This window comes from Coloeus monedula, assembly GCF_965178545.1.
Source record: "Coloeus monedula genome assembly, chromosome: 9".
Taxonomy (NCBI): domain Eukaryota; kingdom Metazoa; phylum Chordata; class Aves; order Passeriformes; family Corvidae; genus Coloeus; species Coloeus monedula.
Genome location: NC_138789.1, coordinates 10,185,923 through 10,321,347, shown reverse-complemented (window position 1 = coordinate 10,321,347; position 135,425 = coordinate 10,185,923). Strand labels below are relative to the sequence as shown.

General features: G+C 40.1%; 1 protein-coding gene across 2 annotated transcripts; it reads right to left on the bottom strand.

Annotated features, from left to right (window-relative positions):
• Positions 1-24,690: 24,690 nt before the first annotated feature.
• Positions 24,691-109,496, bottom strand: NR5A2 (nuclear receptor subfamily 5 group A member 2; the record flags this gene model as incomplete). 2 transcript variants are annotated; one of them, XM_082286716.1, is made up of 8 exons in its annotated part: positions 24,691-24,938; positions 49,117-49,264; positions 60,218-60,337; positions 91,834-92,480; positions 95,201-95,342; positions 96,588-96,706; positions 99,131-99,268; positions 109,433-109,496. In XM_082286716.1, 8 exons carry the CDS (start codon positions 109,494-109,496, stop codon positions 24,691-24,693), a joined length of 1,626 nt encoding a protein of 541 aa, XP_082142842.1. The 2 variants fall into 2 exon arrangements, with proteins under 2 accessions (XP_082142842.1, XP_082142843.1); XM_082286717.1 differs by lacking the exon at positions 99,131-99,268.
• Between the last annotated feature and the right edge of the window lie 25,929 nt (positions 109,497-135,425).

The following is a 135,425-nucleotide window of genomic DNA, read 5'->3' as shown; positions in this document are numbered from 1 at the left end:
TGATGCCAAGTTTACTGCTTCACAGAGGCCTGGCCTATTGTATATCTGACCTGAGGTTATCAGCAATTGAAACCTGGTCTAGTAATTTAAAAATAAGCTTTTTGTATATTACACATTTCCATTTTTCCATCTGTCATAAGATTAATTAAACATGTTTCAGCATAAAGGGACATTCTTAGAAGAGCAGTTTGCTTGGCATGTTTATAAGGGTCCTCCATCGACAGAGATTGTAAGAATTTTTTATTATTCAGCAGTACAGTTCCTAAGTAGCCATCTTTTTTTTTTTTTTTTTTTAATTCCCCCATCCAATAAAATGGACTGAAAACCAAAGATATCTGACAGTTCTTGGTGCTTTGTCCTTTCTTTCTAAATTGTAGCACAATGAGAAATAATTCTGATTATTGCCAGGTTAGGGCTATCAGTTGTTCTGCATTGTCTAAGTCATACTTTTCTTTAAAGTTTTACTAAATTTAATGGCCTTTCTTAATAGGTACCAAAGAGCTTTTGTTAATGACCTGTATGCCTGGCTTAAAAGCTAAAGAAGGGTAGTTACTGAGGAAGGAGATTGCTAATTAGGCCTTACTTCCAAGCAAATTTGGATGCTATTTGATAAAATGACTGACAATGAACTACGTATTCCTCCCTTCACCTCTTTTGTTGCTTTACTCTAATTAGAAATTAGATCTTTAACACATGCTACACTGATTGATATAAAAAGACCATATTGAAGTTGGGAGGGATTTTATTACTTTAACAGTGGACTTTCCCATAAAATAATTGATCTATGGCATGAGCAGAGTGAGTGTGTAATAAAAAGTCATAGTACATTGAACCAGCATAATTGCAAGGAAAAAGAGAGCATTTTGCAGCTTTTCTGGAAATCTGACAGAATTAGGAGGAGCCATATTTTCGCTGTACTCAGTAGGAGCAGAACTGTACATGATCTTCAGCTGGAGTCAGTTGGCTTAGTTTCAAAGTTAATGGTCCTTTTGGCCTTTACACTATCAAGTAATATAACCTGTGAGATACTGATGAAGACTGGCAAAAATAGCAGCTGTAATGAAAATGAAGAATTTCTTCCTTTGATCAGTTATTCCTAGTTTGTGAATAACTCCATTAAACTTTGTAGGACTACCTCTGTTTATTAATATGTTTTCTGTTGGTATGGTATCTAAGTACTTCCCAAGAATCAATGGGTTTTAATTTAGTGATACCACTATGAGGCACAAAAGTCTCATTGTTCCCATTTTAGGAGACTGAAACTAAGCAACTTTATGCATTGATTTGTATAACTTAGTGTAAGCCTCTTTGAGACATCTTAATTCCTTGGTTTTCCCACTCCCATCTCTGAGGTGGGCTCAGCCACTCCTCCTAGAAACTTAAGCACCAAAGATTCACACTTGAAATCTTTGTTCTGAACTTTGTGCCCATTCAAAACTCCCCCTCTCCCCACAAAAAGGAAACCCAAGGCAAACAAAAAACCCCATACAAACCATCCCAATCCACAAGCCAGATTTGGAAAAGTCATTACACAAAAAAATCTTTCATATACACAACTGAATGAATTCCTTTTCTCCCAAAGGTCGATTATATTTAATGATAGAGTGGAGCTGAGGTTTAGAAATTTGGTTTTAATAGATGTTAAACTAATCATTAAATGCAATCAGGTTTGTATCCTATGTTGTTGAAGTCAAAAGGGTAGTCATAGGCTCTTTGCAGACATTCCCTGTTGTCTTGATAAATTTTCTTAAATAACAGCTGATGAGAATATTTATATATTGAATAATGTCAGTATTGTTTGGCTTTTTCTATTTTTATCATCATTTATTGTTTGCTTCTTACGTTTTAGATGTACCTGATACATATTGCAGAAAATAGCATTTTAGATGTTTTTCCTCAATTGTCTTCTAACTACCTGTAAGATCGTGAAAACACCCTGCAGCATCCAAGTTAACTTTAGAAGGGTTAAGCAGCAATTCCCATGGTGACCATGTTCACATTGTGACATGCATCAACACACGTGTTTTGTCTATCAATCCAAAAGAATATCCCATTTAGGGCTTTTCCCCATAGTAATCAAGGCTGAAGACAGCAAAACAGCATTCCCTTCAGAGGATGCAGCAACAACATGAACTCAACCTTTGTTAAAGACTAAGCTCTGCTACCAGTTCCCTTTTGCAGTGTATTGTAGTGTGACTTCAGTTTCCTACAGTGAAGGCAGCCAAGGCAAAAAGTACAAGATGGCAGAATAATGTAACAAAAATGTGCTGCTCTGCATAAAGCTCCTGAGTTTCAGACTTGCTACTGGTCAAAGCTGGCCTATTGACCCCTGTCCACTCTAGCTGAGTAAACCTGCAGGTCTTTGCTAAGGTATGTTTGCAGCAGGAAAGGTCTTGGGCTCTAATTAAATGCAGAAGGCATGCAAATAGGCTTTCCAGATGTTTTAGTTAATCTAATTAATATAAATCTGAGCCTAATGCCTTCCTTTATTTTGGAGGTGAAAGAAGTGTTGTGAAATACTTGAATCTTTGAAAATGGTATTAAAACATGGTATTTGTTTTTCTCCTTTGTTTTGCACTATTTTTTTTTTCTTTTGCTTATGAAAAAATTCATTTTGCCTCCAAGAAGCATTTTGGCTCCCTTTCCCTGGAAAAAGGAATTGGCTGGCATAAAAGCAAGGAGCCTGTGGATTTGGCAAGAGGATAAACACAAAGATTTCTCTTCGATTTGCAGTAGAATATTGCATTATGAGAAACATGAATAGTAATCTCACTTTCATGCACCTTGGGATGGCTTGCTGGAGACCACTCAATTTTACTTCAAAACCCAACCAAATAAAACCAAGGCAAACAAAACAAGGTATGTTCACAGCTTTGTTTTAAAATATCATAGGCATATTTTTACTAAGGACACAGTTTTGACAGCCTTTTCTTTGTAGAATTCGCATCTACTCTGATCATTTGATAAAGGCTAATTTTTCCAGGTTGCTTTGCTTTTGTTTAGTTTATTTTTTCTGTTCAGAATTCTTAACCTTTTCATACTTTCAGTGTATTTTTAAATTATTGCAAAAATTCCCCTTCCTTCTCCTGTGGCTAAGCAGGAAGCCAGCAGGATACCAATACTGCTTACTCACGGAAATTAAAAACAAAACAATAGGTAAGAAAAATAAAGAAATAGAACAAACAAGAGACACTATCTTTAAAGCTTAATGTGTTGTGCACTGGTTGTTCAATATACTGGAGCTTAAAGTATTGAAACTTTCACAGGAGAGTTTCTGCAGAATTTGGCTCTAAGTTATTTCACTGTCTGCAACTGAAACATGGAGTTGAACTACTAGTCTGTCTGTGTGCCCAAAATCCAGGGAAAAAAGGCAGTAAGTCAGCAATGGTAGCCTTGCAGCCCAGAGTCCAAGTTTAAGGGGTGATGTTTTTTGGAGAGACATTCTGTTTATTAGTTTATTTTTGTCATACCCCTGCAGATGCCAGTGTTTATGGGGCTCCCCAGGCAGGCATAGGTGATGGCAGGCTGTCTGGACACGTGTGTTCATCTACCCTCAATGTGTGACGTGCCTCACTCTTGTCAAGTCTTTCCTGAGGTGCTTGGACTCCTTTTCCCAAGCAGAATTGCAGTGTGTGCCAGGAGAGCACTGTTCTTTGACTGAACCAGCCCAAACAAAGGCACAAACATGTCCCCTTAACCTGCTTGTGCTGGTTAAGATTGCCTCAGGGAGAAAGAAGAGGGGGAAGTATGCTGCCATCTTCTTTTCCCTTTCTTCCAATAATGTGGTGATATGACCAAGTTGACTATTTCCCCTTGAATCAAAATATACCTCATTAGGGAGGCTATTTGAAACATCTTCTAATGTAATTACTTAATTTCATTTATGTAACTTATATCTCATCTCTCCTTCAAAAACATTGATTCCAAATTCTCAGTCTCCTGTTTTTCTCCAAAGTTGCCTATCTTTTATTCTCTTAAATTTTCATCTGTAATTTCATATAATTGGAGACTTGTATCCAATTCAACACCTTCTCTCTAGGCTTTGGATAAATAGACTTCTCCATTTGCCACTGATGTGTGTGAAGAACAGCTCATAACATGATTGAAATCCATTGATTTTTCATGAATGTTTAATATGCTGATACAGGTCAAAAGCATTGCAAAATTTGTTATAAATTCCTGTGGTAATCTGAACAAGACAGTGGGGAGAGCTGGCACCAGAGGAATTTAAATACATGTTGAATTACATGAAGGATAACAAGGACTTGAAACTTTTTGGTTCATCATTTTTAATATTGTGCTTCAGATTATGGGATTTGTAACATTGCATGGCTCTCCTTGGTTATGTTTTGTATTTTTTTATAGGTGATTTGCTCATAACTGCTTTAGTAGGAAACAGATCTCAGAAAAATACTTTAATTGCCTCCCAAAAAAAGGAAAACTCAAATTTACATGTGAGCCCACTTTTCACTGTAATAGTTGACTAGCATTGCATGGATCCATTCAAATAAGGTGAGGTTCCAGTTGTGCTACAATTTTTAATCAAGTCTGGGCAGAACTGTCTGATAAGTCCCCTGAGCCGGTTGCAGCATGAGTTAGGTCATGTTTGAAAATTGCCTGGACAAAATGCAGAGCCAGTGGTACATCAGTTATAGAGGTCTTTTGGGCTTACAGTACAGAAAACACCCATGCAGAAAACCTCAGTAGCTTCTCCAGGAGCTTGGAGATTGCCCCCAGGCCCCATTCCCTTCCTGTGCTGGTCGGGACCTGTGACCGCGGTGGGGGAGCCTTGTGTGGCCCATGGCTGCTGCTGAGCTAGTGGCCACAGGCCAGAGTTGTGATCTGACCACTGGCCATATCAGTCTGGTGTGTCATCCCTCAGGACATGAATCTTTCATGAGCAGCAAACCCTTTTTATGGCTTAACTTTGTTCCTTGATTGTGCAGACTGCAGAGGAACAGGATGTTTATTGTATGTACAGTGACCGTTCCCACTGAAGAGGGGCTGCCTTTAGAATGGCACAACTCCTTTGGGTGAAAGTACCTCCCATACCTTGGAACAGTGGTGTAGGTGTGGGTCCTGAGGACCTCTAGTGTGTGCTGTGTTCCTCCCAAATGCACTAAGAATAGAATTTATTGCAAGTAAGGCACCATGTTTAATGTAATCCTCAGGTTAGCATGATCAGATGAAGTCTCACAGGATATGGTAAAATTCTTCTCATCATCATCTTATCATCTAGCTGATGTTTTTGTGTCATATGTACCATACAGATGGATTCATGTAAAGGTGTTCAATTTCAAAATCAAATTCACAAAATATAGTTTGTTGAGAACATTAGTAAGCTTAGGCCACAGGTTTTGTGACATGGTGCAAGTATCCTTTTAAGATAACCAAGAATACCAACTTCCATATAGATCTAACACACTGAAAAATGAGCCATGTGCTCCCTTGCTAACTGGGCAGTATAAGTGGGGAGAATGCAGTGTGTGAATCCAAAACCCTCTGGAAAGCATTTTTTATAGCTCCAATAAAGTCCTCTAGCTAGTTCAGTGTTTGCTATTGACACCAAAGACACCTGAATATTCCTTAATGTACTGAAATGTCCCAGAGGGTCACTAGTAAGAATTGTGCATTTTCTGGTATGGCACACAGTTTTTAAAGGTTCCTCTCTATTATCATCTTCATTGCTGTCCTACAGATGAAAAACCAGGCAATTTCCTCTTTGCTTTATGCGCTGCCTCAGTGCAATGGCCGTGTTCCAGTGCGATGCACTCAAAGTGTCAAGTATGAACCCGAAACTGGGGGGAGGATTCTGCAGGAGCTATAAATTCCCTCTTTTCCAGAGGTGATTTCTGCACTCACCCTTGGTGTGCAGAACTTATTTCTGTGCTTGGGTTAATGTTTAGGTTTTCTTTATAGGTCATCTTTTATTCTAAAAACTAAATAGAAATTCTTCTGTTCATCTATTAAATTTGTGGGTTCTGTGTACTGTACAATATGTTTAAGGGAGGGGAGATATTCTTTCGTGAATTATGGTTCTTCAAGTGAATTGTTTTTTTTTCTCTATAACCTTTCCTGTCAGTGCCTTCAGAAAGGCAGTCCAGCAATCACTTAGGTGTTTATATTTTATAGTTAGTATCTTATAATTAAAATCTGTTTTCGTATAATTTAATTTATCCAGTGTGTATGTCAGGCTCTAGATCTCTGCACAGTGTCTGTTGCTCCTAAGACACAGTAATTTGTTAGTAGCTCAGCATCTGATCTGTTCCACATTTCCTTCACACAAATGTGTCTTGAGTATGCTGCCATTAGTATTTATTCTGATAGAAAGTATTTATATCAAGATTGGGACCTGTAGATGGTTAACAGGTTTCAAAAGTCAGTGGAGAAGTGATGTTTTAGCCAAGGTGGCTCACCAAGGGAAAAAGATCTTCTGAGCTGGGGATGGACCCAGGAAAGGGGTGTGGAGGACAGGACTTGGTTGCCCACTGATGGGTTGATGGCACAGGCAATTGCAGCCACCTGCCTTTGCTCCAGCTCTGCTCTCAGGTGTAGCTGGAAGGGTGGGGTCCTGTAGACCACCTAGACTTGTGATTTATGCTGAATGCTGGACAAGGTAGGATATAGAAGCAGTTTATTTTCTATTTGTGTTCTGCAATGCCCAAATTACTCTGAAATTTTCCTGAAAGTCACTCAAGTTGGATAAGTTTTGTGTGTTGTGTGTTGTCCTCCTGCCTTAGCAGTAGAGGGCATTTCCCCAGGTGAAATATTTTTTGGGACTTACTGGGAGAAGAGACTGCATAGATGTGAAACTGTTTGGGTTTGGTTTTTTTTTTTCTGTTATATGGCATTTGATTTTAGACATGAAAAAAGTTATTTTTATGAGGCTTTTTCTACTCTTTGAAAATTAAGCACCTTTTTACTGTTTTCTTGGTTACATTTTCTTATGAATCTCTTACTCTGCTAATGTGTGTTATTTTTTTCCTTCTCTGCAAAGACTTGTGACTTTTCAAATGCATGTGAGTAGCATTTATCCCCCTCCCTTCAGTAATGTTATGACTACTTGTGTTTTATGCTTCTGAGGGATTCAGCGCTGTGGGAAAACACAGTGTATGAATGCTATGTAGAAAAGAAATCAAAGAATATTAATGCATTCAAATGAAGGGAAATGAAAATTGAATCCAGACTCACATTTGCCTGTAAATTATTAGAGTGAGTACAAGTATAATTTAATAGAAAGTAACTTAACTGTAGATTAGTAATGCTGTACTTTATCCTGTGTGTGAATAGTAAGAAATGTGGTGTGCAGGGAAAACAGTGTTACTTACAGTTTGCATTAGACCATTGGAAAACTGTAATGTAGGGAATCTTAGTGATAAATCCAGAAAAAACAAGTTGGCATTCATAAAATTAGTTTATTTATGTATAAATGGTACCAGAGCTACAGTTAACTCCAAACATTCAGGAAACTGTAAACATGGATTTTTGTCAGAGGCCTCTGAATTATCTTCTTGTCTCCTTTTTTGTCTTCTCTGCCCTCCCTGCCATGTTCTGCTTGTTTTCCACCTCCCTCCTTGGCAGTTCCTGCTCCCCTTGCATTGTCTCAGGTCTGCTCAGCTGCCCATGAAGGTGGGTGCTAATACCAGCACGTGGTGCTGACTTCCACAAGGCTGGCTGAAGGTGGAGGCATTCTGGGAGCTACTAAGTTGAGGACTGCCAACACCAGCAATGTTGGGCTCTTGCCATTCTCCCAGCACCTTTTTGGCCACATGTAACCTCCGCTGCCCAAAGCAGGGACAAAGGACACCCAGAGAGGCTGCAAGAGATCCCAGCACATGAACACACACCACACAGGCTGTGGGAATAACCAGGAAGAGCTGTCAAGGAGCAATGACCCATGTGCCCAAAGCAGCCACCTCTCACAGCAGGAGCTACAGGAGGATGGAGAGCCTGGAGTTTATGGAAAGCAGTAGGTGTGTAGGAATAGGCCATGTCTTCTCTAGGGGGTGAAATGTGCTGCCTTGGACATGCCATGGTGTTGAGCAGATGGGGAGAAGGTCCCTGAGGATGGGTTTTGCCTCAGCCATGGGGATGCTCATGGGAACTTCAGCCAAGTGCTTTAAAATTAAATGTATGCTTGTTTCCTGTATGGGAAGAGCTGTGCCCTTAGGAAATGGGCAGTGCTTTGAATGTAGAGGGCTGGTGTCTAAGCTAACTTTTCTGGTGCCAGAAAAGGAGGAGCATGTGGCTGAGGAAAGGGAATGCAGCTGAATGATTTGTATATCTTAGTATTGTTTTTGGTAATAATTGTCTTTGAAGTACTTTAAGTGAAATCAATGAAAAATGTATGAATAAATAATAGGAGGAAAGATTTACATTTTGGCCATAAACATTTTTGGACTAAGCTTTTAAGCTTTCACCTTAGTATATTAGGCTCTGTAGTCCCAAAGAACAGCTAAGTAGCTGAGCTATCATTAATTTTTATTTCCCTTTTATCATGTAATTGTCAGGGTTTTTCAGGGTTTGGAGCAGTGGTCTGTGAAGTGATGGGTGCCTTTCCTCATGCAACCCCTGTGCAGAATTCCCTTCTACCACCAGGCTTTGAGCCTGGGTGACAGGTGCTCTTGGTCTTCAGCTCTGCTCTGCTCTCCTGTGACAGTCTCGATGTCTTGCAAGGTCTGTTAGGAGAGAGGGAGAAAAACTTTGTTTGTCCCTCAAAACAGAGGTAAGTAAATATCAAAATACCTGAAAGCTTGTAAGAATTTATCTGAAAGAGGGAGGTTCAGATACACCATTCAGTGTTACTGATGTTTCTAAGAGCCTATCCACCTATCCACACTCTGGGTTCTGCTTTTGTTTATGCTAGAGGAGTGACAACAACAGAGTCATGTGGGCTGAAGTTTTCCTTTGTGGATGTTGCTCAGGCACAGTTTTTCTGGAAGGTTTTTGAGGAAGGCTCTTCCTTCTCTCTTTTCTTCAGTTTATTTTATTTGTGAGGACTTTATTTCTTTTCTCTCTTGTTTTTTTTTTTTTTTTTTACCTTTTCTGCTTGCTTCTCAGATTGTAATTCTGTGTTCTCCTTTCTGTCTTTATTTTGCTGCACGTAATTTGTTTTAAATTTTTGTACTTTCTCTTCTGTTATGTTCCAGTGTGTAGGCTGGTTTTGACCTTTGAACCTTTGCCAAATCTCCCTTCCCAAAACATGCATGCCTTCATAACCTGCCTTAGTTTGTAGATATATAGACTCATTGATCAGACTGGTTTTGGTGTGGTTTTGGCAATTGTGCAAGTAAAGAGCAAGAGCAGACCTACATATTTTATGTGAACAGTGAAATGCAACTCGATTATATCAGAGAAATTAAAGAGTGATTTATCTGTACCAACATTGCCTGTGTTTCCTGGTGATTGGTGTTACTGTCTGCACTGACTAAAGCCTCATAATCTCATGGAAATAGATGATACAGATGATCAGCTAAATTTTTTTTAAAGGATTTCAAAAGGGGTGGAAGTCCTCTCTTTTTAAGAGGTTTTCTCCCCTGTCTTTCTGTAAATATTCTCTATTAGCATTATAACACATGGGTCACTAGTATGGTCTATGTTCTATGTCATGAAATGAGTAACGAAAAAGATTAAATTTTCATTTTGTTAAGTTTCTCCATAGGTTGCCAGCAGAGGAGAGAGATTGGTGGGTAGTGCTGGGAGCGTAAGTGACATGATGAGTGCACACCTCACCGTTTTGGTGGACTTTTGAATATATCACTGCAATTGTGAGCACAGATTTAAATTAGTGAAGTCTTTTAAAATTTATTCCACCCCTTTTCTGGCAACACTTTTTTGAGTAAGGTTGTCTGTAAGAAACCTTTCATTTTACAGAGCCTTTGCTGATGGCTTTAAGGAGGAGCTGGTTGTTTACATCATTTGGGTGTGACTGCAGAGGAATGGTACCCCAGCACTGTGTGTGGGGGCTCAGGACAGAATGCAGGTGTGACCAGCACTCCCCTCCTCCCCAGCTATGTGTATCCTGGCACAATGATCCACACTGTGCATTAGGATGTATTAGGTAGTGGACTGTGAAATAGATTCTTAGCTATATCAGTATTTATCAGTTATGACATTCTGTCCCTAGCGCACGCTTGTTTCTGATAAGTTAAAAAGTAAGAAGGAAACACCTCCCCCCCCCCGCCACCAAAACAAGGAAAAACCACACCCAAACTCATACAAGTAAGTTGAAAACCCCACAAAACTTCTATTGAGGCTTTCTGGCTGTTGCTATGTTTTTGGAGTAATCCATTGTCCAGGATACAGCACTGCTGTGATGTATTAGATGAATATATCATAAGAGTGACATAGCTTTGATGATGTATTAATGGAATACATCGTTAAGGTGCCATAGCTCTTCTGATGCATTACTCCAAACATGACCAACTGGTTGTGTTAGCATGCAAGCATGTGTGTGTATGAAGTAGTGTTTCTCTACCTAAAAGTTCATGTGCAAGAAAAGTTAGGAAGACTTGAAAGTCAGGGGCTTCTGAAGAGAGGGGTTGAGCTGGGTGGGACCAAAACTGAGGCTGGAGCTGTGTGCTTGCAAAATCTCTATCTGAATGTACAGAAAACACAGGGAAGGAAGAAGAAACTGTCTTTACTGAAGCAATGACAAATTTTCACTCCCTTGAGTACATTGATATGTGCTGTATTACGTGAAAAAGTTCAGCATTTTTCAAGAATGTCTTGACAAGTTTTTTTCAGGGTATTTTTTTCAATTTGTTATCATATTTTCTGTGAAAATTTGGTTGAATAGGTTTTATGCAGACATAAAAACCCTTCAGTCTTAGCTGTTATTCGTCTGTTTTTTGTTGTAGATGTCAGCTATTTCTGGTTTCAGAAAAGAAAGCAGGGTAAGTTCTGGTAAGCAGTCTTTTAACAAAGTTTGTTTTACCACATTTCCAGACATAGCCACTTTTGGAAAAGCTTTGGAGAAGCTTTCTGATGCAAACTGATAAATCCCCCTCACCCTGAACATGATATCAGACTTGAACAAAAGGTAATTATAAAGCACATTAAATACTGATGATGATACTCACCTCCTTGTTTCCTAACAAAAAGACTTTATGTGTTGTGTGTGTTTGTACTTACAAACTTTCTATCTCTTTCCTTCTTTAAATGCCTTGTATTGTCATGTTGTGGATGTTATTGACTGCATGTATGTCCTTGAATAGACTCTATTTATTGCCTGGTTTTGTTGAAAATCCAGCTCGCAATTGCTTCGGCCTTACAATGATACATATTTATTAAATTTCAATATTGCTGTTTAATCTAATTAATCTCTTGGGGATTTTTTTGCCATTCATAGAGCTGGGTGCAAGATTTGCCCATTATTGATTTTTTTTTTTTTTCCCTCTGCCATGTTTAGAAAGAGAAGGATGCAGAGGCAGATGTAAAATACCACTTTTTGCTGAATCTATAGAAAGGGAAGAGTGAGAACATTTCCAGGGACTGAAAATCAACCTTTCCAGTATAAATTACTCTTTTATTCTTTATGATGAGAGACATAAAATATCCAGTGAAAAAGTTTCACTTCTCAGGTTTCACTCCCCTCAGTATTTGCATAACTGCCCACTTTTTACATCACAGTATCTTGAACCACTAGATGGCATTGGCATTGCTAGTGTGAGTGGGGAGGAGATGGAGCAAACATCCTCCCTTCAATGGCCCCCATCTTCCTTCCTGCCATTCGAGAAGCCCAATCAGACAAGAAAATCCTCAAGTTCCCAGAGTTAGGACCATACCAAGTGCTGCATTTTCAGGTAATCTTCATGGATTGCTGCACAATCAGTGCAGAAATGACCCAACCTACACAGCAGATTCCTGCTTACTGGGTGGTTTTGAACTGACTGTGCGGAGCTGAGACTGCGCCTGCAGCAACCCCAGACATAACCTGTGGAAGACACTGTCATGGACTTGCCAGCTACTGTGTTATGATGCATTCACAGTGATTAGCAGACTGTATTTTGTCTTGGGTGGGGTCTTGTTTTGTTTGTTTTGGGGTTTTTTGTATTCTGATAATCTCTGCGATAATTACTGCAATGGTTAATGTCTTCTGATCCTGTCACCACTCTTGCCTATAAGTACAGGAAATGATTGTGTTAGTGAGTATTCTAGGCATCTCTCATTAGAAGCAGCAGTTAACTAGGGATGTTAAAAATGATCTGCATATATAGATTTGTATCTTTTTCAGGCCAGCAGAGCAGTGTTTTGCAGCATAAAAGCTGTTAATAGAAAGTCGTGTTGCTGTCCTTTAACAGTGCTGATATGATGTTGGCTTTGTGTTACATTTTGTTATAGGCTTATTTATGAAAGCCTAGATGGATAGCTTGAAGAAAATCTTGAGAAATGGGTTGTGAGAAGTAATTTCTCTTTGTTGTTTCTGCTTCAAAGCTTGGTGTGAACTGATCCCAAGTGACTAACTCTGGGATTAGATGGCATCCCTGCGTGATATGGGAACTTGGCATCCCTCGGTGATGCTCAAGACTACCTTTAAAGGTCTATTCTGGCCCAAACCATTCTATGATGATAGAAGTTTAATTCTGTCAACTGAACCTGACTCTTTAGGGATGGGTGTGTAGAAAAGGGCTGTGAAAGCCATTTGTGCTTGGCGATACAACAGGACCCACAGTTCTCTTCTTTCAGAAATGTGCTGTTTAAAATACCCTGGGTAGGTTCTATCTCTTAAATTTGCATTATTTGTGGAATTTATATATCATAAGTATTAAAGGAATTGTTTGAGAAGCAGTGCTTCGTTCCTACAGTATAGCAGTGTATTTTATACAGGTTGCTGTAATCTCTGATTGGGGAGTCATGTATAACCTAGTATTAGAGGCAATTATTTTAATGACAGCTTAGTGACATGTCACCAGACTTGGAGCAGATGGGTAAATGTATTCCCAGAAAGCTTTTTTGTTCTGTGATCATTATCTAGTTTTTGCTGACTAAAATTAAGACAGGAGGTGGCAAAATAATGAAAATAGTACAGCCTGAAAAACAGAGGCAAGAAAGCCACAGAACTGTTTCATAAGGGTAGTAGTAGAGAGAAGTATGAAAGCAGTGCTGTCTCTTCCCTGCCATTCCTTTATTAAGCATAAAGCCTTTTCAACACGTTGCAATAGTAGCTAGGGACTCAGCCTCAGGTCAGGGCTTTGTCATGTTAGTGATTAACATACAGCTTCCTGTGCAATGGATGAAATTAAGGTTTTGGGTTTTTATTAATTAGGGTTGGGAGTTTTTTAACTATCATAGATATAAGTGATATTAGAGAGCAGTACCTTTCAGATGCAGACATATTGTATTTCAACCTCTCTGAAGTTGAAACCAAAATACCCACTGCTAAGGCAAGGTAATAGAAAAACTCACTCATTCTTAACATACTTCCTATGTGTTGCATCAGCCAGAGCTGGAGTGTGAACACACTGTTCTCAGCACTTGAAATACACAGTTTGGAAGGGCTGTAATAGCTGTGCTCTGTGGCTTTACCTTTTAGTAAGTCCTATGCCACCAGTCACATGGTCCTATGGTCCATCCAGTCCTTACGGGTGTGTTTGAAATGCTAAGTGACCCTCTGGAACAGAGGTTCCTCTCTGAGGAAGCTGTGAACGTGAAGCACGTGGGGACCCTCCCCAGGAGTTCTGTAGTTTGAGCCCTTGGCAGAGTCAAAGAAGAGGGGAGATTTATTCTTACCCATTGTTGTTACTAGGATGTCCAAAGTAGAATTTTTTTAGGGATGTGTTTCCAGATTTGTCTCCTTTCTTCAGGGAAACTTGGAATTTGTGTGCCAGGACCCTGTCTCATCTTCTACAGATGGATTTAGTTACTCATTGTTGACACATTTGCTTCAATATTGTAAAATAATCCATTACTTTTCACTCTGGTTTCACAGGCTTAATGCTTCTAAAATGTTTGCTGTGTGGTAACTTCCTCCCAGCTGGGCACAGTCCTGCTCTGCTTGCTGTCCTGACCAGCTCTGGCAAGGGACAGCCAGGCAGTCTCCTGAGGGGACATTTCAAAGCAGAGGAGGTGGGGCAGGGAGAAAAGTCAGATGGCCTCTGGGACTGCTGCCTTGGAGATGTACCTGTAGTAATGAAGCACAAACTTCTAGGAACTTTTAGAGGATATTGTCTTGCTTTTGGAAATGGAACATTTCAATGCATTTGTCTAGCTGCACTGCAAGGTTGCAATGGATTTTGAGAGTGAATTCTTAACAATCAGTGAAACTCTTAGAACTTTTATCATAGTAGTATGATGTGGGGTCCCAGGAAGTGTTGTAGCATAATTTATTATGTCAGTGCTGGTTGTGCATGCGAGTATGATCTTCCTGAAAATGTCTTGACTTACTGTGTGCATTACTAGAAACTGCCATGTGTATCTTTTTGAAAAGAGAGGCTGGTTTTGGAAATCAAAACAGATTTTCTATCTACTAGCTTCACAAGAAGTTTCTTGTAACTATAACCACTGACCCAATGAGCCAAGTCCCCCCATCAACTGTTTCACTTAATGATGTCTTTTATTACAGTTCAGCAGCCCAGTTGAGTGAGCAGCTCAGCAGTAAAACTTTTTGCACATCAGGTGCTGCGAACATGTTCTCCCATGGCTTGAGTAGGCATTTTTTAGTGTGGATTAGAAGAAATTACACAGTGGCAAAACAAATCAGGAGAATCAGTAGCCATCAACCTACAAGTAATGGTCAAAAATCAGGGTGGTTGAGAGAGGTTTTACAGTGTGTTGATACCACCAAGGATGTCTCTGCAGCCAGAACTTCAACAACAAATACAGAATGAGACCCATTCCTAACACAATTTTTTTTTTTTTAACTTTTTTTTTAACAACCCCATGCAATCCTCCCTCCTAGCTCTTTCTTGAAGAAAAGTGCACTCGTGTGGATTAGCTTGTGGAATTTACAGTTTGCAGTGCGTCAGGGAGCAGAAACCAAATAAACTCTGTTATGTGAATGGGCTCTGGAAATAAACTTCTGTATAAGAAAGTGAATTCACTGCCCTGAGTCATTCTCAGCTTCTTTGTTTGCTCTAATTGGTTTGCTCTAATTAATTACATTGTTTGCACTTCTGTGGTGGTTTTGCATGGCTTCTCATAAAGCCTTGCCTTTTTTCTTTTCCACTCTTACTGATATGTGCAGCAGGTGTGCTAACTACCTTTTATTGTCTTGGCTGTAAAAGGAGAAAGATTTCCATCACCAGTGTCTTGGTGGTTATACCCATTCTACACAAGCCATGTAGGTGCTGCTTGTAAACAGCCTGGGCTGGGGCACAGAGATTCTTTTGTAGTTCCTGAGGTGGATAGTGACTAAGGAATGAGGCATGGCAATGGTCTGAAACGCAATGTTTTTATTTCTGGGGAAGTTCACATCCTTAAGATCAGTTTTGGAACACAACCTCAGTTTCTTGGAAAAGGCCCTGCTTAGTTTTACGTTAATAAAAGATGTGTATTTGGCTTCATGTCAGAAACAGGAATTCAGAGACTTTGAAAAACCTTTGAAGACTGTTACAGCTGTAATTGGTGTGTTTTGTCTTGGGTGGAGAATTTGAAAGGTTTATTTCGAGAATATACACTCTTAAGGGCAGGAACTGTTACTCATCTGTGTTTGGAAAGCAGCACCAACACAGTCTGGATAACAATGATACTACAGAAGGTTGAAAGAACAATTAAAGAGTGGAAATAATGACCTAAGGGAGGAACACTTAACTTAGCACGCTGACAACTGCACATCGTGTGTTTGGGGAAATCCGAGGGGAGAGAGAGAGCAAGAGAGTTATCAGAGAGACTAATACTCTCAGAAGAAATATGATGAAATCTCTGTTTACATTTCATAGAAATTATATCAAATAACTTGAAGAAAAATCCTTTGAAACGGAAAGAGGGATTTTGTCCTCATTTGTGTTTTCTCCCAGGAGAGCTTGCCTCGTTTTTTGGTTCTTTCTCTTTTCTTTCTGAGTTCCTTGGGACAGAGGGAGTCTGTCAATAAAACACCCTCTCCAAAGCCACACTTTATTTGTGAATGCCAGGAGATGCATACAAAAACTGTCAGGTAAATCCAGTTTCCCAAGACTGCTCTTCCAGAGTAGCTTGGGTGCTCTCAAGCCAGCCAGTGTCCCTTCAGGGTGGACACACCAGAATATATCACCTTCTGACACCACTTAGCAGCTATTTTTTGTGTTTGCTGCAGGTTTTAAATGTTACTGTGACAGTCGTGTTTCTGGAAGAGTGCAGGATGTTGGTCAGCCTTGGCTGGGTCGTACAGGTGGGAGGATCAAGGCAACGCATCCTGGGGATTTTCAGGGATTACAGGCAAGTTTGTGGCTGAAGAGAATTATGAATTCCTGGCTTGTGTGCTCTGGATCTCCAGAAAACAACTCTCATACAAGCTGAACTACAGACCTGAGCCTCAAATACCTCATGATTGACAGACCTATCGAAACAGAACTTATTAAATTATAAAAATATTTATTATTATATATAACTTTTAAAAGGGAGAGGATTTTTGCTAATTTATCCATCTTCTGTAACATGTCAATTATGTCTGTATATACACTTTTTTCTAAAATAGTTCTTAAAACTATAAACACATTATCATTTTCTTCCTGGCTACATTGGGTTTTATTATATTACAGCTTTCATGAGAAAGCATTAAAACAAAGCAGAACAACTACAAAGTTACTACCAGGAGGAAAACAGGGTTTTTCTTGTGTTCTGGCCTTGATTTTATCACCCTAAAGTGATCGTTTCCTTTCTGGAGCTTTTTTCTTGTTTTGCATATATTATTTCTGTGTGTAGTTGGTTGCATGAAATCAAGCTCCTAACAGTGCCAAAATGTAAATTAAAAAAATTTGGTGAGGAGTAAAGCTAACAGCATCAGTAAAGTGATCCTTTAATAAATGAATTATAGTCTAAATATCTGAAAATACCTTTTATTAAAATTCTGTTATTCTCTTCACAACTCCCACAGGCAATAAACAAACAATGTTTCTGTGTTATTAATTACTTCCAAGTATGTAGATGGAGAAACATAGTTCTAGAGCAACAGATAATCTCCCTAAATCTCCCTGCTCTCTGTGTTTCCAGGCTGGCAGCTGCTGACATTGATGTGTTGTGCTGTCACACGGGGAGCAGTCGGGCTGTGCAGTGTTTGCTTCCAGTGAGTGGCCCCGTTGTGTCCTTGGAGTTGCTGCTCCATCCTGAACAAAACATTACCAAGACACCATTGATGCTGCTCTCTGGATGTTGTCAGGACTCTGGCACACCAGGTGAAGTACCAGCCAGTTTTTCTGACAGCAAGGAAAGGTGTCTTAAGTGTGTCACTACAGAAAGTACAGTGGGTTTTCTTTTTTATTTATTTTTTTTCTCTGCCAGATGCCCAAGGGGCAAAGGTGGGTCAAAGTTTGATAAATAATAATTAAAAGCCCCCAAAACCAAAAACCCAAACAAAACCAAAAATCCACAGCAAAAAAGCAAAATTTTGTTTTCTTTCCTCTTTTTGCCAATGGCTATTTTCTTGGTTATGTTGAGTATTGCTAAGTGTGTTGTTGGTGAAGAAAAAGGCTGTCTTCAAATAATTTAATCCTAGCCCAGATGCTACTGCTTTGTTTAGATTCATCTATTAATATTTCTATGCAGTTCTTTAGCAAAAATTCTGGGATGTTTCCTCTTTTCTCTCTGAAAACAATGTTTGGTGAGAATTGTTGATTATTTAGGTCTGTGGAACTGGTCATGGTAAGCCAAGACACAGAGGGCTGACTGGTGACCTTGTCTTGCTTTTGGCTGGGGTTTCTTCAGCTTGGTGTGACCAGGTCCAGCAGTCACTTTCCTGTTTTGACATTTGTGGTCACTTTGCTGCTTCAGACATGTAGACAATATTATGTTCTTGATTTTTCCCACTCCCCAACATATAAAAATCTCTCCTGAAAATCCTGATGTGTTGGTAAAGTTGACTTACAAGTTTTGGTTTTGATACAAAGGAAAATTATAGTAGAAATGGGGTGGAGGGAACGTAAGTGGTACAAAAGGAGTGGAAAGGCAACAGAAGGGTCCTGTGAAGAGTGAGGGCTCTCACTGGGAGGGCATGGGGAACATCAGCTGGTTTTTCAGTAACACAAGTGAGCAGAGGAGGGACACTGACAGAAAGAAAACAAAAATTGTGAGATGTGTCCCAGCCCCACCTTCTCAGGTTCAGCACCACTGCACTTCAGTGTCTGAGGTTCTGCACACAAAAGCGTGCAGGACTTGGGGGGAGGTTGCAACTGCAAATCCAGGTATTGTGGGACTCATAGGAAAGTGGTCTTAGGAAGAGTAGGACATTGCTGTGGAATACTTCAACTGAATTTGTGAAGTGGAAAAACAATTTGACACAGTTTGTAGTGTTTGATTGTGTTTTTTGACAGAGCTGTAGTGTTTGATTTTAAATAAAAGCATACTCCAATAATAAGCTTCTATTTTCACAGCATGAGTTAAATAAATTGATTAAATATATTCAGTCAATTATTCCATTCATGTTTTTTATCTGAAATTTATATACAATGAAAAATAAAACAAAGTTTATTAAATGAAAATTAAAACCAATATTGCTTACTGTGGCAGGTCCCTAAAATACATACATGGTAATTTATTCAGGCCTTGTTAATACTTCAAAGCAATGATAATAATACAGCATATTTTATTTGCTTTTTTTCTTTTCGATTAAAAGTGAATTAAGATTAAATATTTATGAAGCATAAATATCCTCGCGTCTCCTCCAAGTCCATGTGCTTTCTTTTCATTTTACTTTTGGAGCTATTCCTCTCCCATTGTCTCTTTTGCTTTCTACTGTAGTTTTTGGACTGATCATAATAGACATTTACAATACTCTATATTTCTTACTGTTGAGTTCAAACACAGGCATTCCGACAGACCTGTTAATGTACAGTTGTAGTGTGCTGCCTTGGTATGGGAAGCAGAGCTCTCTGCAGAACTTCCCTTCTTTGATCAAGATGAAGTTGTAAAGAGCAGGAGAGCTGTCGTGATGCAGTGCAAGGTGTAAACACCAGGCTATTGATTTGACATGCCTGCCTCACTTCTCTGCTACTCTGCACCAACACTCTTCTGCTTATATGAGTGGGGGGGGACACCACTGTGAAACAGGAATCGAGCTGCGTGTATGACTAAGCTTGGTGTCCCCCAGGGAGCTGTGCCTCGTATAATATTTGATATAGGAACAGAAGTACTGGATGTTTGAGCATGCTTTAGGAATTCCCAGAGGTGGCATGTGGGGTGTGTGCACACGTCTGTAGGCACGCCAGCAGCTACTGAATGGCCGTCAGCGTTTTCTGTTGTACAAACAGTAGCTTGTTTGGGGTCCTTGCCACAAACACGCTTTATTCCCTCTGCTTCAGAGCCCTGTTTTGCTCTATAATTGCAACTGACAGCCTGGATTGGTGGTATCCAGCAAATGTTCAGCAGCATCAGTTGCAGGGTGATTGATGTGAACACTGGACAGGGAGGCTCTTGCTCTGTGAAGGTTTTGGTCTGCAGCAGCCTGATAAGCAGTCAGTGTTACTGGAGGCATTCTGACATGCTCTATCTCAGTCTGAGAGGCATTTCACCCATTTACACCCTGACCCTGAACACAGGGAGGGCAAGATGTGAATGGATGCAATTGTGACTCCAGTGCCGTTTGTTTCAGCCTTTGTTTTATTAGCAACTAATGGTAAACCCTGCAGTCCTTACTGAGGCAGGACAGCAGTGATGTAGGCCTCCATGAATACAGACAGCATCAGGAGCCTGTGCTCCTCCACCACCTTGCTTTACCTCACATATGAATTATCCCCTGGGGCATGCACAGGACATTCACAGCACTTAATGTAGGTCTTAGAGAAGTCACAGTGAATGGGAAATTGTTCAGGACCTTCCTGGGGCAATGGTGAAAACTGACCTAGTATTGCAAGTCCAAGCTTGCATGCCAGACTTCAAAACTGTCAGTAAAATGGAGGGCATTTTGTTACATATTGGGGTAAACCCAAAGGTTTGCAAAGAGTGTTTGATGCAGAGAGTCTGCATCTTGTCCCACCAGTGTGTGCCAGACTAGACTGTATCTATTAAGTAGCTTCTATAGCTGCCTTCTGCTGAGATCCACTGGCATCAGAGTAGACATCGGCTCTATACTCTGTCTGAGGGTCAGGTCCCCTTTTACCTTTATCATTTAGGAAAGGTTTTTCTGTTGACAAGTTGCCCTTAGTAAATGAATCTTTTTTCTACACTCAAGTGCAACTGAATTTACTTGACTGTCACAGAAGTATCTGGGCTCATGCCAGCATCATCAGGTTAACACAGCTCTAGGATCTGCCCCTAGAAATTTATCTGCAACCTTCTTGGTTTGCTGTTAGTTTAATGCTGTTTGTCTGCCATCCCAAATTCCAGCAGATGCAACTATATAGATTTTCCCTGGAAAAAACCAACTCTGTCAGAGAAGGTAGAAATATTGTTAAAACTCTTGTGATGTATTTAGACTATGGGCTTCAATGTAGGGGTTAATAGAGTGTTATTCAGTATTCCAGGAAATTGTCAAGATCACCAAGTATCTTACTGACTTGACCTGTGTTACACTGAACTCACTCTTTCCATGTTTCCAATAAAAACATACAGCAGATTGTTCCAGAAGCAGTGTCAAACTCAGTTAAAAATAAATCCCCTCGTACTTTAGGCATGTAATTTGTATACTAAATATATCTCACCAAAATATATCTCTTGTAAGGAAAACTATCTAACATATATCAACCCTGAAATCTCCCCTGGGTCTTCTGCAAAACCATGGGTTTCAGTTATGATTCCTGAAGGTTAAAATAATCCTTCCTCATTTGTAAGCCACCTAATCCTCTGTGTTTTACTCTGCTTTTATTGCAACACTAAACCAGCTTTGTTTCATTGAAGTGCAGGATTTGTAAATAACTAATTATAGCCCTGTTTTTTTCCCTTGAAGCATTAACATTTGGCACCTGAGAGAACAAGCCCGTTTCAACTAGCAGACAGTTCAGGGGAAGCACTGGACTTGGTCTCAAAACAGTAGGGTACAGCTGATGAGCTCTCTTGGACCACTTCACCCCCTGCTCTCAGAACAGCAATCAGATGAGCCAGAGGGCAACTTTAGGAAAATATTTTTCTCTAGTAGCAGTAACATCTGTCTCCTTGGCAGCCTGCACTGGCAGTTGTGTTGGAAGCTGTGGGTTTGCCCCTGGCCCTGCCATGTATTTACATTGCTGAGAGGTTATCCTGAGCTCTGCTGGATCCTGTTACCTGATTTTCTTTTGTTCTATCATTTTTCCTCCCTGATGCTTTGGCTGTTTAACTCTTTATGTACATGTAAAGTGAAAATTACATGTGCAGTATGAGATCAGAGGTATTAATTTGAAAGTATTAAGTGGTAAATCTCTTTCTGATTTAGAGAGTCAGCTTTTCTGATCTGTTTTAGCTGTATTTATTTGGCTTCAGCCTAGGCAATTTCATCATTGCTGTCTGAGCTTTTGAAGGTGCTGTTCTCTACACTTCTGTCTTCTGCTCATATCAAATTCTTTTTGGTGCTCATATTTCTCCTGCATTTTACTCTCCCCTCCTCTTCTGAGTAACTGATTTTTGACTGATGCTTCATTTCAGTGGAATGATGATATTATAAAGACAATTATAAAGTATTCAGCACGGGCATATCAATATTTATTGAAATACTGAAAAAAAATAATTCCACTGGTGATGAGAAACTCTTGGCAAGAACTGACATGACAATATGTATTTCACTGATACAGTAAGAGAACTTCAACTTCAACAAGTAACTCACTGCACATTCTAAGAGTTGCATGGATTTAAATCCAAGGCAGCTGCAGAACATCTGTAATACAAATAATCAGACTTTACAGATTGTCTGTTTACAAACACAGAACAACTATAATAAACCAGCCAAAGCCAAACCTTTTGAATTTTAGTCTGCTTTTACTAATATATCCTGTAATCAATAAGGCAGTCAGAAGAAAATGCTTGGTTACAAAGTAGTTAACAATTAACATGAGCGGTGGTGTTTTGTGATTTGGTTTTTTTTGTTTGTGTACTTTGGGCAATATGATGAGATTCTTGGAACCCCGGGCAAATATATGTTACATTATCTGAAGCCATTTCCATTAACCTAAATTGCTCCTTTCTTCTACATTCTTATTTTTATCCTTCTGTCCTGTATGTGGATAATGGTGCTCTGAATAGTTAGCAAAATGTTTTTCAACTTTTTTTCTCAATATTCAGTGAGATTCACTGTAGCATTTCAACAGGAAAAAAAAAGAAAATACAAAATGCAAACACTTGAATTAATGCTTTGCTTTTCTTTCAGAAAGGAAAGAATGACCACACTTATCTTGTTCGTGTATTTCACAGCCACCGTCAGTCAGCACCCACACTTTACTGTTAATTTTGTTTGTTTGAGGGAGAACACTGGTATTTAAATAATGCTTCCATCTGCCCTGCATGCTGACAGGGCTGTGCTGGTGGGCTGTAGGACAGTACGTGTGTACTGTGGTACAAGGCAGGCATGTAGGAGTTGCAGACGCTTGGCTTTGCTGTGTTGGTACCCTATGCATGGACAGAATATTAGAGCTGATTAATACAGGCAATTAAAACAGTGTGCTTTGTACTAATGCAGATGTAATAGCTGATGTCTTTGGTATACAATGTATGAATGATTGGACAAAAGTGAGAGAAATGCACCTTTTCAAGTTCACATGAAACAGAAAAAGTTATAACTCACATAATTTACAATAGATTTAAATAAACTACATTTAGGATTATGAAGATTTACAGACATTTAATCAAGTGAATGATTTTAATTTGTAAAGACCCTTCTGTGTCCCTGAACTATGTTCCACTAACTTGAAGACATGCTACAGTAAACACATATATTTGGCTTCTTCATTCTGGCTATATCTTATATAAAGATGAAACCAAAGAACAATAAATTAGCATCATAATTGTCTACAGTGAAAACTATCATATACAATATAAATAAACTATTCAAAAGCCAGCAATCTTCATGAAAAAAATTAAAGTATTAGGATTTTATACAGTTTCTACAAGTGATTGTGCAGCCAATAATCTCAAAAATTAAAGTCAAAATGAAATACCCCTATTGATTTTAGTGTCTCACGACATACAGTAATTAAGTACTGGTAAAATAATTACCAATTTAAAAGAAATAATAAGGAAATCACTGCTCTGCAATTTTATCACAGTTTTTTCCCCACAGGACCTAAAGAATGTAAACACTATGTTTTTGTTAATGTTAGAGATTAATACTTCATTTTGAAATGTATGTTGATCTACACCTGCAGAGTTACCTTTAAGGGTAATGAAATAAGGCAAGACTTATAACTGTGGCACTACATGTTAATACTGATATCTCATTTGACAGAGAGAGAAGTGTTTGTTCTTCTCTAATATTTGTTCTGCAGCAGACTTTGGCCTACATAGACACAGCAGTATCACTCTTCTTTCTTTGTGTAAAATATGTGTATTACCTAACTTTAAGACCAGAAAGTTTCATTAGATCTTGGATGTTTGAGTTGAAATTTAGTTTCCAAATTACTGGCAATTTTAAAGACGATTTCTTAATCGCTCCATGGCATCATCAGGTCGTACAATTCACTTGTCACTTCTTTTATCACAAAATTCCTTTAAAAAAAATTATTTTTGTTTTTTTAACATCAGTATTTGGTGTCCTAATTTCTGTTTTCTTGTCAAAGATGTGTTGTTTGGGATGGCTAAAATATCTCCATTTCCTTTATTTGGAAGCAGCCACGAAGATATAATGGAGCCATCTTTTAGTGCTGCCCTGGTTGAGTTTGCAGTTGAATTGGCTAATTTACTTTGGAATATTTCCGTAGCTACTTAACAGCTATCTGATAAGAGCAGTAGAAGAGGAATACTGCCTGGTAGAACAACATGAACACATGACAAAACAAACTTCAGAACACAGTTAAGAATGCCAAGCTAACTGGATAACAGACTCTTCCTAGGAGCGGTTTGCAGGCCCCAGAGACCGACAGTCAGAGCCAGTCTCTGAGGGTTTGGTGGCCACAGCACACAGCGCGTGGCCTAGGCCAGCTCTCTCTTACAGCTTGTTGAATGGATGCCACATCATTTAGCACAGAAGTAAGTGTTGGGTCCTTGTAAGGATGACAGAAGATGCTAGAGATGCAGTTTTGCATCTGTTGTAACTGTTTTACGAGTCCTCTATGCAGTGAAGGAATTTAGTGCACTCAAATTCCCCACCATCTTAGCTCAATAGCACGGATCAGTTTTTTTTCACCTAGGTTTCTTCATATTGGCAATCAGCAGAGTTAAATATACAAGGATCATTCTGTCCTTTTTCATGTTGACATTGGTGATGGTATCCACTTGGTAAGTTCACTCCAGTATAAAGTCCTATATAGATTCCTTTGGGGATGTGTAGCATATGATTCACAGTTTGCAATACAAATACCCTGATACATCACTTATTTACTATTAGTATTTGATTATTATACCATTTTGCAAAGTCTTAAAACCACATTTTAATTAGTGTTGCTTGGAGCAGTTCAGAATAATTTTTTTTCCTTGAAAGCAGAAGCTCTAATGGGTATAAATTTATGCTCTCTTTGCATGCAGCATCTCAATGAGAAGGTTATTACACGGCACATCCCCGTTCAGGTGTTTGTAATAGAGGTATTCTTCGGCCTGCATACTGATGGCCCGGATTTCTGGTAGTCGCAGGAGGAGCTGCCCAAATTTGTCTGTTTGCTGGGGGTAATTACACATTGTGTAGTCCAGCAGAGCAGCATTCACTTGTTCCTGAACACCTTCCACAAGCTGGAAGTTCTCGAGATTTTTGACATCTGAATGATAACAAAAAAAAAAAAGGTAATAATTCAGTTGCATTTTAATTCCTGTTTATGAAGGCAGTGTTTCACTAAATGGATGTATTTTTTTTGCCTCCTGACAAAAGCATACTTTACAAGCTGCTGAATATTCAGTGAACCCTTTTGCCAACTTTCCTGGGAGAACGATCACAAAAGAGCTTTAGTAGAGTGTCTTGTTGAAATTCTGCATATACCTCAAATCAATTAGACACCAATGGAGTCTGAGCAAGGTCAGCTCTTTTCATAGCTAACAAAAAGAAAGGTTGAGGATTCCTAAAGTAGAAGACCATAATATATTGCTAACAAATGAGTCCCAAGAGGAAGCCCTATCTTTAACCTACTATGTTACACAATTCATATAATTCTGTATTAATTTTTCTGACCCAAGGTGAAATCTGTGTCCAGGGTATGATGTAGTTAATTCTAATAAAAAGTGACAGCGTTCTTGTTTCTGTTTGACATTTTCTAAATGATTCTGAAAGCCTTTGACTTGTCTAGCCTATGTTAATGAACCATCTGGTACACTCCAGTGACTGCCAAAATAATATTCCCTACTAGAAACTCTCTAAAATATATATTTCACTGACTAATGATCTTTATAAAATGAAATCATTGTCCTTTGGGTGGAATACTAGATAAGACTGGTGCCCTTTAACCTGCATATGGTTTCTGAAATCCAACACTGATTTTTTTTTTTCTGGTATTGGACAACGGGGCATTTACATCAGCACAGCAGGTACAGTTTGTTCACTCTGCCTCTGTTTGATTATCTTCTGTTCCTATACAGCAAGTTCAAGCTCTGGAAATGCTGGTCAGAGATAAATGCCAGTATATTATCTCCTCATTGTTTGCTCCCCTGTGTAAAAGTCACTCAGATAGAATTGTCTTTTAACATGTCTGGTGAATGCAGAAGTTATTCTAAAGCTTGCAAATTAGAGTGCTGCTCTAATGCAGGAAGAGGGAACTGATCAAAGTGCACTTGCTGGGAGAGCTTATTTTGGTTGGTGTTTGATCATTTTTACCATCAGTAGAGTACTGTAGGACTTTCTTGTAAGGCTAAAGCATGGTGCTACTGGGCATAACTATACTGCTAATTCACTTTGTACAGACAGATCTGTTCATCTATGGATATTCTCAGAGCACAGGAGATGGAGAATTTGGCAGAATTTGGTTCATTGTAAATGCCAGCCTTTGATTGTGGGGAAATGAGTGTTTTCCTTTGCAAAACAGGAACACACATTGGTCACCCGATCCATCAGGAGCTTGGGAGGCTGTGTAAATTGGGTCTCACTGCACCTTCTCCTATAAGTGCTTTAAACAGAGCAAATACTGGTTCCTGCACATAACTTCGTGCTGGAACATGAGGGAAGTGGCTGGAGGAGGCAAACATTGTCTTTAGAACAAGAGGATAGGAAAGATGCCAAGGGTCCTGGTGGCAGCACGCACAGCCTCCAGAACCCAAGGCTTTGAGCAAGAGTCCCTCTGGAATGTGCTGGCTGCCAGCTGCCTGCCGGGTTCCCTCCTGCATGAGCCGGGGCAAGTGTTTCCTGCTGTGGTTGTTATTGCCTGCCTCTTTCCTGTCCCAGTTTCACTGTGGAAATGAAGCAAGCGACTCCTGAATTTGTGCTGCTTGTTTGGGAACTGGGGACATAACATGCACCAGAATTTTGGTAGCTGATTTAAGGAACTCGCCAGTAATACTTAAATTATGGTGTCTGTCCAGCAAGAATCATCTGAACTTTACATTATCCCGAGTGAAGAAGACAGGGAACTTCAAAGCTGCTATGCCTGGTCCCTTAGCTATTCAAACTCATTTATCCAAAGTCTTTTTGCCAGTGTCTCTGGAGATCTTTGGATAATCATGTTTTCATGTATTACACTGGACATTTTCTCACACAAAATATAGCTGTTTATTATTTTATGTACCTACAGAAAACTCCCAAGGTATTTTGTAGCTAGTGTAACCTGGTTTAGAAATTGGGTGTTCTAAGCATCTTTTTATAAAGTTAAGAAAGAAACAGTATCAACTATCACAATTAATTTAAATAGGTTGTTTCAGATGCAAAATATAATCATGAATGAACTGCTAGAACATAAAAACTCCCGCAGAAAACAGGGACTGTGCTGGAGATTAAACTGCTAAACAGCAAGGTAAAATGTATGATGAATACAGAATCAGTATTTGGAACTTTTTTTCCTCTGTAAAAATAACTTTAAAAGTCAGGAAGTTTTAGAAACTGTTCACTGATTCAACCCCCTTTAAATTCAAAGGGCATCTTTCTGTTGCTGTCTGTTTGAGCCGTACTGTGTATGAAATTGTGCTGGCTTCCTGGAAAACCAGGGTCATTGTTATTTTTACCCTCTGTTCAAATGTTGTTGCATGGATTATATATTTATTGAAAAATCACAAGATAAAATTTTACAGAGATTAAGAAACAAAATCTAAGAATTGCAAATCTTTAATATTTTTTTACAAAAGTGGCAAGTTTAATATATTTTTTAGAGATACCTTCTGTTTTTAGCTGTATTGATACCATACTCCAAGTCAAGAGGAGGCATAATATTTTATCTGTATTACTCCCAAACACAGGATCAGTGGCTTCTGGCAGTGGGTGTTCCAGAACAGTGTGAGGTGTTCCTATATACCCATCAGCTATATGGCCTCAAGGAGTCCCATGGGAGTTGCAGAACTACAGGGGAAGGTCTGTGCTGTTTTCTCATCTCAGTGGACAGTTCCTTCAATACTCACATGTGGCAACATAAGCACTGAAGTCAAGATGTAAAAACAAGTCTAATTGATACTAGCAGTAAATAAAAAGTAGTTCTGGGCTCCTATGCCACATTCAGCCTGAGGAAATACTTTTAATGTCTTTCTTCTAAACAAATTCTTGCTATTTGTGGTGAGGCTCAGTGCTTGTAAACAAGATGTTATTAGTTAACCAGTGAAAATGTGTAGATTTTTCCTGACTTTCTATACTGAAATAGAGACAGTCCAAGTAATTACAGTTTAGGACACCACTACACAATTCTTTTGTGTGTAGATCCCTCCAGGACTGCAACTGCAATCGTAAGGACATAGAGGCAACCTGATTTGGGGTTAGTCTCCATGAAGTGACCAAGATCTCTGGATATGACTTTATCTCGTATACATTAGCAGTGAATGTTGCAGTAAAGCAAATGAGACAGTCTGAACAGAGAGAAGTCAAAGAATATGTGCTGAGAGCACTGTGTAAAGCTCCACTGCCATCTCTCAAGCTCTCCTATGGTATTTTGTACATCAGAAATAGGTTTGCTGAACCCACAGTTGCAATAAAAATTGTGTTGTTCTTTTTGAGAGAAAATCATGAACTCTAGCTCTGATAAAAATGAGCAATAACAAAGGAAAACATGTGAATATTAAGTTATTTCCAGTAACTTCAAGTTATGCAGGTAGAACAAGAAATGGTACACAGTTTTTGCTGGTGGTACTTAGTGTTAGCTGGTAGTGATCCAAATGAGATTAAACAGTAACTTTGGGGTTTAAGTAGATGGTTTTCCTGTGGTTTGAGTTTGGTTTTGTGCTCACTATTATGTAACTCTGGCTAAACAGATTTAGTTTTTACAAGTGTTTCCTTTGACTGCTAAGGAGTTAACTTGGTGAGACATCAAGCCATGCTGGTGTAACTGCTGAAGGCAGTTGTGTACAATGAGCGTGAAATCTGCTACTGATGTGTACAGCACGTCCCTTATGCTTCCACATAATTCCACATTCCTGTTATTTTTTTTTAAACCGGAATGTCTCTTACCAATCTTTACATCGGTTAGTAACAATTTAAAGTACACATGTTTGAGCTTAATGCAAGAAATCATTTTCTGAAGTTTAGATGCTTGTAAATTAAATGAGTAGGAGTAGGTCCCCCCTCCCACCCACACACCCTTTAAATCCTAGCAGCTAGAAAAAGTGTTTTGTGTTGCTACAGTAAGTATCAGTCTCTTAGCTCTTCTACTTTATTCACTCAGGGACTAATTACCAACTTTTTACATGAAACAGCCTTACTGTGAGCTCACAGTGGGGCGCGCATCTTTTTCTATCCTTATTGAAAAGTAAACCCTTAGGTCTTCCGGAATATATTATATGTTTTACAAGAAATAGCAATTGCTTTTCTGTCAAACAAAGAATTTTTGTTCTCTGTAGCTTACTTTTGACGATTAAGACAAAAACAGTATTATAGAGTGTCAGGATCTGCTCTGCAGTCACAGTAAAAATCTGCCAGTATTCCCAGATATCCCCCCATTTTGATTATTTTCTACATCTGCCATAAGTCTGTGCATTAAGCTGAAACTGCATACAACATTCAGCCCAAGGAGAACACTTTTGCATATTTTCCCCCAAAATGGGTCTGGTCTTTAGAGGGGAAAAATATTTAGGTTTCAGAGAGATTTTCTCCCTCTCATATTCCAAACATGAAATACAGAAAATTTGGGGGTGTACTAATCTATTGAGAGTTTCCTTTCGTCTGGGAATTTTGAAAAGAAAAATGAAACAGAATGAGAGATTTAACTTTGAAAAACAGTAACTCCTTAGGAGCACAAAATATTTCCTGGAGAAAGCTGGTTAAATGTTACTGCTCATATAATCTATTTGATCCTGTTTCTACATGAAGCAATGAAGAGGTGTGAACACAGCTCAGGTGCCTCTGTTTTGCACCATTGTAAGGATGAAATAAGATTTTGGGTCTCTCCATGGGAAAGAGGATTTCTCCCTTTCACAAGCCTGCTTCCAGTCTTATGGATACTCCAGGCACTAGGGCTTGTTACCCACCCAGGCCTGAGCTTCCTCACCCTGAAGATGCTGATGAGCCTCATCATTTAAGGACTTTATTGAAACCCAATGGCTCTAACCCTTCGTAGCTCTTTGGAACAACTGATTAGCTCGTGGATAAACTGTGATATCTTCCAAACTCTGCTGAGGGTGATTTTGGCCAGGATGGCCTTCAGACTTGCCCTCTGAGAGGTTTGCCTGTTCTTTCAAGCCATGCTGCATGGCTTAAGAAGCAGCATTGCCTCTGCCTAGAAACGTTCTCTTTTATCGGGGAAAGCGACAGTGTGCCTCCTCACATGGCTGGGGTTCTCATCAGGGGCTTTAGTGTGAGGCCAATTCCCATTTGAGCTTGAAGATGGAATGTGTTACTTCTGATGAAGGTTTTTACCCCAGAGTAGCTCAAAGAAGGGGAATTAACCAGGACTGAGGTGATGTTACCGAACCTTCCTCTATTTAAACATTTTTACTATATTTTTCCTACTTTCTGCTAGCCTTGCAAAAATCTGTGTGTTACAGGACTGAAAACATAGGTAGATTTTTGACGTGCTAAAATTTGTTTTGAAGGCAAGTATAGTAATGGTTGATAAAATGCCAGTCTCTGAAAATTACCCACAATTCTCCTTCATTGAAACTAAGGGCAACAGCAGCAGTTCCATATAGCACATCTGTTATGAAGGCAGATGCATGCCATTCTATAGTTAAGCCTTCTTGACAGACAAAATGCTATAATGAAGGAAGATTTATGGTAAAGATAAGCTCCTTACTGCAAAATTCCCCTGAATTTTATTACAGCAGGACTCTGCTGAGTATTACTCACTTGGAAGTCATGGGAAACAATTCTTGATAGATGTTTGTTAATCAGTGATAAGCTGCATATATTTAGCACTTTCCAAGCCTTGAAAAACCTCAAGACTATGAGAACAAAAACACTTTTTTTAAGACTCCCAAGTCCAAACCGAATGTGTAGAAAACTTTTCCTGTCTTTAGGATTCTTTTTTGGCAGTGGCTAAGCTATCTGTAACAGTGCAACAGTCGATCGCTATTTATTAGGGTCATAAAGTAATTTTCATTTTCAGTTGAATGTAACATCTGATAAAGGGCACATTGTTTTGAAAATCTTTATTAAATTCTTCTATAGCAGAGCATTTCGTTCATGCCCAAGTGTTGGGCAAAACTGTGTATCTTTTTAAAGTGAGAATAAGATACTTACGAGAACAAGCTGTAATTCTTAGTCTGGATCCTATTCCACTCCCTCAGTTTTCAATCTTGATGGACTTTTGGTTTCTTTCAGAACAACTTAGACTCAACTAAAACGTTTTCATATTGCTTTATAGTGGTAGACTTCTTTCTGATACTATTTAAAATATTGAAGCCTGTTTTCTGTTCTAAAAAGATTGTAAAATGATGGATTCTTACTGAGAAGTTCCTGGTGTCAATTAAGAACCATGCTTATTGATGTGAGTAATTTTATAATTTCTTTTGCCACTGTTAGCTCTGCAATGGGAAGAGAGACATGGGGAAATAAGGGGAATTCCTCTCCCTGTGCGACTGTGGAAGTAGGTTACTACTTTTCAATTGTTTCTTTTCTTATACTCCCAGTAAAGACAAACGGCAAAGCTTAATTTGATTTCTTGAATCTTTATGACTGGTGTAATTACGGAGCCATCACTCAGGAAAATAAAACTGCTTGACTTTCAGCAGCTCAGGCTGAATTTACTCTCTTGGAAGTTAAACAAACAAACAAAATCTCCACTCACTTCTTGTCCTGACACCCCAGGAACCAACATCCTTATTACACGCAAATGAGGCATATGTGATATGGTGGTCATTGAAACACAATAAAATGAGATCCTGCCAGGCCTCTGATGGAAGAGTTGCTCACAGGTCCTGTCCCAAAGTCCACAGCCAGGTACACCCTTAAATACAAAGTCCACCATTTCTCACTGAAACTCGCGAGGGAAAAATGCACCCAGGTACAGCCCCACAGCCAGGGGTGTGGAGAGCCAGTGGGGATGAAACTATGGCCCAGCCCAGAAGATGCTGGGACAGTCCCACGGACAGACCACAGTCCCAAGCAGTGGTTCCACTGCTGGCACTTCATCTTGGCCATGCTTAAAGTCCACTACCACCTCACTTTCTTTCACTTTCTAAAGCTCCCTCCTTGCCTGCAGTTCAGTCCCAGCCTGGCTCCTGCCTTGTGGGTCAGCAGTGAAACGTGTTGCTTGTCTCTTGCTCATCTGGGACTGAGTGCAGCCCGTCTATTGCCCAAAGGTTCATTCTGTAGGTATTTTAATCCATGCTTAAGCATTCACTGATGGGATTATGTTGCACACAAAAGAGTAGCTGCTGCTTTCTTTGAAGACATGACAGAGGAACAGGAGTTTGGAGAGCAGTTGCTCTGTTGCGTCTTCAAGGAAAATCCCCAAACAACTGGGATCTCTCACCATGCAATGGGTGGTCTCTGCTATCGCTTGCTACAGGCTGTTCTCAGTGAAAGTGTCCTTCAGGTTGAAGCTCTGCTGGTACACTGAAAAAATTAACCCAATGTAATTTAGCCCAAATTTACTGCCTGCCTTTGTAGACTAGTGGAAAGGGAACCTGCCTGGGCTAACAAGGCTTTCTGGTGCCTGCTTCCAGGCTTGTTTGTGTATTTGACCCAGTGACTGCTTAAGGTAAATGACAGATCAATCCTAGATAAAATGTCTCCATCTAAGTCTCTCTTTTCCAGGAAAAGAAAATGTAACCACTATCTTCTGAAGGAATATTCATATTTGTATGCCAGCACACGATGGTAAAACTAGGGCAGAAATGATTTAGTGAAGGTCTCACAGATAAACTGAGAAAGAGAGTCAAAACTAATTTTTTTCTGAACTCCTCACCTCATCCCAGGGTCATATTATATGTTTGGCCTAGAAATGTTTGTCTTTGAATATTCAGTTAGAATGAGTGTAGATAACAACACTATTGTGCTAATTATCATGCTATCAACAAGATTTTATATATATATATATATATATATATATATATTTATATGCTTACATGCAGGCAAATCTACAGCCAGAGCAGTAGTATCACAGTATCACATTTCATAAAAAATAAGACTTAATGTAAATTTATTGAACCAAAGAGTTTCCCCAGTTAATTTCTGCAACATAATTTTAATCTTCAATAGCACACAGGGTTGTTGGTGTTTTAAGGGAATGTCAATGCCTACAATTTGTAGGGTGTGAATAGTTTAAGATGTCATAAATATTTATGAAGTTCCTGGGAATGGTGATAGGGACATCATACAAAGTCCTTGAAGTTACGAACTGAGGCAGAAAGGGTGTTATATGCAAATTGCAAAAATAGTGTGGTATAGTTTTAAGAGGAGCAAAAAAAAAAATCTATTATTTGGATGAGAAGAAGCTGAATATTTGGAAAATAAGGAATGAAAATTCTTGAGAGATTTGCTTTTACCTAGAAAAATTTTTCTTTGCTTTTGCCTAGACATTTGTAACTTTTCTGAATATTTGGCTTTATTGCTCTCAGGAGAAGCCTGCACATTATCTATCCTTTCCCTTTCTATCACTCTCTTGATACTCAAGTACTGTTTAAAGTAGGAATAACGGAACAGATTAATCTCAGAGGTATTTCTACTGCTGCCACTGGAACTAGAACAAGGGGTGATATAGTCCAAAAAGAAGAAATAGAAATATTCTCTGGAAAAATATAGAATAGAAATTTCTACTGAGGTTAAAACACAGAAATGCAGCTGCCACTGAAACCCTTTTGAGTAGCAGGCTCTATCCTTTTATAAAGCCCATCTGTCTCTGCAGAGTATAAAAAATGCATGATCATAAAAAGCAGTACTCCTTAGGGGAAAAATCTCTCTGTACTAATCTTGTAGTCACTTCACAAAACAGTTTTTAATCCCAAATTTGCATTTGATTTTCAGTCAGGAACTTTTGTGGTTTTTGCAAAGTTTTCTTATTCCATTAGAATTAGATATGAGGTACAGTTTGTTCAGGTGGCAAGTCCAGACTATGAATAAACCAATGTTATCATATGAAAGAGAATTAAACAGGCAGATCCAAGTGGGGATATATTAAGCCAAATTTAAGCTCCAGTAGTTGAATTTAGCCTGTACTAGATGTCTGGTTTGCCTCAGGATATATTCAGCTTTCCAGCTAATCGACTGAGGAAAACTGCCTCAGGTATGATAAAATTTACAAGAGAGCTCAGTCGAATAGCTCTTGTTATAAATACTAGCTTAAAGGCATGCTTCTAGTCTTTGGGATCAGAACTGTATTTGCATGTAATTATTATACTTCAAACTTTTTTGAACTTGGTTAAAAATATTAGACCAGCCAGTTAGGCTTATATCGTTATAGTGCTTTCCAGATAATGGTAGAACTTCATACCACTTTTTTATTTCTGGGTGAATGCTGTTTGGTTTTATTCTTTTGTTTAGATCCAAAGTCCCACAGGAGAAAAAAATTATTATAATATATTCTCACTGAGAGAAGGAGAGATAGTTAAGCAAAGGTGTTTTAGTGATGTGCTAATCTAAGAGGTACAGCAATTTACTATGATTTTCTGTCAACATAATTGACAAATAATTCCGTTTTAAGCCTTTTGCACTATTTTCAGACAAGGCTTAGTGTGAGAACTAATTGTCTTTTAGTCAGTGATTTCAAAAACCTGTTTTTCCCCTTTTCTGAGACTTTTCAAGACATGGCTTTACCAGTTCTGTCTGCCAATATTTGCACTAACAAAGTTTGGAGTTCTTTTTCACTGAACCACGGTGTATCAGTGGAAGCTGATTCTAGTTTAGAAAGAACATGAAAAAGGTAAGCACTTCTGTATGAGAAGTGAAAATCAGTAACAGAACTATTTTCTGACATAATTGTGCTGAAATAGCATAAAATGAAGTGCTTTCATTTAATTGCTTAGTCCTGAAAGCACTGCAGTAGAAACAAATACATGATGCCTGCTATGGAAAGATTTGAATTTTACTATTATTAAGAGGTGGACTCTACTTCGGGCAGTTACAGTTATTTTCTATGTAAATATACCTGTAGACACCTCACGATGGTACACTGAAGCTGCTACTGTTTCAACACCCTATCAAATTAGCACTGACAAAGACACATGCTGGCTTAGATGAAAAGAGCCAACAAGTCTGATCCCATTATGCACAGGCGTGTAGCAGTCACCAGATCACTACCACACCTGACTGTAGCAGGCCATGAATTTGCTTAAATTTGCAAAGGAGTATTCCCAGTATTACCTTCATGGACCATAAACACAACTAAGGCCGATAATGTTCTGCTGCATTATTTCAGAGCATATTGTTTCTGACTTTGTGTATTGATCTGAGAGGAAGTTGCAAATTTCACTTTTTACTGTCCCAGATGTCTGAACTTAGTTGTGGAAATGGTTTGGCATATGGAATGACACAAGCCTGCAAGTGTCAGTGGTGCCTGTAGGAAACACTGGAGAGGAACCCAGTGTGTGTCAAAAGAGCCTTTGGACTGTTTTTCCAAAGACCTGGATGTGTTCTTCATCCTTATTCCTTAAACTTTTAAACATATAGATACGAAAGCTAAAGAAAAGCCCACCTGAAAGTCCCTCTGGCAACACGGTTACTCATCAATCAAACAGATAGGGTAGGGAAGTGAGGAATAGAGGAAATACTCTTACACCTGCATTTCAAACGTGCAGCTTGTAGGAGAGAGTTTTATTTTTCAGCTACCTCTGATTTCTTGATGGGAAGTCCTGGTCAGAAAGGATTGGATGCTCTCAGTAAGGTACTGCCTAAGCACATTTTTAACATTTCAATTGCTCAGTAAGAAACAGCAGCAGGAAAGCTCCAGATTTGTGCTTACTGCTCAGCTCAGACTGAAATGTTTTGGTCAGGTATGGGTAAGGTGCTTCCATAGACAACACAGTTCATAGGCTTAACAGGAGGAGCATGAATTACAGGGCTCCAGATCCCCACTAGCCAAGAAATTGTTCTTTCCTGTAGCCTTGGAGCCACAGCAGACAGTGGGATATGCATTTGGCAGGATACAATTCATGTGCATGTACACATGTGCATCCTCATGCTTTAGTTCCATGGAAATCCACAGGCTTTCAAATCTAAGGTATTAAGCATCAACCACTGCATTTACAGCTGTAAATCACCACATTCCCAAAACACCCAAGTAACACTAACTCCTGCAGCAGAGCTGCCCACCCGCCCTGCAGGGACTCCTGCCCAATTGCTGGGGAAATGACCTGAAACGCTAAATGGCCCAGGCTTGTTCAAGGCAATGCACTCACATGCTTACTGTTCTTGCCTTTCTTCATTTACATTCACTAATTGGAAGTTAATTTACTCCCAGAGGCAAATAAATATTTTTAAACCAAAAATTACGCTATTTTTTCCAAACCTTGTGTTGAAAAGCGACTCAGTGCTTTTCCTAGTGCACAGTCCTAGGAGCGCCTCTGAGTGTGTGGTAACACCGTGCTGCCTCTTTCAACTCTATCCCATTTGTGTTTAACACAGAGATTATTGGTCTGTTCACCAGTCAGCTTGCTTTGACTGATAAGGTAGACTAGTTCAACAAAGATTAACACAGCTCTTACCACTTCTGTCCAACCAAGCCTAATAAGCTCACAGTTAAACACAGCCCAGCAATTTATATTGGTATTAATTTCCTCTGTCAGCCTTAGATTAAAAAAAATACATAGATAACAGTACAGCAAGTACAAATCAAACCTGACACCGGAATAAAATCACATACTGGAAAACTTGACATAGAATCCGGTGGTGTCAAAAATCCTAGATATTTGTTGTTTCCAATTCAGGCATTCTTCATTTAGACCAAAATAACAGACATCCGTAGTGTACCTTACTGCTGGTGACTATTTAAGAGCTAGGTGCTCTCACAGCATGGTACTCTTTATGTGCACAGTAATGAAAGTTCACTATTGATTTTTCTGTAGCTGCTTGTAACTATTATAGTTGATACATCAATAGAAAAGGAAAGCACAATGTTTCACAGGAGGCAGAAAATCAGAGAATACATGATGCTGTGACAGTAAATCATGGCATAATCTCAAGAATTGATAGATGGCTACCGCTAACTTGAAACCCATGGCTTTCTCTGAAAAGACTAACCTATAATCGTCCAATATGTTCTAACAGACTGACTGCCCATAATAGTGGTAAAGGACACAACACAATGTTTCATCTCCAGAATAATGGTTTCCACAAACCAGGTTGTTGTGGTGGAATTTGTTTTGTGTTACTGCAAAGAAAGGAGAAAGAGTGGTGGGAATGCCATTTAGACTAATAGTCACAGGTTGTAGGGAAAAGACATTTTTTTTCAGAAAAGAGCACAGAAGGGTTTTGTTTAAAAAATAAAAGAGGAAGAGAAGTTGTTATTAATTTTTAACTTGCAAAAGTCTGCAGTTAGTTGAAAAGGAAATGCAAAAGAGCTGATTATTCTTGAGATCAAAATATTGGAGGTGTTTTGTCAAGAAAGGCAAATGCAGAGAAAATACATTTACTGTAGCTGTTTCCAGTTCCCTGGCATCCTGAAAGGGAGCCAAAGGCACGTAAGTAATGAAAACTCTTTTAAGTGTCTGCTTCTCTCTGCTGCATTTTTGAGGGGCACAATAATCTCTGAATTTTACAGCATGCCTGGTGATTTTTTAACAGGAAAGTTCTTAATTGCTTTGTTCCCTCTTTACTCCCTGGCTCATCTCTGGTAGCTTAAGCTATGATTTTAATTAATTGTGAGGGTCTTTTTTTCCTGTCTCAAAACAGAAAGGGAGGAAGTACTGCTAGTAAGAGGTGGCCAGCTGGAGCACCAGTGTGGATGACACTGCTCCCACAGTAACCTCTCAGCAATGATCCTCTCTGGAGGATATTTTCATTGTGTAGCATTGTTTTCCAGCACTTCTTTCGGGCATGGGAATTTGATACCTGCCCTTTTCAACCTTGCTGGTGACTCCGTTCTCTAAAGACAAATGTGTCCCAAACAGGATAGTCCTAGACAAGAGGAAAGAACTTTCAACCAGGCTTGAAGGACATTTGTCCGGTTTAGGCTGTAGGTTTTTCCCACAGTGAAAGACTGGATAGTGTCATCTGTCTTGTTCCAAGCAGTCTGCTGATCTCTATTACAGTTTGTGGTGTTGGGGAGCAAAGATGCTGTTGCAGTGTCCTTCCCCATTCTGATGTTGAAATCTTTCTCTTTACTGAGATGAGACTTTCCTTCACTTAACAAGCAGAGGTATTATGTAATATAATACACATCAAACCCTCCCAATATTGAAGTTGATATTAAATGTAGGATTTTCCTTATTAATCTTTCAATAACCTTATAAAGAAGACTCTTAAACTGCCCTTAGGATGATGGCCATGTGTGAATCAAATTTTTGCAAGCCACATGGGCTGTTTCTGTTTGTCCCATGCTAAATGGCTCTGCACAGGACCAGAGCAATACTAGGAACTCCTGCTCTGAGAGATTCATCCAATCTTGGTAGCAGCTTTGCCAGAACCTAAGGAATTTTACTTTTCATCCCCCACCCCTTTCCTGCCAGCAGAAGTCATTTGGGACACACTCCAAGCCGTGAGCTTGGGAAGGAGTGTTTCTGCACAGTCCCCTTCTGTCTCTCAGTTCAAGATTCCAGCTGTGTTCAAGGCTGGGCCATAAAGTTTGTTTCTCGATTTTCCTTCATTGTTTCATTCCTGTTTGCTTTTGTTTCCTCCCTTTCCACCTCTGGCTTGGCTTTGATCACAGTTCCATGGTTTCTCTTTCCTTCCTGGCCTTTTCCCCCTATTTTCTTGACTCCTGCCTCAAGCCCTCCAGTCTCTCTCTGTTCCTCTGATCCACACCACTGCTGTCCCTTGTTTTCATCAATCACTCCTGGTTTCTGATCTGTGCAGATACCCTCTTCTATGCCACTCTTCTCTCATTACTCTTGCGGATCCTTTTTATCCCCTGTGATTTCTTTTCATTGTTCCTTTACAGAATTTCACCTCTCTATTTTAATTCCCTCGGAGACAGCCATTGCTTTTGTTTCTCTTTCAATATTCAATCTTGCACAAGCAGCAAAGGGGTAAGAGAGAGAAGGAAATTTGCCATAGTCTACAGTGCATCTCCAGTAAATGGCCAACACTTACCCATATATAAACTTTCAGGTAAGAGCATCTGCAATGTGGTTTTTTCACTAGAAATACATGAGGCAGTTTTCAGTCTATATATTCTGGTTTTTAAAGTATTTAGTAAGTTATCTGTTACTGCAAAGTTAATTTAGTCATTATACTCCTTTATCAAGATCTTCATTCAGTGAAACATTTAAGAATATGTTAAAATTAAGACTATATGGTAGTATTAGTGGCTCAGAGATTTAGGATATTCATTCACTTCACCGTATTTTAATATATAACCATGTATTCCTAAGTTATGCTGGGTACTTGACTAACAAAAGTAGTTACTGATGTTAAAGATTTCTGCCAACAGCAGCTAAAAAGATTCTATATAATACTGTCTTTCCTTTGTTACCTATATAATACATTCAACTTGCAACTTACACATGTAAAAATGTTAAGAAATTGTAAAAGTATTCCAAAAGTAGAAGACACCTATAAATGTGGGTTTTGTGCAGGTAATTTTTCCCCCTTACAGGAGGTGTTTAAAAGCCAGCCTTCCTAGTAGCTTACAAACATATTAGGGGAAAAGTGCAGAGCACACTGATTGGGTTATTCTGAAATCCCCACTGTCTCCACACAAAGGCAACAGTACAGAATACAAATATTGCTTGATACCCATGTTTCTAATTACTTGCAAGATTTGTGTCTAACAAATATATGACCTAATTTTCTCTCAAGCATCTAATCCTGTTGTTATTTCAAAACCTTGTTAAATATGCATTTTAGAATAAAATGACATGAAAAGAAAGTACTTGCTGAAGATGGTTAATCTTATTTCCATGGCTTGCAGCTGTCAGACAACATAACCAAGTAATGATCAGATTGAATCAAATTCATGCCTCAAATAATGCCATTGTACTCAACAGTTACATGAGGTATGAATTTGCAGCATTCATTGCATTTAATGAAATAAAATCAGGACAAATCAACAGCAATTATTAACTTTCCTCTATAATTTAGTGTAGTTTATTCAAAAAACTCAATCAGCCTTGAAACAGAAGGCTTTCTCTGGGATTCCTGAAAGAATTTTATCATTCACTAGTCCTACACAAAGGGCTGAGATGAATGATTAAAATTTTATTTGTTAAAAAATATTGGTTTAATTCTGAATTGTTCCTCATAAACTCAGCATTTGTATTTTATTCCTTTTACATTATGTGCTTTTTCCCCCAAACCCAACTGATTGTAGATTTCATTAAGACAGATACCTGTAAGATAGACACTGTCCTACTTTCTTTCATACTGCCTGCACGTGTGTGCAACCTGCATAGGAGGATGGACACAAAACCTGCCAGCTCACTGAAAAAGTGTTCTCAGGAGCAAAACATTGTTTATCGAAGTCATCACTCCATATATCATTTAGCATCTATCAGACATTTAAGGACTGACTTTTAATTGTTTGGCTTTGCTATGGGTTTTGACAGCTAAGCGAAATGAATATGTTTTTTGTTTTGTTTCTCCATAATGAAATAAAAGGCAGGGCAAAAGAAAATCCACTTTTTCCTGCATGTGCTAAATGCACTTCTAAAATAGTCCTTCAAATGATGAATTGTCAAATTTTTTTGCAAAGTTTTAGGCCCTGAAAATACAGCAAGGAACTACTTTCGTGCTAAGTGATTTATGAAGGAAAGGATCAAATTTTCTCAAAATTCAATCAAGATATTTTAAATCAGATTCCTTTAAAAACTGTGTTTGTTATGAAATCTGTAGGGATTTCAAACAGTGTTGTTCCCATCTGCCTCTACATAGTATCTTTAATACTCTGGATTTCACCACTATTTACAAAGATAGATAACTATTGTTTTTGTTTACCAGATTGCATAGTTGAGATATCATTTTAGAGACTTAAAAGTAATGGAATGAGAAGCAGAATTGGAGACAAAAGGGTTGATTTCTCTGTTGAGCAATGCTGCATCCATGAAAGGAGAACATCCCTCATGAGATTATTCTGAAATGAGGTTTTGTTCATATTCATTTGCTTTACTTTCCCAGAGGGTTAGAGTAGAAATGTGGAATAGCTCTTCTAGTGGCAGAGTGGAGTAGCCTGGCTGCCTCGCTTGAGATCCTGAGAAGAGTTAAATGTTCCAGGAGCAGACTGGCTGTTTAACTGTTCTGCTGGCCCTCATCATCTCTAGTAAAAAATGGATCCCTAGTTCCCAAGGCAATATGGAACACAGAGCAGTGAGGGGCTATAAAAAACTGCTGGTAACTGTTCACATTAAAAGTTATCAAATTTTGATTTTTCAAATGCAGAAATACTTGTAAAATTTGAAATTAGAAGGCATGATAAATTTCAACTTCTTGACAATTTAGGGACAAGAAAGGACCCCTATAATTATTGTTGCCTCTTTCAGTCTTCTGCTGAATGCAAGCCATAAGTTTCCATCCAGCACTTGGGCATCAAGTCTGTAACTTTTGACTGAGCTCTATCATAATAATTTAGAGAAACATCATCTTGACTTCAGATTTAAAGAAGCAGAGCTTTCATTATATCCAGAGATGAGATCTTCCAAAAGACAGTGATCCTCACCTTTAAATTAGTGTATTTCTAATGTAGTTTATCCCAAACTGATATTACAGAGCTAATTCTGCAAATGTGTTCCCCCTGACTTCCATGGGATGTGCACAGGGGACGGTGTTTAGTTGATTAAATTTTTAACAAATACCACGTTGCTTCAGCATATCACATCTCAGGGGCCACAGCATTTCATGCTTTGGCCTCAGCAAATGGTGCTGCCAAGGTACTCTTCCTATCTCATTGCTTCCCTGTCTTGGCAGTTTTCCTTTGCCCTGCTACATTCACTTCCAAGCCTTGTGCCAGTCCTTGCCTTACCTATCATCAGTCATTCAGTGTCACAAGGTTGTCTCCTGCCCTGGACTTTCCCAGAATGCCATCTCCATTTCCCACCCACCACCTTTCCAGACCAAGTCCTTTTCCACTTTCTCCTTTCTGCCTCTCACTCTTAATGTGCCAGATCTATTTATCCACCTTCTTCATATTCCCTTGCAAAACTTTTTGTTGTGACATCTGAGGGAAGCCTGGACTGGGTGCGCTGGGACTGTGCCTGTGATCCCTGCATTATCTGCCAGTCGACACCTGTTCATCAGCACATATGGGGATTGTATACTTTAAATGAGCATTTAAAAATGCCACCTGCTGTTAAGGATTCCTCATCAGAAAATTAAGAAATTTCCTATTGATAAATTTGTCACAGTGAAAGGATCATCCTAGCTAGATGTCTCATTCTCCATTCTTTGGGTGCACTCCCAGGCACTCTGCAGATGAGAAAGTAATTTCAAAAAGTCTATTTGAAATACTGCAAAAAACCAATCAAGGATCCAAGGGAGCATTTTTTTTTTGTCAGAAATTAGTATGTGAAAAAAGGTACTTAAATAAATCTTGATTTTATCTATTAGTCAGCTGTCAGCTAATAATAAATTATATTTAGTTCCTTCCTTGTTATAAATACATATTGATTAGTTTTAAACTCTGAACTTCAGAATGAGTTATATCTGGTCATTGCTAAACTGCTCTCGTCACTAAGAAAAATATCTCCAACACCTATTATACTGCACTTAATTAAGACAAGCATCAGCTTTATGTACCTTTATTTGCTTCTGCCAAGTCTCTCTGGTATAAATATTGAGCAGTCACATCTCTTGAATACTAATCGATCCTTCCTGAATTCCAAATGATTACATAAAGTTTAGGAGGTGTTTCTTTGGCAGTGTTAGCCTCCAGTGCATTCTCTAGTTGGACATTAGGGTTGAGACAGCCTGAATCTGACAAGTTTGCAGTAAGTATTTTTCTAAATTCAGATGTAAGGTGGGGAAGCCTGAAAGCCATGCCAGAATGCTGTACGGAACCCCTCAACTGCTGCTTTACTGGTGTTTATCTGGTGCAATTGTACAGGTATCCTTGGGTAACAGAATGGATCAATCTAAGAAAACTACCAATGGGTTTAACGAAACCACCTCATAATAACAGCCCAACTATACACGTGTGTTATAAATAAAGCATATATTAAACCACCTATAAAAATAGTTGTATATTTACAAAGTCACCAAAGTAAAAACAGTGAGAATGACCACTTTGAAGATGGCATTAAACCCTAACTACTGTTTGTTCCTGTGAGTGAGAAGTGGACACATTTGTAATGACAAGTCCATGTCTGGATAAGTTCTCCATTAGTGGCTTGCGTTGACTTGCCAAAGAAGAGTGTCATGTAATACTTCTCACTTCAAACCCACAGCACCTACTTCATCTTTATCTGCAATCAAAATCTACATGCAAAATTTCCTAGGTAATGTCTTTGTATCTGTAGTACACTTAGTTATCTATAATCCTGCATAAATTGGCTCTTGTCTAATTTTCTGGTCTTCTTTCCCATTTTCCTTTTGGTGTGATAAAACCTCCTGCCTCACTAATTCCTTCATTTCATTCTTATATTATATTTGTTTGTGTGCTCTTAAGTATTATAATTACTACAAAAGTTTAGTCAACATTCCCTGTTATATTACCTCCAGTTGATGCTTATAGTCTTATTTTTCTATCTGCATAAATGATATCCCTCATCAAACCCTCAGCAAAAGCTATAGAAGTGAAAGTATTTACAGCCTTGTGTTTCACCATAGTTTGCTGCTGCATTTTTAAATATTTTCTGTGTATTTAGGTTGCAAGTTCCCTGAGGCAGAGATTCTGCTGGTCTGTAAATCTAATAGAATAATGACTAGACCTATGATGTTACATGAAGTACACTAAAAAGTGCAATAGCTTTTTTTTTTCAGCTGCAGATTGTTGTGTAAGTGCAGTGACGTGAGTTACTGGCACCAGGTGAAGTGGAGCACAGGCAGCCTCTGTGCTCTGCTCCAAGTGCATGTTTGAAGGAAACTCCTTCCAGTCTTGTGAGTGCTGGGGGTAGAGTCTGCCTTGAATATGCTTAATTTCAGCCTGTTTCATCTGCATTAGGATCTTAAGAGGCTCATTTCTTTTCCATATGTGCAAATGGTGGGGCCTAGGACTTCAAATACCTCCTCCCGTTTCAGCTAAAGCAAGACTAAAAGCAAGGAAAGATTCATTTTCTAATATTCCTCTTAACTTGCAAATATTCCTCTCATTTTAACAGAAATGAGAACAGTGTTGCAGATCTAGATGGATTTATGCTGAATTTTCTGCTTAAATAAGACAGTGGTTTGTTCAAAAACTGAGTTCTTTTTGTTAGGGTTTTTTTCTGTCACTTAAACAAGAGCCCATTGTTTGATGTCCACCACAATTAAATGTTTATTATTTTTACTGGACCCTCCTGTTTCATGTTAAGTGGGATGTGAGATCAATAGTGGCTCTGCAATTATTTGTCCATTGATAAAACCTTCATTTCTCAAATGAAGTACATTTATCTGTGTCCTGACAGTGATAAGGGAGCAGAACCAGTCAGCTGCTACCTAGTCCAGCATTTAACTCCAGAGCTCGACAAGTGCCTGGACATGGCTCAAATGATGTCTAACTTTTTCCTATTGGCATTTCACTTTACAAACTGCTCTGATGGGAGTTTGAAAAATCATCCTTGCTGAGTTCACATAAAAAAACCTAGCAGGACAAATGGGAAGTTTTCATAAAGAGAAAACAAAGGCTGATTTCAGGTTAAGTGACTGTTTTGTAAAGCTACTGGATGGTAAAATGAAGATGACAGTAAATATCCCATTTAAGGCACTCATTTAGTTCTTCAAGCATAATTTAAATTTAGTCATTTATCAAATGTAATTGCTGCAAATATGATCTGAACTTTGTTCTGTGATAGGAAGCAAATTTTGACTTCAGTAAAGACAATGGGAAATTTTTCCTGGCTTTAATGAGGTCAAAATTGCATCTCCCAGTGGATAATCTGAGCCTATTTCAGCCCCAGAATTAGAGAATTCAACGGCCATTGTGGAGGAGTTTGTTGTTCAGTTTTGTTTTATTTCTAATTCTGATCTATGACAACAAGAGAAGGGAGTTTCCAAACTAATGTCAAATGTGGTAATGAAAATTCAGAGGCTGATAAACTGACACATTTGCTTTTTCTATATGTAATGTATCTTGATTCAAGCCAGCAGTTATTAAAGAAAAATCATTTGCATTTAGTTTTTGGCCTGCTTTTTGATGATGTGTACTGTGGGCTGTACTGGTTACAAGCTATAGAAAAATTAGGTGTATTTTTACTCTGGGATTAGGGTGAAGTATTCACATTACCCTCAATCTAGCCAACTTTTAGAAAGCTAGAGATGTTTATTATATTTGGTGGTAAATCTGATAAACAGTTACAGAACTGTGTGATCAGCATCTTTCTCAGATGTTCTCATTCCATGTGTTGGACATGAGTTCATCGAGCAGTGTTAAGAGTAGGTTTAACACTTAAGTGAGTCAAAGATTTCTTTATTCTTTCCCATTTTTGCAATTTGTGCCTGGCCACTAACTTTCTATCAACTGTGTGATTACAGTTGCTGCGTTATCGTATCCCTGTTGGTTCTTCGTTGGAGGAAGCCTGTCAAATGCAACTGAGAAGCCAAGAAATCCATACTCGCATATCTCTTGAGCTACTGGGGTTTTTTTTATCTACCTATCTTTAGATTGGAAAAAAAATTGGCTGACATACCTGAGTTAAATTGTGGTTTGACATATTGATTATCTTCCCTCCCTTAGGTGGTATTAAGAGGAGAATATCTCTATATGTGAAATCAGAGAAATGATGCCCCAGAAAACAGACATGTTTTGGGGTTTGCAAATATATTGTAAATATCAGTCAAAGAAGGGTTGGCAAGGATAACTGCAATGAAAGACTTTTGTTTACAGAGAGGTAAGAACTACCTACCTGTAAAAACATTTGCTTTTTACGACTGAGAGAGGGAATTGAAAAATTATGTAACTCTCCATATATAACTATTCTACAGCTAACGAGACATCACACTCAAGAGAGTATTTACCAAACTATTCTGACTTATTGAATAATTGCTGAGTCAACTGTACCATAATGTAGTTGGCAGTGCTGCTCAGAGGGTACCAGACGGAGCAGGTGGCCCCTGGAGAAAGGAGCCGAGCTGCTGTGCCTGGGGTCCCACTCACTGAGCTGGGGCTGTGCAGTTTGACTGCAGGAGGAGTTGTGCACTGCCAGCCACAACAGCCACAGTTAATATGCATCTGGCTAAGCCTCAGCAGCATCTTTAATGCTGCCAAAAATCAAAAGAATTTTCCTGTATAAACCCTAAGGAACTCCTCATGAGTAGATAACGAACAATTACCTCTTTCATTTAAGATCTAGCAAGCAAAACTGGTGTGATTTAATTCTATTTTGAAAAATTATCCTAAGTGCTTTGGGTTTTGATCATGGTTTTACTGTTAGTTTACTAAGATAATCACTTCTGAAATGTTAGGAAAAAAGGCAGAGACCAAGTTCTTTGCCCTAAAGGAGATTGCTGTCTTGTGGAGAGACAGACAGGACAATACAGCCATGAATAACAAACAGCTTTACAAGGCAGTCTCATATCTATACAGCTGTAAAAAACCAAACAGCTTCTTCTCGATAAATTAATTCTGTGGATTATTGACTTCATATTACCTTTAGGAGGCTTTATATTAGACATCTATTTTTTAATCAAGCACTGGACTAAAGAATAATAGTAAAAGGTTTTGTTGGTTTGGTTAACACTCATATGAATATCCTCAGAAATGTAAAAAGGGTGTATCTTGAAGCACTTTTTATTCCATTAAACATTACAGGGCCAGGTTGTCAACAGCTGAGATTTTTGAAATATTTTGTTTTTTATTAAGCAATATATTATTGGCATTAAGACCAGTTTTCTGCTGAGATGCCTGAGATGTAGATATGTGCAAAATGCACCTAGATACTTAGGTACAATATTGCTCCCAGTTATTTATGTAGAATTTGATGCTTAGCTATTTCTGACAGCCCTGCTCAATGCCTACCAGCATCGTTAGACACTTCAACGTCTTCTAAACCTGACTTGCTCTTAGGCTGTGAGGTGTCTTATTAATTTCAGCCACATGATTCATTCATTCTTTTGGGCACAAACTTAAGTGCTTAGCTGGAAACGGTGTCTGTGTTTTTCATTTCATTCTTGTCATCATTCTTGTTAAATATTTGCCTCTGTCCTGTGGGTCAAGTGGTAACATGTTTACATTTTACTCTTTGCAGAGTAACATCTAGATCTGACTATTAGCAAATGGAGTTCTGCAGTAGACTAAATAATGAACTAATCGATTTCAAAGGTGTCGAACCTGTCTTAGCTACATCACTTTTATATGCGAGTGATGTGACTACAAGGTTCCTACTAGCAACAAAATTAGCTCTTTTTATAGTAGCATAAATGAGAGAAAAACTGGGTAACCTGGCTTGGTACATATTGGCAGGTTATTCCTGCCAAGAAGGTGAGCACAGTAGCTGGCAGAGTTAGAAGAGCTAGAGAATGATTTCTAAATCAGTGCAAAGTACTAGAACAGCTGATGAAAATCATTAAATAAAAAGCCACCTAAATGGGAGAATTTTCTGAATGTACTTCACTTATTCAGCTAATTTAAAATGTTTCTGAACTGACTTGAATTCTCTAAATATTTTATCAGAAGAAAGCTACAGGCTCTATTTGTGCCACTGTATAATGGCTGAAAAACCTACTTATTAGGAATTAGGAAATATGAATTCTTGTTATCCATCAGATTAATTCATAAAACATAATTTCTGCAACAGATGGTTTGCTTTTGCTCCTCTGAGTCTAAGATGTTCAAGCAATGAAACCCTGAATACAAAGTGTTAATAGGTACCAAGGAAACCCATCATCTCTTCCTGGGGTTCAAAACGGACATACCTCAGAACGATCAATTCTGTTAGCATCATTCTAATTTGTAAAATAATTCTTTTATATCTTCTGCATGTTCTGTGTCCTGTACCTCTGAAGTATTGGTCTTTTATGTTCCCTGCATTTAAAGGGACCTTTATCTAAAATTTTCTCAAGCAGGTTCAAATTCCATAACACCTAGGAGGGACATATTTAAGTAATTGAGGTCTACAGTGTGATCAAAACTGTCACTTTTAGTATACTTGCAACTGTATTACAATAATTTATTTTTAGAATTTTATTGCTCTACAGATTTTTTTTAAAACTGAAAATTAAAGGAAAGCAATACTAAATGTCACCACTGCTGATACCTATTTCCTTGTTGTCCTTGGCTCATCTGTTCACCCTCTTTATAGACAAAAACACCTTTTCAGTAAAAAAGGAGGTTTTGCTATGGGGGTATGGCTGGGTCTGACCTTATTTATGTTTCTAAGTCTCTCCTTTCAACTGTCTGCCAAAAAAAAAATTCACTTGGGCAAAGTTCATTTAGACCAGCTTTACAACAAAGTGCAAACCTGAAACAGAGGACAGGCAGAAAAATCTCTTCCCATGAAGTCAATAGGAATCCATCTCCCTAAGATCTTTTTTATTCTTGGCACCAGTGATTTTTCTTGACTGACTTATTGGAGGGCACTGGTTTAACTAATTTGTCTTGCATAGGTATCTTTCCCATTCTGTCCTCTCCACTAGTACTACACAATCTTCCCTTTAAAGGTTATTTCCTAGCCAGATCTGTCCTAAAGCTATTATCATTAATTTGCACTTCAGGATTTCCTTTCACTTTTTAAAAACTATGAGATACATTCCTGATTTATGAGTTACCATGTGACAGCCATCATATGCAAAGAAGATTGTTTATACTTACCACAGATGCCTTTGAATAAGAGGGAAATTTCAACCATATCCCCTCTCCATCTGCTTTACATAACTGTATTCAATATCATAGAAGAACATGGCAATCTGTACTTTCCACTGTTCTCTAGGATGTCTAATAGAATTTTATTCCCGTTCTGGAAAATTCAGTAATCACATACCAAAATACAGAAGGTTTATAATACTGCATGAAATTCCATAGGTTTTAGGAGTCATTTCCATTGAAATGCACTTTTAATCCTTACACATAATTTCCCTGCAACTGATAATTAAAAATTATTCTCGGATTACTGTGAATATCTTTAAACATATTTCAAAATCATGTGTTTCAAGAAAATTGAAGAAAAGCATAATATTTTCAATGGTTTTAGAAAAAACAATAATTATGAAGATTAGCATGTACCTACCTAAACTAAACAGCACCAGGAATTTGAGACAGACAAATTCTCGTAGGTCAAACTGCAGGGAACGAAGCTTTGCTACCAGGTCTTGTGCATGGCTCATAAGATTGTTGAGGGTGGCTCCAGCTTGGGATGCTATTACGGAATAATCCACCTGTAAAAGAGAATTGTATTCCTATCTGGTTGTCACCCCCACACTTTAGGATGTTTCAAAAAATAATATACAACCAGGATACTCCTGGATATAGAAATCATTCTCAATTTAATGATGTTACCAAGTCAAGATGATTTTATATATAAACCAATTTTAACCCAATGGTATATATTGAAAATAACATTAAACCATATATCTTAATGGTATGTGACATCACTGTGAGTGCTGGTTTGTCTGTATTAGCTTTTTTAAGAAGCTTTAAATATGAGAGCTGCTTATGACACTGGTAGCTGTCCACATCTCAGTCTGTTATATTCATTTGGTGTCTCCTGTTCTCATTGTAATCATATGATCCTGCAAAGAACGACTGATGGAGTGAGCTTCGTGCCTACCCTGACTGTATTGCTCCAGAGGCACACCACAATATTCATGGGAAACAGTCCTGTGTCCATAACTTGGCCAGAAACATCTATTCAAGCCCAGAAATGTCGGTGTATTCCCACAGGAAACAGAGGTATTGTTTGGGTGGTTTCTGTTCTCCTCGGCTACACAAAATCCCTGTATTTGTTGGAGCTGCTTGGAACTCACTTGTTCTGGCAAGGGCTGCCCTGCAGGGGAAGGAGGGGTGGCAGGTGTGTGGCAGCCCAGCTGCCCTCGCATTGTCCCCAGCAGTGACCGCAGCGCACAGAGCTCCTTCCCCTGGGGAGGGAAACCAGCGGGGCTGCTCTGCGCTCTGCTGCCCTTGTCCTGCTGCCCCTTGTTCTCGGGGCAGGCTGACCTGCCTCGGACCTTTCCTTGCATACAGAGATCCAACGGAGAGCTGCAGTTAACAGGCTTATTAAAAAGGGAATAGCCACAAGCACAGGATACTTAAAGCCGGTTACTTCTGACTCATCCTTGGGCAGTCCTCGAACCTCAGGCACCCTCCCCAAGCCCAGCATGCTGAAGCTGTTCTGGCTGATGCCAGTCCCATTGCGGGGTTGTTTCCATGCAGGTGGCTGTGCCAGCCCCTGCCACTCCGAAGGTGTGCCCGCTTTGTCACGGGATGGTGACCAGCGGAGAAGGGTACCACAGCCTGCGGGAACGCCGTGATGGGAAGGTGAAGGGAGGGGCTGGGGTGGGCTGGCTCCAGGGCAGGGCAATGGCTTGGCATGGAGCAGGGTGGAACTGCTGTATCAGAACTGCGGTGACCTGAGCAACAGCCTCAGCTGAAACGCTCAGCCCACTTTTCACCAGAGTGCCCCACATCCCCTGCAAGTGCCACTGTCCCATGGAAATGGCCTGGTGTGCTGCTTGCTCCCCTCAAGGACCACTCCTGGCCAACTGGCTGAGACCTAAATGGGTCAGTGACACATTTTTAAAATGCCTTTTCTAGCCTGGGTGCTCTAATATTGCCAAGACCTTTCTCTTTTAGGAGTTCCAGAACGACGGGAAAATTGCTAATCATGCTTCATCTAAGTGAAGTCTGGCTGTAAATCAAGACTAGGCACAATGGTAAGTCCTTACTTTGGGTAGGTGATTTGTTTAATGGTATCAGTGCTCTTAGCTCATCTCTAAGGTTTCCCATAATAAAGTAGTTAATAAAGAATGGACAGGTATCACCACAGGAAACACACCAATACTGCAAAATTTTGTTTTTCCAGGCCCTTATTCCTTGAAATCTGGGATTAAAAAAAAAAAAAAAAAAGCTAAGGAACATGTATTTTGATTTTTTTTTATTTTAAAACTATTGAATTGATTTTGCTCAAGTATAAACAGCAGTAAAACAAGAAAAAAACCCCTTGAAATACTTTTAACCTGACGAAATTTCAGCAAGGAAAGATAGAAAGATGACTAAAAGAAACTAAAATGCACTTTTCTGGTAATGACCTTAATATAATCAATAAGTTACTGACTCTTATTACGAGATTTCATTTATACATACTCTTGTTGCACCCAAGAAACTGTCTGGACACAGCTGCACAAAAAACACGAAGTTACACTTTTTGTATGGAGGTTAAGAATAACAACACTTTGCAGCATTGGAGCAGTTAGAGTTGAGCTCATGTTTCAATTAAATCAATGGATTATGCTGAAGCATCCTGTGAGGCAGGTTTTATTGCTCTCTCTCACACCTGGGGAAACCTGAAGTAGTGACATTAAGTTGCTTACTCAGGGCTGAAGAAATCTGTGACAAAACTAGGATCTGATCTTTGGAAACCCCAGCCAATCCATCTTTCAAAAACTACTTTCTAGTTAATCCCTTATTTACTCTTTCTATAGATGCATTTATGCATATTTCTTTATGTATATATACTTATATAAATAATAAGAGAAAATAAAGTAACATAGCTCAAATGATTTTTACTCAAAGATCAGTTTAATGTAGTGACATGATTCAACTACTTTGTGTTGAGAAACTGGTCACATATAAATATGAAATTTTATAACTTAATTTCCCTTTTGTAATTGTTAAGACGGGAGAAAAAAGCTCAAAATCCCTTACTGAGCTTCCAATTTGTGGGGAAAATATGCTACTGACTTCATAATAAGAAGTTAAGATGTCTGAATGTCAAGAATATCAGTGGCCTTAGTGCAGCGATTATGCCATAATGGAAAAACCCAGTAGATGCCTGGCTCTCCCAGCATCCCTCTACTGGAGAGCTCTCAGGCAACCTGCTCCTCTTTCAGGTGCATTTAATATTTGCAGCACCAGCAAATTTGTCTGGGAGGCAAGTCCTCATCTGCCACTCACCAGGAACAGGCTGTATTAAATTTTTATATTTATTGACATTTCATTACCATAATTGACTGCAGTTGGTTCTCTAGTAGAAGGCACAGGGCTGCCTCCTAAGCAGGAGAATTGGTCCCTTGAGTAGGATTTGCAATTAAAAACAACGCAGAATGGATTTTTTTTTTAATTGTGTAAATATGATGAGTTGAATTTTCAGCTTTAACTAGAGAATAGTAGGTGTGCAGAAGGCTTTTTTCAAGAGTGAGCAAAATTATGAGTCAGTGGAAAGACGACCCCCAAAGGTGTCAATCAGTTTACACAAAAGCAACTGTGCATGAAAAAGCCTCAGTTAATGTCTATTCTGAAAAAGTGGTCACATTAAAGACTACTCTGTTCTGCTTGCTTGGTCCTTTATGCAGAAATTCATACTAAAATGTGTATTAATTCTTTTACCTTACAATTCATGATTAAAAGCGCTTCTAAAAGACAAAGATTAAACCAGCTTGGTTTTTGTGCAAAATGCTTAACTGCATACTGAAGTCTTAGCATTTACTTTATATTGTACATTTTACTTCATATTGTATATTGATTTCGTTTGGTAAAATCAAATCCACAACTAAAATTATTCTTGCATCCCAATTGATACTACTATATTTCACATTGATTTTGATGGTGAAGATGTTGTCTGGCATTTTTTAAAACAGCAGCTTTGTCAAAGATTCCACATAACCTAATTTGGAAGTAAAACGATGGGCTAAAGTTACGGCTGCAGAAGTGTGAATTCCCCCTGTACCCTGGGCTAAATAAATGCTGTGGCTGATGGCCAAAAATAAAGGGACCACCTGTGCTTTTTTGTTTTGCAAATGGTGTTTCATGGTAGTTAATGATTTTTGAAGACAAATCCCTGATTTTACTGGGCTCAGATAGTAATTTTTCTGGTGGAATCAGGTGGTGGCTTCTGGTATCAACTCTTCTCTATGTTCACAAAACAGTCTAACACTTAATCATGGAATTAAGTTCCTTTTTTTCTTCTAAAATTAAGCAGTGTTTGATTTCTAGACTATGACTGTGGTATCATGGGGAAATATTGTGCGGAACTGCACCAATCCTTTCAATGCTTCAGCAGGCTTGAAATAGTCTCCATAATATGATTAGAGTGATTTTACTTGTTGATGGCTGTTGCCAGGTACTGACTGTCCCTGAATGCCATTCCTTTCAGCCAGACAGGAATTGGACAAGTAAGGAATAAAGTCTCTGCTGTGGCTCTATTCAGTACCTGTATAATCTAGCAGACAAAGGCAGTTCAAGTTAATAATAGACTGATTTCATATTGAATTTAGTAAATTAGACTACTGTGTAGTTGGGGTATGAAGGCAGAGGCAGTGGATGCCCAGCTGCAGCAAAGGGAGCATCCTGCTCTTCCTGCTCTCCGGGGTATAGCACCTCTGGCTGCTGGGGAGCTGCTTGCCAACACTCCCTCCTTGGCTACAAACAGCACTGAAAGCTTGGGGTGGCCCACAGGGACCTGCCCTGGGTCTTTGAGTCCTGACCCTGCTCAAGTGGATGCTCTGTGGGTGGATGAGTCTCATCTCAGAGGCATGCATTCAGTATGTAGCAAACAAGTTATTTACCATTGCAACCTTTCCTCTGTTTCCTGAAATATATATTTCAGTGGAAATATATAATATATATTTCAGTGGAAACTGCAGTGGTTATTAAATTCTTTTTGAGCTTTTCATATAATTCTCGTATTAATAACAGTATTTCTGTTACGTTTCTAAGCAAATAAACATGGAAAACATTTTGAAGAGGTGCCTATGTACAAAAATTAAGGAGGTTTCAGCATGGACAAAACCCACAGATATGCTTGTATCTGCTGGTTATCAGGTTTGGATATATTAATTAAAATTGTATTGACTTATGCAGCATAAGATGCTTGTCATTTTAATGTGGAACACAATAATAGAAGATAATGAATTAGGTTGCCAGTGGCCCTTTCCCCTAGGATGATGTTATGGTGCTTGATAATTAACTATAATATGCAAATAGTAACACTCCAAAGTACTGCAGAGTATGATAGAATCCATTTCTTTACCGAAGTGTTACTATGGACTTTTGTGGGCTTTTTATATAGAGATGAGGTGATATGAAATCACTGCTGAGTTTGATATTCAGTAACTTCATCAGAAGACAGAGCATCACTGGAAATATTTTTTTTGTGAATATCTGGCTAACATCTCACTAGGCTGTGCTAACTCAAACTGCTTCATGAGGAGCTTTGAACCTTAAGTTCATTCTCCCTTATTACCCTCTTACCTTACACAGATTTCTGCTGTACTGTTTTAAATCCTTTCCCACCAATGACTGCAGAGGAGTCAAGACTGGACTTTGGATCCCATCACTATCACTACTCCAACAGGCAGGTGGGACAGACTGATGTTCTTTCTTCAGCTTGAGTCTCTGAATAACTTGTCTTTCATGCTGGGCAAGCTTAAAATCAGCTATGGGATTTTACATGAGTTTATGTTGACAAGTTAGTTCACTAGCATGGGACTGGTTTGGAGGACTAACAGGCTTGAAGAAATGCTGCCAGACTTCAGGCAAATAACTTTTGTTTTCTTTATGGGAGCCATGTGTAGGAAATACAAAAGAAATGTGTTTCCCATGAACACAACAGAGTTAGTGTGTGGGAAATGGAAGAATTCTGCTGTGCAAGGATTCATGTTGGGTGCTCTTTCCATAAATTTTTACTGGAATTGGAATTTTAGACTTTAAAGCATAGTGCTATGATGGTTTCATGGCAACACAGCAAAGCACATGTAAATTGGGATCAGGTTGTTCACAGGTATGTTCATAGGTACTTGAAAAGCTCAAAATATGTAACAAATATTTGGACAAACCTGAATTCAGGGCACTTCATGGTTATAACTGAATTTTGATGTGTTTTACCCAGTTTAACTGAGCACGTCTAGTTCATCCCCAAGGAGCAGCCAGCATAATATCTTCATAAGGCATGAGGCACTCTGAACAACTAGCACAACCTTACTTTCCTTTAGGCAGAAACCACTGGAGTAAGGAACTGTGCAAGAAAGCAAATACTGTACTAAACAGCAAAATAATGATTGCTTGACCTCATTTGTATCCATCTTGAATCAAATCCTGTGTTTATTTGCTGATGTAAGGACTTCTAGATTTGGCCCTAAAATGCAAATACCTCTTTTGTGCCCACTACAACTATGAAATCTCACTGACTACAACACATATCTAATGGGAAAAAGATATTTACTAATTTCCAAAAACATAAGAAGTAATAGGTTTCCACTAGATATCCATGAGCTTTCTATACCTATGACTTGTGTATGTCCTTTGCAGTCACTCCTCTAACACTCTTGTTCTTTCTGTACATCAGTGGTACTTCTGCAAGGGTGATCTTTCTTGGCAACACCATCAAGATCTCGTGCTCTTTCTCTGGTGCTATGCTTTAGAGTACAAATCTGGGTGTAAAGATGCATTTGCATGATGACTTGAACTAAATCAATAGTTTCAATAATCTCAAAAAAAATCTGAGATTTAGACACATTTTTGGATGGTCTTTTTAACTGGAAAGGCTTTGGCTAAGCTCAGCAGAGGGAATATTTGGCAACAGTGAGTACAGTGTAGGTATGAACAAAAGGAGCAGATTTTGTCTGGGCAGATGAGGCTACAATTCACATATTGTGCGTTGAATGTTGCAGGAAAATACACTAACAACGATATTCTGTGCAGAGCTTTAGTATCTACCTTATGTGTGCTGGCTCTTGGAAGCTGGCAGTGTATTGCTATTGTAGAAGATACAAGAGGAAAGTGCTCAAGTTGGAGGAATTAAAATTCTAAAATTAGAAATGGTCTGTTAAAATTACATGCCACATGGCAAGCCTACAAAACTCAGCATGTGGAGAGCGTATTGGCAATGATTTACAATTAACCACCACATTGCAAATCACTCCTTAGCTGTTTTCTATTATGAAATTTTGAGAGTTGTAAAATGCGTTTGTGCTACTTTATTTCCTTTTGAAATGGTAATTGCAACTGCTGAGGGGCAGTACTTAGTGCAGAAAATGAAGTGTGCAGCACAGGGAGGAACTTGTTTCTGAGGAACTGCTGAGGAATTGTAATGATGTGAAAAAAGTGCTTTCTTGAAACAGACAGACACAAAAGAGCTTAATTTATGAAACCCCAAATAAGTAACAAAATAAAACACAGTCTCTTTTTGTACAAGGGCCAAAGCTTACTGCTTTGTTGCTGACTGCACTTTTTCCCCATCAAAGTGGAAACAGTGGATTGACTCTGGGTAAAACTCATGAACCAGTGGCTTGAGGGAAATGCAGATATATGGAAATGTGATAGGAGTGCCCTAAAGTAATGGGTTTTGAACCAGTGTGTTTGAAAATTACCAAGTGTTCTAACTGCTAGCCCATTTTATATACCTAGTACAGAACTGACAGTGGTATGGCCCTGGGGACCTGGATAAAGTTTGGCTTTTGTGTCTGAGGAACAGAGGCTGCGCAGTCTAAGTAGAAACAGCAGGTATGTTCTAATTAAGTGGTGGTAAATTCCCCCCTTACAGCTTCCACCTTGATGGTGATTGTAAAAAGGACTGTGTTTAGGAGTAGCTTTTATGGAGGGATATATTAAGGAAAGTGAGGAGTGAAGCTTCTCAGGTCTTAAATATGCTAACTTGTGACAATAATCTTGATCTCTCAGGTAATAAAGTTGGCAGTCTAGCTCAGGCCCTCAATTTAAAGTTATTATCTTTGAAAGCCAGATGATTGACTGTAATTTCACTCATAGTGCTTTGTTGGTAGCAGAAATAAAAATGTCTACAGCACTTTTCATCAGAAGTGTCAGAGTGCTTTTCACACCTTAATCAACTAATTTTTATGAAATGGTGGCATGGTTTTTCCCTGTCTCTTCTGTGGGAACTGAAAGGATCAGGACAGCAATGAGAAAGTATGCAGGAATGGTGCAGTAGCAAAGACTCATAATGCTCAGGTCTAGAAGTGTGGCTTCCCAGAATTATTTTAGAGTTTTTACAGAGGATACAGACACAGTCATAATGTCCTTTCATAAATACATTTGAACAGATGTTGTGTCTAAGAATGCAACAGTCTGAGTCAATGCTTCCAAGTAGGTCCATCTTGACACTTAGGGAAAGATACAGTTGTATTGGATCAACTCATCTGAAAAAGTAACTCACTGCTGAGCAAGGATGTGAAAAGGCAGCATACAGCAGCTGAAGCCAGGAATGGCTCAGGACAAGGAATGTGGAAGTACCATCCACGTCCATGTTCACTGGCATGGAGTGATAATGTTAAAAAAGCTTTCAGCTGTGGTTGAAACTTGCAAGGGATGTCAAATTGCTAGTCTGGAATAAACCAGGAAAATGTGGGAATGCTGCTGGGTTCAGATGGTGATTTTGTGGCAGCAAGCACAGACCAGGCTGAGGTTCTCAGTGCCACCTTTGCCTCAGTCTTTCCTAACAAGATCTCCTGGGCTCTGTGCGTTGCATCAGGGCTCAAGGAGGAGGAGAGTGATGAGCATGGGGTGTAAATTGGAAAAAAATATAAAGGGTTCATAGGAGAACTAAGGAAGAACTTTCTCCCCATAGAGGTTGTCAGGCAGTGGTACTGGCTGCACACAGATGTTTAGCAGTTTCTGTCCTTGGATTTTTTCAAAGCCCAACTGGACAAAGCCCTGAGAAACCTGCTTTGAGCAGGGGGTTGGACTGGTGACTCCTTAAAATTCCTTCCAGCTTGGATTATGCTGTGATTTTAAGAGTTGTGGCTCTGGCAATTCTAGATATTTTAAAACTTCTGCTTAGCTCACCCAGCCTTGTCCATCTAAGTAAAAAATGTTCTTCAAGGAATGATTTTTATCCATGAAAATCATTTAAATAGATGCTGTTTTAAAGTAAATGCTTTTGATGGAGAAATTGCATACAAGTCATGTACTGGCACCACTGCAACACCTTGACTACCAGCAGCCTTTCTGTGAGACGTGTGCCATGCACAGCATGGCGGGGGCAAGCGCCCGCTCCTGGAAGCCAATCGGGCTTTTCTCTGGGGATCCAGTGGCCAGGGCTGAGTGAAATCGGGACAAAACAGGGCCATTATGGGCAGATTTCAGAAACAGCAGCCAGAGACTCTGTAATTCAGGTCTAGTGTCTCCCTGTTTCTGCATGTAGGTTCTGCAGCTGTTAGCGATTGTGAAATGGGAAAAAGGACTGACTGTAGAGTTTTTGTTGCTGTTGTAGTGATATGGCTCCTCCTCTCAGCCTAAGTGCAAAGAGGAAGGTAAAGAGGGTGATGGGAGACTCTGGGGGTGATTGCACCAACTTCAGTTACAAACTTCAGCATAGGAAAGGAAAAATTTGGTTTAAAGAAGGATGTGTTAAAACTAGTTTACAAGCATGGACAAAAATGGATGCAGTCATTCCAACATAGGCAGGTTTTAACCTAGTTGGAGACTGCCTGGAAATACACAGCTTCCCAATCCAGCTGCTGATTTGCAAGCAGTACTTTTAATAAGCATCCTGCTACCTGTTGTCCAACAGTGAAGAAACGCTCTGCTTTGCCTTGAGATCATGTGCAGCTGGGGTTTTTATTTTCAAGAAAAGATAAAAGTGGCTAATGAGGTAAAAATTATTACTATGGCAAAATGGGGACAATGGCTAGAATTTAAGGGTAGTTAGATGTCTCTAATGATTTCAGCAGGACTTAGGCACTCAGTGCCTTTAAAACAGTGCTAATCACATAACAAAGGAGACACTAATTTATCAGTTCTCTGAGGAACAGAAACCTGTCAATATACTTATACCTTTATAAACACAGGAGCAAGCAAGCATCCTGTGTGGTAAATTAAATAATAGCCAGTAAAATTGTTTGTCTTTTGCAGAGGATGAAATGGAAAGGGAATCAGTCATTTTCTCAATAGCACCAATAAAAATCAAGAGTAATGCAACTAAACTAACTTTTGCTAATATAATTAGGGAATACAGCAAGATCTGAGGTAGGTTAGTGACTTTCCATGAAGTGCAGGAGTTAGTTCCATAGCTAGAATTTGAGTTTTCCAAATTCTTTCTTGAACAAGTCAATAATTTCTCTTTTCTACTGTAGACCTCTTAATTCTAAATGCCAACAGAAGAATCAGAGTCCTTCTGATTCTTATGAACACTTGTTCTTAGTCTTAAGAAATGGCTGCAGCTTTAAAATTATAGCTAAAGCTGTAAGCAGATTCCACAACATGCAGACACAAACGGTGTAGCACAGGAAAAGGAGCTCTTTCCCATGTGTGTATAAATTGAGGCACTTCAGTTTGCAGCAACTTAAATACCAAAGAGCCATCATTTGTTTTCACTTCAAGTCAGAAACATAATGTACAGGCACACTTTGCTTTTCTTTGATACTCTCATTTTTTTTTTTTTTTTTTCTGTTAAAGCAGAATAACAATCTGAGGAATAAGGTTCTTGTTTTACTGTCAAGTCTGTTGTGCTTTGGAAAGCATGAAGAAAAAACTTTCTATTTCTTTTGTGTTTTCTCACAGTTTTCTTAGTATTTGCTACATTAGAGCTCTTGCATTTTGGGAGATCCTTGTATCTGACACATGAAGAAAATTAACCCCTGGACAGCTGTGCAGAAACTGCAGGGTGCATACCCTGAGACAGTTTCTGAGACAATACCTGCTTTTATAGCCTATGGACAGAATCATTTTCCTGGGATTAGATGTCTCAGCTGCCCAGTTTCTCATACATGTGCATATGCCCCTAAAAGCAGGGTATTTCTGAGGTAGTAAGCAGCAGCTTCTATAGATTTCTGGCCCAGCCTGGGCTTTTTTTTCAGTAAATCACAATTCTGAAGGGAAGAAAAGCTATACTTGCTTAAACCTAAAGCATTAGGTTTGAGAGTGTTGTTGTCAGAAACCATTTTAGCCCTAAGGAAATATTACTTCTTGAGAAACACTTCTCATCCGCTATTTTTCAATTACTGAAGTATTTGAAAAGCAAAGTGCTTATGATTATATCTGCTTTTTTAGGTTTATCTGTAATCAGCAGACTAGAAACAGAGTGCACAAGTGGTTTTACCTACAGCATTTGTGGCGGACCTCTGAGAACACAGGAATGCTTCTGACCTAGTTAAACTCTGCTACTTTGAAAACTATTCTATAAACAAGACACGACTGTTTCTCTCAGACCACATACTCACCTGTTGCCCGGTAACCAGAAGGATGGAGCCTTCTTTCCCGTGTACCACTTGCCGGTAAATGTGATCTAGAATTAAGAGTTCGCTCCAGCAGTTCTGAAGCAGCTTCATTTGGTCATCAACCTGTAAAGAAAACACAAATATTGGTGACATCACTCTGGGGGTAAGTCTGACATCTCACTATGGAGGCAGTTCTCCTTTACACAGCTGGCTGACATCAGGAGGACAGAGATGCTGTCTAGAATTTTTCATCCCCAGAATTGCTGTCTGCAGTTGAATAAACAGAATGCTGCTGTAGCCTTTATCTGTAAAATGTATAGAATATTTACTCCTGATTAGATTCCAGGAAAATATAACTATGGCATTGTTATGCAAAGTAGTAATAATTGTGTATTTATGGCAATGGGATTTCATTTTTGCCCAAAACAAGAAGAGCAGGAAATAATGCTGATGTGAACTTTCTCATACTCCTCACCTTTGAACCTCAGCTTCTGGAAATAATAAGGAATCTGCAGATTCACAAGTGTTGTTGCTGCAACAGGCCCAAGTCAGAGACAGGTCCCTTGCAAATTAAAAAGTGCAAGATACAGAGCAAGGCTGATTCAGTATTAAAGATCTCTTGTATTTGACATTTCGACCAAGTGATTTGTTGGCTCAGGAGTGGACAGTAAATTACCACATTGATGCACTTGGGCCAGGTTTAAATTAATTATTAGAAAAATATATTTGAAATGTACAATTTCTATTACTCTTGCTTTTTACATGAAACTGTTCTTTGATCATTTTCTTCTCTGAACAAGAAATGCTGAAAAAATCACAAAAATCAAAGAAATCATGCTAACATTATAATGTCATCCAAATTACCGTTTCACACGAAGCTATCATAGCTTACATCTGAAGAAAACAAATTTTGAGAGAGTTTAAACCTTCAGCATCCTTGTAACAACACCTAATACCTGAACAAGAGGTCAAGCATTTGAATGTACTATAAATGACTACATATTTCCAGTGTAAGCCAGCTGTCTCAGCCACAGGCTTTTGAAAACAAACTACACTTTACAGGTCTGGCTTTCTGAAGATCCCAACAGCAGCTACTCCACAATCAAAGCTTACCTCCCAAGCGTTACCCTATCATTAGTGAGCCAGTGCTGTGAGAACAGTGTGAGATGGCAAAATCACAAAAAATTGTTTTGCACATAGTCTGTTCCTGCTGTTTTACAAGACTCGCAAAACTAGCACAGCGAACATCTGCTAGTGGTTCACAGAATCTACTGCTCTGTATTCACTGTAATTTAACCAGTGAAAGCCCATAAAATGGATAGCATAAACAGCTCTGTGCACATCCCAAACACCATGTTGCCTGCAGAAGACTATTAGATCCATCTGCTTTTGCCATTTTAAGAAAGATGGTGGGGCAGCAGATGCCTCCCAGTTTGCACTAGGAAGAAAGAGAGACATGACTTTAATGAGGATTGTGTATTACTAAAAGGTAGGACAAATGACCAGTTCCAGTCTTCTTCTGGAAGACATGTAGATGAGGAAAAGCAGTTAGATTGAAAAAAACATTGAACAAAAACAGTAGTGCACCACTTCTTATGTTAGAATGTGCTGGTAAAGTTTATGATGTGTGTAAGTGCAGCCAGAGGACAAACACCTTTGTGGTTCCCTGGCATGTTGGTAAATGAGTTGCAGAAGCATATTATCTGTCAAAATGAGAAAATCAGCTTTTGACCAAAACGATTATGTGCCTTAAACTCATTGTGCCTGAAACTGATCCTGAAGACAAAGAGACTGAAGTTTGGTTCTGAAGAGGAAGGTCCTTTGCAGGAAAATCCTCTTGTGGACTTCAGTCTTCTGACTCCAAAGCCAGAGCAGGCTTTTCTGCCACTAACAGTGTAAGCAGGAGAAAAGGTAGCATTCTGTCACCAAGATATTTAAGTCCAGTCTGGGACTAGTCATAATCAACAACATTTTCAATTGTGGTACACAATGAATTAAAACAAGCTCACAAGCTTGTGCTAATGGCTAAATTTTGAGGGTTTTCTCTGTTTGTGGAGATCTTTAGGAGTATTGTCAATGTTTTAACACCAATAAGAAAAACGTTCCTGTTGTCCGAACTACTAGGAATGCTTATAAATAAAAGTTAAGCATCATATGGCAAATACCTGCCTGCTGCAAGAACACTCCCCAAATCTGCAGCTGCTCCCTGCCATAACAGAGCACTGACAGAAGGATAATATAACCTAGGTCTTATCTAACCAAGATGTCAAATGAGATACTCATTTGACAGCTATCAAGCCTCAAGCAAAAGCGTGAGTGAATACTGTGCCCAGATGGTTAAATTTAGGTCCTCTCTGGCCACTGGCATTGAGATGAAGACTCACCAGTGGGGACAGCATAACTGGAAATTGTTGCTGAAGAAATGGCTTTTAAAAAAAGGTGTGGAAGAAGGTAATGAAAGGTGTGTGACTCAAAAGAAATAGGAGATCATTTCCAGCAGGCAGGGCAGCATGAAAGAGGAATAATGTTACAAGTATGAAATGAGTAAAACATCACACATGTAAAACTGCTCTTAAGTGACAAGGGAAGCAAAGGGAGTTCTTAGGAGGTGGCTTTCAAGGAAGGGAATGGGGAGCCAGTGTGGTAGGAGAAGAAGGTGAGGAGGATGAGATGCAGGCTTAAAGGGTTTGTGTGACTGCAAGTGATGCTGCTGGGGCAGAGAAGGAGCAAGTACTTTGTGTTAGAGAAGCAGAGGATAGTGGTTGACAACAGCACAGGTGTGGTATTCATCTGCTCAATGACCTTGATTCTGTTAGGTGTCTGAATACAGGTTTGAACACAGAATTCTGTGATGGTGTGTCTGAGTTCCTACACTGACAGCTGGTATTATAAGGTGACTTTAAAGAATTATTTTTCTGAGTTTTCCTCTAACAAGGATTGGAAAACAGGCATGTGTGAGAATACATTTAGATGCATCTATTAGTTTGCATAATTTATCTTGCCAGTATAATGCAAGCCAGATAGAGTATTTCCAGGAATAGAGGAAATGGATTCTCAATTTGAAGAGTTAAGGTCTAACCCTGAGCACTGTGGTGACACACTATCTCTTGGCAGGAGAAAAAGATGGGAATGGGAGTGTCACATCTGCCTGCTAAACCCTGGCCTCCCCTCAGCTGGGCTCTGAGCTTTTGATATGGGATTCAGTGGGGGTTTGTAAGGCTCACTGAGGCCTCTATTGACACTGAAATACACAATCACACCTTATCAATTGTAGTTAAAGGGAGGACTTATCTCAGAAATGCTGGTTACTCATCTGAAAAACTATTTGTGCTGATGTTATAGATGAGGAAAGCTAGTGTGACACAAGAGTAGTATTGTTGTAGAGTGTATGCTTCCCACAGCACAGAACGTTAATCATTATAAACTTTTGTTTTCTCTGAAGAACAACACTGAAATTGCCAAACAGTAAAATGAAGAATAATGTGTATGCTTTGCTGAAAGTCACCTCAATCTTATCAAAACAACACTGTGTCTTTCTTTTAGGAAAGTGTTTCAAAATATTTCGCATACTGTAACCAACAACTGCAGATTTATTACAATATTTCTTCTGAAACAGTATTTTCAGCCTGATACTTGATTAATTACCTGTTAAAAATTTCAGGGTCATGGGTTTTTTGTGTTGCTCTAAGTTAAATATTTTCCTTATAATTATTGCTGCACATTCAGTTAAACAATGCACTCACCTTTTACCCAGTTTACACCTCCTTTTCTCAGAAGCTGGAGAATCCTTTTTCATCCCTGTTCTTTTACATCCACTTGCCACTGTAGCTTTGGGCTTTTCTGCTACTAAAAATTTAAAAGGGTATCTAATGATTTTTAAAAAACATGATAATTGAAATTTATGTGATAAAACTGTGCTGGATTCAGCTCAATTATTTTTACTTATGCTTCTAAGAGGGAATGCAAATATGGAATAACATGAAGCATTCATCTCGTAGTGCCACTTTTAAATTCTACGGCCATTGAATAGCCATTTCCTAGTGAATATGAAGTGATTAAACATCTGTCTGAACTGTTCAGCCAGAAGCATACAGGTTCAAGGGATGGTTGAACTTTCTTTCAAATGCAGTTAGGAGATCACTCACAAGTCATTGCAGACATATAGTTTGAGTTGTTACTCCATTTTCTTATGCTATCGTGATGCAAATCACCCCAAATCAAAGTTTTATAAGGCAAGTGCACTCCAGAGGCTATTTTTTACTCCTGAATGCATGCATGGTTTCCAAATCATTATATAGGCAGCGAAGGATTTGGACTCTCCAGATGGGTTGCTGCTAACAGTGGGAAACCTCCTGTGCAAGGTTGCTGTCAAAAAGCAGCACATAACAGCCAATGTGGTTTTAGAAGTGAATGCACATAACTTTCAGAATCAGTGAATGCCCTAATAAAATGTGATTACTACCTATAACCTCAGTAATAAAATGCTACAAAGTTCAAGAAGAAATGATTTAATATTAACTATGATTGTTCCAGCTCTTTACTAGAAACCTGTGTGTTATAAAAATTTCTAGGTGAAGGCAGGGAGTGATCTTTACAAGTCTGTGTTTGCTTAAATGACTGTCCTGTTACCATCTAGCTCTAGCGTGAAGGAAGTATAAATCTGTCCAAGTTTGGTAGCTCTTTACATTTGTCTTGATTTAAAAATGAAAAGAAATACAGAAATACTTCAGTGTGTGCCTTTTCCTGCTCTGTTACAGCGTGTACAGAGGCTGTTACACAAGTGCAGTTGTACTTGGAATGTGCCTCTGTATGTGTGCATAACTCTTTCTTCAGTAACTCCTGAATCTACCAGTCAGAGCCAGAATATTTCAACAGAAAGTTTTTCTATCCAAGATACTAAGTTCCTATATGCTTTGTGTGAATCAGTGCCCAGATAGAGGAAGGTAACTGCTGAATGCCATGCTGAAAGAAAGGTTCACGTGCTCACCCTTTATTCAACAGCAGGGAACTGAGAAAGAGGAGGAGAGAAGGACTGAAATGCTTCATTAACTCCCTGCTTCTGAAACCATTAGTATTTGCAATATCAAACCACTTAGGAATTTTTTAAAGGACATAGACAAGGAATTCATAGCACAAAGCAACATTTGAAAAGTCCCACACTTGTTTTACTCTTCCAAAATGTGGAGGGGTGAATGTGTGGTGCCCGTGCTCTGAAAGGTGTGCAGTGGTTCCTGCTTAGGAAATGCAGGCAGGGAGAGCAGTGGCTTTGCCACAGCTTCTCCACTCACATGCCCCTGGACAGCTCTGTGTGCGATCAGTGGGAAACAGGGGACCAAAGCAGCACTGACCAGCCATTTCCCAGGTTCAGTCCTGATCTTCTAGAGAGTCAAAATACTTTAATAAAAAGCAGCCTTGAGCATCAGTTCACACTCATCCTGTTTTCTTGCAGGAGCAGAACACAAAGTGCCTGTGAGTCTGGGGACCTCAGATTCCTGAAGGAGTAAGGGCAGGCAGCAGATGGTGATCCTAGTAAAGAACAAGATCTCTCTTATGGATCTTTGGACTCCATTTAGAAACTATTCCCGTCTATTAAGGAGAAGGTAAATGACCAATCTCATTTCTACAAGCATCAGATGAAAGGGCTGTTACAATAAACTTTCTGTGTATATATATCTATTATATAGTGCATCAAATGTGACACATAGCACTCCTATTTCTTCTCCTTATCCTCACATTTATCTCTGTACAAACTGCATGAAAATGACTTCGTATTTCACAGTCAGCATTATTTCTGATGAATTATAAATGTGTTTTTCTTAGGTTCTTTTTTGGGTAGTTGTGGTTTGTGGTTTTTATTTTATTTAACTGAAAATAAGAGAAGTATTTCTTTTTAGTCCCAATTTTGCTTACAATGCAGTGTTTCTTGCCTCTCAAAGTGAATAGAAAGATAAGGAAAGGGGAAAATTAATTATTCTTGGCATCTGTTTCACAGAGTGAAGGAGGCGCCTTCTTTAGCACTGGACCCATAGAATTTACTTTCAAAATCCTACTCCTGTGAGTATTTCTACAGATGTTAGTACAGCCTGAGCTTATGCATAGTTGGGTGTAGAATTTTAAAAGGATTAGATATCGCTATGTAGTTTATGTAGCAATGTTGGTACTAGAGCTGTGTTGATCCCTTGAATTTCTCTGGAAATACACCTGTTTTTTCTGATGTCAACAAACTAACAGCAAAATTGTGTTGGGTCATATTTTTAACTGTTAACTTGTGTGAATACAAGCCCTTTGACTTGCAATAAAATCAGAATTAGGCCCACCTGATTCGTTGTTAGCCTTGTGGGTCTGATCTGCTTTTTAGTCTGCACAATGATGTCCCTTGGAGAATCAGAAACCAAGACTGAGTCCAGTAAACTTTATGGTACTGATGGTGAATTTATTCTTAATATATTCAGTCAGCAGTCTCAGTCTATTGTAGAGCAGCCTGTGATTAAAGTCTCTGTGGTCTTTTCCAAGTCACACATATTTTAGCATTATCTGAAAGGATTTCTAATATATAATATTCCTTTCCTGTTTGGTGATTAATTGGATAAATGATGATTGCATTTTTCTTACAGTTACTGTATTGTTCTAGCTGAAACTTATTCTAAGAGTCTACAGGTAAACTTTACCTCCTATATTAGTTCTCATTTGTAAAATTTCTTTGATATCAGCAACACCAAATCTCAACAGAGATCAATACAACATATGGGGTAGATTTTTAATATTAAAGATGAAGTTCTAGTATGAACTGAAGTTATTTTTGACAAAATAAATACTCTATTAAAACTCAATCAAGTAGGCATCATATGGAAAATATTTTTACCTTGTGACACAAGACACGTACTGATTTCAGAAAGCAATCTTTAATATGGTAACAGGCAAGCAGAGTAATTGCTCAACACACTTAGGGTCCCATTCTTTCAAGTGCTGCATGCCCCAGAACACTGTTTTTTGCATGAGTTTTTAACAAGAGTTATTTAATCAGCTCTCGTTTAAATTACACTGTGTGGTTACTCTTCTGTTTAACAGGGTTAGTGTTTATTTCCAATCGAGCTGTTAAGTGGGTGTGGAGTATGGGAAAAGGGCAAGCCATAAGAGAAGTATAATCTTACTCTCTTTTAACAGGTGACACCTACAAATGTTGGTTTTTGTACACAGTGTGGGACTATATTCACAATTACACTGATGGGAATATGCAAATAATCTTCTGAAGTCATGACTAAAAAAAAAGTTTCTTCAACGTTAGAGCAGTGTAAATGAGGGCAGAACAATTTTGCAGGTGAGTATTAGTGACAGTCAGGGTTGGACACTGACTAACAACACAAAGAGTCTAATACATTAAATGTTTCATACCATTTGTATTTATCAGCATATCAGTAGTTTTTTATTTTAAATGTTCTTTATCTTTGGATTGCACGGCACTGCAATCTTTTTCATGAATTAAAATATATTGGTTTATATTTTACTTTTCATAGTCCTCTTCAAACTTTTGACAGATGTCCAAATATGTAAAGGCAAGTATATCTTTCTTCCCATATTTGAATCAGGGAAACATAAGGATCTAAAGTCTTCAGACTGAGAGCTGGACACAGAGTCACCTGTAATACACCTTTGGCAATAGAGGCTGGAGATACTGTGGAACACTGCACTTGTCATACAAATGTATTCCACTGTGTTTTCCTTTGATTTGTAGTAGAACAGCCAGAAAAAGCCACAGCTAAAGCAGTAAGAAATCATGAGAAACAGTATCTTCAGTCAAGACGTGAAAGGAGATGGTATACTGATGAAGAAAAAATACAGAAATGTTGTCTTACATCCTAAGGGCTGCAGCAGTAATAGTAAGTCACTGGGGCAGAGATTAAATGAGAAAGAAGACCCAATGCTAACAGAGAAAATGAAAGAAAAATCAGCCTTATGAATGGGGGTTGTCATGTATTAAACCAGTATCCATCTGACTTGATAGAAAAAATTGCTTAAAAACACCACCAAAGGAAGCTGAAGTCGTACAAGAAGGTTGTGGAGGTGTAGTGATGCATGATCCAACAAGGTACATGGGAATGATCCCAAACACTTACTACTTCTCTTTTTATCTTAAAAGCATTGCAGGAGGCTCTCAGCATGCAGCTACTACCATCTAGCTAAATCCTTTCAACTAGGAACATTGTCTTCAAAAAAATTGCCTCCTTTCCCGACAGAGCCAAGTGTGAAAGAGTAGAAGAGCCATGCTATTAAAAATCACAGGAAGTCCTGATTGAATGAATGTTTAAGGAACAGGCAAGTGTGTATTAAAATGTTTTTTTCCATTCATCCTTTCATTTGGCTTTGTTTCATTTATTCCTCCTTCCTGTTTCCTGTAGTCTAATTTGGAAATCTCTGAAGTATCACTAAAATAAGATTGTCACAACTCTGCCCAGGTTCCATATTGTCATTAGCACTGCAATTAGGATTAATATTAATTATTAAAAATATCTTTGAAGATACTGGTTTTATTTGGGTTGTTTGGTATGTTGATGAGAGGAACTTTTGCAGTACTAAACACAGAATCAGTAGGAACCTTACAGGCAAAAATGACCGTGGACTGTGACACAAATCAGTCAGCCTCTGATTTTCTCTTCTGTCACAGCTGGGCACAGGTATCCAAATTGTGAGTCTCTAAACTGGGTTCCTACATGTCTGCATGCAATAGAAGATTAGCTGTGTGTTTAGGAAAAATGGAGAGAGTATGTGCATCTAATTTATTGGGTTTTTCTTAGCTCATTTGTGAATGGCAGCAGGGATGATGAACAACAAAATCAGGCTTCTCTAATTACTTCCCGTTCACCCATGAGTGCACCACACACCACAACTGCAGAAGCTAAGTTTCAATCAGACTGGGAGAGGCTTGGTCAATGGGCAAGAGCTTGCAATAAAATGGCAACATTTTCTTCAAAAATAATTTTTTGCATTGCTTATGTTCAGGTGTCTGGCAATCTACTATTAATCTAGGTCTAAGTACCAGTTACTTTGATTTGTAATTAGGTTTAATATGAATTTTATTATTGAAGATTTGGCATGACTAAAAGATTACTGTAACACCCAAATGTAAGAAGTTTTGTTGTTTAATCCCAGATTTATCCCAGTTTTACCAAAGTAGAGTGCATGATGTCTCTGCCTCTAGTAAGTTTTTCTGAGTTGTATTAGAACTTTTTAAAGTATGGCTACTTAAGTCTCTATCAGGGCAATTTTCCTGGTACATAGAAGAGCTTGAATGATTTAAAAGTATAAATGGATGCAAGATTATACAAATATTCAGCATCATGTCACTGACAGGTAATGGATTGAATTCTCTCTTTGGCTAATCTGCCTGAGGGTCTGTTTCTTTTAGAGTATAAGGTCTTTAGGGAAGGGACTGACTGTTACTGTCTTTAGGCAGTATCTGTTTATGTTACCATAAATCAAACAGCAGAAAAGGGTTGCTTGACTGCATGGAGCATACATGGACACTTCTCTGTAAATAAAATTATCAGTCTTTCAATCTAAACTGCCAGCCTGCAAAATAAACCCAGAATGTTCAGTTAAATAATACAATAAGATATTTTTAGTGAAACTTACTGTCTCCTTACATAACCATCAGCTTAACAATAGCACAAGAATATTTTGCTCAGTAATTTTTGCACTGTGGCATAATCATATAACCTGACATCCTATGTAACCATGAAATACCAATAGCAATAGTTAAGGAGTTATACAGTATCCTGAGCTTGGATGGTGTACAAGAAATTCTTACATTATGAATGTTTTCGAGACTGATTCTACAACTGATATGCAGACAGAAATACAAAAATGCCTGGGTTTCGACAAAAGGCTTCAAGGAGCCAGTCCTTACTTTTATGGCTTTGTATCTGTAAAGGCTGTGATACTGCACACGTTTTTTAAGTACATCCTAACATAAGCCAACTTCTAAATTCAGCTTCTTCCGACAGCTCCTTTTGTATTTCCTCTTGCATGAACATACACTACACCAAAATCTAATATACTGTATCAAATATATGCATTTTGCAAATATATGACTATTTGATAAATGGAGTCGAATGTGGGGTTTTTTTTGGTTACTTTCAGCAAATGAAGAATGTGCATAGTTTAGTTTTTAGCTCACATGTTGCATGCAAATTGCCTCTTTCTACAGTGCAATGTGCATATGAAGTTCTCTGAGATGTCTGAACTAGATTCACTCTGTAAGTACTTATCCAGAATATGCAATTAAAATGTAATTCATTTCTAGATACCATCAATATTCTGTCATTGCATAAGGGGAATGGACTAGGTGACCCATGAAGTCTATTCCTACCCTCATATCTATTATGATTACCTTATATTAGTAAAATTGCTTTTTAAGGTCACTTATATGTCATGGTTCCCTTTACACAAATATTTGGTACATTTGGCCATTTATGTGTATTTTTTTCAGCTCTGTTGAGAATGGATTCAGTACAGGCAGAGCATCAAATGAAGGAAAAACATGCTATTTTGTTGTAAATAATTCATAAAACAATGTTATGACCCTTATTCCCCGTGAGGCACCCAGATAATGAGCCACCCAAATGAAGCAGTGAAAACATGCACTTCCCCTACCATGGATGTGCCCCTGACAGACTCCTCAGGGTCACAAACCCATCAATCTCTTTTCACACATGAGCTAATCAATTCAAAGAGGGAAGTGCCAATGAGCTATTAGATCAATATGGTGAAGTATGGAGATTGATCTTATCCCAGAGTGACTACATTAACAGACTCGTCAGTGTGACCTCTGCCCTGCGGCACACATTATACAGGATTGCAAGTCTGAGATCTGAATGAAGACCTCAGGTCATTGCTTTTAATAATCTGCTTTGCTGAAAGAATTAAAAGTAAATCTGTAAAGAGATGACTAATGAAAATATGAAGTGCTTTCTGCTCCTCTAGTCTTGGAATGCTTGCAGAAATCACGCCAGCTTTTCACAGCAGCCAACAGCATCGACTGTCTCACACAGGCACCTGCTCAGCCCTGCCGGGCTGTTGGCATTTGAGAGAACAGTTTAATACAGCCATTGAGAGTGTGCTCTCCTGCCACAGAAATTAATAAATGAAACCAAATACAAAATGATAAGAAGTACTAGCTGTGTCAAAATCACTTAAAGTCTTGGCTGAACTGCCAGACTGAGAGCTGTACTGCAGTCCTGGTGGTCTGAATTATTTAGCTGGTGTAAGTGGGATGGCAGGAGCTGCCACTGCTGTGGAAGTTGCTCAGAGTGCTGCCATGCACTGCAAAGAGTGTTCCTTCACCAAGCAAAATGTTCCCAATACTTGCAATAACTCAAGGTCCAACCCTGGGAGTCAGTCTGGTTTCAGTTAGGCCAGAGGCCAGTGACTTTGGGGTGAATTGATCTGATCAGAGGAGCCTGGTTCACAGAATTTACGAGCAATGCGTGTGTACATTCTATAATCCTCTGCTGTCCCTCAATCAACCTGTGCTGGTAAATGTCCCCAGCTGTACAGGAAGTCTGTACATGAAGTGACCACATGTAATACTATAAGCAACCATTTCAGGCATCTCATTTTAAAGACTCATTCTTTTCATATATAATTTCAGAGATGCTGAAAAAAGTACACTTTGTTGTCTCAGAGCATGATATTAATATTGTTAATATTTTTAAACTCTGAATAATTTCTCTGCAATGAAACATTTATGTATACAACACACTTTAATACTGTATTTTTATTATACTGAACATTTTTATTGTTCATTGTATAATTGAATCAATGAATTAGGAAAAGGTTACTAAAAAAGGATTAATGCATTTTTAATGAAACTGAATGATATAACCTCTGTTAGTCACTGAGAATAATGGCAGATCTATCAGGTTTATACAGATAAGAGCTCTGTGAGTTTATCTGAAAGCCCACATAATGTCCCTCTTTTAGCTGTAACCTAGAAAAACAGCCCTAGCAATCCTACTCAGGATTTTAATTCATTGTTTATGTATACGATCTCTTTTCCGCCTTGTGATCGGATCACCTCTCTAATGATGCAAATATGAATCTCTTTAGCAGACACATCTATTTCCAGTTGTAAAACACTTACTGAAAACAATGCTCTTTCAAAGCCTAAATGGAAGAACCAAGCAAAGCAATACCACTGGGAAATGTTTCTGAACTCAGGGTAATAGGGAAACCAGTGAGAACTCTGCATGTTAATAGTGAGAGTGGGAACATTTCAATGCTTGCACAGCTCAAATCCTTAATTAGCACACCAGCCTAAATTATAAATACTTTTCAGGTAGAAGCTACTATGCTGAAAGATAACCCAGTAGAAAATCCTTATATTGGTATAACACTGACTGAAATGTTAGCACTGTACAAATGTCATATAGAAAACTGTAACAGCAGTTGCAAACTTGGTTCTGAATCCTACAGAGATACTGTGATCTTTGTAGCCTAGCATTTAATTTTTGATTACTTTGCAAGGATATAAAAATAGATAACAGAAGGTTATACTAGTACGATATCCTGGGGAGGAGGGACTTTATAATGACACCCTTGGAAATATGTTTGCGTATTTTCAATTGGAGATATGTTACCAAACTTCAAGAGAATGATTCTAGTGTTTTTCCTACCTTCCAATAGAAACTGAGAGTATGCAGAACATGTGTGGTACACAAGATCCTGCAGTATTGCTCAAGAACTTCTGTGAATTCTATGAGACCACATAATTCATAGTGGTGAACCACAGTTAAATAAATCTCACCACCAAAATGGGCATACTTTTTTTCTACCACTATATTGTGGTTTTTTTTACATCATGTCCTTTCCAAACAAACTAAAAAGCCATTCTATAATAGAAGTGCTTTAGATCTAAAATGGGTTAAAAATCCTGAGAATATATTTGTATCTTTCCACTTATAAAGCCAGGAACTTAATACACATCCGACAGTACAGGTCTCAGAAGGACTTTGATTCAGGAAAGCACTTGTCTTGACCTCACTGATGGGAAGCTGATGCTTATATATTTTCACTAAAATGAGGGTGATTCTCCTGAACAGGGACAAGGGTAAACTTAGAGCATATACAGAACTAAAATACCTTTTCCATAAATAATAATAATACTACCTTTTTAAAATTCAGTGCCTCACACTCAACAAGCGCTAAAAGTAAATGCTGCCTCCCAATGGAAATGTAAAGTTTGTTTCCCAATAAAATAAACCACAGAATTTCTAGTCCATTTTTTAAAGCATACTTCTGGTAAGAAAATAACAATTTTCATTCTGGATTTCACAATCAAATGTTTTGGTTTATGAATGTCATACCAGTGGGCTCAAAATGTACTTCTGGAGTAAGGTGGATGTCTTTTCTCTTTAAAAACAACCACTTGAAAACTGGTTAGAAATACGAGGAAGCAGAACTGGAATAGTGGTAGAGTTCAAACAAGGTCATGAAGTTCATGAGAAATATAATTTATCTTATGATTCTGCAATTTACTCTACAGCTCCACAACTCATAATTGCAGTATCACTCTCACACATGTTCTATCAACAGATGCATCTGTCTGGTCACAGAATCTGTAGCTGCATTAGGGATATCTGCTAGTGGCATCTATTTAGATGCTTGTTACATATCTGAGTGCAAATAAGCAATGCACATTATTTTATAGTCAGTGAGACACGTCACTAACTTCTTTGTAACACAGGGATGGATTTAAAAGAAAAGCACTCAAATTTCTAGTGTAAGCAAGAGCTTATAGGCAGAGAATATTGCTGAAAACTTTCAGAACAAAAAAATAATCTTCTGGGAAAGTAACAATAGATTCAAAATACATGTCTAGAATCTGAATGCTTCCTCAGCCTTGACAGAATAAATAATAAATGCTTTCTAGGTAACTACTGCAGCTCTTTTGGTAACATATATATAAATAAATTAAAAATGTCTGTCGATTGACAAGTGTTTTGTGGGCTTATACTGGAAAGCCAATAGCTAATTATGAAAGCCTGACTTGACTAATCAATTATTCAGATGAACATTAGGTGCCTATTATATGCGTAAACATGGGAATTATATTTCCCCTAAGTAACTTTCTAAAATAACAAACCCAAAACATGCAAATTTGAAACAGACAGAAATGGCACTATTATGCCCTTATTGCACATGCAGAACTCCCACTGAATTATTCAGGGAACAGTGAATCGGGAGCCTAGGTCTTCTTACTCTGAGCAGCACAGCAATACCAGCACATGCCACGTAGTATTTGCTATGCATGTAATATTGATTTAGCTCGTTCTTGCTGGTCATGTTTCAAATTCATTTCATGTTTAGGAGATAGGGAAAAGGAGTAGTATCTCTGGATTGATATTTGCAATATATTTTTATGCCTGTTGAACACAAGATTATCTGATAAATTAATAAGACCATGTCTTTTGAGTGCAGGAAGAATAAGCCTTTGAAAATGAGCACAAGTGAGGTAATGAACTGTGTTTTGAAAACGTTTATACTTGCTACATTGCCCACTTCCTGTATGTAAAGACTGGGAGAGTGCTTGCATTATAGAATGGATTCACTTAGGTTTCTTTAAGGCAAAAACCACAACAAAGTAATGCATAATTGTCCTTTGCATTAGAAAAGACCATGCACTTAAACAGCATACAGCAACAGGGAAACCAGAAATAGATGTGACCAGACACCTGCTGACAAACAGTGACAAATCCCACTGACACTGCAGTGACCCCCAGTTAGTCAAGATTTAATTAAGGAGTATAATTAAGTCAGTGGAACAGAACACTAATGAGTGGTGTTTTTTTATATGGGTAATTACACATAAGAATACAAAGTAAGCTAGACCCCTACATATATCATTAAAATGAGGAGTATAGAATGACAATCAGGGCTTAAATATTTTTGGTTTTTCTCTGCAATAATGCGGGTTGAAACACCCCATCTTGTCAAACATCTGTAACATGCTAACAAATGCTCCTGACCCAGCCCTGCATGTGTCTAAGCATGTTGGTAACATGACCTTGGTGGCACAATGCACATCACTACGGCTACGCACTCATGGGTCTGCCAGGCTCTGTCTGTCACTGTGTTTGCCTGTGTTTGTACTGTGCAGGGGTCACTTGGACTCCTCTTCTAACAAATGACATTCTGTTGCTATTCTCTTACAAGTATCACAGCCTCTGGATTTAATTTATCACGAGTCTTGATTACAAGGAAGACATAGCTTACACATTGTTCCTATGATTATCTGCACGTTGGGCACAATATAACTTTACAATCAAATGACAGAGATTTCTTACAGCAGATCTGGATCCAGTTCTCTGGAATTTATTTTGGTAATCTTCAGGCAGTTGAATGAAATAGCTGAAATATCTTTGACTACATAATATTTGCTTATATTTGCTTATATTTCAACAGAAAAGTATTGTAAGGTAGATTTACTAGACCAACATTTTCAGCTGGGGTGGAAAACATCATCATGAATAATGATGACAATGGTAGGGGAAAAACAACTTTCCTACAAGTGTTGAAGATTTAAAAGAATGCCTGTGTAGTTTGGGGCCAGCCCTCTGCTGGGATTACTCGATCTACTCCCAGCTGGTAGCCTGCAGTTCATGACAGCCTTTTATCCGTTATCAAAGCAACAAGTGGAAAAGCAGATCCTCCTGCCTGCTAACACTCTGTTCAGTTCTCTCTGTAGAATTTCTGCTTCTAAATCTTTCCTTTTAACAAGTCCTCAGATTTCCTTCCTATGGCTGCAGGAGACACTAAATATCTCTCAAGTTTTTAGCTCACTTGTCTAACTTAAACTCTGCAGAACACTAAAGGAAGAAAGAATAATTGCACTGCACCAGCACATTTTCTTACAGGAACTGACTGAAATGCAGAATGAGCCCAATCTTGCTCATACTGGAGTGCTGAGAGTTTGGCAACTGAGTTCAGTGACAGCAAAAGAAGAACCTAATTACTCAACAACATGGTACCAATATAATGCTTTTACAGCTTATATCAGTACTGTTTTACTGCTGCAAAAACAAAGCAAACAAACTGCATTGAAACTTATGACATATATCCTGAACTTACTTTGCTTTTTTAGTAACATAGGAAACATAAAAAAGGTAGAACTAGGAGGTATTAAAGTATAATTAATGCAAATTCTTTCAAGCAAAATCTATCCACTGAAACAGAAGTTATTTGTTATAAAAACAAATCTAAATTAATAAATTTTATATAGTAAAAATATACATCCCACTTTCCTTAAATCATGCTGTCCTGGAGTAATAGGTCTTAGAAACACAATCCTGTAACAGTAACTACAATCAGGTAAAAAGCAAGAGAATTTGACAAGCTGTTATGTAGGCTACATTAAACAAAAATATATGTTAAGATTTTGGGGTTTTTTGTTAAACACTTTGGCTTTTAAACAGATTTTCCCACAATTTATGACAGTTGTGCAATGACGGAAGATGCCATGGGAATGCATCGTGGCAATGAATCTGGGACTTGCTCCCTCCCTGAACCAAGGCCTTTGCCACCAGGCTCCTCCGTGCATGCCAAGGTGCCCCTTTGAGCTGGTCACAAGAGATGGGGCAGGGCCAGGTCCTGCCAGCACCGTGCCCTGCCCGCAGCGCAGTCCTGTTGCACTGAGCAGAACTGCCTCTGGGGCCTCGCTGGTGCTTTGCTGAGATGTGGGCAGTAGCATCACATTTTCATGAAGTGCCTGAGGTAAATGTTCCAGAGAAGGACACACAAATTTCAAGATACGGAGTTATTATCTTAATTTTTTTCCCCATAAGCTGACGCACATGCAAAAACCCTAAAAGAACTGTAATACAATAAACCAATGGAGGCCATTAAAATTATGCAAATTATTTTCCCATTTTTATCTTTCTGAGGGCATGTGCCAGTATAAAATATGGGGTCAGCAGGAGTGACTTCTGCCTGGGCTGCAGACACATGAGTGTATAATGGGTCCCTGACATCTTCTTCTGCCCCATTTTTGTCCCCGCAAGGCTGCCGCTGCCCAGCCGTGTATGAATGAACAGAAGTGCCTTTCATCCCCCACTTGCCTGGTGCTTCAAAAGGAACTACGAAAATAGCAGCAACAAAAATCCAGCCGCCTGCCAAAAGGCCCGCACACGTCCCATTCTCACAGGCATGCGAAAGGTTGGAGAGCTCAGCAAAATTTTTATGTACGGGAGCAGGCCCAAGGAAAACTCACACGCCATAACCAATTGTGGACAGAGGATCATCTATCAGCAGACAAATGCAGGAACTCCAGAATGTCTCTCCTCAAATGAAATAATATATCTTTGAAAGCCAATGCCCGTTTTAGGCCTGAGGCCCATATATCAAGCCTGAGAGGCTTGTGGATACGCTCCAGGGCCATTAACCTTCCACCTGTTTCCCCTTGTCCTTCAGGATGAGACCCTGCCCTTGATTTTACTCCCTTCCCCTGTTCATCTTCCGACAGAGTGTAAATGTAAAGCAGAGGGCCTGCGAAATAATTCAAAGGCAATGGACCAGGGACATGGTTACAAATCTCTGCCACTGGCACTGTGACTTATGCAGGCAGTTTGTCACACATGAGCCAGGTGACCTCTGTGACATAACAGAGAAAAATATCGCCCGAGATCAAAAGATGAGATTCAGAGCACTCTAAGTAACTCTGGTGTACACAGCCGCACTATGCGGCGGCCAAGGGATTCCTCTCTTCCCAATGCTGCTCGCTCCGCTCGCTAGCAGGCGAGACGTACTCCTGCTAATTTCAGTAAACTCTTTTTCTCTTGTCTCTTTGGAAATCTTTCCTGTAACCTGAACATCAATATTTTTCTCCTTCTGAAGCCCCTCTTTTTCAAAAAGGATAATTAAATTGACAAGGAGAGACAGCAAAGTGTCATTCAGTAGGTAAAAATTAACACATAAAAAGCAGCATGATTGAAAATGGTGGATTAGTCACTTTTGCAAATTGGGTCTATTTTAATCAAATAATTTTTGAAATTATAGGTAGTACTAAAACTTTGTATGAGCACATGATGTCTCTAGTATTGCAGTGAGAAGACTTCAAAGTCTAAAACATTTATTGGGATTCAACTGCCACAATAGTAAAAATGAGAGTAGAGAATCAGAAACAGAATAACAGTCATTTGAAATAAACCAAAGCAGATTGATTTTTTAAAAAAAACCTTGAATTCATTTTTCAAGCTGTGTGCCACATAGGAAGTTTCCCAGCTGTTTTGTACATTCAGGACTCTCTGCTGGGTGCAGACAAAAGAATAAGGCCTAATGCCTGTGTCTTTCTCTTTCACTCCCTGTAACCTAATGGTATGTCTGGTATGGACATTTAATTTTGTCTATTTCATAAATTAAAGAAAACCCTCAACTGTCACAGTATCCCTGGCATGATGATGAAATGAGAAATACAACTATAGCTAGATCAGCCTAAATCCCATTCTAATCCTAAATCACTTTGTCACTTCCAACATCTAGTTGATGAAAAACTCAGTTTGACCCATGAATGTACATAAAAATACACTTATACAGACACACACACAGAAATTCAGCACATTGATTACAAGTGTGCTAAATGTTACCTTATCAGCTATTTCATCCTGCTTCATCTCATGCCGACTTGGAAAATTTTGCAGCATTCAGGCTCTTACTCAAAATTACCTTGTGTTCCACTATTGAAATATATCTAAATTCACTAAATCTAAAAGCATAAAAAAAGTTGGACAATGGATGGGTCTTAAGGCTAAATCATGTAGCAGTTACAAAGAAATGCACAGCTGAAAATCATTTCATGTTTGCCATTGACTAAAACCTGACGTGCAGCAGTAAACCACTCTGTTGCAGAATGCTGCAACAGTAAACACAGTAAATGCAAAATTAGTATTACAAAAAGATTACTGTGAAGTGTTACCACATGCATTTGTAAAAGTAAGAAAGCTGTTTGATTTTATAGTGCTAAAATATTTTGCTCTTGTTTGGGCCATATGATTAAACACACATTTTTCCTCTTTTTAATATCTCGAAAGAAAGTCTGTCAGAGATACAAGAGTCAGCAATTATGGGTCATTTTTGTCACCAGTTTCACTGAACTCCAAGTCAAATCCCAGATGTCTTCATTTTTGAAGAGTAAATCTTCATGTAAAATACAGGTGTTATAACCAAGTTTTCTGGCAGTCAGATCTTTAGCTCTTTTACACTCCGACTGCATACATTAATTTGTATTTAGGCTGGGTTTCACTTAGGCTTTCTGCATTTTTTAAAATATATTTGATGTACCCCTGAAAAAATTAGTATTTAATTTAAAAAGCACCTAACCCAATCCATTGCCTTTTATAGTAAGCATGATCTAGTGCATCTCCTTTTGTAATATTAATGAAATCTGGAAAGCAAGGCTAGGCATCATATGCTACCATCATATGCTAACAGACGGTTTTGCTCATTTGAGTGTTTGATCAGTTTTGAATGCCCGAATGGCCTATTAGAATTTTCAAGACATAAACTACTTTAAAATGTTATTATATGTATAAAAATACTAATATGTATATAATAAATTTTAATTTTCATGGATACACGCTCCGATGCGCATGAAATAATTTGTCTCAGTTACCTCCTGCCATGTGATTTTTGTGTAAATAGCTACTGAGCAAATATTTTATAAAATTGAAGGTTAAATTACCCTGATCCTAAAGAAGAGAATTTGACTCTAAGTTATAATATAGCAGAATGTCTTGTCTTGAGGAAAAAAGCCTTAAATTAATTGGTTGACATAATACACAGATGCAACAAGCCCAGTTAATAGTATTTTTGAGTGTATGTGCCTCCCTGGCATTTAAAACAAAGAAAAGCAAGGAGTATGTAACATTAACAGTAATTTAACAAATAATAATAATTTGGGGCATGAATCATTCCTTACATTCCTTTCCAGCTACAGACAATTTCTGTTGGGAAAAGTGCCATATAGTATCGACAGTGACAACAAATTGTATTGTCCAGTGAACATCTGTTTCCGACTCCCACACTGATACTGCAGGTTGGCTACTTCTGATTTAGTCTTCACAGGCTGCCCAACCACAGAGGAACTGGAAATTACTGGTACATTCAACTTTTATTATTGGAACACAGGAAAACTTTATCATCATGCTGGGAAGTTCTGCGTCTTTTGAAATATTGGAAGGAGGATTACGTGAGCACAGAAAGCCACATGCGACAGTTCTTACGAAGGAGGAAAGTGTTTGTCCATACACATGGGTATGAAAGTCTGAGATTAAAATCTCAAAATGGAACAGTATTTCTGTTTTCAAGATGTGATGTTTGATGATGACGGGGTGGTGGGGAGTGTTTATTCTTAACAAAACCAGCAGCATTGCAAAAAATGACCGGATTCTCCCAGTCTTGCTCAAAATGTAGCATTGTGTCCATATAGAAAATATCTCTGAAAATCAAAGCAGTGTCTATAAGGCAGAGCAGACTGAGGTTCAGTTTGAGTTGCAGGCTCTAGCCCTAGAGAATTGAGCTAACTCATATTTACTGCACCAAGTTACTATGATAGCCACTTAGACAGTAAGGCTGTGTTAACTATTACTACTGTTAAAAAAATCAAAGACAATACTAAGCAATTTTTTCAAAACTAAGGGGAGCTTGTTAGAATGATAAATGTCTTTTTTTTCCCCTCATAGTTATGCCACCATTGTTAGAAAAATGTTAAGTTTCACTTTGGCTGGGAAAAAGAAGAAATGAAGATACATTTTTGATAGGCACCATGTACCAGTTTGATAAAGCTCCAACTCCTGATCTGTAAACTCTTTTACAGAGAAAGAAGGAGAGCAAGAAACTCCACTGAACTCCTGTTAACACTAATTACATTTGCCAGCATGCAGCAGAATCAAAGGCAAAACATGTGGAGCTCCCATTGAAGTCAAGAAGAGAAGGGTATGACTTAAAGGAGAGGCATGCAAATTAAAAATAAATGTGGTTCAACGTTACCAAATGAGCTACTCATGTAAATACTTGCTTTGAGGTCTAACCCTTCCTACTGGGAACACTCTCCCTGAAAGTTCATTCCTAGTCAGGAGACAGCATTGTCCTTGACCACACTTGCCAAATGAGAACCTATGTCATGAATGATGGGTCCAAACCAGTGTAAACCAATTGCCATGTGTTTCTGTCTACTTAAAGTTACTACTATTGTTGCTGTTGTTAATATTCTTGTTGTTTATTCACTGTAATATAAACAAGGACCATTATTTTCCAAGTCCTGCATCAGAAAGGCAGTGCTATTCCTTACAGCAATTTTGGATTTCTCAAAGACTTGAAAGTCTAGGTAGAATCTTAGCAATATGGCAAATATTCCAAATCATGTTAGGACAATCCAGGTCTCGGCCACAGATGCAGAAAATTACCTGTTCTTGTTTTTCATGAGTATGATATGTACTAATCCAAACAATACTCCAGTAGTATTTGTTTGTGAGCAGCTTGCTTTCGATCTCCTGCTCTTTCTTCTCTCCATATGTAGATAGAAGGTACATCAGTGACTGTGGAGTTGTTGAAAAAGAAACTGAAACTATTTGATGCTATAGTGACCTGGGTATGAGCTACACATTACTGTTGGCTTCCAGTTGCACACCAGATGGTTCACACCATCACCTAATTTAGTCTCATGTCTCCCAGCAGCCAGTCTACTACATCCCTGCCATCTCCCACAATTCTAGGGACAGTGTTGTTATGCCCTAAAACCACTGCACAGGCAAATGGGAGCAGAAACAGAAACTTCGGGCAACTGTCACCTGTTATTCTTTCTACATGTTTTTGCTGTTACCTGAAGGAAAGATAATACTTAGGATTAAATATCTTTGTGGTTTTATTGGGGTTTTTACTGAGCTCCAGAAATACTGATATGATGACTGCTGGCCTGTATGACCCACACCATGAACCTTTTTCTAAAATATTTCCAATTTTTCCAAAAAACATGCACGAAGATTTCGAGGGCTTGTGACTGAAACCACCGACTGATTGAAGGAAAAGGTCACAAATAATTGCAGTTACTGCAGCTTATGTAGTGGCCGTGGCACTAGCACAATTCCCAAGAACAAGAAAGGAAAAGAAGAGAAAATAGATAACAAACAGGGGATTTAGAAGTAATATGTAGCAAATGAAACTTAAATACTTGACACAGGCAGCTTTACAGAAGAAAACAGAAAAATGGCAAATGCTATGAGTGAAAATAGAAATATAGTATTCAAGATCTTAACTTCTTATTTGGACAAAATTCTCACTGGTTACAGTAAAGCTTTTCCTGATACGCAGTACAAGACTGGGTCCATAAGCACAGCCTAACTTACCCTGAAAAATACTATATACAAGACTGATTTGTTCAGCTCTCTATTTAGGAGAGCAAACTGTTATAGGTACATATTTATTTCCTTGTGCAGCGAATTCTGGCCATAGTGTGGGGCTGAGGAAGGTTCCCATCACTGTTAGTCTTTTCTGCTCATACCTTGAAGAGGGAAGAAGCAGATTAGCATGACTAGACAGCCCTGTCTCTGCTTTCCCTGAAGTGCTGGATCATCCCTGAGACTAATCAGTTGCCTAAGGGATGCAGAAAGCTGCTTCTTGAGTGGAGAGGGATTATGACTCAGCACCACCAGTCTGCTCATTACTCAGGACAAACTGGGAGACCGCAGTAAGTATTCCCCAATAAATACCAGAAGGTATCCAGATGAAAAAAAGAGATGGTGTTAACTGTAACACCAGAATAAAGATACAATTCTTTGTCACATTCAGTGTCACTTAGTCAGGGTGATGTTTCCTGTACTCAGCGAACACGCCAGTAAAAGAATTTCCTTGGCATAGAGACAACATGGAAATGTCCTTTTAAAATCAGTTAATACCAACAGAACTCATGAGCTAGCTGGAACCATTTCCTATGCTATGGAAAGAACACTCAAATAAGGTTAACCAAGACATTTCACCCTCCCAGCCTCCCCCCTCCCCATCTATTTCTGGATGTCTTCTTTTGTTCACCCTTTGCTAATTATAGTGGCCTTGCTTAGGTGATATTTATAGTCTTAAAAGAGTTGCATGACTTTTAGAACACTTTATTCATGTATATTTCCTGTGTTTATTGTTGCCTTAACTAATTTTTAAAATTAATTTTACTTGATCCAAGATTTTATTTAGCAACAAATATCAAAGTAACTTTTCTTTCAACAAATGCAAGAGCTGTATTTAGATGTAAAAAGTGTTTTTCTATTTCTGAATTTCTGAAAACAGATTTTAGTTTCTTTCCTTCTCCAAGTGATGAGTATGACAGAAATCTCCAGAATCAAACAAAATGAAATTTCTTTTTTCACTGCAGTATGGTTACTTGGTATTTTATTTTACTAATTTATCCTTTTTTTTTTTTGTCAGTAATGGTTGCTTTAATGAGTGGGATGTTTCCAAGACACAGTGTTAAATATTTTTTTCCCCAGACTACCTTGATGTTTTCCTAACCAGCTATAACTCAACTTCCACAGATTACAGAAATGGAGAAAAGACACTGAGAATGTCTACATAAAATTACATCTTCACTTTCCCACCTGCACCGTGTTTTGTCACTTTCTTAGTTTTCCTTCATTCCTTCTTAAATCTGCCCTTTTGGTTCTTGCAGTGGCACTGAAAATGTGCCTGTAGTAATGCCAGTAGCAACAAATTCCAGTCCCTATTTCAAAATAGCAAATAAAGAACATTTTAAGGAAAACTTTGATGCATGCCTTTCAACTGTATTGAAAGCAGCTGGATTTGGGGAAATGTTAGAGCAAAACCGGTGGTTGAGCTTTCAGCAGAAAGGCTTCTCCTTCCCTGGATGCTGCCCCGCAGTCGGACGCGGTCAGGCGGAGGTAAGGGCGGCAGCTCTGCGGAGAGCCCCAGGCACCCGCGGCTCCCGGTCGGCGCCCGTTCCCTGTCCCTGTGACACACAGGAGCCCTGGCTGGGCTGGCGAAGGGCACTCAGCCACTCGAAGGGAGGGAAGCGATCGGCCCCTTCCCGGGGAGGGCCGCTGGAGCCCCTCAGCCCCCCGAGTCTGGAGGCCGGAGCTGGGCACGGCCCGCGCCACACGCCCTGCCCTGCCCTGCCCTGCCCGCGCTGCAGCGGCGCCTCGGGCTGCCAGCCCCGACCCCTTCACACGGCCCAGAGTCAGCCTCAGGTCAAGAGCAGGAACGTGCGAGAGCAGCAGAGCCGTGGCCCGAGTTAGCCGCTTTTTTTCGGCTTTTCTCCCGTGTTATTTGCGGATGCCTGCGCGGGACACAGCCCCTCGCCTCACTTGTCAGCCCCAACACCCCTCATGGCCCCACCTGGGCCTCACCCACGGCGCCATTCAAGTTCCAGCCCTCCCTGGGCTCCCGCATTGCCGGTACGTGCCCTTGTCTCGTCCCTTCCGATCCTGCCGTGTCCTTGGGGCTCCCAAGGCTCTCTGTAAGGGACAGGTGGAGTGGGATAGTCCTGTGTGGGGGGATGGCAGCCCCTGCCCCTCAGTCAGACTGAGGCAATGGGGCTGCCGTGCCCAGCAGTTTCTGTGGCACGTGGATAGCAAATGTTTCAAATCCATTTTATAGTGGGCCAAGATGATGTGTTGTGATTTAGCCAACATTAGCTCTGAATAAAACTGCTGGAATGGGAAATACTTAAGTCCTTCAGTATATTCCTGTGCTCAGATAGCTATATAAGGTGCCTAGCCTGTTCTGAGTGATCTTGCCATATGCAGCCCAGTTTGAAAACTCTCAGATTTAGGCCTTCTCTCCAATAATGTGTCTGATGACTGAGTGCTGCGGAAAACATATTTGTGGTGCTACAAGAGGCAGCACCAATAACACTCATGGTGAGGAACTACACAGTTTCTCACTCTCCTAGGTATGTTTTGTTCAGATGCTGTGCTTCTACAAGGTTCTTTCATATGGCTGTATAGAAGAACATCCTTTTACATGATACAGCTTCGGCAGGGCTTAATAGGAAGTCTGTAAGCGACTTATGTATGGCTGGGATTTCGTCTTTACTGTAGATGATCCTAAAGGCTACAGGTTAAACGAAGAACATCCTTAAATCTGACCAGAATTGATAAATTTATAGAGGCAAACTTCCACTGTAACTGGGAGCCATCCCATAGAACAGAAATATGATACAGGTAGTGCTAGATCTGAATGATACAGGTACTGTACAAAACCTCTGCATTGGAATGAAACAAGTTCTCTTCCTGCAGTAAGAACTACAGCCTGGTTATACAAAATGTCATAATTTGCAGACGGAAAAATGGCTCTTTTTGGGGTTTTTTGAGCAAAAGCTTGCAAAAAATGGAGATATTTGCAAATGAAGATCTGTCATTCTAACAATAAAAATGTGACTTTATTAAGTGAAATCAGGCAATATATCTGATTCTTCCAAGAGACTGGAATAGTTTAATTTTTAATGTGTAAACCTCTCCATCGTTTGGCAAAAAGGTCGGGCCTTCACAGCAGAAAATAACAGCTAAAAATTGTCTGAAAATACAATAAACTGTCAACATGGCTGAGCATTCCCTGTTCAGTTTCTTAGTACAGCAGTTATTGTTGGACTTAACTTTAACATCACTTTGGACTACTCACAGCATGCAAGTTCTAAGGAGCACTGGTTTTTCATCTTGCCCTACAGCAACGTGATACACATTTGCTAACACACCCAGGTAATCTTTCTATGTCACTGCTGGCAATTGTCAAACTTAAATTGGAACCTTACACTTTGAAGGAAAACAATTAAACTGTAATGTCAAACTTCTGTTTCGTGTAACCAATACCTCAAACTCAGATAAACTCAGTGTCTGCTTCAGGACTTGTAGCAGAAGTGCCTGTAGTTACGTAATTCCTTGTGTCCATACATCAGGCTGTCATTATCTCTGCTTAGGGGCTGGCAGCTTTTGCAATTGTTGCTTGCTCAAATTTTCTCTAGTAAGTAACAAAACTTTCTTACTGCACCATGGCTATTCATGGCAACCTGGGTAGCTTTGCTGGTGAACTGCTGGGGGCAGGTGCCCTCAAGTGCAGAAGTTGTAGTTCTTCCAAACCCACCTACCTGGAACATGGTTCTTAGTCACAGCATGATGCTTAATGGGGTATTAGATAGCAAATTACTAAATCCAGGGAGACTAAACTCAGTCTCCTGCTATCAGGGGTGATAACATTCTACAGCAGAGTGAAACTGAAGTACCAGTTCTGACATGGAAGGGCATAAGAGAATGTAATCTTTCCCTTTATGCATAATAAACATGCCAGCACCGAACAAACTATTTAGAAAGGCTGCAAAATGCCATGCCCACATGCTGAAATACAGTGTTTAATCACAGCCTTTGTTCAGAGAAGAGACAGAAGATCATCATGAAGCTTATTCTAGTAATGTGTTCCTCTACATTTTTAAATGATTGAGGAGTAATTTTCTTAGATCCAGATACACTGAGGCCAGACTAAAAATCAGCAGTTACACATGACAACATATTAACTAACCTGAGTATTGATCTCAGGGGTAGTCCTGCACCTCAGTTTCTGGCAGCTTCCCTGACTGAAAGGACACTGCAGAAATTTTATTTCATCAGCTATGTGAGTTTCATTTCCTGTCCTGATAAACACACACTACAAAGTCCAAAAGCACTTTAAGTTATCAAATTGCACTTGATTACTTAAGCCTAAATAATATATCAACCTTTCATCATCCTAAGAAAAATTTTAAGGCATTTCACTGCTGATTTTTTTTCTCAAAAAACAAAACCCCAGCAAAACCCAAAACTATTTTTTTGCCATTCAGTGCTAATTCCATTTAAGAATTGGATTTCTGTACTGTTATTCTTTATTTTCTATGCATTTCTTGATAGTCAACTACATGTAGACTGAAATTTGAAATGAAAGCTGATATATAGAGTATTACATTACTACATCTATCTAAATAGATTTCACAGAAGGAATTAAGAGCCTCCAGGAGTTCTGTTAATCCTATTCACATTAAGTTTGCACTTATAGAAATAAGTTGAAACTCTGATAATATAGTTGCACTTCTGGGGAATATGTAACACAAAGCTAGGCTTTTGCTTGTTTATGAACTGCCAAAATATCTGTGATGCCATGTACAGTGCAAGTTCTACAGACAGGGTCCTTTTGAGTTATGTGATTAAACCACCATTTCTTTGAAGGCCATGGCTAATGTAAGTATGAGCAATTTATACTTACAGCAAGAAATCTGGCTTGGAACTGATACAGTCTGACATCAACCAATGGCCCAAATTTGCAAACTCAGTGAATAATTGTAGGATGAGCTTCTTTACCATGAAGTACACTGGCTCTTCCTGCAATCATTCACTACATGGTTTGTGCTCACATAGTACTTTGACCTATGACATCCTCACTGAAATAGGCAAATAAGGCAGGCTAGTATTTTTTGTGAGTCACCATTCTTTCAGTGCCTTTTTTTTAACTATTAACATTTAGTTGATTTTCTGATCCTCGCCCAGGAGAAAGTATCCTGATGACTGTTCTAAAATGCAGGTCCTGTGCTTCTCCTGCCCCAGGCAGAGACTGCTTTCTTTTAAGGATTCAGGAATACTTAGCTCTGGAAGCAGTCTTTGAATTTTTCCTGATGTGGGCTGATGAGGAAAGACCAGTCCAGAAAAGCTGTCTGAATCCTTCCTTGGGGTCAGGCAGCCTTTGGACTCTAGAAACTCTTGCAATATTTTCTTTTTAGCTTTGTACAAAGACCTTTCACCTGACTAAGACAGCTGGCGACAAATCTAGCATCCCCAGGGCATTCCTGAGTTTTCTTAGCTGAGGATAAGATAGATATATCTTACTTTTATATTTACTGAGCTTTCAACAACTCCAGAATAGCAAACAAAGGCCTACATTACTATTTCTATTTCTATTACTATTACTATTACTATTACTATTACTATTACTTATTACTACCATCCTATTGGGACCCTACCTCTATTTTATTTCATCTGTGTATAAAGAACCAAACAGAAACATATCTCATTATGAATACATAATGTCAATCCCCAGAATTTATGACTTAATTACTACTTAGAAAGTATTCTGACTTCACAAGACATATAGGGATGTTTGAGATTTTAGCAGGTGTTAAATTCAAATTTACTCGATTGCAATTGACTGTTTTGGATCTTACTCTGACATTATTATTAATCCTGACTAGTTGGCTTCTTTAACTTTTCCATTAGTTTCTGATATCCTACATGAAGGTGAGAGTATCTGCTCCTCAGCAAGTGTGAACATTACATACTCAAATCCATAAACAGGTCATATTCAAATGCAGTGCATGCTGTGGGTAGTTCTACCCAGTCAGTATTTTTCACTTTTACATTGTTAAATGTGTAACATATTCCAAAAGAGAATGAATGAAAATTTGTAGAGCAACAAGTGAGAAGATTGTGATAAGTTTAAGCTGGTAAAAGCTTCAGAAAATAAAGTTTTAAAACAGATTTGTTTTCATTTGATATCTCTTTAAAAAAAACCAAATCTGCAGACAAAAGGAAAGAAAAAAGGAAAACTTAAAAGCTGTAGCTTGGTGGTGGGTTTTTGTTATTATCTCTAGGGTAAATGTGGCCTAAACCACTGACAGACTGGGACAGTATTTTTTATCACATCCTCCTCCTGAATTCTGCTAACTGCAAATCTCTACATTTGGCAGAAAGGAAAATGATTGCTCCTTTATAACTGAAGAGACAAGAGTTTAAGAAAAAATTTAGAATGAAGTGAAAAGATACAGTAAATAATTGCAAACATGCTGCCTGGTAACTCATACCCAGTTGTGCAAGGCATTGCTCATCATGACAAAGTCAAAATGAATTTCATACAAACCACATTTATACTTTTTTACTGTTTACTTATTACTGTTTAATTATTTGAGTAATTTAAAATTTTAGTCCCGGAGGTCTGCTAATGCACCTGTCTTATTTGAAAGACAGCTCAATATTCACTTGTTTAGACAAGTAGGAATAATAGTAAAATATCTTTTTGAGCAAATACATACTTCTCAGCTGTGAATAGATAGGGAACAAAGTTAACTGTTCTGAAAATCGAATTGCATCTTTATCCCAATTGCCTCCCCTTCCTTCTGCATTTACAATCTGTCATATCCTTAGGTGGCTTTTTTTTTTACCCTCTCCCACAGGTATTCATGTCCTGTGGAGCAATCTGAAATACCTGCTTTTGCTACCTTGATCAGAAGAACCTGAAATCATGGATGGATAGAAGAGAGCTGTATTCAGGAAAGGTTTGGAAATCTTTTGTTTAATATTGTTACTGTCCTCTCAACTGAAAAGAGAGATGTTGTTACCCAGTTCTGTTAAAAAAGTAGGGTCTGATCTAAACAAGCTTTTGAAATTGAAAAGCTTAAAATTCTTAGCACTGTGTATAATCTGGTCCCTAAATTTTGGATGTGGATGGATTTTGAAGTGAGTTGTTACTGTTTTGGAATGCTGTGCAATTTTGTTGATCATGTCCAGTTAAAAAAAATAATCTGGATATGCCAGAAGGTATGAAACTGTCTGACCTCAAAGCTTCCAAGATGCAAAGGGTACAAACATTAAGGTGAAAGCAATGCTTTCTACAAACGTGTGAAAATCAGTTCATGAGCCAAAGGCTCTACGTAGTAAATTTTTAGCATATATGTATTTCCAGAAGGCTGTGTGTACATGGTAATACATCCAGAACCAGGAGAAGTTGGTCAGCATTTTCATAAAAAAATTCTGCATCTTTTGTGTCCATACTAGTAAACATAGCTTGGTTGAAGAATATAATCCAGGCTGAGGTTGGAGGTGAAGACCATCTCTAAAACTGTTCCCAGTATAGCATGTTGAATGCTTATAAAATTTCTCACTTTAATAATAAATGGAATTCTAGGGCAAATCGTAACTTAAAAATTTTAGCACTGAAAGGTATATGAAAGACAGTCATTTTTAACACTGTTACTCTAGACTAAAGTACTCCCCAGTGTATGGGTAGAAAGATCTGGTCTCACATATTTACAATAGAGTCTATTGGAAATACAACATGTTCACAGTTTCAATTGTTAAATTATTTAAAGTGGGTAGCATGGCTTATAGCTGACTACAAAATTGTATACAACTGAGATAGCAAACATATGGCAGTCTTTTCCTTACTTTAATGCATTTTGATTTTCCTCTCTGAGTAAACTTCCTCTCTTCTTTCTTTTTGAATAGACTGAGTTTTCAATGATTCCTGCAATCATTCTCAGGAAAAACTGGGGAGAAGCTGGAATTGTATATGCAGCATATACAGCTTGCTTTTCTTATAATCAGGCTTTATTTCATGTGTCCATGTCCTTATGGTCATGACAGACATACTGTTGTGGCAAGCTTTCTGAGTGCAGCTTTTCAATGTATCTCCCTTTTGTGCTCTTAATTCCTGTAGATTCAATTCTCAGTGAAATCCTACAGTAAGTGTTACATTTGGAAGCTGAGTTATTTTCCCGTTGTTTGAAAGTAGTCAGAAATTACGGGAGGTCATAAAACTTCACAGATTTCAGTAGCAAATACTTATGGCAAAAACAGCTTTCTGTAGTAAACAGACACAGTAACTAGCAATGTAGCAGGGAAATTCAGATGTGAGTTGAGTTCATCATCCTGAGGGTTTTTTTGAGACTAAAGATTATTCTTTCCAGAGCTAATTTCTGTATCAAGACAGTGGTTAAAAACTGTAGTTCTTATCTATTGTCTGATCTCAAATTTTTGGCTTAAAATTTCTGACTTGAAATTTCAGACCTGATCATAACAGACCACAAAGCTGCTTTAACAAGTCTGAGGAATGCAAATGGGGGAATTACGCACAGAAAGCTGTGCATGAGGATTTCCTGGGTGTGCCAACAAAATTAAGAGCCTAGAGGTCATTGTAGCAGCCTAGACTAAAGGAATCCCCCATGTATCAGCAGTGATGAGAACCAAAAGGAGTCCATTAGGTATCTACTTCCTCCTTGCTTTCTGTTCCGTCTGTATCCTGCTTAGGTTTCAGCCTGCATAGTTAATTAGACACACGGGAATGAATAAAACAATATCCCATTGAGAAACGGAATATTCCAAATATGGGCTTATATAAAGTGTGAATGGAGATGGACAGAAATAGCATTCCCCCATATGTTAAGTAAGGTAATGAAATAATTACATAAATGAATGTGGAATGGTGTAACAGGTGTGCTTACAGCCCTGAATACAAGCCAGACAGTGAGCGAAGCTGACAGGGAAGGAGTAGAATTTATGTGAGGCCCTATGGATGTTAACAACAGTTGTGATAAATACTGAAGTACAGAAAAGATGAACTGAATATTGGATCTCTTTGGTACAGCTAATTACAGGCTCAGGTGGAAGTCAGCAGCAAGTTTCTCCTTGTAATAGTCTGCCTACTTCAAGCCAAATAAATAAGGAATGAGATGCTTGGGGGGGAGAAAACAAAACCTGTGCTTTCCTGCTTGAAGTACAAGATTGTAAGAAAAAATTTTTTTTCTTGACTGAATGATAATGTAATGTAAGATCGTTACCTACCTTAAGTTCTCTAAAGAAGATGCTACTCCTAGCCCACTCAACAATGGAGAAGAGCGTTTGGTCAGCCATTTTACACATAAGCCCGAATGTGTTGAGCTTCTCGTGTTTGCTTCTGTTGGCTTGCTCTTGCTGCAGATATGCCATGATTTTAGCTTGGACTTGCGGCTCATCTGGCTCACATTTCAGGAGTTCCAATATCAGATGTGGGATACTTGCTGGTGAGCTTGTTTGATAACTATCCATGTATGAGTAGCCCATTATTGACTCTGGTGAGCTAGTGTAAGGGTCAGGGTACTCGGACTTGATAGCACGGCTTGGAAAATGGCCATAGGTTTGGTAGCCTTGCAAACTGCCATGGGGAGGCATTGTCATGCTGATCGGAGAGGTCACAAAGGGACTCCTGTCATAGTCTGTAGGAGGCAAGGCAGTATGGTTCAGAGGTAGGCCTTTAGAAGCTGAATGGATGTTCTGAATTGCAGAGGATATTGTCAGGTCAGTTGGCATTGCTTGGATCACCTGAGTCATGGCTTCCAGTTTCAGTCCATTTGCTCGGATAAGGGCTTTCTTCTGCTGCTTCAGTGCCCTGTCTCTCTTGTACATTGGTCCAAACTTGTTTCGACCACCACGCATTCGGTCAGCTCGCACAGCTGTCAGGGGAGAGGAGGTCGTAAATCATTATTAACACTTGGAATCAACATTCTTTAATCAAACATGTATTAGGAAAGAGCAGAAATGTAAAAACGTAACTCTTCTTTTTTTTTTTTCCAAATTCAGAGTTGCATTTTTATTCCTAAAGAAAAGGATTTATTTTGACTTAACAAATGTCACTTTTTTCTGGTGATTTAAATGTCACATGCATATATTACTAACAAAGAAGGACTTCTCTGTACATTGATTAGGACACAGGGACAAACACAATGGATGGCTACAGGAATTTCACACCTGCTATGGGATCATGTGGAAATCTCAATGTACATTTGGGTTTATATCAAGCTACTATGTCATTAAGAAACAAGGGCTGAAGTCCAGAATTTGTCTGAGACGTATCCAGCAGACCACATTGTCTCATTATAATCATTCCATTACTGCCTTCCACCGCAGCAAAACATCTGAAATGTAAATTGTGAAATGTTCAGTAGTCACAAAGGAGAATACATTTCTCTTGGCAAAAAGGGAGCATTTCCTTTTGATGATTCTGTTCAGGTTGGTGTAAAACTTTGAGATTTCTAGTAAGCTGAACAGCTCTATGGAAATGTTTAGCTGCAGTTGGAATGTGCAGAGAGAAAGCTGTCAGCTTGCTGCCTTCCACATGGAAGATAGAAGTGAAACAGAAACTATTGACACTGTTCTGGCTTATAATATCTCTGGAATTAGAAATAATTAAAACAAATCCTACTCAACAGCTGCCTTGGGAGTCATACTGGTGGTCTCTGTCACAGCAGTGTCTGTCACCATGGGATATATGTAATGGACTAGTGAGGAGCTTTCACCAAGCCCACCTTGCCCAACGGCAGTTTGATTGAAAGAGGAACCTTTGACAGCCTGGTGACATGTTGAGACTGCTGAGATAGCTGGAGGTTAAGTTCTTGAGCTTTTTATCTTAGGGATTAGTAGGACATTAAAAATTTATTATGAATGCTAGATACGCATCATATTGTACCTTATCGTAAGGACTTTAACGTTTAATGATTTTTTTTGGTCCATGGTAATTTATGAAGTAGACTTTTAAGGCTATATATATCACTATCAGGGAAATACACATATAATGTCACAAGTATTTACAATTAGGAGAGCACATGTTCTCCAAATTTTCTAAACAAGGGAAAAGAAGTTGTATGGATGTGTATATAAGGAAGCTAAAGTACATTTTCTGCAGTACCTTTAAAACTCCAGGTGCTTTGCTTGAATTTGTAGGAAAAATGAGCTGCCAGTATTGCTGCTGAATGTTGACTTTAAACAAAATGCACAAAATTAATTACATCACTAGTAAATGTAATTAATTTTAAATCTCTATACACAGTATCCTCACAGGTACTTTGCAATTAAAGACTATGAGCCAAATTGGATTACCAAGTGCTTTTGTATAACTCCTACTTAAATTTAAGGTGAACTTTAATCACGGAAGACAAAATTTGGTCTTGTATCATCAGCAAGTGAGAGGAGTTAAAAGTAGGAGTAGACAAATGTATTTTATGCTTCTTCTTAACGCCAACAATGACAAAAGGATTCCACATGTCCTGTAATTGTACTATTTGAATTTAGAAGCACATGCGGTGATTCAGGATGTTTGGTGCCGTGTGTCAGTGCTAGCTCTGTCTTGTGGGCAAATACAACAGTATGGAATCAATCAAACTGCAGGAGGCTGATTTTTCTGTTTGTTTCAGTTATATCAACAGCTTTCCTTTGCCAGAGCCTGGTGTCTGGGTCTTATCCTTTCTGGTTCCCTTCATGGCTTATGGTTTTCCTCCTTGGCCTGATTTTTCCCGGTTAAGTGTCTAGGGTGAATGTCATTTCAGTACAATTGTAACAAGAAGGAATTTAGGAGCTTGTCCTTGGTCAAGGGAAAATGTCATCTGCTGTGAAATCTGAATTTTAATATTTTATATATCAAAGTTAGAATGAACTATGTATGATTCACTAATTCAAGTTGATGGTATTTTTGCATTCGGTTATCTCAAAGGGCATTGTACACTTTTCATTGTTCTCTGTAGATGAGAAAGTGAAATGAAGTCAAAAAGTGTACTTCAAAATGCCTTATTCTCTTTCAGTTGCAATAGCCTTGCAGGTGTATCATCACAAAAATATAGGACACAACTTTAGAGATTATTTGGTTCCTTAATCTCAAAGGCAAGTCAGTGTGAGAAAAACCCTTATTTCATCTGTTTCTTTTGTTCTGCCTTGTTGTCAGAAGAATATATGTAAAAACCCCCAAACAACCCAACCCTAGATAAAATACAAATAAAATCAGATCTCTCTTCATACCAAATGTAACAATTATTTTTTCTAATCTGGACACTTGTTACATATTTTATGTTTGATCTAAATTAAGTTTTTTTAAAAAGATGCAAAGTTATTCAATCTACATCCATGAAGTCACAAACTAAAAGCCTGAAATATCAAACTATATACTTATATGACAAAATGGATTATGGTTTTGACTGGTTGCTAAATGGTAGTGATCTACCATTTACTTATTAGTTTTTTTTTATAAAGCAACAAATTCACTGAGCATACAAAGTAACCTTTTATTATAATTTCAAAGCCATAAACATATAACTTTTATATAAATATAAAATACAATGCAGTAACATCTTATCCTATTATTTCATAATATAGTTGAAGATACCAGCAAGACTATAGCTCTTACCTTCCAATTTCATTCCAACACTTAGACATTTTTGAAATCGACAGTAAGGACATCGTTTTCGCTGTGTTTTGTCAATCTGGCAATTCTGATTTTCTATACATGTGTACCTTTTGTTATTCTGGACTGTTCTCTTAAAGAATCCCTGTATGATAGACACAAAAATTAGCCTGTTTTGCTTGAACGTGTGTTTCAGCATTTTATGGAAATCACTGTAATACAATTTTCAGATGTCATTCGAGCACTTACAAAGTTACATAGTTTATTTTAAATTAGTCAGCTGAGCCCAGGAGAAAGCCACCAGAATCCAGAGGAGGTTTTCTTGTGTTAGTGCTGTGTTTTATAGGCTTAATGCCAAAGCTTGGTAAGACTTTAGGAAGGCTGTAGCCTTCTGTGCTTCTAACACTGCTGGCGAAATAGTGACACTGACCGGTTCCTATCGTATCCTTTAATCATTGCAGAATTATTAAAGTCTTCCTTTTAAAGTAGTTTTACATGAAATAAGTAGGAACACTGTTGCAAAGATAAGAGAAGTACAGAGTACCTATGGCTATTCTACATCCCAGTGGGGCATGTTGGAGGCACAGTAAGTGCTTGTCATTCACTTCTCATTGATTATTTTTTTAGTGAAAATATAGTGGGCTAAGTTAATTTTTCCATGCAACTAAATGTTTTAAATTGCATTGTTCTAGCAAAGGAGTTTCGCTTACAGAGCACTGCTTAAATAACTGTAAAAAACCTTTAAAAATTTTTACATGAAAAATCTGACCTGTCATAAATTCACCATTATTTAAACCTTATAGAAAAATAGACCGACACAGGTATGTTCATTTTTCTATATGTTAAATGGTTACTGGACTTTGTGTGTCAAGTGAGCTCTGACAGTTACAGTTTGCATGAAAAAAGTGCATGGTCATTATAATCACAGAAATTTACATTGCAATATTGAAGGATGAAAATAAAAATCTTAAGAAAGCTGCATTAGATTTTGGAAAGCTGATCTGCATTGAGGATAATCTTCCTACTTTATCCTCCAGAAAAAGAAATACTCTGAAAATATACAAATCAACTAAAACCAGTATTTAGGACAGTTAGGAGTGAAAGTTGTTCTAGAACTACATCACAACAGCAAAATACTTAAAAGCAATGACAAAACTACAATGCAAAACAGTCCAAGTTGTTTCCATTTGTGCAGATGTCTCTCTCAAAGAGACTTTTAAGTCCTAAAGCTTTTTGGTGGTTAATTATTTTATGTGAATGTATTAAGAAACATATCAGAAATAACCCGAATTATTATACATCTGGTTTATTTAAGTATCCTTTTTTTTTCTGTCTATATTTGAAACATTTTTGCTGTGCATGTGTTTTTATGGAGTAATTAGTACAGAACCTTGCAGCTTTCACAGGTGAGAAGTCCATAATGGTACCCAGACACTTTGTCTCCACAGACTGGACACAGCTCTTCAAGGTCTTCATCATAAGAGTAATTCACCATTTTAAACTGAGACACTGGGGGAAAGGAGAAATAGCACATTCAATTAGAATTTACATTACTAATTCAAATATTCTGCAACTTTTCTCATCTAGAGAAAAAGCTTACTTAAACAAGGACACCACTGAAAAGAGAGAGAAAAAAGTTTTATTTTAAAAAACAAATTGCATGGAGACTTGCAAATTTCCATCATCAGCAAGTCTGCATGGTACTTAACAAGTGTAACAAAACGCATCAGCTTCTAAGTTTTATGTTCTAAATATTTATACTTAAAGAGTGCCTTTAGCCTAGTCCTTACTTTATGGAATCACAAACTGAAAAAATTCATTTAAATCCGAAAAGGATCAGGAGCAAGCTTTAAAGAAGCAGAACGAAACTTGCATATTGTAAACTTGTATATTTCACTTGTATATTGAAAGTAATTATTTTCCCTTAAAGTTTTCTTTCAACATCAGCCCGTAAATTTTTACCTCGACTAAACCTGTATCTCACAGTGCACTTTTGCACTGCACGAAATCCAAGGTAGTTGCTCACAAAACCAGTTTAAAACGGCCTCCCCCGCGCCTCCCAAGCCCGTCGTCTCGGGGTGACCACCACCCCTGCGGGCCGGGGCGAGCGCTGCGTGCCGGCACCCCCGGCTGCCGCAGCCAGCGGGTCCGCGGCCACGGGGGAGACGCTTTTTAGCTGTCCACGTGTCGGCAGAGGGACAGCGAGCCGCGACCGCCGTGCTCGGGGGATGCGGCCAGGGTCTGCCCGGCCGGCAGACCCCGCGTCCCCGCTGCCGGGGGCTGGCGTGAAACCTGCACGCAGGGGCCGCCTGAAGTTTCCGCTGCTCGGGGAAACGCAGGGAGGAGCCGGCCGTCAAGAGGGAACGGGGGGCTAAAATATGCGGAATGAAAGCACGGAGCGCGGTTACTCGAGCCGGGGTCCCCTCGCAAGGAGCCCAGTCAGCCGCTCCGATTATTCGTAAGAGGAAACTCAGCTGCTCAATCCAGGGCCGATTTCCTTCCCCTTCCCTAAAGGGTGGCTAAACCTCCGACCTGCTCGGCGAGCACCGTGGCAGCGGAGGACTCTTGAACACAGCAAGAGGCTCTGGGCATCGCCCTTGGACTGCTTAGGATGTCGCCTCTTTGTCTTTACCTCCGCGGCTGCCACACAGTTCGGGGGCACCGGGGCGGTCAGACTCCGCCCGAAGCCCCCGGCCCGGCTGTCCGGTTTGCCAAGGCAAGGGGCTGCGCCCCGGCGTTCGAGGGAGCTCGGGGGCACTGTCCCGCCGTCACACTGCCGGCAAACGTTTCCTGAGCCACCTCGGCACGCCTGGGGATCTCCGCCTGTCAGCGGCGTGGGGCGGACACGGGGCGGCCGCAGGCGGAGGAGGAGGAGGGTCCGGCCCTCCCCTCTGCTCCCGCGGTCGCGGCTCCAGGGTCCGACGCTGCGACGAAGTTCCCCTCCCCGTAGGAAAAACCAAGTGGGAAATCAGGGCTTTTCCAAGCGCCGTGCGGTAGCACGGGAGCCTCCTCCGCGGGAGAGGAAAGGGGCGGTCGGGTCGCCCCCACTACCTCCGAGGCCCCCGGCCCACTCTGCCCCTACTTCCCAGCAGGCTCCCGAGAGGAGAGGGGATCATTTCTCAAGAGCAGCCGGGACGGGAGTTTCTGCCCCGGGAGAGTCGTGCAGGACGGGGCGGGCAGTGCCCGCATACCGGGCTGCCGGCTCCAAAGCAGGGAGCCAACCCTCGGCGGGGTCTGCGCCGGCTCCCTCGGCGCACCACTCCGGCCCCGAGCAGGGCACCGGGGATAGTCCGGTTCCGCCACCCCACATAGACATTTCCAGCGCCATCCCAGCTCGGGCATCCCTCTGCCTTCCTGGGTACCCCGCAAGGGCGCAAATCCGCCACGGACTCCGGAGCTCTCTCCTGCGAAGTTTCGCGACACCGCCGCTGCCACCTGCACGGTACCTGTGGGCGCCGCACCCGCGGGACAGAGCCCTCGGGTCCCGTTCCGGGACGGTGTGTGACACACGGGGTGCTCGCCAGAACTTTCACGCGTAACTCCCCGTGCCATAAACTTCGAGGCAGTTTTGCGCGGAACGGAAATGAGACCGAGATCCCCTGGATCTGCAGCGGGGCCGGGCAGTGTCCGACGGGACGTCTGCACCTCAGGGAAGGCTCCCGCCGGCTAGATGCTTGACGGCTCCTCGGCCCCGTTTGCACCTTCTGAGCAGGGCCTTGTCGTCGGCCCTGGCGCCTCGGCCCCCCGGTGCCCGCTCGAGTCACCCTGAAAGCTGGCCCGCGAAGGCAGGGGCTCGGCGGGGCGCGGAGCGGGCGGTGACGGGGCAGCTCACGAACAACTGCCGCAAACTTTTTTGGCAGGACGAAGGGGCGCTTTGCCGAGGGAAAACCCGAGCGTGCGCGGAGGGGGAGCGCCGTGCGCCTCCCCCCTTACCTTGCATGTTTTCCGGCATCTGCCCCTGTTCCCCATTCGACCGGGCGAGTCCCAGGGCCTCCGTTTCCACTTTGGGTAGCATGACAAGGCGGCTGCGGGCCGGGCTGGGGGCTCCGTGTCCGTCCGCGACACCAGCACCTGGACACGGCAGCACAGATTTAGCTGGAGCAAGGGACGCTCGGCGGCTGCTGCCTCTTCCCCCTCTTCCTGTTCTTCCCTCCCTCTGCTCCACGCCAGCCCTTGCCCAGCTGCAGCGGGAGCACCGAGCGGCCCCGGCCGCCGGGAAGCACCGCCGGGTGCCCGCGGCTAGGGGAGCCGCGGAGCGGTAGTCGGGCTGCAGGCGGCGGGGGGCGGACGAGAGAGAAGGAGGAGGAGGAGGAAGACCGGGGGTGCCGGGGAGGAAGGAGGAACCCCGGGAGCCCGCAGCAGCTCCGCCCGGGGCTCAGTACGGCGGCAGCCCGGCGCCCCGATCCATGCGGAGCAGCACAGTGCACAGGAGCACTCTGCCGCCGCTGGTGCTGCTGGACAGGGTTCCCACCCCCGTCCCCCTCCTCCCTTCCTCCCTCCTCCTCCTCCCCCTCCCTCTCCTCCTCCCCCTTTTCCCCCCGGTACAAGTGCGGAGGTGCCGAGTCGGGACCTCTAGCCCCGGGCCCGCGGGGAGGCGCTCCCGGAGCCCGGGGGGTGCAGGGAGAGAGGTCTCCGGCGAAGGGGGGCCCCGACACCGCGACTGCAGCCAATAAGGCAGAGGCGGGATTAGCAACACCCCCCGCGCACACACACACACAGAGCACACACCGTGGCCCAGTGAAGTCACCCCCTACCCGGTTCTTAAACGGGGCTGCGGTGTGAGGGTCTGGGCTGCTGCTTCCCCTCCCTTCCACAGCGGAGCCCGACGGGCCACCAGCCTAGCCGAGCTGGGCTACGCCTGCACTGCCTTCAGCGGCCGTGCCTCTTTGCCAGTGGGCAGCCACACTCAATCTCTCTTGGGGCCGGAGGGGCAATGCCTTCGCCCGGCCAGCGGCGGCTGCGGAGACCCCGGCCCTCGCCTTCCTTCTTGAGCGGGTGGGGTGAACAGCGGAAACCCCAGCCCTTGCGGCCACGTTGCCGCCGCCCAGCCCTGGGGTCTGATACAAGCAAGCGGGAACCGCGTTGGAGCTCGCTGTACCTATTCAGGCTTTTCGGGTGTCCCTTCTCTAAGCTTCTTGCGAAGTCGGCCAGTGTCAGCCGCATCGTTTGCACAAAAGCCAAAGCCCTGGCAGAGGCATCCCTTGAGCCCTTTTCCCCGATTCACAGTGCAGCAATCGGCACTCGTTTGCAAGTTGTCCCAAAGAACTCGTTTCTCGCAAGTGGGTGCCTCAGCGGCGAGAGCGTTGCGGGGGCTACGGGGGAGACTGAGTGCCGACCGCCCGGCGAGCCGGGCCGGAGGTCTGCTTGCCCTCGTTGACCTTTCCGCCCCTCTCTCGCCGGGACGGTCCGGGGCGTTCCGCCCCGTTCCTAACTGCGCCGCATAGGTTTGATGGTGTGGGATGAACGATATTTGCACCTTGGAAAGCATCCGAGCCCCTCATCCAAGCGCTCTGTTGCCCGTACTCCTCTGCCTCTTTAATCTGTATACAGTGCTGTATATATTAAGAGCTTAAAATGTTTGGCGATGAAAATTGCTTCCGATGGAAAGTGGGGCGCGGGTGTCTCCAGCGCGGAGTATGGCATTTCCCATCGTCTGGGAGAGAGATAGTAAAAACTGGCGGTTGTAACTTATTCAGTAGTGTTGATGATCGCAGGGTGAACCCGCGCTGGGACAAGCATTCCACATGCAGAGAGCGGACTCGGCTGTGCTCTTAACTTTTTGCATCCAGTAGCTGGGAGACCTTTGCTAATTCAACGCAGATTCCGAGCCAACCCAAGACCAGCACCACCGGACTAGAAAAAGTCTTTTCTCCCTTCCCTGTGCAGCGTTTGATAATTGTGGGATGGATCCAACGTTCAGAGAGGCTCGGACCTCTCTGTCGCCTTCCATTCTCACCTTTCGCCATTCCCCCTCGGGCAGGAGCGCGAGCGGGCGAACGATACCAACGCGTTATTTCTCAAGTTATAATTTCACAATTTAACAGGACGGCTGCGAATAAGTTTTAGGACAGCAATATGGTGAGCTGCAGGAGCGAACAGCTCGATGGCTGAGACGAGGTGGCTGAAAACCATCTAGAGAGAATGACTCCGTTTCTAGCCAGAAACAAGTCGGGCTGAGACCCTGTCTCGGCCCTTGGGAAGTTATTCCCAGGAGCATTAGTTACAAACAGTCCCTGTCAGGCGTCACCGTGTAGCATCGCCCTGCGCTGAGCCCGGGCGGTTCAACGCTGGCGGCGACAACGGAGCAGCGCCGGCTCCGCTCGCTCCCCCGGGCGCCCGCCGTGAGGGCTGCGGGTCGGGGGTCTCCGGGCCGGGGCCCTCCGGCCTTCCGAGCCTGCAGCCGGGCCGCCTGGGCCCGACGGGCGGCCAGAGCACGCCGGGGGCGGCTCGCAGAGGAGCGGCGCCTCCTCGCAGCCCTTCCCCGCAGGAGAGGAGTTGTCAGAGCACAGCCCCAGGTGCATTTACAGCAGAACATCGGGACACCTGCGGACCTGGGTCCTGCAGCCCGCTGGGCTCCATCGGGGACAGCCGATCCCCTCCCTCCCGCTCGCCGCCGGGTGGGTCACGCCGCTTGGCGACGCCCCGACGGGGCGCTCCGTGCTGCCACTCTCGTTACTGCTGCTCCGGGAGGGCAGCCGCATTTGGGAAAAAGCCGGGAAAGGAAACGCCGCATCCGGACAGGGCAGGCGAAACCAGCTTGAGTGCTGCCGGGGTCAAGCGGGCTGCGGCCCCCACGGGCACGGCGGCCAAGTGTCCCCGCAGGCTGGTGGCCCGCGCAGGGCCGGCTCTCCCTGGACAACACTCCCCCGCGGGCACGGCCCTAGCACCGCTCCCTGGGCTCTTCCCTCCTACTCGGGGGCTTAATGTCATTCTGCCTGGGAAGTGTCTGGAGTGAGCTCCAACCGTACATGGCAAAGTCACTCTGCGAGCTATTGCTGTGGATGAAAATACTTTGGAGTGGTTATTGCACATCCACATTTCTCCGAAGTAACAGTTTAGGGCAGTACATATTATAAATGATACCTGGTCCCTTGTGGCTACATTTAATTTAACATGGAGTTCTAGCTCTCACGATTGCCTTGAGCAACCTTAATTACCCTTTCTTCTAATCTCTTCTCCATTCCTTACCAAGTTCTCCAAACTTTTTTTTTTTTTTTTAATGCGATTTCTCTCCTGAGTTTCCCTGCCTTGTTCTGACTTTGCCTGAAGGTCTTGATTGACGCGTGTAATTATAATTATAAAAGATGATGGCTCGGGGAGCCTCCAGCAGCCTTGATTAGTACAGGGAACAAGACCTGGAATACTTTATACTTCCCTATTTAAATGTATGTACATTTACATTAAAAAACCCCCACTCTCTAATGTTAAATAATCTGAAGCTTTTCCACCTCTTTGTTTCCAAGGTAGAGGCTTCAGTGTGATATTTCAAGGCAAGCTCCGATTGCTTGCAGCTTCCAAGAGGCCACAGAACCTGAGCAAATTTCAAAGTCTTTTTCCCTAAGCAGAGACATTTCCAGCTTGGAGGGGTCTGCTCCATGAGAGACAAATAACATGCTCTCCTCGAGCTTTGTGTCGGGAGGTGTCCTCGAGAATATTTGATTTACCTTCTGTGCAAAGTAGCGAAAGTGAACGCTTGTGGGGTGGGTTGAGGGGGGAGGGGGGTAGATGTTCAAGAAAAACGTCCCAGGAGCAAATGAAATAAATAAGTGGAGGGCTGAAACTCTTCTGCTTGGAAGTCTAAATCCGAAACCGATCAAAAAGACTTAAAGGGAAGTATTTAAGGAGAGAAATCCGCATCCTGTCTTCCTTTCTCTCCCGCTGAACATTCCCGTTTGCCGCCAGCTCAGAGCCGCTCTGAGCCGTCACTCAGTGAAAACAGTGACTTCAGCCAGGCTCGGGGAAGGAGTCAGCACCACGCATCCTGTCCCCGGCACAGCGACGCAGCCTCGGGCACGGGCTGTCACTGCCACTGGCACGCAGTGGCGCAGCAGCGGGCACAGAGGGGCGCGGCCCCGGGAAGTTCCCCGGAGAAGGCAGTGTGCGGCAGTGCGGCAGGCACGGGATCCCTGAGCAGCTGGGAAAGTTCAGAACGCGAGTTTGCTGCTCCGCCTCACACACCTCTCACGCCCAGCTTTACGAGACCGTTTACACCAGGAAAACCACGGCCAAGATAGCTCCTCTCCTCTCCTCTCCTCTCCTCTCCTCTCCTCTCCTCTCCTCTCCTCTCCTCTCCTCTCCTCTCCTCTCCTCTCCTCTCCTCTCCTCTCCTCTCCTCTCCTCTCCTCTCCTCTCCTCTCCTCTCCTCTCCTCTCCTCTCCTCTCCTCTCCTCTCCTCTCCTCTCCTCTCCTCTCCTCTCCTCTCCTCTCCTCTCCTCTCCTCTCCTCTCCTCTCCTCTCCTCTCCTCTCCTCTCCTCTCCTCTCCTCTCCTCTCCTCTCCTCTCCTCTCCTCTCCTCTCCTCTCCTCTCCTCTCCTCTCCTCTCCTCTCCTCTCCTCTCCTCTCCTCTCCTCTCCTCTCCTCTCCTCTCCTCTCCTCTCCTCTCCTCTCCTCTCCTCTCCTCTCCTCTCCTCTCCTCTCCTCTCCTCTCCTCTCCTCTCCTCTCCTCTCCTCTCCTCTCCTCTCCTCTCCTCTCCTCTCCCTTTCATCTCCTCTCCTCTCCTCTCCTCTCCTCTCCTCTCCTCTCCTCTCCTCTCCTCTCCTCTCCTCTCCTCTCCTCTCCTCTCCTCTCCTCTCCTCTCCTCTCCCTTTCATCTCATGCCTTCCCCTTGGTCCTTGTCATAATCAGATCACCTCTATAGTATGAAGGGCAGAGTACCTCGGAACCTTCCAAACCCTGTAGCCAGTCTCCTCTCATCATTTTGCCGAGGCAATATTGTATTTAGCTCCTAGTGCCTCCAAATCAGGCTTTAGGAAACAAACTGTCCCCTCTAGGAAAAAAAACAAAAACAAAAACAAAAACAAAACCAACCAACAAACAACCCAGAACAAAAATCCCTAACTTACAAAATTAACCCACCCCAAACACAAAGATACACTTCCACCCACTTTTTCTTCTTCTTCTTTTTTTGTTTGTTTGTTTGTTTTGTTTTTGATCCACTGTCAGCAAAACAGAGTGGATGCCTCAGACTGAAATACTGTTGTAGTAAAAAGCACGCCACAGAGGATCACGACTGTGCCTGTTGCCTTTTTTTAATGCAGCTAATCATTCACTGTTATTTTACGGAGACGTCGTTCCGCTCTGGTCCGGCATAGAGAGCCATTTCCAAACGGTCAATTATTGACCGAGAAGCTATTTTCTAAGCCTGGCCAGGCTCCTGCTGCCCGCCGGAATGCACTGCTGCGTTATGAACACCTGGCAGCAGCGCGATGCAGAATGACAGGAGACTCCGGAGAGAGGAGTGAGCAGGGCCAAGTGAGTGGTAAAGCATCACTCTGATTGCCTTTCTTTTATTGCTAAGTGAGTCATCAGTGAGGTGTCGTAACACTTCATCGCGTCCCGCCGCCGTCTGCCCCGTCCCGCCCGGGTCGGGGCGCAGGGCCCCGCCGTGCCCCATGAGCATCGCCTGCTCGGGGCGCGTTCCCTCCCGCGGGCCGCCCGCACTTGTGTGGGCAGGGACGGCCGGGCAGTTCTTGCTGCGAGGCAGCTTTCCGACCGGCATTCTGCTGAACTAATGGGAAGGCGTGGAAGGGCTGAGGCATCCCCGGGCGCCCTTGGGGACGCGGTGAGCCGTGCCCAGAGCTGGCGGCAGGGCTTCCCTGGATCGATCCGATCAGCAGCGAACTGCACTCTATTCCACGCGACACTTAAAGATCCAGTTTTGCAAGCAGGCACTCTGCTAGAAATTCCACACCCACCCCCTCCCCCCGCCAAATTACATGAATTCTGTAGGGAAAACGCCTTCTAGTCCCGCACAGCCTGGACCTGTTGCCGCTCACGGTGCGACGGGGAAACGCGCTCGCTCTGATCGTTGCTGTCTGCCGCGGGGGCGGCGGCTTCCCCGCAACCGGAGGCGGGGAGGAGAATCCAGCAGCGGGGCTCCTTTCCGCGGCCGCCCGCCCGGGAGCAGAGCCGCTGCCCCGCGGCGGCTGAGGGACTCCCCGGACCATCCCGACGCTCCCTCCCGCTGCCATCCCATCGCCTCTTCCCAGCAATAATAATTACTTTTCTGATGAGGCTCTTTTTTTTTTCTGTCTGTGCTGCCCTTTTGGAGCCGAGTGTGGAACCTCTAGTTAAAAAGCTAGACCTTAGTCTGGAAATAGAACTCCAAATATATTTGTATATACAGCAAGGCTCCTGTCAGGGCTGAGCACTGGTCTCTGTATCATAAGAGATAATTGATTTCTATCCTGCACAGACAGGCTTAAAAATGAAATTTCTTTTGCTGAGGCAACTGACCTTGATCTGCTGGTGGGAAAAAAAGATTGTTTAGGTCTGCTTCTTCCCTCCCCCTCCCCCCATGTTTCAAAGCTTGGAAAACTTTATTTAAAAATAATTTTACAGCTGATCTTTATAATGAAAAAAGTTTAAGTTCATTCATATCTATTTGTCTCAAGATTTATCCACACATAATGTAAAATCATAAACTATGAGAAGATAAAATAGGCATAGTTTATACTGAGAAATCTTGATAAGGATTGTGTACACATGCATGTCTGTTCATTGTACATAAGAAGGTATTAATATATATTAAGGTTGCATATCTTTGTAATATATATAATGTACTCATGTAATATGTGAGTAAACTCTAGACATTAATAATGATCTGTCATGAGAAGTTTTAATGGGTTTACCTACAAGACAGACGCACACAACCCCTCCTGCAGACAAGTCTTCCTTTTCACTCTATATATCTAAGACAAGTTTGAGCATGGACAAGTAGCTTGAGGCGTTTTGTCACTAGTGGAGATCTCCCTCAGAAGACCCCAGGCATCAATGTTACTTTGCCTCATGTATTTTGGTATTTAAAGCCAGACTAACAGAAAAAATTGGATGCAAATGTAAATACTGCCCCTTTTGTGGATAGCTCATTTGCAGTATAAGCACAGGGAAAATGGGAAGAAAATTGATAAAAGTAAAGAGTAACAGCAAAGTCCACTGATGTAAAAAAATAACCTATGGCATGTCTTACAGTCCTCACACAGCTCAAACTGTTCACTTCTGTGGAAGCTTTGCCTGCAGAATTGCTGGCCAAAATCCTAATCCAGACTTTTAAAGGTAGTATGTGCTGTCTTTGTTAGTCATATGAAAATGCCACTATTCCTATTACTACTAAACATAAAAACCAACTTTGCTAAACTCATGAGCCCTAATTATAATACCGTTAACTGCCTGAGGACATACATTAAAATTAAGATGGCAGTAGGTATTCTACAAGCTGATAAATTTCACAGTTGGAAACTACAAGTAGATTATTTTTCCTCTTATATAACCATCTTTTAAAATTAATGAAACAGTTATTTCTGTTAAATAATCATAACTAATACTTATGAAAATTGCATAGTGTCCCTGATTACACTAAGACAAGAGGCTGATTACAGGAAAAATAAAACTAGTCAAGTATCTTTGTATTGCTTCAGAATCTGGTAGAAGAAAAAAATCATGGCACTTCCATAAAAACATTTATAAGTCCATATGTTGTTTGTCATCTGGAAGGTAGGATGTACTACTAAGATTTTGTGAATTCTAGCTGCCTCTTTGATCATATGACTATAAAACAAAAGCAGGTGTCAACAACCGGTAGTGCCCACTCACACTCCAGCTCCAGCCTGGTTGTGTTTGCTCTCCAAGGGAGAGATCCACTGCTATTTATATCAGTGGAGTCTGATTTGCATTCATGGGAGCTGGTAGATGCCCTCCTTGCTGGGAGGAAGCTGTGACATGTTTATAACAAAAACTAACTTATGGCCAGAGGGGTGAATGAATGCACAGGGTGCATCCTGCAAAGCTCCCTGACAAGCGTCACTCTCAGCCTTTGTGGTGGGGAGCAGCAAGTGTCCCTGGCCTGAGGGGCTGGTGGGCTGTGGGTGCAGAGGCTGTGACAGCCTCTCACAAACCCACCTGCTCTGCCGTGGTTAGAAAGGAAAAAGAGAAGGAGATGCCAGGAGGGACTGGACAAAAGTGAAAGGCTAGGGATAGGATTTACTCTTATGAGCACATGACCCTGCTGCTGATTGTACTTATGCCCTGGGAGGACAGCTTTAGCTTTTTCTCCTAGAGAATTACTCTCCAGTGCAAATAGAAACAGAATCTGGCTCCTTCCTATTTGGTTCCCCCAGCTCCAGGCAGAGGCCCTCAGATTGGTGCTGGTTACATTTAACCCTTACAGGTACATGGTGATCAGTTTACAAGGCTGAGTTAGGTGAGCTTTTCAGGGATGCTATCATGGGTTCTGGCTGAGCAGTGTCATGCAAAGACAGAATCCTCCCCCTGACTCAGACCACACAGGATTTTGGAAAGTTTCACAAGATTTAGACCTATTTTTTTCTGGACCATGCTTTGTGAATCTGTCCTGGTATATTTGTGACACAGCACATGTATAAGTGGTATGGTGACAAGAGTCTCTACTACTCCCACCAATCTGTTTTCTCATATCCACATGATTTTGGGAACCAAGACCTGTCAGTCTTCTGGAAACCATTAAAATGGCACTTAATTGGTCTAAATATCACAGGTGAGTGTCTTATTTCCCCTTCTCCTAGGGTTGTATCCTTTCACCTTAAGAAACCTTATCTGAGTGACCACTCTTCAGATAACTGAGATGTATAATTATTTTACTATCCTGCAGGAAAGGGAACCAGAGGGTCCCTCCCTAGCAACCAGAAAGAGCAACAGTTAAACCAAGGCCTGGCAGGGAAGCTGGACTTGCCACCTTTTCCACGTATTTCAGGGGGCAGAGCTGTGCAGAGGAGCACTCCACACCTGTAGGGAATCACAGGGGCTCTGAGGGGACATCTGATTGAAACACAGTTGGGTCCAAGGTGGGAGCCCTTCCCTGGGAGAAGCAGCAGCTCCACCCAGAAGATAAAGATCATCTATGCTTGAGGTTATTTCCTGCAGCTGTTGCTGCACCCTCCATCCCCATGGTCCCAAAGCTTCCCTTGATGGCAAGGTGCCCACATCACACCCAGCATCAGGGTGAACTCCTCGCCTGCCATGTGATGACGCACTTTGGGGCAAGAGGAGGAAAGCGTGCCCTGATTCTGCATGTGGGCCAAAGATCTGTTCTTTCATCCCTGCCCGGAACTACTGTGCTGAGGCACAACCTTGCAAAACCCTGGTCTGTGGAACCTGCAGTGCTACTGGGCTGGCTTGTGAAGCACCTTCTGCTCCATGAAGGAGAGGTTTCCCTCAGTAAGCCTTCTCCAGCCCTGCTCGGCCCCAGTCTCAGCCTGGGCACACTCTGATGGGATAGGGGATGCTCTTGCCCTGGCAAAGGAAAGACACCTTGCTCCAGGAGAGTGGTGAGAGACAGAATGGCCTGAGACAGGAAATGTGTGGAGAAGGGCAGGGAGGTGGTGGGGACATGCAGCCCCCGGGGCAGGGCCACAGCCACCACAGCCTGGGAGAGCTGGCTGTGCAACGCCCCTCGTGCCTGTAAGCCAGAGCAACCTGTGCCTGATGGCTTTCTGACAGGGAGCGGGTGCTGTTTCCATATGCTACTGAATGTATTCACTTCTTTGCTGCTTTGAAGTCTTAACTGACTTTTATTATCCAGCCCACCCCTACTGAATGACATATCTTAATTTTTAGCTGTAAGAAAGAATCTGCATTTGACAGAAACTACAGTATTACTGAAAAGACACAAAACCATTCCTGAGGTTTTCTTCAACATGAATGACCAGGCCAGAAGCAATTTAAACCTAGTTTTTGAAAACGTTTCTACATGCACATGCACAATTTCACAGTTATTATCAATTGTAATAGATAAAGATACTGTTAATTATCCAATTATAAATATTTGATAATTGCAGTATCTCTAGAGAAAAATGTTATTCTATGGATCATCATCTGTTTTCTTATATTTTTACACGGTATCATAAAATTCTCTCTCATCTAAATATATGTGCAAATTAATCATGGGCTTGCCCAATTGTAGTTCTTTTTTCAGTTTGGACACCCACAAATCTAATATATTTATGCAGAATCTTCAAAACAATTAGAAAACTGTTACTTACCACCTGATGTAAGTCCATGTTTAACAGATTCCTGTATGATGGCTGTGTGAGAACCAGAAGACATTATTAGGTGTAAATATACCGTACCCTTGGGTACAAGGGGTACAGCATTGAGTACAGGAGAGGTGCAGCCTGTAAACTTTTCTGGCCTTGAGACTCAGGCTATAATAGCCTTCAGTGAAAGTCAGTGTGATGAACAACAACAAAAAAATTATCCAAGAATTCAGAAAGTAACAAGCATGTCTTTGAGTGGACTCTGTACTTTTTCCAGCATTAGTGACCTGCTGTAAACCATGTATCCCATTTCATGATAGTCTCTAATCAGAAGAATTGGAACTTGTGATAGGTTTGGCACCATCACGTGATTTAGTACAGCTTGATAAGAGACCCTGTTATAAAGTGACAGCAAAAGAGATAAGAACTGTTGGCAGATAATGGCAGAGAAATGATTAACCTAGAGTGGAGAGGTGCTATGAAGCCCAGAGAGGGGAAGGTTGTAAAGTTGTGGGGTCATAAGATCATTCTGAGTGGATGAAAAGCCATACCAACATGAGCATAGTGTCTATAAACTCAGACTTGTGACCTGTCTTCTTGATGTCATCACCTCTTTGCACAGTGGACAGCAAGCATGGTTGTTTTGGCTTCTGTAAACACTCTTTGGATGGCAAAACAATCAAGCATTAATTCCTTAAGGGAGGCTTCTGAATGCGCTGGGGATTCTACACTCTGACTAACAGCACCAGCAAATCTCTGCTGATAGTTTGTCAGACAAAACCATTTTATTGCCCCAGTCCTCAGGCTGGAGAGTTGCTCTGGGTTGTAGCCATTTAGTTGAAAGCATATACTACTTTCTCACTAAAGAGCTTTACAACATGGTTAAACATTGATATCCCAGGATTATGATACGTAGAGAGTATTGCACTCATCTCTAAGGCTGTGAGGCACAAAACCTACTCACAGCATGTCAAAAGGCTGTCAAGTGTTTGGCTCTAAATAATTTTTACAAAAGTGGGCAGCTGTGCCGATGACTGGGTGATGTTTCAGCTCAGCTGTGAGGGGGTCACGTTCTGCTTTCACCCCGTCCAGAGGAAAGTCAGGGGCGCACCAGCTCCCAGCCTGAGCACAGTGTGCCTCTTGCACTGCAGTGCCACCGACAGCCTCTGCAGCTCAAGCCCAATAGATTAAGTCTGCATACACTTTGTGAGATCAGACTCAGGCCTGAATAATCAGATGATATTTTATATTTCAAGTCTCTTGAAAAATAGAGTGAAGCTATTCCACTGTGGGCTAGATCTGAAGCCTCTTGAAGTCAGCGGGAGTTTTTTTCTCTTTAAACTTGCAGAGGGCTGTAAAGCAGCACATGTCTTTTTATAAACTTTGTCACGATGGTTAGATTTTGGTAATACAGTGGCAAACAGATTAGTTCCTGCACAAACTGAACTGCTTCTCTTGGCTAGGATGAGAGCTTAAGAGCTGGTCTGAAAATGGAGCTGGTGTGGCAAACCAAGCATCAACTGGGCCTTACAGCCAGGAGCCCTGAATTATCACTTGGTCTGCGCAGTACTGCCCTCCTCTAGAGCCCCTGTTAGTAAGGAGGACACTCCATAGAGGGAAGGTCCAATTTTCCAAAGCAAGGATGACAGGCTGTAGGAGGGAAGGTCTGATTTCCCAAATTCTTATCTTCATATTTATCACTGCAAAAAAATTATTACAAATCTGGTTAATCAGGTACTGTATTTTTTAAGGGTCACTGATATTTTTTATCTGTTTAGACTAAGTGAAAGCTGGAAGCCAGCTTTTATGACAGATTTCATATAAACCTAAATAATTGGACTCAGTGTCTCTTTTAATTCATTTGGCCATCTAACAGATTTTCAATTCTATCATAAAAAGTGGAAAGAAACATTCATTCCATCAGAAAAGGCATGTCTTTGGGGACTTGGGATAAAATAAATGAGAAATGCTGCAAATGATACTGTGGTTAGAAACTTTCCATTGTATCATCAGAGACATTGCTGGAGCACTGTTGGCCCATCTTCAAGAGCTTCTACAAAGGAATCTGCCGTGTGTGGAGGAGAGAGATATTAAATCATAGGAAATATAAAGAAACTTCATGCTTTTGGCTTCAAACACTGTAATTCCTTTCCTTTTTTGCATCAGTATCAAATGTCAGGGTCACTGAAAAATGTTCTATTTTTCCCTTTCTGATACTTTGTCTCCATGGACAGAGGAATGTATGCCAGGTGCATAAGCAGACAGACTTTCTTTGCCTTTTTTTATACCTAGTCCAGTAGGGGAAAAGAAACTCCTAGGGAAACTCCAGGACAACCTATATCAGCCTGCAGTCCAGCAGCTCAATGTGTTTAGCAGTGATCCATTTGGAGTCCAAGTGAAACAAATCCATAAGGGTGTGCAGAATGAGGCATACAAGTTGTGCTACTGAAGTACTTGAGTTCATGGCTGATTACTTTGCTTGATCAGGAATTTGGAACTGTAACTTTTCACGTGTAAGTCCCTGGTAAGGCAGCCACTGACCTCACTCAGAACAGCTTTTTCTAATTGTGGTTGAAGCATCGTAGACTCATCTTGTATTTCTCTGTTTTTCACTATTCCCCCCCGCCTTTCTTTCCTTCCCCTGTTTTCATCCTTAGAAAGGGAGACAAGTTAATTTTGTTGTTTCAAACATGATTTTCCGTCTCAGGTCTTTCAGGAAGATAATTCATTGATAAACTGGTAGTTTATTTTTTGTTTAGCCAATTCTTGTGTGATGAAATTGTCCCTTGTTTGTCCCTCTGACAAATGTCCCTCAAAGAAACTGTTCCTGATTTCAAAAGCTTGGCAACAATCCCTCCTTTGACTCTTGCACATCAAATTATTTTGCAACCATTTACCACAAAAATGGAGTCAAAAGGAGTTTCTCCTCTCGTGGCATTTCCACAGGTGGCATTTCATTTGAGTATATAAGAATATTAAGAAATAAGCCCCAGAAATGGACTGAAATAAAAAATGACATTTTCAAAGAGTTTTAATCCCTGACTTGTATATATTGGTGTAAATTTAGTAAGCTCAGTCATGATTTTGTAATTTTCCTGTAACATTTTAGATATTTTTATCTGAATTCAGTATGTTCCTTGTAATTTTTCTATGCCATCTCGATGTATTGTTGCTTTTATTATCCATACAACTCAGAAAAGGTGTGTGCTTGGCACAGTGCACATCAAATGAGGCACATGATCCTCATTCTGTGGAAAGTTCAGGGCAAACATGGCACTGAACCTGGCACAATGCTCTTCAGGCATGAGCTCTCTGGTCCTGAGAGTAGTCCAGTTGGTTTCAGCTAGAGCTTTGCTTAGGTGGAAAGAGATTTGCAAACTCTGTTCTTTGATCTAGGCATCACTCTTAAAACTTTTCTCTATTTTAGTCATTCCAATGTTCCTCCTGATCTATTACAGACATTTAAAATTCTTTTTGGGTGCTTCAATGTATTTTCTCCACCTTCATGAATTTTATTTCACATGTGCAAAACCAAGTGATTAAAATACACTTTTTTGCCTTTTCCCCAGTGATTCTGTAAAAGAAATTGGAAGAATCTGATATATCTGATGATCTTTACCTTTTGGATTTTTTAGTGATTACAGTACTGAAATTGAAGATTTGTTTTATTAAGCAATTTCCATCAGTTGATCCTTAAATCCTTTTTTGTCTTATGGTATGACTGCACTATTAAATTTTCTTTCTAGTTTTGTTTTTTTACTTGTTTTTATTTTACACATTATGTTTGTCATCTCAGTAGAATGCAATGGCACTAAAATACATTTCAGTGTATGCTACTCCTTCACGCAGGATTTTCAGCATATTGGAAAGGAACTCTGGAGAGCAGAAGTGTAGTTCCTTCTTTATGGGTGTCAAAATATGAACTGTTTTCCTTGATTACATTTATCAGAATATAGTAGTCCCTCATGTTTCTGTTGTCTGTTTAGATGAATACAATTTAATATAAACCATATTTGGAGATGAATAATGAGCTGTAGGATTTATGAAATTGCTTCCTGAGACTTTTCCTTAATAATTACTTACAAAATTATTTCAGTAAATATTTCTGCTGACATATATTAATGTCTAGAGGAGGAGGTAAGTGCAGAAATTTTTAAACAATTTTTTTTCAGGTTAAATGAGCAACCAGGTAACCTTCAGGACTGCTTAGAAGGAAAACTCAGTTCTGTGCAGATGGAAGCATATAGTTGTGGATCACAAAATTCTCTTTTAGCCTTAACTAAAGGAATAGCATGAGCTTTGGTGGGGCCCAGATTTAGTGCTAGCTCTCTGCACTGAAGAGATAAAACTTTTTCATGGTGTAAGGAGTTTCACCTGCTGGTCTATCTGTGTAAGTAGCTTCAATTTAAATTTCTTGTACACCTCTTCTTTTTTTCCACTGATCTATCTTATTGGTGTACAAAGAGAATGTTATTAAATAGTTATGGACCTTTCCAAAGCTTATCTAGGAGATATTTACTGGTAATAGGAGCAGAGTGTTTGACTTTGTGAGAAAAGAACAGATTTCAGTGAAACAGGCAGGGGGAAATTACTTGCGCATATGTAGCAGTAACAGGTGTTGTGAACTCATCCATCATCTCACACAGCATTCAGGAACAGACAACAATTTTTTCGTAGAACACTGTTAAAAAAAATCAGGCATTTATTACTTTGAAAGGAGGAGAGGAGAAAGAGGTGCGGGAGTCTTAAAGTGAATCTTAAGTGGAGCTTAAAACCTTCTGGACTTGGTATCTACATTATACATTTTTTTAAGATACATACATAGGATGCAGGGATGACTCTGTTTCCATCACTGTCCCCCCATCACAAAAACCTTCCAAAATCTTAGCTTGAGGCAGGATGGAAATACTGAGTCTTTCCTCAGGGAACTAATTTTTGAAAGATCCTGAGTGCTCTGACGAGTTTCTGATTAATTTCTATTCCTGAAGGAAGCTGCATGTGTGCTACACCACACAGACTGGCTCTGCTCAAGACCATGGAGTAAGTGCAAGCTGAATGCTAATGAAAGGTGAAAGACTGGCAGAAGAAAGCAGTTCAGAGTGGCAGTTCATGTCTAAGCAGAGGGGGTCTCCTTGCTGAAACTCATTTATTGCACCAGGAATAGAAGGATGTCGGGGGGCTGATGAACTGCAGAACTACATGGAACACTCTTGATGGGCCACATTCCAGCCAGAGGGAGGAGAAATCAAGGCTTAGTGCTCAAGTGGCTGGTCAGCTCTGGTGTAGAGGAGCACTCCCACTTCCTTCTATCTTCCCAGTGAGCACATGCAGAATTTGTTCCAATTTCCAAGCTGACTTTCATCAGGAAGGACACTGGGCAGGAGAGAAAAGTAGGGTAAAGGGCACTTGGAAATAAGGATTTCTGATCATTTTATTAATAACTGTGAGAAATGTAGCACCTGGCAGGAAAGATAAGTGGATTTTCCTAAGCTCTGTTATAGGCAGGTAAATATTGTTCTGCTTTATAGCACTAATAATTAAACAGAACACTAGTCTGTCTCTTGGCAATTTAAAACTTAAGGTGGATGGTTTCTGGAGGCATGTGCTGAAATCTGAACAAAAAGGACTTTACATGTAAACTCCATAATAAAAGACTGTATATATTCTGTCCAGTGGATGTATTTCAGGAGCATATATAGCACTGAAATAACACACTTTTTTCATTGACTTCGAAGTCATCTAGCCACCACTCTTGGTAAATACTTCAGTTCTTAAAAAACAGACCAAGTAGACTTAAGATCTGAGAAATACTAATTTCTTCAAGAACATAGTCTCTCTAGTGCAGTTATATGAATAATAGATTAGTAGAATTAATTAATATTTTTGTGTCTTTTATACAATGTGCCTACAGTTTGTTAGACAGTATACTTATTTCATGTGCTTGGATTGCAGTAAAAAAAATGCAGATGGCCTTGGAGTTAGAGTACCTATAATTCTGGGGAAAGCAGTAGCACCTGGGACTCCTGAGAAGTCCTGACTTTCAGGAACCAGCTTTTCATTAGACTGCTAATGCATTTGCAATGGCATGCAAATCTTGTTTATATAATGCCTAAACTAAGTTTTTTGTCTCAGAGTAGGGCTTCTGGGCACTTCTACCTCACAAGGAAATATGAAGGGATGTTCAGGTACCCTTACTAACCGCAAACTCACGTTATCCTCATCCTAAAATTGTTACTCTTTCCTATGGTCACCCCTGCCCACAATCCAATTAGACTGACATGCTTTTCAGTGGCCCAGACACCAGTATGAACAGCTAAAATAGAGAACTGCTCACGACCTCTGGAAAATACGGTCTTACAAAGATGTGTATGCACATAAGAGATCTTCACTAAAACAATAGTAGGGTGATAAAAAAGGGAAGTTTTTGTCTGGAACCCAGGCCACTAACAGGCTTTAATGGCTCTGATCACTTTCACCTGGGTCCACAGTGGGCCTTAATGGCCTTGGTCACGTTCACCTGGGTCCCCACTCACAGCTCCCACCCACTGGGCCGCCTGCTCACTTAAACTCTAGCTGGGAACACACCCTTTTCCCTGAGCTGTACTAGATGGGGACATATTCTCAAGATTTTTCTTTGGAGTTTCTGGCTTGACTTTAGATCTCAGCTGCTTTTATTGCTTCTGTACGATGACCACAGGAGCGTCAATAGGACTTGGTGCTACTCTGCTTGGCTGGCTCGTTTGCTGTGGGACTGTGCTCGGTTGGTGAGTGCCCTACCCAGTCTTTGTTCTTGCTACATTTAGCTTCCATTTTGCCTCCTCTTAGGGTGCAACTGGCTCTTGGTTTCCCCTGAAGGCTTTTGTCAGTGCTCTCCTCATCTCTTCCTATGAACTGGCAATATCTACTTGGCTACTTCTGTAATGAAGAACAGGCACTTTTTGGGGACTTGCAGTGTTATTCAGTTAGAATGTGGAGGCTTTCCAGAGAGCAGTCTGATTGTTTTAGGCTTCTTCCTATAGCTGTACATGTTTTTGTTTTTTTTTTTTTTTTTTTTTTTAAATTTTCTTTTATAAGTGGGAAGGATTTTGCTTATATAGCTAACAATGAGGGGCAGTTAAGAAGACCATGCTCTTTCCCTTTGGTGAGGCCTGGACAGGACACTTACTGACCTACACAAGATGTTGCCTATGAAAAGCTTGCATTAACTCCAAGCCAGATGGTTGCTGTGTGGATGCATAGCTTTTCCTAGCTGCTCACTAGTGTCCCAAGAGGGGACAGAGCACTTGATGAGGTGAGCAGCTAGGGCCAGGACATAGTGCAGTTCGATCTTGGTTTTGAAAAGCAACCTCTGTGCCTTGTTTTACCATTAACCCACTGCCATGTTTGACACTCGGGCATCAATTGATGGGAGATAGTGGCCGAACAATAGCTATTGATTTTTCATTTCATATTAACGGCATGGCAAGCTCTGAGTCTGATAGTGAGGGTAGGATGCTAGTGTAGACATTCCTGTTTGGCTGTGAAAGAAGTCTCCTTGCCTTCCCTGGACCCTTACCTTGTATATCAACAAACTGTAGAGAATTCTCTCATTAAGGTATCAAACTGTACAATATGTATATGTTTCTGATGGTTTTTTGGCTTGGAGCAAGCATCCATTAAGCTTAAAATAAATAAATTTTTATCAATTTTTTTTAACCAAAGCACACTGAGGCAGATGGCAAACTGAATAACAGAAGAGGGATGGAATGGAGTGGAAGTTTTTTCTGATTCAAGATTAGTGTTTAGGCAAGTACAGAGACACACTGTCTTCATTTGGTGGAGAGTTCAACAAGCTGTGTGGTTTTCTTTATAAAAAGGAATAATGACCTAGAATCCTTTTCTAACTTATCCTGGTAAGAACTGTTTTAGTCAAGTCACTGGCACTATAGTTGTATAAAATGTTGAGAAGAGATAAGATATTGTTTTGAAATTTCAAAAGTTTGCAAAACTTTTGTGATTTTGCAACAGAGCCTAGGATTTTGGCAACAAGTTAAGTGGAATGCTTATATCATTTCTCCTATAGTATCAGCAGATTTAAGAAACTAGCAGAATTCAAGTTATATAGTTTTAGCCAACAATGTTTCCACAGCATGAATAAAAGCACATGTTGTTACTTCAAGCACAAACATTTTAATCTTTTGGTTTTTGTTCTGTTGCGGTTTGATTTTATTCCCCCTCCCTTTTGGCTGTAGATGTCATTTTTCTTTCTTTGCCTGGCCTGTCACTGTCTATGCCTGTGGACAGTTTTGCTCTGGCTGCTGCTTCCCATATATGTCTGAAATCTTATCTTGGTACCTTCTTATATACAAATGCTGAGGATGTTTCTAGGTTAGGCTTTTTTGCTGCTTGCAGTAACAGCACTGCTGCTGTTGCTAGAAATGATTATATAGAAAAGGGTGCAGTAAATAGTCTGCACATGCAACACTGAAATAGCAGGCAGGACTAGCAGTCTAAGGCTGTACTCTTGCACTGCAGTCTGGAAAAGTAAGGATTGCTTTTAACCTTTGAATTTAAAGTATATTCCTTCACCTTCTGTGATAGTGTTTTCCTTAATTGCAGTATGGCATTTAGTTCTGTAGTGTTTTATTCTGCTGGAAAGCTGAAACCCACAATGTTTCAGTTTCCAAGTCCCTCTGACTACTGTGGATGCTTGGGGGTATTGGGACCCCATTCCTGGTCTGGGCTGTTCGAGCAGAACAGTTCGTGAAGCTACAGCCTGAGTGGCTTTGCAATGTAGAAAGGTCCTGTTCTGTTTTAGAAAAACATCAACAATAAGAACCAACAACTTTTGGTTGGTAAAAACCCCAAACTCCACAACAATGCTAGAAAGCTTTAGCTCTGGAGCTTTATAATAGAGTCTTGCAGGATTTGAAACTAATACTGATCCTATTGCAAAAGGTTGTTGAGAAAGGCTTCAGCTCAGACAATCATGTCAGTATGTCTAATGGTCTCATACATGGGAGGTAACTGTTGAGAACTTCAAATTGAACACACACCATACCTGAAAGTGGTGCATTGGCCTGAGAGCTATGAAAACAACTATGATCCCACTTAAGTATGCTGCAGTTTGAGCAACCTGTGTAAAATCTAAGCATCCCAGAATTACTACAGCTATGTTTTTTTGATTCTGCCAAACCATCTTGGAGATAAGCTAATTAGAAAATGCAAGTTACAGATGTTAAAATGAAACCTCCAAGAAAATGAAGTCTTCCATACAAGACCTCAGCATACACAGGGAAACTCTGAGACCTGGTGGAGTTTCACAGGTTGGACCTTAAGGCCTGCAGCTTTCTGCTTGTGGAAGGTAAAAACAGCCATCCTTAAAGCAAACAGACCCAAGTGGCTGGTAGTGACGGAGGTGATCCTCACTTTTTATCTTCTTAGATTTCATTGCTCACAATGTTGAAAGCTGTCTGCAGTGTATGGTACTTTGTGCTTCTCCTTAAGCCTCAAGTGCTTTTATACCATTGTTCTGAGAAGCCATTAGAGAATTTTGAATCACTGTGGTGATATGATTCAGTCCTAGAGTCATTCCACAAAGACCCTATTGTCCTACCATGTTACTGAAGTGTTGTAAAGGAGAGCTTGCTCCTGGTAGTTTTGGAATGGTTTATCATGTTTCAAGCATGCCACCCAAGACAAGGATCCTTACTAAAGTATATAACTTAGAGATGAAACCTCCTCGGTACCCTCCCCACACAGTGTGCACATGCCTTTGGAAAAGGCACCACTAGTACACTCTGCATGTCTTCACAGCCAAGTGTCTCCTTTCCAGGGCTGTCCACCTGCTTCATAAGTGGGTACATGTATTCACTAATAAGGAACTGTGTTTTGTTAAATGGTTTTATTAGGGCTTAATGGTCTTTGGAATTTAACACCAGTTTTACCAAAGTGTGGTGTTAAATTAGGGCTGTAGTGAATTGTTGTCATCCCAGCTATCCTAATTGGAAGTATTACTGTGGAATTGTACTGATTTATCAACATTTACCAAATGTTTTAGCAACATCATCAGCTTTAGTTATATCCATCCTCAGACTGCATTTAAACAGGACAGTTATTATAACAGAAGGGGAAATTCATTGACATATAACACAGTTCTTCATAATCAGAACAACATTTTAGAGGTGAATAGAATTGGTCTAGCTAACTGAGTTTCTGCTGGATTTATAAGTGTCTTATTTCCCTATTTTAAATGGAATAGAATGTTAGCTGAAATCCAGCAGATATCTACTTAGGGTGAAGTGGTGGTGGGTGGGAGAAGACAAAGCCCTTTCCTTCTTCCCTTAGAAATCTGAACATCAGCAAGGCACAAGTGCCTCGTGCTTCCTGGATGACTGGGCAGAGATCCCTTGAGTACCTAAGGAAGCAGTTGTAGTCCTACCATGTCACATGTGTTTTTACAGGCAATTGCATCACATTCTCTGGACTCTTACATTTCTTAGTCTCAGCTTTCTGTGGACTTTTTTTTCACCTTGCATTACTTTATTTCTCCTTTATTATAATTACCAAATGAATTCAATCAAGTCTTTATTGATGTTCAGGAAAGACAATAGTGTGAGGCAATGGTGTTTTCATTAATATAAACAATTTCTATACAAAAAGGATTCTGCCCTGTTAATAGGGAGGAACTATTCTGTAGCAGGGTTTCCTGTGCATCTGTGCTAAAGTGGAGCACATCTCATCCCACTGAGGGAAGTGCAACATACGAAGCTATTAGAGAGAACCTATAATATGGAATAGAAAAGACGTCTGGATGAATGCATAAAAATCCCTTTATCATGCTGGAATTTGTGTTGAAGCAAACTATTTTATAACCTGGGCTGCCCTACCTGCATGAACACAATGAGAAGACAGAGTAGTTGATCTGTCTTTATTATGTAGTGTATATATAAAATGCTGTGGCGTTAATTTAAAAAGTGCCAAAAGGGTGTTTTTAATTGTGTGACATGATTTGATTTAATGGAAAACACCCCAGATGAGACATACATAATAGTCTATAAAAGCCACAAGGTTGTTAAATACTTCTGGTGAACTTTAAGCAGTGTTTTAAAATTCAAATTCAACAGGATGCTTTTATCTTGTAAAATATTTGTAACATTATGCCTGAGACGTGCCACTTTAATGTCATACTATTGTGCCATGTCCCTTCTCTGTCTACAGGACAGTGCAACATCAGTTAATCACTCCACAGGTAGCATGATTCGAAACAGTTTTATTAAAGGCAGTATTGAGCTATGGTGAGTCACACTTACTGAAGATCTAGTCCAAGGTTCATAAAGTACATTGAAATAAGGGATAGCAGATATCACGAGAATGCAAGGTATTCTATCAGTGAGATAAATGGAAGAAAATTGTCTTCAATTTTTAACAATGGAAAACACAGAAGTCTGAAAGAAAATACTGTGTACACTATCACTTCAATATGCAATGGCTTCTGTTTGTCTGGTATCAGTTCTGTAATTTGTTATATGCAGTAAATTATCCTGCCTAAATTTAATCTGATTCTTCCACCCCAGATTAACAATGGACAAACTGGTCCTCTTGGAGTTACAGTTGCTAGATTTTGGACATGAACAGAGGTTTTTAAAATCCTTTTGCCTCAGTATAATCATTAGAAGTATTTCAGTTGAAAAGTGAGAAAATGTTTGAAATGCTATTTGTGCTTTCCAAATACTTGGCTGGCTTTTTCATGCTTGGTTTTTCTGGGTGTAATAAACCTCATTCTGTAGATTGGATTGATCCCTCTACATGCTCTAATCATTGACAAGAGGGAGGCATCTCAGTGACAGATGTGGGGAGTTCTGTCAGTCTTGAAACTTGGCTATTCTCTTTGCTTTTGTTCCAGGAAAGTACCTGGGTATTTAATTTGGGAACCTTGGCTAGGGGTCTTGGGACCCAAATCAGGAATGGTGTCTATTTAAACTGGCAGAGAGTGAATGACTGATGCTGAGCATAAGTACTCCATGTTGTGAAACTTTAAGGTGCCACTAGTTTTGAAAAAGTACTTAGTGTCAGTATTGCTGAAATGCTAACTTTTTGAGGCATAGAGCTCTGTCCTTTTGAATATTCTTGAATAAAGCATAAGGTAATCCCTCTTGCAGGCATTATGCATGTGCATCCCATGGTGAAAAATGTGTGTCCTTGGGTCTGGTGGGACAAATTCTTCCCTTGGTTACCTGAGAGAAAAAGCAGAGTAAAGTCATAGCTATTGCTGCTTGCACCAGTACTTGGTGATGCAAATGGGGGCTGAATTCATTCCACTGCCTATATCTGTTATTTTGCATAGAAGTGTTGAAACGTACTCACATTTGCAAGAATGTGTCTGTGTATTTTACATTTCCAATTTTAATTTTTGAGCCATGTGTGAGAGACTCCAGGGAACAGTGTGTACTGTCAGCAGAAGTTATCTTTTTGATGAATCAGGCACATTGTTTGTAACCCTGCATTTGAAAGACATGTTGTAATAAGGTCCTGAACTGCTTACTGTGTCTTTATGTACCTTCCCCCTCAGCAGTTGTAACTATTGTGCTGCTTGACCTATATTAATGGTACTACAAACAACAAGTTTAACCATTAACTTGTGGGCCCTGTTTAAATGGATTTTGCCAAGAGATGAGAACTGAAGATTTAAGGAGGTAAAAATCAAAAAAAGGGCTATGCAATGTGGTGTTTTTTTAGTGCTTACTGATCTGATATTCAGGATGGGAAGGAGATCAAAGGAATAAAGGCTGAAATATTATTATGGTCTGAATGACTAGTGCCATTCAAGGTATGGAAAAGCCTTTCTTAGATGTTTTATTTATTAAATAATTTGTGAATTTACCTGTGTGGTTATTCCAATGAAGTTTGCTTGCTGTATTTTCTGTCTATATGCACTGGAGCAGGAAGAGGCTGAGAGGGTTACACTGAAGAGGGGTAAGTATTGCCTGCTTGTGCTGCCTGGGAAAAGGAGAACTGGCTCTCGTGTAACGTGTGAGGAGACAGTGAAAGCTAGAAAGAGTCCAAGTGAAAGGAGCCAGTGTCAGAATAATGCTTTAGGTATAGAAAGAACTGAGCAATTTTGCTTGATATATGTGGACTGCATCTCAGGAGCTTAAGTTCTGTGTGCAGAACTTGAATTTTAGACCAAAACTTTGATTTCAGATATCTATGACTGCATCAACTCAGGAATAAGCAACTGTAACAGCTGATCTATGTAAGTGCCTCGTGTGTGCACAAAGCCAACAGCAGACCTGTGGTGGTTCAATATCTGGTGTGATTTGATCCTTCATGCAAAAGTGATTGTGTTTCTAAGTTTACTGACATCAGTGATCTTTGACTGAAGTCTTTAAAGGGTAGGCATGCAGAAGTTAAATTGGGGGAATGAGGGGGTGGGAAGCACTGTGCTCTGGGATGTCCTGCCAAAAGCTCAGTTTTCCCTGATAAAGATGCCTCATCATATGCAGGCAGGCATTTAAATGTGCTACTGTTTCCATTGGGTGATTATCTCTGCTGGGATTTCACCATCCTGGCTCCACAGGGCATGCGCAGGTGTCTTGTGCAATCCTGGTGATTGACAGTGGCAGAAATATGTGCTTTAGCTAAAAGTAGCAGCTGATATTCATAGGTGCAAATGTCTGTGGCTTGTTGGCTGCACCTGAGCTGCTGTTAGGCATTGTTAACAGCTGTGGAACAAGCATTAGGTAACCCTGTGCTAACAGGCAAAACAGAATCTGAGTGAAAAATCCCTCACATTGATTTGAGGCTGTTGTAGAAATGCAGAATTGCTTGTTTTACTTAAGGTGCACCAAAACAGGCAGTTAGAAACATGCTCTGGAAATGCATGGTATTTGTGTATACGGTCCTTACTTCAATTTAGTCCAAGCAAGGTGAGTAGAAATGTACCTCCCTTGCCACTGATGTAGTTTCTTGATTGAAACAGGTAAGCTGAGATGAATCCTTGTCAACCCTGACCATTAAGAGTTGTTAACCGACATTGTTTGGCCTTGATTTGAAGATTGCAAACAGCTTGGTAAACGTGTAATTGAATCACTATTAACTTCATAATAGGAAGGGAAGGAGTGAACAAGACTGTCAAATGTTTTGTGATGTGTAAGACAAGTTAGGGAAGGAAGCCCATGATTTTAACTGCCAGACTTCTCTAACCAGGGACTTCCTTGTCTTTTTTGAATTCCTGAAGACAAAGAGGCACAAAGTCACCCTTACAAGGAAGTGATCGCAGTTAGAGTCAAAGGGAAAAATACCAGAAATATTGGGGAAAATTTACTGTGAGCAAACAAAAATGCAACTGTGCTGAGAGAATTTTTCTTGCCTCTAGGTTTCTGCAGTTGCACTTTTCTCTGAAGCCAGTATTTCCCAAGGTTTCTGTATAAACTGGTAAAAGCATGTATATATGTGGTTTCTGAGGGTTATTTCTGCTTGCAATAGTTATTCCTAAAATTCCTGCAGGAATAAATTTAGCTGAGGGAAAACCTGTTTTCAAGTTTTTCCATATGTTTAGTGTCATTAATTTCTTTAATCTGGGTTAGCAGACACAGTTTTGCTTCACCCAGAGCAAAGGTAGGAGCAGGGCAGGCCCCTATGCCTACTCTTGACTTTTTTTTTTTTGGTCTATCTATCCCTTCAGCACAGAAAGGGCCATATTCAGAATGAGGTCACAGCACGGTGATTTTGTTCTGAACATTAACTTTTGTTCTAGCAGCTGTGCTGGCTGGCACCCATGCTAGGAAATTTAGCATTTCCCACTGTATTGGTACAACAGTATGATTTTTATTTTGCTCTGAGTCTAATGGGCACGTTCCGGCTTGTAATCATGAGAGGGCCTGGCAGATGAGCTTTTGAGATGCTTGTGAACAACTCTGGTGAGAAGCTCCCTCCAGTTTTGTGTGTTTAAACTAGCTTGCAAGTCGAGCTTTTTCTCCTGATGACTCCAGGTGGGAAGGTTTGTTTACTTACCAGTTTAAAGCACCTTGTATAGATTCACATGTTACCTTGATGGGAAGGAAGGGGAAAAATCTGAAGTTTAATAAACTGGTTGTTTTTTTGCCAGTTCTCAGGTATGAGTGGAAAAAAGAGCAATTTAGTCACAGAATGTGACCCATACAAATATGGGCAAGACAGCTTAAATTAAAGCAGCAGTTTTAACCTTGTCTTGTTATAGCTTGCAAAACAATTGTCTGCCAAGAAGAGTATTCTGTGACCTAGTGACAATAAACTGACACAACAGTGTCACATAGTTCAGTTACTTTTTGCTCATTTAGTCAGTCTCTCTACCTTGTAGTAAGTCAGTCCCTCTATCCTTCAGCAGCTGTCATGGTAAGAGTGCATCTTTTAATATCATGATATTTCTGTGCTAAAAGTTTAGTGTGAGATGCTTGAGAGAATTTTGTCTTGGAGCTATAAACCTTATCTCAGTAAATAGAATAAAGCTGGCTAATGATCACCAACTCTTTCAGGGGATAGGCTTGAAAAGGTAGTAATTTCTTTTGACAACGCAAAAAGCTTCGTAGAGAAAATATCAGTAAAGATAAGCAGCCTTTTTCAGGCTATGTTTTCCTGTAAAGAGTACAGGTATGGTTTATGTAGCTCGCTTGATGGCTACATCTGGTTTTGAGAATTTGTATCTCCAGCCATACTCTCACACAGAACTTGCGCTGGAAGTCAGTGGAAGGTTTGCATGTCTTAGGACTGTGTGATTTTATATTTTATATATATATTTGTTTTTTAATTGAAGACATCTCAGAGATTAACTCATTAGAACCATCAGAGGGAAATGGAAATAACTTGTTTGATTATGTGGCTCTTCTGAAATGGAGGGTTGCCAGCTGGAGGCAGCCATATGTATGTACAAGACTGCAGCTGGGAGGGCAATCAAAATTCCTTAAAAGCAACTAGATGGTGCTTGCATTTATTGCAAATTGTGTAAGGTAGAGCTCAGGAGCAGGAAAATATGCTGTGGAATGGCAAAAAAGGATCCTGTTTGCAAACATCTTCGTTTAAAGTAAGTAGTAGTACAAAGTGAGAATTATATTGAAATCTCATGGGACAGCTTGGGATCCCCATGTGCATGTTAAGCACAGTTAGATAGAAAAAGCCATACAGGACCACAGTGTCTCAATTTGTATCCAAAAGACTGAGGTATAATCTTAGTTATCCAGTGAAAGTTGGGGCTTTCTCTAGCTCTGTGTATTTGGACTTCTAATGACATTTGGATTGACACACAGAAGGAGGGGAGGTCTTTTAGCCCAAAGAGCTTTTATTTCTCAGTCTCACCAAATTGCTTTAGCTCTGGACTTCTCCGTGCTTGCTTTCCTCCTTTTATCACTTACTCTGTCAGAGTATCTTTTTATATAAGTTTCAGCTATGCCATTCATTCCAGTGACCTTATTCGGAGTTATTCCAAAGGATGCACTTGTTTCTAAATGAAATAGTTCTGCTTCATTTCTTTCCTTGTGCTCGTATCTGTTACCTTATGAACTCGGCAGTACTACACACAGGTTATCAAAAGCTGTTCTATTAATTTATGCATTAACCAGCATGATATGTTTACACTGTGCATGTTTAATGGCACATTATTACAAACTTTACACAGTATAAGGACAGCAGCTTAGTAGAGTATATTGTTATGAGGTGAAAACCAGAACTAATCAGGGTTTGAAACTGTGCAAAATGAGACATTTAGATAGACCAGCTTTGGGAGTTTACAGACTATAAAATGTACCCTGTGCGGAGTGTTTCCCCCTGTCTCTATGTGGGAAAACACCTTGAGCTCAGTGGGAGCTTTACCAGCGTGAGGACTGTAGGGCTGAAGCTCAGTTGCAGCCCTATAGAATTTTACCTGTGCCAAATGATGTATTTTGGAATGATTTGAACCTCTTTATAACTGTTGATATTTGAAGAATGTTTTGGTGTTGGAGCAAGCACCTCTACCAACATCAAAATAAAGGGGTGCTGAAAGCAGATGATGACTTTTACATGATTGAATATTACAAACCTTTGAGAAATATTATTAAACTGTTCTTGATAGCAGATTCATGAGGAGGTTCATACAAGAATGATGCATTTATTTGCAAGCTGCATCAGGAAATAGAAATGTATGTCTGCCTTTGGTGTCCTCCTTGTTGGTTTCGGTTGCACAGAACTGGCATCCAAACCAATCCCTCCCAGTTCTGGTAGCTGTTAGTATTTAAGGTGGATATTAGTTATTTTCTCTGAGGTTTTTGTTATCCTAGGACACACAGGTAAAAGCAAGGGCTATATTGCTCTAGATTTTGGATAGTCTAGGTACAAAGTGATTAAGTAATTTGCCAAGACCATGTGAGATGGGAAGCTGTCAGTTCTTTTGATTATAGTCCTATGCTTTCATCTTCATAACAAAGGACACACTGCTTTGTAGCTGAGCTCTTTCTTTGCCTTTTAAATAAGATTCTTGCAAGACAGCGTAATTTTTGTCACAAGCATTGTTTTTTGTCACAGCTCGTCTACCTGGTACCAGGAACACATGATTCAAACCTCCTAGTTTTGGCCATACACTGGCTGGCTTCCTGGCTGTTCCTGTATCCCTGTAAAATATATGCCCCCATAATATTCACGTTGAAAGACTTAATACTTTGAGAGTAAAGGTAAGGAATTAAATGCTGTCAGTGTGTTGGATACACTCTACACGGAGGACTTTGGTGGGTTTTGTGTTAGAGTAGTGTGGATCCTCAATGTCTCTTATATATTGGCAAATATAAATTTGTTGGTAGGCTCTGGTCTGGTGTCTCTGGTCCAGGGCTGCTCGTGACTCTGTCCTTGAGTTTCTAGCTATGGTAACTGTCTTCCAGCGCGGTGTTCCTTAGCATGTAGTGTGGGAAGCAGGCATCAAACTTTGTGCAGTTCTGCTTTAGTACTCTTTTCTTTCCTTATTCTAGTAAAATTGAGTTTTTCATTCAGGTAACTGCAGCTGGGCCAAGGTTTTGGGGACTGAGGATTTGGGATTTTCTCATATTCAAAAGAGGTCTTAGTTTCTTTGACATTGCATGGAACTAGCATTCTGAGACCCTTGTGTTATCCAAACCCATTGGAAAGAAGTCTTCCTGGTGACACAGGAGAACTAGAAAGACAAATTTTACTGATAATAATCCAGAGTTTCCACAGTGGTCCAGATATTTGGGATGTGATAGAAATGCCTTTTAAGCTCACTTGTTTTTTGGCAAATATTGTTCCACTACATCCACCCAAAAGTCTCTTATTCAGTCAGGCCAGCTACTCTTTCATGACCCTTACTTAAAAAAAAAAAAAAAAAAAGGTGGTATCTCTTATTATGGAAGACTTACTTTTAATAATGTTTTAAATATTTTATTCTTTGGGGAGTAGCCTGGACATGTGGTGTATAATGAAATGAGCCAAATGGCTCTTCACAACAGCTGTGGTAAATGTAGCAGTGATTTTGCTGCTTTGAAAACAGGAAAAAACCTTGTGTTGCATCATTCTGGCTGGGAAGTGCTCAAAGTTATTGTGACAGGACTGTATTTTGAGCAATTGTTGGTGATTTGTTTTTTAGCACACAAAGAAAGTAATAAATCTGTCACCCTGAAAAATCAGGCAGTGACCTAAAGGAAGGAGAAAATTGTGGCTTTAGGTAAAAAAGAGTGACCTGTCTATGAGGGTCATTTATCATTATAACAAAATTGCTGGTGCTCTCTTAGCTGACCAGGAAGAAAGGCTGTGGTAAGCAGAATTGAGGGATGCAAGCATCCGAATATTTTTAACTGATCAATATTTTCAGGATTTACAAGCAGCCAAAAACCTGTCAGCATGCAGAGTAAGTTCACTGTGTGTCTCTTCTAAGAAAGAAAACAAGGGAGAAAGAAATTTTTTTGGCCATTAAAAGTTAAATACATTTTAGATTTGGCACCAATAGTTCAATTCACAACTGTATCTTAGCAGAGATGCCCTTAGCAGCCTGTATGTCTTGTACAGTGATACAGAAAATATATATGAAACTTTACTCCCAAGAAGGTTGAAAGCAATAAAAAAATGTAAATTTAGGGTGGGGTTAGCAGCACTTAGTGTCTCAGAACTCACTTGGGATATGTGTTTTCATTGTTTGAAAGTTAACAGGACCAAGGTGGTTTTGGTTAAAGAAAGAAACAATCCCCAGTCTTTCATTCTTGGCTCACCCTCATTTATTCTGCATTATCCTATATGTAAATAGATTTGCATGTATCTTATTATTAAAAAAAAAAGGCAAGCTTAGCGCCACAACTGAGGTTGGTAGAGACTGGATCCATTGCAGAGGATATGTTCAATGAGTTCAAGTGAAATTGCATGGAATAACAGCTGAACATGTTTTGAAATACAAGATTGACAAGAAGAATTCTTTTTGTGATTATTCTTTGGTATCAAACCTATCTCAAAATTTAAAATACTTCTGGTTAACTTTGGAAAATATTTTCCTACTGTTCCATCTTTCCTAGTTGTGAATTTTCACTTTAATCTGTTTTTATAGAGTTCACAAAGGCATAATGAGAGTGCAGGGAGAAAAACCCAATGCAATTTCTTGTACAGTAATTTTCCTGCCAATTGCTAATTTCCACTGATTGCCTTAGTGCAGGAGTGTCTTATCAGACCAGAACATCCAATGCTAAAAACCAATTCTAACATGTTTAGAAAAGCATTTATGATTCAGGCTATCACCTATCGTTTGGCATTACCAGCATTATACTGTATTAGGAATGCTTAACAAACCTATTTTAATACAATTTATGAGGACATTTTAGTGTATCAAGGCTGGTGAAGTACTTTACACGCATTATGAAGGCATTAAGATAAAAATCCCGTAGAAGGTAAAATAGGCATTTAAAATACGAACTTTTTTAAAATGCACATTGGTAATACTGCTTTTACTGTGACTTTGCTAAGGAAATTACTTTAGCATAATTATTTTTTAAATACAAATTCCACTGATTGATTCAGAGTTGACTACATGGCAGTGCCAAACTCTGGTGTAATTCTGCACCAAAGTGCCTTGTCAGGTCTTACCACTGTGGAGGACCAGTCTGGACTATAAGCACTTAACTGAAGTTTTCATGCTCTAGAAAGATTAGGCTCTTTTTTTCAACTTCCACTTCAAGGAGTGAACAAAATTACCGTGGAAGAAAGGTTTCCTAAACTTGTAGTGAGGTAGCAACATTTTCATCTCATTTTTTACCGAGAATGTTGGAAGTGATTTTCATGCTGATGATAGGATTTTCTTTCCCCCCTACTTATAATTTTAAAAGAAAATGAAAAATCTGTCGCCAGCATATTTCAAATATATTTTCTTCAAATTTGGCTTGAAAATTTAGTACAATATTTTGTGAATGTGTGCTCAGACATGCTTTTTATTGTTATTTATATATACACACACACGTATATATGTTATTGACTGAGGTCAAATATCCAGAAAAGCCTTTGCCTATTATTTTTGTTTACTATATTATATATTCTGGTTTGGTGTTTTTGCATCTATTAAGCCTATATTTACAAGGTCATGTAGTGATAGGACAAGGGTGAATGAGAGCATGCACAACTTTGATGTACAATCCAGGTTCAGAACTATTTGGACCTTAAATTATTATGAAGTGTGTGGATAATCCTTTCTTTCCATTATATAGAGGTTGACACTATTAGCTATCTGTGAAACTTCCAGTCAGAGACTTTTACTTAAGCAGATAAAATGAGGATGCATCAAACATTCTGATTTCCTAATGTCCTGTTAGTACAGAAACCATCTAATGATGTCTGTAACACCCCTGTTATTTTGCTCCTCTTTATTAATCAAATTCTAAATTGTGATGCATTTTCCTTGCATCTTTTTTTTTTTTTTGTTCCTGATAGGAGTCATAGCTGTTGTAGTGAGTTCCTTTTTATCCTATTACTTTTGAAGAACTTCCTGGTTCAAATGTGAAGTGTTATTAGGACAAAGGTGGCAGGTTTTGTCTGGCCAAATTTTCTTGCTATTTTTAGGAACAAATGTGCTTGTACTGGGTACAATATATTGGCACTTAGATGAGGCTGGGGCAAGCAGCTAATCAATCATATCTGGATAGTAGACATCAGTGATATTGCTTTGCAAGGTTTACCTTCTTTGATTTATACTGGGAGATTGTTTTTTATGGGACTTTTAGAATATTTGTCACTGAATAATGTTTTCACAACCAAGCCACAAACACAAAGCCAATATTTCTTTTAAAGCTGTCGATCATGAGTTTGATTAAATTTGTTCATATTTTGAGAGCATTCAGACTGAATGCCATCAAGTGCGATGAACGGAAGATGCTTCTAAAGCAATAGTGGTGCTTGGCCCGAATTGCTATTGACCATCACCTTGTAGAGTCATTTACAACATCAGGATGTGAAAATACAACTAAGTCAAAATGACAGCACTTAACAGGCAGCCTGTGCTCCCCTTTTGTTGCTCTAAAGCTCTGCAGTAACAAGCACAATGGAGTCCCGAGCCATTGTCCATTATGCATCAAGAAATATTCAGCTAAAACTCTGACCTGTTTCATTGATTCTGAAGGGTTTAAAATCTTTACTGTAACTCAATACAAAGAAATAGCAGCTATTACTATGTTTATGAGCACCTTTTATTTCATCTTGTTTTGGGTCCTGCCCAGTACAGGAAAGAATGGATTGAACTGGGGTGAGTTCAGTGGAGGCCACCAAGCTCCCCATGGGCAGAAGCAGTGGCCCTGTGAAGAAAGGCTTAACATCCAGGACTTGCTCAGCCTGGAGAGAAGGGAGGATGGGAGCAGAGAGAAACCCAACAGCAGAAGGTGGACCCAGGTTTTCACTGAAGTACATGGCAAGAAAACAAAAGACTGGTCATAAACTGAATCTGAAGGTTTGGTATGGGGAAAAAGAAGTCACTATGAGCATAATGAAGCAGTGGAACAAGTGCAATCAGTCATGGAGGTTTTCTGGAACTGGAAAAGCCCTGAGAAACCTGCTCTGGATTCAGTGCTGAAGCTGCTTTGAGTGGGAGGCTGGACAGAGATGCTCTGAGATTCCTTCTAGTTGGAATGATTTAGTGTTTTTATTTTTTCCTCACAGGATTAAGTGTTGAGGCTTTTGGAGTGGTCCAGGGGGATCTGGATCCTCCACAGGACTTTTCAGATGTATGTAAAAGGGTTTGAAGCTGAACTGGGCTGTCTTTCCAGAGGTGAATGGGTATGCGCCCTTGGGAATCTGTTCTTATATCTATCTTCCTTTATCTGAAAGGTTTTAGTGAATTTTTCTGAATTTATTGAAATATACACAGAGCAAGTACTCTGCCATGTGATGGCAGTGTAGAACATTAAGTCAGCAGTGAGGCAATTGCAGTGAAAGTTATCAAAATCTGCTGGTTAGGTGATTAGGGAAAAATGTACTTGGGAACTAGGGAGATGTAGTCAAGTTCTCTAAATACACTCAGACTTGGCTACACTGATAAGATAAAACTAAGACATTACAAGTGAAGCAGTGGAGACTTAGGCTGAATCTTACAGTCAAAATTAAATACTGTTTTAACTGTATCCTTGAGGGAAATTACAATGTAAAAGAATGAGAACTGCATGTTCCTCAATGCTATGCAGAGGAGGCATCACAATGAACCAATCTTATCTCCCTGTTTGTAAACTAGTGTTTTGTCTTTAATCTATCAGCAGACAAACTATTCTGATGCCCTCCTCTTGTTTCCTATGGTTGCTCTGATCCTCATGTACTCAGCTTGATACAGCTCCAAAGCATCCTTCCTAACCGAGACATTCTTATTAGAAGCCAACATATTTCTGATATCTTGTTAAGAAAGACTGATAATATTCAGCAAAATAGGTTGCAGTTTTACAATGCCTGGCTCTGGTCAAACACATTTGCAGCAGAGTATGGCTAACCAGGGTAGAAGAGAGGAAGAGCATCCTCATTCCCCAAAGACGAGTCTATCAGAAATGCCACATGCTTCCTCTTCAAAACATTTGCCTTCTAACACATGAACTAGCATTTCCTCCTGCTGTCTCAGCCTGTGTATCCCTGGGCTTAGGACTCCAAAGTACAAGAGCTATATTGGGATAGGGCTTTCTAAATAAGGTAGTCCTGTGTTGTGAAAATTCTTGTTCTAATTTTCCATCTTCCCCTCATTTTTTTTGTTATGCTACATGGTTGGAAGGTTAGGCAGAAAGTAACTAGAGGTGTCTTATTTTTGGGCTATGTAAATAAATGTAATAATTATTCAAAAATAAAGGACATCAAGGAACAATGCTAGCAGTACTACCTCTATTATTTGAATTTCAATAGCTCTGCACTTGGATGTGACACAAATACAACGATCACCAAAAGGGTGTGGAGAGATTTGCTGTGTGGGTCATTGGTATGATGGGGATGTGCCTATTCAGAATGGCAGCAAAATTTTAACCAGAATAGTATGGCAAACCTCAGGTATCTAGCTAAAGGGATAAGTCTTTCAAGAACAGATGTGTTTCCAACCTTGCTTCCTAGCACATGTTTTTCTTGCTGAAGGCTTGGATTTCACCATTCAGATCACTTGTTCCTTCTTGCAGCTCTTTAGCTGTGACTGCTGCTAATTAATGTGGTTTATTTTCCTTCAATGGAAGTCTGTAGTTTATGGATTACTTCTGCTGTCACACCTTGTAGCATCTCTGGTTTGAGAGGACACAAGCAGAAGTGGCTTGGTGATAATCTAGTGTTTTTCAGCTGCACATTGATTTTGGACCATGTTGTGGAGCGTATACAGGTGACGGTGGTGGGCTGGGGCAAAGCAAATGAACAGAAAATGTATCTCAACACATGAGCACCCACTGAGCCCAAGCAGGGCTCATTATTTCAAAAACAGTATTAACAGGAATTTCTTGTGACAATACACTTTTGAAAATACACTTTTTATGTAGTTGTTACTGTGAACTCTGAGTCAGGTATTTTTGTGTCACCCTGCCTTTATGGCTTGGTTAGTACTATAGTGAGCCATATAATGTCAATGACCTGGCAAATTATTAGTGAAATCCACTTTATATGGTCCACTATCAAGTGTGTGATTTTTGTGTTTAAATAATCTCCCTCTTTATTGAGGTGTGTGTGCAAATAGCATCCCTATAACATTTTTAAGGGTTTTGTTTAACAGAAAGGTTTATGAGCAGTCAGGTCTCAACTTAGACAGAAGTAGCTATTCAGAAGTTCTGACAGGTGTGCAATATAGTGTATGTTTGCAATTGAAGCTGTAATTGTTCTTAAGCCATCCTAGAGCTTTATAAACAAAAAGAAGACAGGTTTCCATCACAGATAGTTTGCTGTACTGCTATTCTACTTTGCAGAAAATACTTTTCAGTAGATCAGAGCCAGCTTTTTCATGCTAACTCATCCTAAAGAACTATTAACTAAATTACCTACATAAAATAATTTACAGCTTAACACCATTCCCTGTACTAAGGAGCAAGTATTCCTCAGGGGAAAGGATATTAAACCTTACTACAAAACTTCCAATGTCATTGTTGCTGGTGCCATGACACTGGTATAAATGTGATGGCATTGAGTTTATCTCAAAAAAGCATTGCAGTGGGGTACAAATGCTGCTGAATGTTCTGTTCTTTTTTTTTTTTTTTTTTTTTTGGTGGCACTTACATGCTAAATATCTCATTATTGGAGTGACATGATGTTGAGCATCTTTAGGAGCCAGTCTGTTGCACAAAACTTTTGATTCATAGAACTGTTGACTGGGTTTTTATGCATTGTAGAGTTACAACCTATATAAATGCACAAAGCAGAAGCCTGGATTTGTACCAATAAAAAGTTAAGAATGAGCTCTAAACAGGCATGTAAAAATGAACTAGGCATTGCTTCTGTCTGTGAGAACTCTCTGACTGTTGTAGAGGAAAGCAGTGATACAGACAGTAATAAATGTAATATGAAAGCGGTGTTAATTTAAAGCATTTGCTATAATGATTTTTTTTAAGGAAATACTTTCAACTCTTCTAGCATCTGTAAAGACCACATTACACTTGAATGCTTGCTTGCTACTCTGGGTGCGACTAAAAGAGAAACTTTATCAATAAAAACCTGTCCCCCTGCAACTTTCAGCCTTAGGAAATTAAAAAATTTTCATATCAAATAATATAAATATATCGGGTAAGCTTTAAGGTAGGCTTAAGACTCATTAATGAACAGATGAAGATTTTAATTTGTAAACTACACTGGGAATTACCATTTATTCAAAATGTGGAGGAAATATCGGTTATGGCTGAACTAAGTAAGAAAAATAACTTTGCTTCATTGTTGTTTATGCTAAGCTGAGTGTAACAGGAGCAGTTATCATACTGAGTCCTCACATTACTGTCATGTCACATTCTCTGGTGTAATAGGGTGTGAAGTGCTCCAATGATTTGTCTAGGATGGTAAAGTGACCCTATGGCACAGGCAAAAAGCCCCTCAAGTACTGGTCCCTGATCCTGTGACCTATTCCCAGAAACATTTCTGCTGTAGTCTCAATAAGGAAATAAAATGCCTTTATGAAACATGGAAGATGTACAGTCTTTTGACAACATATGTAAAGACAAAAAAACTGTCATTGCCAGGCAGTGTCTCTCCTATATCCATTTTTAGCCTCGGTTCCAAGTTCATTTTGGCACAAGTCTATTTGCTGATGCTGATAGCAGTTAGCTCACTTTGGATATTTGTGGAAAAGTTTTTAGACAGGGACAGCCTTCTATCCAGACTGGACAATCCAGAGCAATTTATGGAGAGGGAATGGTGACTGACACAAAAGTGATGGGATCCCCCAGCACACAATCTGTGGTGCAAACTTCTAGACCAAACTGAACATAATAATATGGGATTGACTAACCCTGGTGTGGTGTCTGAGCTCTGTCATAGATCTGGAGCCAGCCTTTAAGATAACATTTAAGATAGATCTCTAGCACTTAAGATAACAGACCATATCGAGGTAATG